This window comes from Oncorhynchus clarkii, chromosome 28 (assembly GCF_045791955.1).
Source record: "Oncorhynchus clarkii lewisi isolate Uvic-CL-2024 chromosome 28, UVic_Ocla_1.0, whole genome shotgun sequence".
Lineage (NCBI taxonomy): Eukaryota > Metazoa > Chordata > Actinopteri > Salmoniformes > Salmonidae > Oncorhynchus > Oncorhynchus clarkii.
The window spans coordinates 15,247,940-15,392,118 of NC_092174.1; the positions used below are offsets into that span (position 1 = coordinate 15,247,940).

Below are 144,179 nucleotides of genomic sequence, written 5' to 3' on the forward strand. Positions count from 1 at the left end.
ACTAAATACTTTTTTGCCCCACTGTATCTCTCTCTCTTTCACTTTCTCTCTCTCCAAGGCCTCTATACGTTTCTGGTTGTTTTATTCTGGTAGCTAGTTGACACTTTCCTGTTGAGTTGTCAGAGACAGAAAGAAATGGAGACCTAGAGAAAGAGAGAACCTCCGTCTAGACGGGATCTATGACAATGAACAGCAAAAGTGTTTCAGACTGTCGACCTGGCTCAATAATTATCATCCTGTTTTAGCCATATGTGTTTCTGGTTGAAAAAAATGAAAAGCCACAGAGGTCTTATCTTTGGAAAAAAATCCACCAAGGGAGAGCAAAAGGAGAGAGCAGTGGGGACATTTTGGATCCTACAGTAGAATGTCAACTGACAAGTGAATATGACAATGAACTAGCGTGGCCAGTTGTTGGCATCTTAGAAGACAGCGCAGTGTAAAAATGGATGAACAAATACATACCAGAACCTTGGAGATTGTGGCCCATGGCCTTGTGACCTGCTAACATCATTGTTATAATTCAACCTGGACTCAGGGGATGACGTTACATCCTAAACACACATTTTTGTTCCTCCATTTAGTGTGATATGTTGAGATTGTTATCGTTATTTTATAGGAAGAAGCTTTCACTCCAGACAGCCACGTTATCCGTGTCAGTTAGTGGTCACATCACTCAGTATTCTATTTTGAAAAGAGGTCTCTTGAATCTGAGGCCACCCTCTCACAACCTGACGTAGATCCCCCTCCTGCCACCATCAGTACAATCTCAATCCATACTTGGAACATTGAACACCTCAAAACACTCCATCCCCCTTACCATTATGTTGAAGTATTTTTTAAATAAACTGCTGCAACTACTGTGAATTTATACTCAGATGCAACTCAGATGCGGCTATATGTGGTTGATATGTAGCCAGAGTCATGCCCCTAGTGGTCACAAGGGCATTTGCCCCCTCAGATTTGTCCTGTTTTTGGGATTTTTCAGATGTTAAATTAATTACGAAACGTTCTTTTCTAAGCCCACGTTCTATAATAATTATTTATAAATATAAAAATATCTGTCAGCTGTATTTTGCGGAGGGGGCACACTGACTGAACCCTAGCAACTGGTTCCTTCCAAGGTGCACCACGGAGCAAAGATATGCTAGGCAAGACCCTAGATTCTCTAGTGCAGGGGTGTCAAACTCCTTCCATTTAGGGCCTAGTGTCTGCTGTTTTTTTGTTTTTTTCCCCTTTCAATTAAGACCTAGACATCCAGGTGGCATAGCAGTTCAGACGTATTTTTGTCCTCGTCCTGTCGTGTATATAAATATATAGATATATTTACAACTTTTTTTTCACATACATTTTTAATTTTCCAAAAACTCATCTTCAGAACACTCTCCTGCAATCCGCTTCACCAATTTATATTTATATAAAAAAGTATTATTTACCTCAGATCTGTAATCCTCCGAGAGGCTAGCCAGAAATTAGCCAGAAGCTAGCCGGGAGCTAGCCAGAAGCTGGTCCAGAAGCTACTCTGAAGCTGGTTCAGAAGCTAGTTAGCTTATTTACTGGCTAATCGTTAGTACTCAGCTAACCACGGTTTGTGGTCATCGGCTGTCCTTTGGCTCGAGAATCTATCTGCAGTTTTGTACGGCGCGGTGCAGCGCAGCGCGGCTCGGAACGGAACATACCGGATTTCGGCCGCTGGCTCTGGACATCCATACCTGGATCTCACAGCTAGCTAGCTGCTATCCGTGTGACTATCGGCTTTCGTCGATTCCGGAGCTAACATCAATTGTTCCGGAGCTAGCCAGCTGAAGAGTTCCATCAATCAATCCTGGGCTGCAGTCACCTATCCGGACCCGTTTTGCTGCCTACGCGGAGCCCCACCGGGCCTTCACAGTTGGACTGCCGACGTTGTCTACCCGAGGGAATTGTCCGGCTGGCTCCTCCGGCGCAACGTTGCCTGGGCGCCCATCTGCGGCCTGCTAGCCGTTGGCTATCTTATCGGCTGCTATCTGAATAGACAATCGGACAATTTTTATTTTATTTTTATTTATTTATTTTTCTTCTTGGGCCTCTATAACTATATCTATTGTTTTTATTTTTGTTGTTGTTGTGTGATTTGGATTAATCCCCTCTACCACACGGAAACCCACTAATCTACTGACGGAACGCAAGAGTTGGCTAATAACAGACCTCCATTCTATGCTAGCTTGCTCCTATGCTAGCTTGCTACCGATTTAGCTGTCTAAATCGCCGTGACCCCCAACCAACCTCTCCACTCACTGGACCCTTTTGATCACTCGACTGAGCATGCCTCTCCTTAATGTCAATATGCCTTGTCCATTGCTGTTCTGGTTAGTGTTTATTGGCTTATTTCACTGTAGAGCCTCTAGTCCTGCTCATTATACCTTATCCAACCTATTAGTTCCACCACCCACACATGCAATGACATCTCCTGGTTTCAATGATGTTTCTAGAGACAATATCTCTCTCTTCATCACTCAATACCTAGGTTTACCTCCACTGTATTCACATCCTACCTTACCTTTGTCTGTACATTATACCTTGATGCTATTTTATCGCCCCCAGAAACCTCCTTTTACTCTCTGTTCCAGACGTTCTAAACGACCAATTCTTATTGCTTTTAGCCGCACCCTTATTCTACTCCTACTCTGTTCCTCTGGCGATGTAGAGGTGAATCCAGGCCCTGCAGTGCCTAGCTCCACTCCTATTCCCAAGGCGCTCTCTTTTGACGACTTCTGTAACCGTAATAGCCTTGGTTTCATGCATGTTAACATTAGAAGCCTCCTCCCTAAGTTTGTTCTATTCACTGCTTTAGCACACTCTGCCAACCCGGATGTTCTAGCTGTGTCTGAATCCTGGCTTAGGAAGACGACCAAAAATTCTGACATTTTAATTCCAAACTACAACATTTTCAGACAAGATAGAACTGCCAAAGGGGGCGGTGTTGCAATCTACTGCAAAGATAGCCTGCAGAGTTCTGTCCTACTATCCAGGTTTGTACCCAAACAATTTGAACTACTATTTTTAAAAATCCACCTCTCTAAAAACAAGTCTCTCACCGTTGCCGCCTGCTATAGACCACCCTATGCCCCCAGCTGTGCTCTGGACATCATATGTGAACTGATTGCCCCCCATCTATCTTCAGAGCTTGTGCTGCTAGGCGACCTAAACTGGAACATGCTTAACACCCCAGCCATCCTACAATCTAAACTTGATGCCCTCAACCTCACACAAATTATCAATGAACCTACCAGGTACCTCCCCAAAGCCTTAAACACGGGCACCCTCATAGATATCATCCTAACCAGCTGTTTTCAACCAAGATCTCAGCGATCACTGCCTCATTGCCTGCATCCGTAATGGGTCAGGGGTCAAACGACCTCCACTCATCACTGTAAAACGCTCCCTGAAACACTTCAGCGAGCAGGCCTTTCTAATCGACCTGGCCGGGGTATCCTGGAAGGATATTGATCTCATCCCGTCAGTAGAGGATGCCTGGATATTTTTTAAAAATGCCTTCCTAACCATCTTAAATAAACATGCCCCATTCAAGAAATTTAGAACCAGGAACAGATATAGCCCTTGGTTCTCCCCAGACCTGACTGCCCTTAACCAACACAAAAACATCCTATGGCGTTCTGCATTAGTTTCGAACAGCCCCCGTGATATGCAGCTGTTCAGGGAAGCTAGAAACCATTATACACAGGCAGTTAGAAAAGCCAAGACTAGCTTTTTCAAGCAGAAATTTGCTTCCTGCAACACTAACTCAAAAAAGTTCTGGGACACTGTAAAGTCCATGGAGAATAAGAACACCTCCTCCCAGCTGCCCACTGCACTGAAGATAGGAAACACTGTCACCACTGATAAATCCACCATAATTGAGAATTTCAATAAGCATTTTTCTACGGCTGGCCATGCTTTCCACCTGGCTACTCCTACCCCGGTCAACAGCACTGCACCCCCCACAACAACTCGCCCAAGCCTTCCCCATTTCTCCTTCTCCCAAATCTGCTCAGCTGATGTTCTGAATGAGCTGCAAAATCTGGACCCCTACAAATCAGCCGGGCTAGACAATCTGGACCCTTTCTTTCTAAAAATTATCTGCCAAAATTGTTGCCACCCCTATTACTAGCCTGTTCAACCTCTCTTTCGTGTCGTCTGAGATTCCCAAAGATTGGAAAGCAGCTGCGGTCATCCCCCTCTTCAAAGGGGGTGACACTCTTGACCCAAACTGCTACAGACCTATATCTATCCTACCATGCCTTTCTAAGGTCTTCGAAAGCCAAGTCAACAAACAGATTACCGACCATTTCGAATCTCACCATACCTTCTCTGCTATGCAATCTGGTTTCAGAGCTGGTCATGGGTGCACCTCAGCCACGCTCAAGGTCCTAAATTATATCTTAACCGCCATCGATAAGAAACATTACTGTGCAGCCGTATTCATTGATCTGGCCAAGGCTTTTGACTCTGTCAATCACCACATCCTCATCGGCAGACTCGACAGCCTTGGTTTCTCAAATGATTGCCTCGCCTGGTTCACCAACTACTTCTCTGATAGAGTTCAGTGTGTCAAATCGGAGGGTCTGCTGTCCGGACCTCTGGCAGTCTCTATGGGGGTGCCACAGGGTTCAATTCTTGGACCGACTCTCTTCTCTGTATACATCAATGAGGTCGCTCTTGCTGCTGGTGAGTCTCTGATCCACCTCTACGCAGACGACACCATTCTGTATACTTCTGGCCCTTCTTTGGACACTGTGTTAACAACCCTCCAGGCAAGCTTCAATGCCATACAACTCTCCTTCCGTGGCCTCCAATTGCTCTTAAATACAAGTAAAACTAAATGCATGCTCTTCAACCGATCGCTATCTGTACCTACCCGCCTGTCCAACATTACTACTCTGGACGGCTCTGACTTAGAATACGTGGACAACTACAAATACTTAGGTGTCTGGTTAGACTGTAAACTCTCCTTCCAGACCCATATCAAACATCTCCAATCCAAAGTTAAATCTAGAATTGGCTTCCTATTTCGCAACAAAGCATCCTTCACTCATGCTGCCAAACATACCCTTGTAAAACTGACCATCCTACCAATCCTCGACTTTGGCGATGTCATTTACAAAATAGCCTCCAATACCCTACTCAACAAATTGGATGCAGTCTATCACAGTGCAATCCGTTTTGTCACCAAAGCCCCATATACTACCCACCATTGCGACCTGTACGCTCTCGTTGGCTGGCCCTCGCTTCATACTCGTCTCCAAACCCACTGGCTCCATGTCATCTACAAGACCCTGCTAGGTAAAGTCCCCCCTTATCTCAGCTCGCTGGTCACCATTGCATCTCCCACCTGTAGCACACGCTCCAGCAGGTATATCTCTCTAGTCACCCCCAAAACCAATTCTTTCTTTGGCCGCCTCTCCTTCCAGTTCTCTGCTGCCAATGACTGGAACGAACTACAAAAATCTCTGAAACTGGAAACACTTATCTCCCTCACTAGCTTTAGGCACCAACTGTCAGAGCAGCTCACAGATTACTGCACCTGTACATAGCCCACCTATAATTTAGCCCAAACAACTACCTTTTTCCCTACTGTATTTTATTTATTTATTTTGCTCCTTTGCACCCCATTATTTTTATTTCTACTTTGCACATTCTCCCATTGCAAATCTACCATTCCAGTGTTTTACTTGCTATATTGTATTTACTTTGCCACCATGGCCTTTTTGCCTTTACCTCCCTTATATCACCTCATTTGCTCACATCGTATATAGACTTGTTTATACTGTATTATTGACTGTATGTTTGTTTTACTCCATGTGTAACTCTGTGTCGTTGTATGTGTCGAACTGCTTTGCTTTATCTTGGCCAGGTCGCAATTGTAAATGAGAACTTGTTCTCAACTTGCCTACCTGGTTAAATAAAGGTGAAATAAATAAATAAAAAATAAAAGGTGAGGGGGGTTCCGTACTAATTAGAGACCTTAACTCATAAATCAAGTTCAAGGAAGGAGCAAAAACCTGCAGACACTCGGCCCTGCGACTCATGTGCTCTAGTGTGTGCAGACAGTATCGTCAGTGGAGGAGAGAGAGTGTAGAGTGACACACACAGCATTTATTTGATTTTAGCTGCCTGTGATGGGCAGGACTCGCAGGAGACATGTTTGTAAAGGTATTTGTTTAAGCTATGTAGCCTGTTCATTCCTTCTTGATGTTTTGTTGTTTCTCTGTAATACTAGCCACGTATAGCAATTTGATGAAGTTGGCGTAAGCTAGCCAGCTATATAGGATCCCAATCTCCCAACGTCATACCAAGCCATTTCAGGCTATTCATCAAGTTAGAGTAGCTTGTCGAACTATCTTAGCTGGCATGCCTGCTGGCAAGGTTACTAGACTTTAGAAAAGCAAGCAATCACTAAATGTACTGAATAAGACACATTCCTTTCAATATTTTACCCAGACTTGAGCAAATTGAACCACCAGTCAGGAGAATATAGACAGCTCAAGAGGTATGCTTAGATATGCAGACAAATACCTGGTTTAAATGCAATCTGGCACCTTATGATATAATATCATGAGTATAAAGGATGATGCCATGATATGTGCCTGTATTGATTATATGATATGCATATGCATTATAATGTACTTTGGATGTAAGATCCTAGGCATGTTAGTTTGAGATTCTTAAAATGTATGCACACATGACTAAGTTGGCATATATAAAGAATATATCTATCTTTAGTTTTTTACATACATTTAGGCATAATAATTATGGCTCTACCCACATGTAGATAATATGGTCTAAATACTGCAGTATTACTATATTTATATACTATAGTATTCACTGTAGTGTTTTTGCTGACATGACTGTAGTATACTGTAGTATTTACTGTAGTGTTCTTGCGGACATGAATGTAGTACACTATTGTATTTGTATTTAATATGGAGCCCCATTAGCTGCTGCCAAGGCAGCAGCTACTCTTCCTGGGGTCCAGCAAAATGAAGGCAGTTAATACAACTTTAAAAACATAACAATACATTCAATATTACAATACCTTCACAGACTGTGTGCCCTCAGGCCCTCACCACTTCCACATATATACAGTACAAAATTCACATGTACGTGTGTGTATAGTGCGTATGTTCATGTGTGTGTGAATGCATGTGTCTGTGCCTATGTTTGTGTTGTTTCACAGTCCCCACTGTTCCATAAGGTGTTTTTTTTTATTGTTTAATGTTACTTCTTGCATCAGGTACTTGATGGGGAATAGAGTTCCATGTAGTCATGGCTCTATGTAGTACTGTGCGCCTCCCATAGTCTGTTCTGGACGTGGGGACTGTGAAGAGACCTCTGGTGGCATGTCTTGTGGGGTATGCATTGGTGTCCGAGCTGTGTGCCTTAGTTCAAACAGACAGCTCGGTGCATTCAACATGTCAATACCTCTCATAAATACAAGCAGTGATGAGGTCAATCTCTCCTCCAATTTGAGCCAGGCGAGATTGACGTGCATATCATTAATATTAGCTCTCTGTGTAACATCCAAGGGCCAGCCGTGCTGCCCTGTTCTGAGCCAATTGCAATTTTCCTAAGTCCTTTTTTGTGGCACCTGACCACATAACTGAACACCAGTTCAGGTGCGACAAAACTAGGGCCTGTAGGACCTGCATTGTTGACCGTGCTGTAAAGAAGGTAGAGCAGTACTTTATCATGGACATACTTCTCCCCATCTTAGCTACTGTTGTATCAATATGTTTTGACCATGACAGTTTACAATCCATGGTAACGGCAAGCAGTTTAGTCACCTCAACTTGCTCAACTGCCACATTGTTTATTACAAGATTTAGTTGAGGTTTAGGGTTTAGTGAATGATTTGTCACAAATACAATGCTTTTAGTTTTAGAAATATTTAGGACAAACTTATTCCTTGCCGCCCACTCTGAAACGAACTGCAACTTTTTGTTAAGTGTTGCAGTCATTTCAGTCTGACATTTCAGCTGACATGTATAGCGTTGAGTCATCCGCATACATAGGCACTCTGGCTTTCCTCAAAGGCAGTGGCAAATCATTATTAAAGACTGAAAAAAGTAATGGGCCTTGACTATAGTATTCACTGTAGTGTTTTTGGACTTTACTGTACTATTCACTGTAGTGTTTATGCCGACATGACTGAAGTAACAAATGCCGACTAGGGTTAGCTAAAATGGCACAACTACCAGACTACACCAGTTACTGTTTAATGAGCGACAACTCCTCAACCAGAACATAAGACAGGTTCGTGACAGGCTGATTTGAGTCAACAGTTCTGAGCAGTCCAGCAGACTAACATAATTTTATTACAATTCTAACATCTAAACATTAGACAGGTTCTAGGCCAACTAAAGGGAAACAGTATAGAGGCAGACATAAAGAACAAGTAACGTTTATCGAAGCTTAGAGAATTACAGTGCATTCAGAAAGTATTCAAATCAAATCAAATTGTATTGGTCACATACACATGGTTAGCAGATATTAATGTGAGTGTAGCGAAATGCTTGTGCTTCTAGTTCCGACAGTGCAGTAATATCTAAAAAGTAATCTAACAAATTCACAACGACTACCTTATACACACAAATGTAAAGGGATGAATAAGTATTCAGACTCCTTCACTTTTTCCACATTTAGTTTTTTCTTCTAATCAATCTACCCACAATACCCTACAATGACAAAGCAAAAACAGGTTTTTATGCATTTTTGCAAATTTATACAAAATGTAAACTTAAATATCACAGTTAAATAAGTATTCAGACCCTTTACTCAGTACTTTGTTGAAGCACCTGTGGCAGCGATTACAGCCTCGAGTCTTCTTGGGTATGAAGCTACAAGCTTAGCACACCTGTATTTGAAGAGTTTCTCCCATTCTCCCATTCAAGCTCTGTCAGGTTGGATGGGGAGCGTTACAGCCTCGAGTCTTCTTGGGTATGAAGCTACAAGCTTGGCACACCTGTATTTGAAGAGTTTCTCCCATTCTCCCATTCAAGCTCTGTCAGGTTGGATGGGGAGCGTCACCGCACAGCTATTTTCACGTTTCTCCAGAGATGTTCGATCGGGTTCAAGTCCGGGCTCTGGCTGGGCCACTTAAGAACAATCAGAGACTTCTCCCGAAGCCACTGCTGCTTTGTCTTGGCTGTGTGCTTAGGGACGTTGTCCTGTTGGAAGGTGAACCTTCACCCCAGTCTGAGATCCTGAGTGCTCTGGAGCAGATTCTCATAAAGGATCTCTCCGTACTTTGCTACATTCATCTTTCCCTCCATTCTGACTAGTATCCCAGTACCTGCAGCTGAAAAACTTTCCCACAACAGGATGCTGCCACCACTATGCTTCACCATAGAGATGGTGCCAGGATTCCTCCAGACATGACGCTTGGCATTCAGGCCAAAGAGTTCAATCTTGGTTTCATCAAACCACAGAATCTTGTTGCTCATGGTCTGAGAGTCCTTTAGGAGCCTTTTGGCAAACTCCAAGGGGGCTGTCATGTGCCTTTTACTGAGGAGTGGCTTCCTTCTGGCCACTCCACCATAAAGGCCTGATTGGTGGAGTGCTGCAGTGATGGTTGTTATTCTGGAAGGTTCTCCCATCGCCACAGATGATCTCTGGAGCTCTGTCAGAGTGACCATCGGTTTCTTGGTCACCTCCCTGACCAAGGCCCTTCTCCCCTGATTGCTCAGTTTGGCCGGGCGACCAGCTCTAGGAAGATTCTTGGTTGTTCCAAACTTCTTCCATTTAAGAATGATGGAGGGTCCTGTGTTCTTGGGGACCTTCAATGCTGTAGTAATTTTTTAGTACCCTTTAGTAAACAATCCTGTCTCGGAGTGTTACAGGCAATTCCTTTGACCTCATGGCTTGGTTTTTGCTCTGACATGCACTGTCAACTGTGGGACCTTACACTGCTGCTCCCGAGTGGCACAGCGGTCTAAGGCACTGCATTTCAGTGCAAGAGGCATCACTACAGTCCCTGGTTCGAATACATGCTGTATCACATCCGGCCATGATTGGGAATCCCATGGGGCAGAGTACAATTGGCTCAGCGTCGTCCAGGGTTGGCCGGGGTAGGCCATCATTGTAAATAAGATTTTTTTCTTAACTGACTTGCCTAGTTAAATAAAGGTTAGATTTACTAAAAAATACACTGGTGTGTGCCTTTCCAAATCATGTCCAATCAATTAAATGTACCACAGGTGGACTCCAATCAAGTTGAAGAAACATCACAAGGATGATCAATGGAAACAGGATGTACCTGAGCTCAACTTTGAGTATTGTGTGTAGCTTGATGAGAGAAAATAAATATGACAAGATGACAAAAATGGTGACAAACAATACTATGTAGCCATTGATAAATTAGCCTGATATAGCTTCGGCCTACCATGCTGCACGCTATTGCACCCCTTTTCTACTGTATACCAGTCATGTCTGCAAAGCACTGTAGCGAATACTATCGACATAGTATACTGCAGTCATGCCCGCAAAAACACTACAGTGAATACTATAGTAAAGTCTGCAAAAACACCACAATGAATAATATTGGACATAAATATAGTAATACTAGTATTTAGACCATAATATACTGTAGTATTTTTTTATGTGGGTTAGCTGTGAATGTGTAACATGTTTGACGGTTGTACTAGGACATCAATGGAAATACATTTGAAACGTTTTGTTATTCTTGACAAATTCCTAAATGTTAAATAAGAACAAATTCTTATTTATAATGACGGCCTACCAAAAGGCAAAAGGCCTCCTGCTGGGACGAGGGCCTGGGATTAAAAATAAATACAATATAAATATAGAACAAAACACACATCACAATAGGAGAGACACCACAACACTACATAAAGAGAGACCTAAGGCAACAACATAGCACGGCAGCAACACATGACCCACACAGCATGGTAGCAACACAACATAACAACAACTTGGTAGCAGCACAAAACATAGTACAAACATTATTGGGCACAGACAACAGCACAAAGGGCAAGAAGGTAGAGACATCAAAACATCACACAAAGCATCCACAACTATCAGTAAGAGTGTCCATGATTGAGTCTTTGAATGAAGAGATTGAGATAAAACTGTCCAGTTTGAGTGTTTGAGTGTTTGTTCCAGCTCGTTCCAGTTGCTAACTGCAGCAAACTGAAAAGAGGAGCGACCCAGGGATGTGTGTGCTTTGGGGACTTTAACAGAATGTGACTGGCAGAACGGGTGTTGTAGGCTGCAGTAGATATCTCAGATAGGGGGGAGTGAGGCCTAAGAGGGTTTTATAAATAAGCATCAACCAGTGGGTCTTGCGACGGCTATACAGAGATTACCAGTTTACAGAGGAGTATAGAGTGCAGTGATGTGTCCTACAAGGAGCATTGGTGGCAAATCTGATGGCCGAATGGTAAAGAACATCTAGTCGCTCGAGAACACCCTTACCTGATGATCTATAAATTGTGTGTCCGTAATCTAGCATGGGTAAGATGGTCATCTGAAACCGGGTTAGTTTTGCAGCTGGGGTGAAATAGGAGCAACTGCGATAGAGGGAACCAAGTCTAGATTTAACTTTATCCTGCAGCTTTGATATGTGCTGAGAGAAGGACAGTGCACCGTCTAGTCATACTCCCAAGTATGTGTATGGGGTGACTACCTCAAGCTCTAAACCCTCAGAGGTAGTAATAACACCTGTGGGAAGAGGGGCATTCTTCTTACCAAACCACATGACCTTTGTTTTGGAGGTGTTCAGAACATGGTTAAGGGTAGAGAAAGCTTGTTGGACACTAAAAAGCTTTGTTGTAGTCTTTAACATAAATGGATGAGAGAACTTCCTCCTGCCTGAGCTATGTTGTTGATGTAAATTGAGAAGAGCGTGGAGCCTAGGATCACGCCTTGGGGTACTCCCTTGGTGACAGGCAGTGGCTGAGACAGCAGATTTTCTGACTTTATACACGGCACTTGTTGAGAGAGGCTAGCGGGAAGGTTCCTGTCTTTTTCCATGGCTAACCTCTGAGAGAATTCCGGCATGAACTCCCCAAGGACAGCACATTCAAATCAAAACAGCATAGACAAAGCTAGCAGTAAAGGTAGCTATCAGTCCAATCCATCCCAAAAAAATCTAAAGTGGGGGGCCTCCCGGGTGGCGCAGTGGTCTAGATAGGATGGCGCAGTGGTCTAATACTACAGTTTACTAGTAGTAAACTGTAGTATTTTTTATGTGAGTATATTGCAGGAAAAAGCTGTTTCACCCCTCTAAAATAATGGGTGCATGATGGCCCTGTACGTAGCCTAGGCTAGTGTACCAAACTAACACAAAGAGCCCACAAAGCTGTAGTCCTAATTTTGGCATTATAAAGGGATTCAACCATAATGTATAGGCAACGTAAAATGATTCATATAGCCTACAAAATATGTGACATGCAAGCGAATGCAAGTGACGCAGGCGCTGCATTCACCAGTGCGCCTACTAGGTAGAGCATGTCGCCATACTGTAGCTGCGCTCTTGCCCCTGCCCTGTCTGTAAAGTCCTTTGTATGAATTGCGAGCAAACAGGCAATCCCACCGTGCCCCATTCGCTTGCAGACGACTGTAGCCGCTGGATAGAAACAACTACTGTCGCTGCAAATGCATCTGTCAGAAAGAGAAAGACGCGCAATAACTTCTTCAACAATCAAGTGATAGCCTACAGTTTTCAAAGTTACACCGTTTTACCTTCGTTTACCAAGTCCGTCGTTGATAGTGCGACGTACGTTGATAATGTACGTTTTTTTCTTTCTTCAGTAAAACCGCGAACGCATGCGAGAGCATCACAGTTTTCCATTTTTACCATCCAACCCTAGACTTTTTGCCCAGTTCGACCATCGGTCTTTATAGTACCTTCAACTTTTGAGGACTCAAAAGTAGACGCCGGAGTGGAGAAGCTTGTGTGGAGATTGATGTTTTACTGAAATGGACGTGAGAGTATATCCACCGCCACCACAGTCTTTATCAGCAACAGATTCTTCCCGATTGGGACCCTTGCAGTATCCTGATTCTCCGTACTGCAATAAGGTGAGTCGCATCTGGACGAGGCTATAGGAATATAGCCTATTTGTTTAATGTCGTACAATGTGTTATGGATATGCATAAAAACGCTCTTCAGAAAGTGGAGTTACGCACTGCCCTGAAAGAAAAGTACTTTATGTCCATCCATTTGAAAGCAATGACAACAGGAACAAACATTCATGCATAAAATGTCAGTTATTTCATGTCGTATAAATATTTATTGCTTATTTTACCCATAGCTTAATTGTGCATGGTTGGCAGTGTGTATAGCTAGCTGGTGATGAACGCAGCGCTATCAATGTCAGTGAAGTTTCTTCCAAAGCGCTCAACTGAGTTTTTATCTAATTTAATGACACAAAATAGTAAATGTTTCTGTCATTGCGTCACTCACAGAATTTAGGATAGAATGGAATAATCATCACAAACATGACGTATGTTGAATGCAATCCTCTAGCTCTGGTTATGTGGAGTAATTGTGCCTCTGTTACGCACTGTAACTCAACTCTTGTCTTGTTTATACACATGTACTTTCACTATAATAAAATCATTGTAATTTACTGTCTGCTTTCAAACCCACAGTTTAAAACGACTTTCACATTCAGGTTGTCTGAACAGGTCCTTTTCCGCATAATGATACTGTGCTGTGCTGTGTGTGCGTGTGTGTGTGTGTTGGAGTGTGTGTGCGTGTGTGTTTGACTGTGAGTCCGCTTGTGGGTGAGTTTGTGTGTGTGCTGCTGTGTATGTGTGTGTGAGGGAGAGAGGAAGAGAGAGCGAGCATAAGCGAATGGGGGTAGGGATTTTGAAGGGAGGGAGGGGTAGAGTGGGGTTTGGGGGTTGTACTATTTCTATGCCTTTTGATTCACTGCTCTGTCTTTTTTATATAAGATCTCTGAAGTCTCTGCAGGGAAAATAGAGAGCGAAAGAGGGTGAAAGAGAGAGAGAGAGATGGAGTAGGGGCATGTGTCCTATAGATATCATCTAAAAGATTACATTGTACTGTTTGAGCATGTCTATGCAGTATAAACACTATCCTAGATTTTCCATTTTAGCGTTCAGTGTAATGAGATGGCGGGTGGGGGGTTCATATATAATGAGAGAGAGGAGAGAGAGAGGAGAGAGCGAGAGAACGACTAAGAGTGTGCTATAACCAGAGAGAGAGAGAGAGAGAGAGAGAGAGAAAAGCGAGAGAGAATCAGAGAGAGAATGAGAAAGGAAAAGAGAGTGTGCTGGAGAGAGGGAGAGAGACAGAGAGGGGCAATGAAAGAGATAGAAATGTGTGTGGTAGAGGTAGAGAGAGAAGCCCTAGCGCAAACACATGTGATTGTGAGAAGGGAGCGAGGTATTTCCAGTGCAAACAGACAGAGATGGCCTGTGTGCTGCTGTACGAGGTCTCTGTATGCGCAATTACCCAGTGATAGAGCCACTTCTATACCGACTTCACTGTTATCTACAACATTTGTTCCCAAACTTTTTATAGTCTGGTACCCCTTCAAACATTCAACCTCCAGGTTCTTTCTATATTTCTTGCAGGGCATCACTGTTGTGACTGCTGCTCTGTCTAGGCAGAGGTTCTGTTCACCCCTTGTTTCAATCAAAAGCATGGGTTGATTCTGGCCCATTTCTCCCGAGCTGACAAGGTAAAAATCTGTCGTTCTGCCTCTGAGCAAGGCAGTTAACCCACTGTTCCCCGGGCGCTGTCGATTAAGACAGCCCCCTGCACTTCTCTGATTCAGAGGGGTTGGGTTAAATGCAGAAGACACATTTCAGTTGAAGGCATTCAGTTGTACAACTTACTAGGTATCCCCTTTCTTTAGAGTAGATTGGCTGTTTGGCCAGACATTCTGTCCGACTCCATCATCTCCAATGTTATTCATGAACAGCTCATGATCACTTGCCATTTAGCCAAGTTGATGCAAAGTCATTTAGAAACCTGTTTAGAGTGGTCCAGAATATAATTTCATGTTATGATTTTGATCTTTTACTGTAATAACATCAAATGTTGGTTGCTATGGCAGATGGGGTTGATTGGTCTTATTTTGTGGAATTGCAGAAAGAGGGAATGACATTTCCAAGCTTTTATTGATGGCTGGGTACCTTTTGATTTTGTGACAGTTTTCATTGATTTAGAGATGGTTGAAGAAATGACAAGGCTTCATGTAAACAGTCTTCAACGTGCCTTGGATGCATACATTTTGCTTATTGGTTCTAATCGAAGATGATACATCTGACATGTCAGTTCTGTATTCTTGTCATGGACTTTACTTTGTTGTATAGGCACTGTGGTGTCTTTGTCTCTGTGTGTGTGTGTGTGTGTGTGTGTGTGTGTGTGTGTGTGTGTGTGTGTGTGTGTGTGTGTCACCGTTCTGTATGTGAGTGACTGTGTGTGTGTGTTTGTCATCTGTCTGTATGTGTTTGTGTACGTTTGTCTTAGCCTCAGGCATTTTCAATTTAGTGCAAATTACTGAGCTCTTTGGTGGTCCTGGATCTCTGAGGGGCTCTGGGAAGTCGACCCCGACATTAATACTCTGTCCTTTGTGTTTACTAACCAAGCACACGCAGCAGCTCAGACCTGGGTTCAAATACTATTTGAAATCTTTGAGCGTTTGCTCTAGCCTGCTTGGAGTGCCAGATGGGCGCGGTTTACAGTTTTGGGAGTATTTTATTGGTCCATTAAGCCAGGCAAGCTCAATCAAGCACAGGTATAAGGTATTTCAAATGATTAAAATAATATTTGAACCCAGGTTTGCACAGCACAGGGCCCAGAGCAGGCAGGCAACACAGCAGCATAGCAGTTAGGCTCCCGGTCAGACCCATCCACAGAGAGCTGGCTCGAGTTTTGAATATTATCAACATTACTCATCTATATTTCCATTTTTGGTATTGACATTTGATACTACTGCACATGTACATTCACGATCCTAGCAACAAAGACAACTTTGAGCTTCTAGTCTCTGTCAAGCTTAGTCATCTTAGTAATGCAACTTACTGATTGATGTAGGACAATAGTTCCAGATCTACTTGCTTAACTTGCTATATTACTCACTATACATCACTGTGTCAGCAGTGGTCTCTGATTTAATGAAGAAATACTACATTAACATTCCAGAGTTTTTCCTGGCTCACAAAAGGTCTTCGGTGGTGCCTCAGTTTCCTATGCAGGAAAAATCCTGCATTTTATTTATACTTACAGCACTGTTCTGGATGTGTTGAGAGGAGCAGGAATGTAAACCTGACTACATACCTAGATATCAATCTGTTTTTAACATTTTCACTACTTCAAAAGCAACACTGTAAATCTGAATCCGGATCCCAACTAACATACATTTACTGTACAACATGGATACAAGCACAATATGTCCCTGTCGTCTTCTGTGAACAGTAAGTTGCTTTATGCATGCGTTGAAATTCATAAGCATGTTATAAAGCTTTAGAAGCCTGCTATGAACCTGTACTAAGGCTTCATAATCTGTGGAATTACACTGAGGGATATCTACGGGGTTGTGGCTAGAGTCAACAGCTTATGTCAACAAGATACTCCGGTGGGTTGGATCAACATACTGTAGATAGATTGTCCACACAGTGTGGAAATGTGCCTTTGACTTCATTCAATGACATTAGCTACATATGTTTCCATTAACTTGTCCAGTGATTTTTTTGTCAGCATTTTAAAAAGTTTGCATAGAAAATAGATGCGACAAAGTTTCCATGTAACTATTTTGCGTCGATAAAAACAGCTGGACGTAATGTCATACCTATAAAAAAATATATGTTTTTTTCTCAAAAACCTACAGTGTGGAATAAAAAAGTAGTGGCTGAAGTGTTTCCATTACCCATTTAGACAAGTTGCGCATTAATAAATTGGCGACAGCCTCTATGCCCTCCCACCTATCTGTTTCACGTCTCAGGTATACCCCGCGAAAGCCTCTATGCCCTCCCACCTATCTGTTTCACGTCTCAGGTATACCCCGCGAAAGCCAGCATGTAGGCTAGAATGCAACGCCATGGTGAAACTACCTGTGGATCTGAAATAATTGGATGGTGAAACTTGCCAGCCAACCAGAAAAGCAAGCCGAAGCAATTCTTGAAAGTCAGGACAATCCTCGTCCTGCAAAGAAACATCATTTGTATTGTTGAACATTTTTATTTTGCAAGCAGTAAGGCATTTAAAATCAAACGTTAGAAGTTATGCGACGACATCACATTACCGTCACCATTTATCGCAATAAAGAAGGTTAGACAAAATATAAAAAATCCACACCGGTCCTACAAAAAAAGAAATAAATGGATCTTTAGAAGGCTTCTCCTATATCTTCCGTTTGCATTACACATGTTGCACATTTTTGTTGTTGTTGCAATATTGCTTTTGTCTAATAAACCTGGATCAATGGATCCTGCCTATGACAGGCATAAAATACATTAACATCATTTGAAACATCAGGATGCTTGATGGTCACACTACGAACTCCACTCATAGATGTGCAGCCCAGTCAGTCATCTTTATGTTGTTCACCATAGTCATTTGTTTATAGACTCCTGCGGTTGGGTCAATCCCCAACAGACGTTTGGTTGTAAGACTAAGCTCTTCACCCACCCGTAAGATAAAAACCCTGCCCAGTGACCATCAAGCTTTAGTGGTATTAACGGAGGTAGTACTAGGCACACGTTTAAAGTAAAACAGCTTTAGAATTTGAGGGAATCCTCCTCAGTCCTATTCATAAAGCGACTCAGTGTAAAATTGATCATCTAGGATCAGTTTCGTCTTTTCGATCATAACAAATAAGATTATATGGCCACGGGGGACCTGATTCTAGATCATCACTCATGAACATAGGTCCTGGTCCTGGAGTAACCCTTTGGACTACGGTCTTGATCGGATTCCCCATAAACGCAGGGTTTATGCAAGTTCTGTAGTAACGTGTTGTACGTGAACGTCTTCAGTCGCACCATCTCAACCAAACCTAGATTTTTATAGCCCCACATATGTTGTCAACATGTCTGTTGTGTTGGCTGCTAAGCACTGTGAGTCTATGTAAGCGTATGTAAATGCCATGCTCCCACTTAACCTATGCTAAGTGCATGCACACTATTCAGCCTTAAAGGGATACTCCAGGATTTTGGTAATGAGGCCCTTTATCTTCTTCCCCAGAGTCAGATTAACTCGTGGACACCATGTTTATGTCTCTGCGTGCGGTTTGAAGGAAGTTGCTAACTAGCGCTCGCACAATGACTTCAGTGTCTGTATTGTCTACTTGTTCAATGTTTGTGAAGTCTGAATTTGTAATTGTTTGTAATGTCTTATTAATTGGTGTTGGACCCCAGGAAGATTAGCTAACGTTACGGAGTTAGCTAATGGTGATCCTAATCAAAATTCACAAATTCACTGGAAGTCTATGGGTATCTGCTAGTTTTTGGGTATCTGCTAGCAAGCTAGCAGATACCCATAGACCCCCAGTCATTGCACTAACACTAGTTAGCATTGGCTCAATAAACTGCCTCTGAATTATTTCATACTGGACACAGTGACATAAAAATGGTATCCACGAGTTGCCCTTTAAGTATCCCTTTAAGTAATGTACAGAATACACACATGACAAATGGACCTCATTGGCTGTTCTTTTTGCTCAGATGCTTTTCCCATTACTAACATCATGAGTAATGATATCAGGTCAACTCTGACACATAATTACTTCACATTACCTTCCTGCATGTAGTATGCTTCTTAAATGTTTATTTCTTTGTTACCTTCGCTAATAGGATATAATAGAATAGAATAGAATAGAATAGAATGAGCCTGGTTTCATAAGTCATGTGCCTGGTGATATTGATAGTCCTACAGATGTAGGATCTTAATCTGATCACTATTTTGTTGCTGAGATTTTTCCTGCACAGAAGGAAATGCTAATATGAAGCTTATTTAGTGTTTGCAATTTGCACATTGACATTTCAGACTTGATTTGCCCTAACGAACAATTTATCAGCGTCTACAAAAAAAGTATTCACATTTCCTGTTGCTGCAGGATAATTTTATTGCTGTAGTAAACTGGGTCAAATTAAGATCCTGCATCTGTATATATTATATATTTTTCTCCTCCATACAGTTTTCCCACATTGCCCGCTATACGTAACACTAATCTGTTGTTACACTGTAAACATTCACACAGTAGGATAGAGCCAAGTGAAAACCTCTGAGTCAGCTCTCTATCTCTCTCTCTCTCTCTCTCTCTCTCTCTCTCTCTCTCTCTCTCTCTCTCTCTCTCTCTCTCTCTCTCTCTCTCTCTCTCTCTCTCTCTCTCTCTCTCCCTCTCTCTCTCTCTCTGTTAGCCACTAGGCTGAGGGCTTCCTAAAAAGCCAGGCCTAATTGCCAGCTGAATTCCTGCTTGCTGGTAACAATAGCAGGGACTCTTGTGAGTTCCTGTGCTGCGGCCAGCGATCCACGGTTCACTGGGCGCTGTCGAAAGACATCGGGCCTCTGATTGACAGCTTTAGCCCAATGCCAGCAGAGGATTTAATTGCGCATCATGTGTGCCTATTGGAAGATAGAGAAACTCAGAGGAATGGCTATGTGGAACTGTGGTGCTACTGTAAACACATACACAGACATATGTATTCTTGCACATTTGCAAGCGAGCACACAGAGGACAGGTTGCTATCCGACAACTAGAAGGACGTTGATCTGATTCTGATTAGTACATCGTCTGAGGTAATTGGGTTGTTTGTCCGTATCCATTTGTGGCCTGACATGTTTGTCTTTTTCCGCTAAGCATTAGAATAGGAGGACAGCTTGTTTCTGAGTGCTGTTTGATGAGTGACTCATGGAACAACATGACATAGAATGGAACTGAACTGCATCATCACCTGGTGATGTCATGCCAGGTTCAATATGGATTTGGGATGTAATGATTTTCTCATGTCTTTAGCACTATATTTGGAACATAGTTTTTTAATGGTCAAAGGAAAGTGTACTGTACATTTCCTTTCGGCTGAGGTACCTGGCTAATTGTTTCTACTGTGTCTGTGATCGTTAGCAGAGATCGAGTTAGATCGTTCTGGTCAATGAGTGTCAGAACTTTTGGAAAATAACAGTGAATGGATGATTTGGCATAGTGTGAAATTCATAAATTCATCATCCCTACATAATAATAATAAGAAGAAGAAGAAGAAGAATTTGCTGGGTGCTTATATTTGTGCCATTTCACACATGTAAAAGTGTGTATTAATACGCATGTGTGAATAGGAAAGGTTTTTTTTTTTTTTTTGCATATCCCAACTCTCTCTGAGACACCCTCAGAGAGTGGGGCTACGGCCATTTTAATTACGTTGAAAAGTCAGTGGTCAAAATCACCAGTGTGTGTTTACAATCTCAGTGACTGTGTTGAATATATCACCAATGACTGTAATGGTTTTCTCAACCATATGACGCTTAAAGAAGGACAGCTTCCAACTTCTGTCAAATCTGATCCAAAACCCACTGCCTCAATCCTTCATAATGAGCTGGGGGTGATGGAGTGTTACAGAGACGAAGGATCAGCTAATTAAGTCTCTGAACATAATGATCATAAAATCTGGACTAGTGTCGGTTCCAGTTTGGCGCGGTTAGCCATGTTTTTACCGTCTATATCGTACCCTGAGAATCCCTGGCACCGAATGGTGATAGGGATCCATCCGTCTGCCGAAAAGCGCAGACACACACACATGCGGGAACGCACACACACACACACACACACACACACACACACACACGCGCACGCACACACGCACACACGCACACACACACACACACACACACACGCACACGCACGCACACACGCACACACACACCTCCCTGGCTTGAGTGTGCCCAAAGATAGGCCACATATGAATGAGTGATTAGGCTCCTGGTTTGATACAGTCCAAACAGATGGGCCGTGAATAACGGATCTAGTATTGCCTAATTGTTTGGTTTATTCTCCAAGCAAAACATATTGCAATCATTTTCAAATTAAGAGAATCCCCCCCCCCCTCGTTTTTTCGTAGTTGATGGATCGAGTGAGTTGTTGTGGTGTTTGGAGCTTTTGGAGAAATGGTAAGGTTTTCTTTATTATGGTATTACCATTATTGACGACTACAGTGACCATTATTGGCTACTTTCATGTGTTTAGACTGTCTGTCATAACCATGATTTATGCATCTTCTTTCTTCTTAGATAATGACTGTCTTAGCTAGTGTTTTTTCTGTCAAATTGCTCTTTGTTTTGTGTGCCTGGATAATCCTTTGTGTAATGTTCTTTGTGGGCGTATGTGTGCGTGTGTGTTTGGTGTGTGCGTGCGAGCAAACCCTTAACAATAGTGTGTCTCCCATTGTCCTGTGAAGGGTGGTGTGTCTCAGTGTGTGTGTGTGAGTGTGTGACCTTCCTCCGCTGACTCCTCCACCTGCTCCAAGGCCTTTTGGCTCTGCTGCCCACTCACAGCCCTTTATACCCAAGTGTTTAAGTGGCACCTGTCCACCTTTTGATGCCTGTACAGGCTTCACTGATCTTAGGACCTTTGTGCGTGCGTACCTGTTTGTGTGCATGCATGTGGAGGTCAGATCTTGTTTCATGACTCAGGCAGGTGGACCTTATTGCTTACTGTATCTTGGGTGGGGTTCTGGGTGGCATCATTATCATCATCATCATTTGGAACATAGCCCATTGCTGTCATTCTATAGTACCATCGACAACTCTGATGCTATAAGCATATTAGGGGGGCAGGTAGTCTAGTGGTTAAAGCGTTGGACTAGTAACCGAAAGGTTGCAAGATTGAATCCCCGAGCTGACAAGGTAGAAATCTGTCATTCTGCCCCTGAATAAAGCAGGTAACCCACTGTTCCTAGGCCGTAATTGAAAATAAGAAATTGTTCCTAACTGACTTGCCTAGTTAAATGAAAATATCCCCGCCCACTGTTATCAAATAGCCCAATACCAACAACAGCAGATAGCTTTGGATGCAGTAAACCTATAAGGTTGATAGGCTACTATTACAGATTAAACTGCAGAGCAGAGCAGTTCTCGTATCCACTACAAGCCACAGAGACAGATAGAGCGGTCCGCTATTTATAATGAATGATCATTTATAAATGGCCTTCCACGAACACATTAAATAGGTCAAGAGGTGGGTTTGACCTCTAGCCCTATATCTGTACCCTTATCCTCCTCGATTCTACGCCGTTGTAATTCCCTCCAGTCTTTTCTCTGCGTGTTTTCAGTCTACTATATACAGTATGTGGCCTGAGAACAGCTGTATTTGAACTTACCATCGAGCCAGAATAGCAGTGGTTGAGAGAGTAATTGCATGTTTGACTTTGAGGGAAACTGCAGTAATTCAGAGCTCATGGTCGACTTTGCTGCTCTGAAGCGACGCACGCCCTTGCACTTCAGTTTTAAACGCAAGGAGACCTATGTTTTTTGATATATTGGTAGACATTTTTGTGGCACCTACTGTGGCACCACTGTATAACTGGTTGTTATCGTACTATTACGCAGTAGTTAGTTACCCGGGAAAAAGTCAGGTAATTCGTTTACTGGGTTGCCATATTCTCTACATTTACATTTGAGTAATATATCTGAAGCTCAGATTTTGTATTATTTAGTTATAGTTTTACCTGGTAAAAACGTATGGTAAAAACGTATGGTAAAAACGTATGGTAAAAACGTATGGTAAAAACGTATGGTAAAAACGTATGGTAAAAACGTATGGTAAAAACGTATGGTAAAAACGTATGGTAAAAACGTATGGTAAAAACGTATGGTAGCCTAATCAGTTTACTGGGCTGCCATATTCTCTGTGCGTTATGTTACCGGCATCATCATCAATATCAATTTACAGCCATAATCAAATAAGCAAGCATTTATATGCAGTGCCTAGGCAATATAACACAGGATACGATTTGAGAATAATATGTACAGTAACATAATGCATATTATCATGAGAAGAGAAGGAAATCGGAGGAAACTGAGCGAGAGGACTAACATCAAGGGCATTCCACTAGCAAACCAGCGGAGTCATATCCAATTTAGTTTTGCATCAGTCAGAGACTCTCAGTGGTTTAGTATGGCGTGCTAGACCAGACCCTGAAAATTCTTCCTAACCAGGTTTACCCTACACAAAATAATCTCTCATAAGAAAAGATGCATAGCCATGCTTAAGTAAAGGACTCTCCCTCGCTGTCTATTAAATATTTGTTAAACTTTTCATATGTGACTGCTTATAGGTTTTTGCTATTGGTTGTGGGGCATTCTAAATGTTACAAAATGTGTAGGGGAAATCATATTTTGGGGTTTAAACGATAATCATATTTACCGGTGAAATATTCCTTTCCTGACTCAAAATGACATGTACCGACCCAGGTCTGTGCCCTGCCCATATCTACTATATAGGTTATTCACCAAGGCCTGGAGTTTTCCCTTGTCTGTTCCAGACTGGAGAATATAGTGCATTCGGAAAGTATTCAGACCCCTTGACTTTTTCCACATTTTGTTACGTGACAGCTTTATTCTAAAACGGATTAAATTGGTTTTTTCCCCTCATAAATCTACACACATTAACCCCATAATCAAAAAGCAAAAACAGGTTTTTAGACATGTGTGAAAATGTTTTACAAATAAAAAACTATATATCACATTTACATAAGTATTCAGACCCTTTACTCAGTACTTTGTTGAAGCACCTTTGGCAGCGATTACATCCTCGACTCTTCTTGGGTATGAAGCTACAAGCTTGGCACACCTGTATTTGGGGAGTTTCTCCCATTCTTCTCTGCAGATCCTCTCAAGCTCTGTCAGGTTGGATGGGGAGTGTCGCCGCACAGCTATTTTCAGGTCTCCAGATATGTTCCATTGGGTTCAAGTCCGGATTCCGGCTGGGCCACTCAAGGACATTCAGAGACTTGTCCCGAAGCCACTCATGCATTGTCTTGTCTGTGTGCTTAGGGTTGTTTTCATCAAGGATCTCTCTGTACTTTGCTCCGTTCATCTTTCCCTCGATCCGGACTAGTCTCCCAGGCCCTGCCGCTGAAAAACATCCCAACAACATGATGCTGTCACCACCATGCTTCACCGTAGGGATGGTGCCAGGCTTCCTCCAGACGTGACGCTTGGGATTCAGGCCAAAGAGTACAGTCTTGGTTTCATCAAACCAGAGAATCTTGTTTCTCATGGTTTGAGTCCTTTAGGTGCCTTTTGGCAAACTCCAAGTGCTCTGTCATGTGCGTTTTACTGAGGGGTGGCTTCTGTCTGGTGGAGTCCAATCAAGTTGTAGAAACATGTCAAGGATGATCAATGGAAACAGGATGCACCTGAGCTCAATTTCGAGTCTCATAGCAAAGGGTCTGAATACTTATGTAAAAGTGTAAGTTTACTAAATGTATTAAAAAATTCTAAAAACCTGTTTTAGCTTTGTTATTATGGGGTATTGTCTGTAGATTGAACAAAGGGAAAAAATATTTATTACATTTTAGAATAAGGCTGTAACGTTAAAAAAAAAGTGGAAAAGTCAAGACGTCTGAATATTTTCCAAATGCACTGTATATTATGTGCTCAGGAAACTCCTGGTGCTATGGTCTCTGTGCTATCTGATGATAACACCTGCCTTGCATCCTTATAATACTGTCCGTCCTGTTCCCATAGTAACAACAATGCTTGTTCCCTGCTCATGTCTGTCCTGTCCCACACAGACACACATCGGTCTAAAGTTGTCTTTCGGCACTGATCTAGGACCAGCGCACTTTCCACCATATCCTAACCCCAACCCTTAGTCTCCAAAACACAAAAATGACCTCAGAGGTGCTATTTCGCCCTACTCCCACAGGCACAGTCAGTCTGTACAGTCTGTACTGTACTGGACAGTCGCCATGGTAACAGGTACTATGGCTGTAGTGTGAGTAAAGGGTTCTGTCCTGCACTCTGTCCTGCGCAAACAGCAGGCGCCGTGGAGGCAGGGTGACATGGCAGATATATTACCCACTGTGTAAACCAGCAACAGCTGCACTGTTGTAATTAAACCCAGGTTAAAAAGGGAGAACCCTGTGCAAACAAAGGAGTCTGGTTACTATACTGAAGTGGCGGGTTCTGAGGTGTAGGGAGCGATTAGGTGTAATACTCAAATGCTTGGTCTATTTGAGACTAGGAGTCAAATGTTATGGATGAAATTGCCCCTAGACATATAAGGTCAGTCAAATGCGCCTGCTAAATGACGTGTATTATTTATTGATATAAAATGACACTAGTTTAGCATCGTTGTCCCTAATGCCATGGAATTCCATGGTGCTCCGTGTGTATGCCACCTTCCTTTTGGCAGTTCTCTATGTTAAAAATGATTGGGATACAGTTTAAATTGAGTAGTTCGACGGCTATACATCAAAGTATATTTAGCGTTGTTTATTCGAGTCTAGCTATCTAGCCTATCGTAGCACAGTTCTGTGGTTGTAGCCTACGCTATCCCAGACGCATAGGACTCTCTCTGGGTTTGTCTTCCTCGCGGTCTGACAGCGCCAATGAGTCTCATCACATCTGTGTCTGTTCCTGTTTATATTGTACCTATCTATATGTTAATCTCATCCTACACTCACTCATCCTACACTCACCGGCCAGTTTATTAGGTACACCCATCTAGTACTGGGTCGGACCCCCCCCCCCCCCCCAGAAACATTCCACAGGGATGTTGGTCCACGCGATGGCTTCACGCAGTAGCTGCAGAATAGACGGTGGTACATTCATGCTGTGAACAGCCCGTTCCATCTCATCCCAAAGATGCTCTGGTGGGTTGAGGTCTGAACTCGCTGTCATGCTACAGGCAATGTTTTTCCACTCCTCAACTGTCCAGGTGTTGGTGATCGCGTGCGTACTGGCTCCGCTTCTTCTCGTTTTTAGCTGATAGGAGTGGAACCCGATGTGGTCGTCTGCTACAATAGCCCATCCTTGACAAGGACCGAAGAGTTGTGTGTTCCGAGATGCTATTCTGCACACCACTGTTGTACTGCGCCATTATTTGCCTGTTTGTGGCCCGACTGCTAGCTTGCGCGATTCTTGCCATTCTCCGCCGACCTCTCATCACGAGCTGTTTTCGCCCACAGAACTGCCGCTGACTGGATGTTTTTTGTTTGTCGCACCATTCTCGGGGAACCCTCAACACTGTCGTGCGTGAAAAGCCCAGGAGGCCGGGCGTTTCTGAGGTACTGGAACCGGCGGGCCCGGCACCGATGATCATACCACGCTCAAAGTCACTTAGGTCAATCGTTTTGCCCATTCTAACGTTCAATTAAACAGTAACTGAATGCCTCGATGCCTGTCTGCCTGCTTTATAAAGCAAACCATGGCCACGTGACTCACTGTCTGTAGGTGTGAACAATTTTCGTGAACGGGGTGTTGTACCTAATAAACTGTCCACGAGTGTGTATGTAAATGAGACACTAGTAGAGGTGTGATTCATGTTCATGCTTAGCGATAGGGACTAGTCATACTCTAGCTAATATGGCGGTACTAGCTAGCCAAGGCTTCATTGCAGCTGAGGTATTAGATTTAACTTTTTGCCCTTTAGCTATACTGACTGACTTATAATAAGTCAGTTCACTAAAGTAGATTAGGCTGAACCACATATGAAGATCATCACAAGTTAAATTGTCTTCAAGAATAGCTGCTAGCAGCAACATCAATGATGAAGTCTCATATCCTTCTGTATCCTTTTGGAATTATGTCACTTCCTGTAGCAGAGAGCCCCATATTCGCTCTAGTATTATGTCTTTGTCGAAGTGACACATACACCATATATACAAAGATTTGGTTATTTCAGCCACACCTATTGCTGACAGGTGTATAAAATCGAGCACACAGCCATGCAATTTCCATAGACAAGCATTGGCAGTAGAATAGCCTTACTGAAGCTCTCAGTGACTTTCAATGTGGCACTATCATGGGTGCCACCTTTCCAATAAGTCAGTTCGCCAAATGTTTGCCCTGCTAGAGTTTCCCCTGTCAACTGTAAATGCTGATATTGTGAAATGGAAACGTCTAGGAGCAACAACGGCTCAGCCGCGAATTGGTAGGCCACGCAAGCTCACAGAGCGGGACCGCCGAGTGCTGAAGCACGAAGCCCGTAATAATCGCCTGTCCTCTGTTGCAACACACACTACCGAGTTCCAAACTGCCTCTGGAAGCAACGTTAGCACAAGAACTGTTCAACGAGAGCTTCATGAAATGGGTTTCCATGGCCGAGCAGTCGCACAAAATTCCAAGCGTCAACTGCAGGGGTGTAAAGCTTGCCGCCATTGGACTCTGGAGCAGTGGAAACGCGTTCTCTGGAGTGATGAATTAGGCTTCACCATCAGTCCGACGGACTGCCAGGACAATGCTACCTGCCCCGATGCATAATGCCAACTGTAATGTTTGGCGGAGGAAGAATAATGGATCGGTGGCTGTTTTTCATGGTTCGGGCTCGACCCCTTAGTGAAGGGAAATCTGAGAACTACAGCATACAATGTCATTCTAGACGTATGAGTTAATAGAACATGTTACAGAACACTCTCCATGTAACACAGGTTCTCTATTAGAGTATCCCAATCCTTCTTAATTTATGATTACTCCAACAGACATACAGTAGATTATACATAACAGCCTCTGTCTGTCAATATGGTCTCAGGTTTAATGATGCATTAGTCACTTGATTCTGGTGGAGATGCTTCCCTAATTGTCCCATGGTGATTTCCTGATTAAAAGCTTAATGACTGAACAAGACTCGCAGAGTGAGTTTTGATATTCATAACAGATGGTGGAAATATTTACTTTTTTAGAATTGAGTAGATGAAATGTAGAGTCCGTCCAGGCCTAGTTTGTTCTATTTGGGGACTTATAAACGGCTCATTATTGATCTAATAAGCATTTTACCTGTTTGGCATTAATCAGGTGTGACAACAGGTGAAGCGAGAGAAAGAGCGAAAGAGAGAGAGCGTCTAAATTGGAAAGGATGCCGATTCATGTTTTAATGAGGCATTGCGCAAGGCGTTCTGCCAAGAGAAAGATTCGCCCAACATCTGAATTAATTGGTCTGGAGGTTAGATTTTAGATTCACATAATGGGACTTTGACGCAGGGTTATGTTGGGGGGGAACACAATGGCTGAAATGACAGCTCAGTTACTAGTCTGTTATCAGGTCCCATGGGTTTGCATTTGTTCTTTGTCATTGTACAAAGTAGTGATTGTGTGTTTGCGATGTGTAGTTGAATGCAGTGCGTATACCATATAAATAGGTTTGTGTGGTTACATATAACATGCCTTGTGTGTCATCATACTGTGAGTGATTAAATATAATTGTTGAGTTGTTTTTGGTTGTGTGTGTGCGCGCGATCATGTTCTTTTCTGTTGTCATACTGCTGCACGTTGTACCACGGCATAAAGTAGCACAAAAACCATCCCCACCACTTCAAAGTAGAACACGCAACAAACACTTGTTGAGCTAGAAATAACCTGACCTACCTTTCAGCTGTAAGCATCCTGAGATAGACTGATCAACTTTACCTTGTTCTAAACACGCTGCACAGTGTGGTTCTTCACACTACAGCGTTTATAACAGTAAAATAGGAAATAAATGTGTTGTAGTTACAAGAGCAAACAAGCAAATCAAATATTTATCTTAGATTATGCACGGTCTGAAAAACATTCATGAAATGAAGGCGCTATAAAAACCACATTTTCTTCTTCCTAGATGAAAAGGAAGGCATCATATCCTGACTTGAAGTGCGAGGGCATAGCTCAAACCTCTGCCGTTAAATCATCAGAATGTTTTGATTACACTAAACATCGTTATCGTTTTCGCCATTAAAACCCCCTTATCCTCTGTCATTTTAACGAACTCCACAGAGACTCGTATTTTTTACCACTATGAAACACAGCGCCTTACACCGCTCACTCTTGTCTTTACGAGGCGGTGCCAGAGAGAGGGAAACGCTACCAATTCAATCAGAAGCAGGCTATGATTTATATAGGCCCGAGTACCTACTCCCCCCCCCCCCCCCCCCCCCTCTCCCTCTACCCAGTGATATGAGCCACAGCAGGGCTCGGCCTGACCGTTACAGTCATACATTACAGTGCTGGGACATAGAAGACACACTCAGCCCTGCTCCAGGCACTCACCAAATTGCCATTTGGAAAAAAAAGAAGGGAGAGAGAGAGGGAGAGGGAGAAGTGGAAAAAGAAATCACTTGGAGATGTAATGCTCCACAGACAAAGGTTGTTCATCAGGGCTGTGATTTGGAGTCCAAGATGACTGCCACTCTTGATATTGAATACTGGGGAGCAGAAACAGAGATACAACACTCCTTCCCCATTTTACTCTCTCTCTCTCTACGTCCTCCGCCCCTCTCTCTATTTTCATCCCCCCTCTTTCTCTTTCTCTTTCTTTTTCATTCTACCGGGGTCCTCTCTCTATTCCTCTCTGCCTATTTTTTTCTCCCTCTCTCTTCCCGTTCCTCTTTAATTTCCCACTCTACTTCTTATTCCTCTCTCTCTATGCCTTCCCTCTCCTTCTCAATTCCTCCCCTCTTTCTCCCTCTGTCTCCCTCTGACCCCTCTCCTCCCCTACCCCCTTCCCCCCTCTCTCTCTCTCTCTCTCTCTCTCTCTCTCTCTCTCTCTCTCTCTCTCTCTCTCTCTCTGGCGACCCTGACCCACTTAGCTAGCTGCTTGTTATTCAGACTAGGGTTTATCCACAGAGAAAGTGTGTGTAATTTGGTTTGACAACAAAACCAGCCATGCTCCTCATAGGGTAGGCCTACCTGATATCAACAGCACTCCCCACACAGCCACAATGTGAAGAAGGGACGGCCAGGCATTCGTGCGGTTGAGTCAGTTTCTGCGATAACAGATTTTTTTGTCATGTCAGTTGAGTTGAATCAACAAATCACAGCACAGATTGATGTCACACTTCCTGCTTTTACTTCTTGCTTTTACTTCCTACTTTGCTCATATAGGTACACTCGCAATGACCGCCAGTCCACCCACTATGCCATCGTTGACTTGAATGGGGACGCCCCTTCTATCCATTAGTTTTGTTGCTATTCGAACGGTTATGAGGGAGACCGCGGTCATTTGGACTGCCAATTACCGTCATCAACAGTTGAATGACCGACACAGCCCTAGCAGGAAAACTGCATTGCTATCCACTGCATATAGGGACATGTTTTATTATAAGATAAGCCTTTAGTTGCCACACAAAAGCTCTCAGAATACAGGATCTTCTCATGATTTGGTTTTATTTTCCTCTTCTCCGTCCTTCTCAGAGCAAAACTGATGAAGAGTGAAATAGGTTCCGCTGTTTGATTCACATCTTAACACGTAAGATGGAAAGAAAATGACAATCACCACAATATCCACTTTTTTTTCTTCTCTTTTCTCTCTCACTCTTTTTCTCCCTGACTTTGTCAATGATATTCTAGACAGTATGTCGTCTGTATCAGTCTGTTTGCCGAAACTGAAAACGAGGGCTAGCGAACTAGCGAGTTAGCGTAGCTTCCATGATACGAAACTCTCTTCTGTGGTTGTCACTACATTTAATCAGACACTTTTCTCCTCCACACCTCCATGACCAAAACGACTTTAACGATAAAAGAGATTACCCCGTGCCCATCTGCGTCACAGGAGCCTATCGAGTACAACCAGGCAATAAAGGAAAGAGCACAGGTGCAGAGGCAGAAAATAGAACTCGCTCTATTTCATTACAGTATGTATCAGCGAGCAGGAGATCTGTCAGTTCGGCACATATCATCGTGCGCCAGAAAAAGCAAATGGATAAAGCCAATTTGACAAAGGGGTCAATATACGGCATCCAATAAAAAATAGAATCTACACGAGCTGTCAGGGGCTATAAACATCACAGTAATGACCCAAATGCTCAAAAGAAATGCATTCAGATCAGATGGTTTCTCTCGCCTCGCTCAATTGCGTAGTCTAGTCTACTCTGCTTGGGTTAGTCTCTAGTTTGCCTTTTACGATGTTTACTGTATATTTGAGATAACTGTAGATTGATGACGAAGATGCCACACCCACGGTGCAACATCGTTTAACACGGTATCTTGCAAAGAGGCTGTGAGAGACACTGAAGCGACTATGGCCACTTTGATTGACTGACTATTAGTGTTGGGAGGAACAAGGCTCCTGAGCTAAACAATGGGTTACTGTATCATGCACCGACACTATCCATCATATCCTACTGCAACCCAATGGGAGCTCTTTAGAGTTGACAGCAAAGAGCATATATTGGTTTATCTGAGTCAATGGGCAGGATGAGATATTGCCAATTGTCGTAGAGGTCAGGGGTTATATAGTTGAAGTCGGAAGTTTACATACACTTAGGTTGGAGACATTAAAACTCGTTTTTAAACCACTCCACAAATTTCTTGTTAACAAACTATAGTTTTGGCAAGTTGGTTAGGACATCTACTTTGTGCATGACACAAGTAATTTTTTGAACATTTGTTTACAGGCAGATTATTTCACTTATAATTCACTGTATCACAATTCCAGTTGGTCAGACGTTCACATCCATTAAGTTGACTTTAAACAGCTTGGAAAATTCCAGAAAATGACATCATGGCTTTAGAAGCTTTTGATAGGCTAATTGACATCATTTGAGTCAATTGGAGGTGTACCTGTGGATGTATTTCAAGGCCTACCTTCAAACTCAGTTCCTCTTTGCTTGACATCATGGGAAAATCAAAAGAAATCAGACAAGACCTCTGAAAAAAATTGTGAACTTCCACAAGTCTGGTTCATTCTTGGGATAAATTTCCAAACGCCTGAAGGTACCACATTCATCTGTACAAACGGTAGTAAGCAAGTATAAACACCATGGGACCAGCAGCCGTCATACCACTCAGGAAGGAGACGTGTTCTGTCTCCTAGAGATTAATGTATTTTGGTGTGAAAAGTGCAAATCAATCCCAGAACAACAGCAAAGGACCTTGTGAAGATGCTGGAGGAAACAGGTACAAAAGTATCTATATCCACAGTAAAACAAGTCCTATATTGACATAACCTGAATGGCCTCTCAGCAGGGAAGAAGCCACTGCTAAAAAACCGCCATAAAAAAGCAAGACTACGGTTTTCAACTGCACATGGGGACAAAGATTGTACTTTTTGGTCTGACGAAACAAAAATATAACTGTTTGGCCATAATGACCATAGTTATGTTTGGAGGAAAAAGGGGGAGGCTTGCAAGCCGAAGAACACCATCCCAACCGTGAAGCACAGGGGTGGCAGCATCATGTTGTGGGGGTGTTTTGCTGCAGGAGGGACAGGTGCACTTCACAAAATAGATGGCATCATGAGGGAGGAAAATTAGGTGGATATATTGAAGCAACATCAGTCAGGAAGTTAAAGCTTGGTCGCAAATGTGTCTTCCAAATGGACAATGACCCCAAGCATACTTCCAAAGTTGTGGCAAAATGGCTTAAGGATAACAAAGTCAAGGTATTGGAGTGGCCATCACAAAGCCCTGACCTCCAATCCATAGAAAATGTCAGTTACACCAGCTCTGTCAGGAGGAATGGGCCAAAATTCACCCAACTCATTGTGGGAAGGTTGTGGAAGGCTACCCAAAACGTTTGACCCAAGTTAAACAATTTAAAGGCAATGCTACCAAATAGTAATTGAGTGCATGTTTATTTCTGACCCACTGGGAATGTGATGAAAGAAATAAAAGCTCTCTACTATTATTCTGACATTTCCCATGCACAAAATAAAGTGGTGATCCTAACTGACCTAAAACAGGGAATTTTTACTAGAATTAAATGTCAGGAATTGTGAAAAACTGAGTTTAAATGTATTTGGCTAAGGTGTATGATAACTTTTGACTTCAACTGTATATGCCCTACTTATTAGCGTTACATTGCTGTTGGTCTATTTGTGAACAGCAGAACACATCTGGGGTTTATCTAACAGTGGTGTAAGTCACTAAGGCTAACAAAAGTAGCGCTCCCCGTGTGTTTGTGTGGTCTCACAGCATGTCAATGTATTGGTTTATTAGCTTGGGTGTTTATGTTGGCAATGCTCTACAGTTTACACTTCACTTCCATCCTTATGTAACTTTATGGAAGAAGAGGAGGGAGTGAGAGGGAGAGAGAGGGAGAGAATGTCAGAGAAAGAGAGAAAGAGATAGAAAAAAAAACTTTTGTTGAGAACACTCTGAGCACATGTTATACTCTGCGAGAGAGTCAAGTCTCACACAACTTATATACACTGAACAAGAATATAAACGCAACATGCAACAATTTCAAAGATTTTACCGAGTTGTAGTTCATCGAAGGAAATCAGTCCATTTAAATAAATTCATTAGGTCCTAATCTATGAATTTCACATGACTGGGCTTGGGCTCAGCCATGGGTGGGTCTGGGGGGGTCATAGGCCCACCCACTGGGGAGCCAGGCCCAGCCAATCAGAGTTTGAGTTTTTCCTCACAAAAGAGCTTTATTACAGACAGAAATACTCCTCAGTTTCATCAGCTGTGCGGTTGGCTGGTCTCAGACGATCCTGCAGATGAAGAAGCCAGATGTGGAGGTCCTGGGCTGGCGTGTTTACACGTGGTCTTCGGTTGTGAGGCCGGTTGGATGTACTGCCAAATTCTAGGCGGCTTATGGTAGAGAAATTAACATTAAATGATCTGGCAACAGCTCTGTTGGACATTCCTGCAGTCAGCATGTCAATTGCACGCTCCCTCAAAACTTGAGACATCTGTGGCATTGTGCTGTGTGACAAAACTGCACATTTTAGAGTGGCCTTTTATTGTCCCCCAGCACAAGGTGCACTTGTGTAATGATCATTCTGTTTAATCAGCTTCTTGATATTTCACCCCTGTCAGGTGGCTGGATCATCTTGGCAAAGGAGAAATGCTAACTAACAGGGATGTAAACAAATTTGTGCACAAAATTTGAGAGAAATACTTTCTTTTTGCGGATGAAACATTTCTGGGATCTTTTATTTCAGTTCATGAAAAATAGGACCTACACTCTTTATGCTCAGTATAGATTGTTTTTCCAGTGCTGCTGTTGCGAGTCTGTTTCATGTTCCATGGACACATGCAGCTGTTCCATGTAATCATTCATAATGCAAAGGAGTGGGTTCATTCTGAGAAATGAGTGTCTGTGTTCCTAACCCTATGACTCCCCTTTCCTTGGACTGCCAGACAGACGCTCCAGTCTAAACTGTGTGGAGAGATAGAGGGGAATTGGGTTACAAGAGGTCAGCCATGACACCCTGTTTTGGCTTTTTGTTAATTTTGTCATCCGATCGCTCATTTGCATCGGTGTGACAGCTGGCAAATGGAAAACAGTTGTTTGTCCAGTGTCTACCTGCGTGGATGGGTTTCACTTTTTTCTTGTTCTTTTTCTAAAGGTAGCTTCTTGTACGAACAGTGTGGTCCCTTGTAGAACAGGTGAACGGGATGGTTAGAACAGGATGCTACTGCTGAGGTTGAGACAGACAGAGTTCTTTGTCCAATCAGCTCATGTTAAAACCTGTCCTAGAACCAATCACAACTCTGTATCTTGTATCCAATTCTGATATGAACTAATCCCTTTCAGGTGATTTTCCCTGTGTTTTATTTCTTTAAATAGCAGTCTGCTGGAAGCCATTTGTGGTCAGGCACAGTTAAGATCTACTTTAACACTGAGTGGAGTTGTAGCAAAACACGTTCATTTCCCAGGTTTCCCATACAGCTGGTCCTTCACAACTCCTTCATCATTGACTCTGCTAAAACACACTTAGGATAACGGGAGAGAGAACTAGTTAAACACTCTGGGCTGGGGATTCAAAACAGTTCCCTACTATAGACCCATTTCACGAATGCATTCTGACATCAAAAGAGAAAGAGCTTATTTGTTATTTGAGACATCTAATAATGTGTCAGAAGTCAGCCTTAACTAAGAGATCCCAGATGTTAAGAGAGAAGGGGATAGAGGGAAATGAAGGACAATGCAGTATGTAAATACAAACTGGAGCACTGCCAACACATTGGTTAGACTGAACTAATTCATACTGGACAATATGCACTGAATCACAGAAACACAGTGCTCTTGTATTTTGCGCTCTCCAGTTGTGTGTGTGTGTTTGGTGATTCACTAACTCAAAGCAGTGTAGTGTAAGTGGAGATGCAGCGTGGACAGACAGACAGACAGAGGGTCTTTTCTGTTTTATAACAGATTGCACATGAAAGGATTTCATAAAAGCCTTCCCTTTGTGGCTTGTAATTACTAGTGTGCTAATTGCTTCAAATCGCTGACATCTCAAGTCGATAAGGAGGAGGACTTCAAAGGGAAGACAACAGCAGGAAAACATCAGTTTTCATAGCTAATATAATGTTCTCTTTTCCTCCCACTTCCTCCACCCCTCTATTTCTCTCTCTTCGTCTCTATCTCTCTTTCTCCCTCTCTTCCTCTCTCTCTCTTCCTCTTCGTCTCTTTCTCTCTTTCTCTGTCTCTTTCTCTCTCTTTGTCTCTTTCTCTCTCTCTCTTCATCTCTATCTCTCTTTCATTCTCTCTTTCTCTCGCTCTGCCTCTATATCTCCCTCTCTAACTCTCCTACTCACATACCCAAAATGAAGTGAACAACATTGTAACTGTGTTGTTGTGTTGTCTGTGTGTTTGCAGTACAACAGTGAGACCATGTTCCTGGGCATGCCAGAGGCTGGCCTGGACTTTGTGCCAACCAACCAGGTGGGTTAATTACTCTTCCCCGTGCTTTTGTTTCAAGTCTTAATTAAACACTTTTACGCCGGCGCATCGCTAAATTAGTGCCTGCTATCAGTTGCCACCGTAATCAGGGACTATTATAACATGTAAACAGAGCGTTTAAACCTTGTTGCAGCCTAATCAATGAAGCCGCTAAATGGGTGGGTTGTTAGAGAGCTTTTATTTTCTTCCCAGTTAGATTTACAGTTCTACCTAGCTACACAACCTGATGTCATGGTTTCACTTTTCCATAATTGGATGAACGTTGATTTTTGACCCATTAATTCTGCGTGGATACAGAGTTAATTCCACATGGTTACAGGGTTAGTTCCACATGGTTACAGGGTTAATTCCACATGGATACAGGGTTAATTCCACATGGTTACAGGGTAAATTCCACATGGTTACAGGGTTAATTCCACATGGTTACAGGGTTAATTCCACATGGTTACAGGGTTAATTCCACATGGATACAGGGTTAATTCCACATGGATACAGGGTTAATTCCACATGGTTACAGGTTAAATTCCACATGGTTACAGGGTTAATTCCACATGGTTACAGGGTTAAAACAGTTAAAACAGGGGTACGTTTATGTATTAATTCAGAGTGGTTAAGGTTAGGGCCATTTGGGGAAGGCTTAAAACAAAATAATAAAAAATACTGTAATGTTTCCATTAATTGTCAACAAGTACTCTTCCTGCTTGCTAGAAAATATTGAGGGGGGGCGCCTACAAAGGCCAATATCTATGTCCTTGGGACCTTTTCAAACGTCCAAAATCGACGGCTCTTCCTTGTGACCAGCCTGAGCTACAGCTAGGCTGGGTAGAGTAGACAAGACCTGGGTTCAAATACTATTTGTGCCTATTTGAGTTTGCATGACTTAATGAACCAATAGAATAGTCCCAAAATTGCAAATCCCGCCAATCTGGCACACCCAGCAGACTAGAGCAAACTATGAAATAGTATTTGAACCCAGGTCTGGTAGAGTAGACTGCTGCTTAAATGGCCTGTAGATTGGCATCTATCACTGAAGAGAGGGGCTTTCATGTGTACATGTGTTGCAGGGCTGTTTCTCCCTATATTGTAGTAGTAGAGCTACAGTAGCTATCTGCCCTGGGTGGATGGTGGATTATTTCAGGATACTGGTGGTGTGTTCCTGGTGTTGTTGGGGTTGACCTCGGGTGAAACTCATTTTGAGCGTGGAGCGTCTAACAGTGGGCTGTGTGATAAGTGTAAATACCACTCAGATAAGGCCCAGTGGACAGGCTAATGGTTAGGAGAGGGTATCTGTGTGTGTGTGTGTGTGTGTGTGTGTGTGTGTGTGTGTGTGTGTGTGTGTGTGTGTGTGTGTGTGTGTGTGTGCGTGTGCGTGTGTGTGTGTGTGTGTGCATGCGTGTGTGTGTGTGCGTGAGTGAGGCCTTAAGGGACGCAACACAATCAAATATTTATAAAGAATCGTATGTTCCTGAGGTAGCCATCATGGCCAGATGAGAGAGTCTTTCATGTAGCTATAATTTCCCATTTATTGTGTTTTAGTTCAAACACAGTGTTCCTGTCTGTAGGAAATGGGTAATTAACTGACTTTGTTAATTAACTAAAGGCTTTTTGTTAATTAGCCTTTTGTCTGGGGACTGTAGCGAAATGGAGGTCGCTAGCATTACAGGAAGCATTGGTATCACAAATTGCTCCTAAAATAGGATATTTTCAAGTATTGTGGTGGCAGCATCATGTTCTGGGTATGCTTGTCACCGGCCAGGACTGGAGAGTTTGTCAGGATCATAAAAAGAAATGAAAGGAGCAAAGCCAAGCTAAAAAGTTAGATTAAACCCTGCCTCAGTCTTCTGAATACATAACCCTGGGATACAGTTTTATTTTTTAGCGGGACAGTTACACACATTGTAATGCCAAAGACACACCAGAATAGCAGTGTTCCTGAATGGTCAAGTCTCAGTCCGGATTTAAATCTGCTCTAAAGTCACAGACAAGGTTTGAATATTGCTATCCATCAATGACTCCCAACCAAATTTACTGAGCTTGAGCAATCTTGACAATAATAATGGATACATGTTGCCCTAAGAGTTGTTGTTGGTAGAAGCCTATTCAAAAATAGTCACAGCTGTAATGGCTGTCAAAGGTGCTTCTACCAATTATTAAGTCTGGGGTGTGAAGTCATACGTAATCGAGACAACTTCGGTTTTGAGGTTTGATTCATTTGGAAAATGTTGTATAATTATTTATTTTTTGATAAAAACAATTTGTGGTATCCAATTGATTAGTAGCTACTATCTTGTCTCCCGTACGTGCTCGGGAGAGACGAAGGTTGAAAGTCATGCATCCTCCGATACACAACCCAACCAAGCCGCACTGCTTCTTAACACAGCGCCATCCAACCCGGAAGCCAGCTGCACCAATGTGTCGGAGGAAACACTGTGCACCTGGCAACCTTGGTTAGCGCGCACTGCGCCTGGCCCGCCACAGGAGTCGCTGGTGCGCGATGAGATAAGGATTTCCCTACCGGCCAAACCCCGACGATGCTGGGCCATCGCCCCACAAACAACATTTTCTTAGCCTACATATCAATACATACAGAAAAACTATCTAGGTCAAGTTAACACTTTTTTTATTCAGTTGAATTTCTTCTTCTTGTGAAATAGAAGTGTTATGAATTAGTTATACCTGAGGAAAATCACATCGATCGAAAATAAGGTTTACAGTCAGGTTAGTGGAATATTGTGTTGGGGAATTATTATTTGGGGTTTCGTGGTATGCCACATAACTTAAAATGTGTAAAGGTATTGTTTCAGAAGAATTCACACCTTCCAGCACGCATATATGAAACACCCTTCACTATAGTCAGAAACACATTTACTGAGGTGTGCATGCCTGGTGCATTTGTTTCAGCAGAGATGTTAAAACGTGTATAATTCATAGCCATGCAATCTGAGTAATATGCTGAACCCAATCCCCCCACATCTCACTTTTAACCATCTTAGGCAATGTGTATTTGACAGGATGTGAATAATGAATAAAAATCAATTATGGAAGTATGCATCTGTCAAGGTCAACATTGTTATGTCATTCTGCATCAGACAGTGTTTTGCATCATGTATATGGACATAATTTAATCTACTGTATACCACTCACACAGTCGGTCGTATCCATGACAACCTTTATTTTATTTACGGAAAATATTTTGATCATTTACTTAGTCATAGAGATTGCCAGATGCCCCCATAATGAACCCCTAAGGGATTTGTTTATATGGTGTATTCCCATTCCAGAAGGAGAGACAACATTAATAAATAATATTGGAGGTATTATTAATATGGATATAGGGTATTGTAGAGGGAGTACTCAGGAATGTATGGGGGAAATATATTTCATTATGGCACAGCTGCTTACATTGGAGCACTCTCGTGCCCTTATATAGTCCATGTAGTGCTAAAGTTGATATGTATTACACATGTACATGAACAGATATCGATATCCATACACTTTATGGATACAGTGCCTTGCGAAAGTATTCGGCCCCCTTGAACTTTGCGACCTTTTGCCACATTTCAGGCTTCAAACATAAAGATATAAAACTGTATTTTTTTGTGAAGAATCAACAGCAAGTGGGACACAATCATGAAGTGGAACGACATTTATTGGATATTTCAAACTTTTTTAACAAATCAAAAACTGAAAAATTGGGCGTGCAAAATTATTCAGCCCCCTTAAGTTAATACTTTGTAGCGCCACCTTTTGCTGCGATTACAGCTGTAAGTCGCTTGGGGTATGTCTCTATCAGTTTTGCACATCGAGAGACTGACATTTTTTCCCATTCCTCCTTGCAAAACAGCTCGAGCTCAGTGAGGCTGGATGGAGAGCATTTGTGAACAGCAGTTTTCAGTTCTTTCCACAGATTCTCGATTGGATTCAGGTCTGGACTTTGACTTGGCCATTCTAACACCTGGATATGTTTATTTTTGAACCATTCCATTGTAGATTTTGCTTTATGTTTTGGATCATTGTCTTGTTGGAAGACAAATCTCCGTCCTAGTCTCAGGTCTTTTGCAGACTCCATCAGGTTTTCTTCCAGAATAGTCCTGTATTTGGCTCCATCCATCTTCCCATCAATTTTAACCATCTTCCCTGTCCCTGCTGAAGAAAAGCAGGCCCAAACCATGATGCTGCCACCACCATGTTTGACAGTGGGGATGGTGTGTTCAGCTGTGTTGCTTTTACGCCAAACATAACGTTTTGCATTGTTGCCAAAAAGTTCAATTTTGGTTTCATCTGACCAGAGCACCTTCTTCCACATGTTTGTGTCTCCCAGGTGGCTTGTGGCAAACTTTAAACAACACTTTTTATGGATATCTTTAAGAAATGGCTTTCTTCTTGCCACTCTTCCATAAAGGCCAGATTTGTGCAATATACGACTGATTGTTGTCCTATGGACAGAGTCTCCCACCTCAGCTGTAGATCTCCGCAGTTCATCCAGAGTGATCATGGGCCTCTTGGCTGCATCTCTGATCAGTCTTCTCCTTGTATGAGCTGAAAGTCTAGAGGGACGGCCAGGTCTTGGTAGATTTGCAGTGGTCTGATACTCCTTCCATTTCAATATTATCGCTTGCACAGTGCTCCTTGGGATGTTTAAAGCTTGGGAAATATTTTTGTATCCAAATCCGGCTTTAAACTTCTTCACAACAGTATCTCGGACCTGCCTGGTGTGTTCCTTGTTCTTCATGATGCTCTCTGCGCTTTTAACGGACCTCTGAGACTATCACAGTGCAGGTGCATTTATACGGAGACTTGATTACACACAGGTGGATTGTATTTATCATCATTAGTCATTTAGGTCAACATTGGACCATTCAGAGATCCTCACTGAACTTCTGGAGAGAGTTTGCTGCACTGAAAGTAAAGGGGCTGAATAATTTTGCACGCCCAATATTTCAGTTTTTGATTTGTTAAAAAAGTTTGAAATATCCAATAAATGTCTTCCACTTCATGATTGTGTCCCACTTGTTGTTGATTCTTCACAAAAAAATACAGTTTTATATCTTTATGTTTGAAGCCTGAAATGTGGCAAAAGGTCGCAAAGTTCAAGGGGGCCGAATACTTTCGCAAGGCACTGTATATACATAAATGGAAATATTTCTGTAATAGTAAATATCTTACCATAGTGGGCTACATTCAGGTCTCTTGGAAAATAGACTTTATCTCAATGAGGCTAACCTGGATATATGACGGTTAGATAAAGCATCCTGGTTGTCCAGAGACCAGCATGTTGCTCTGCTGTTTGTCATTGTTCTCTAGACACTAATCTAAGGCCAGTTTTACATTCCCACTCCAATGATTATTTGGCCTAATTTGAGGAGGTGGATCTGACCCTAGATCTGTGCCTAAGGGTCCTTCCTTCCTCCCCTCTATGACCCCGTGGTGACCATTGACCTTTCTGTGTCCCCCTCTGGTAGTTCCGTGTGCCTCCCAACCCCCACCAGACGCAGACCAGCGCCAAGCAGACTGGACCCCTGTGGAAACGAGAAGGCCCTGCTCACTCCGATGGCCCCCGGCTACCCTGGGTAAATATACAAGAACAAGTACAACACCAGTGGGTTTTAGGGCTCAGACGCAAGGCAGGCAGACACTGGACACACCACGTCATTTCAACGTGAATAATTGGGTAATATTTGGTTGATACCTTGACCAATGAGATACCAACCTATTTTCACCCATTCAGAAATGCAGCCAAAAGTTTGTTCAATTCCAAATGTGTTAGCTATCACTTTCAACCATCTAAAAGGTGCAACCAAATTCCAATGGAAAATCTATGTCTGACTTTTGGTTCAGAAGTCACCGAAATGTGTTACCACTGCGCTTTCAACCATCTAAAAGCACAACATAGTTCAAATGGGAATACAATGTCAGATATTTTGTCCATATATACAGCGAGGGGAAAAAGTATTTGATCCCCTGCTGATTTTGTACATTTGCCCACTAACAAAGAAATGATTAGTCTATAATTTTAGTGGTAGGTTTAATTGAACAGTGAGAGACAGAATAACAACAAAAACATCCAGAAAAACGCATGTCAAAAATGTTAGAAATTGATTTGCATTTTAATGAGGGAAATAAGTATTTGACCCTTCTGCAAAACATGACTTAGTACTTGGTGTCAAAACCCTTGTTGGCAATCACAGAGGTCAGACATTTTTTTGTAGTTGGCCACCAGGTTTGCACACATCTCAGGAGGGATTTTGTCCCACTCCTCTTTGCAGATCTTCTCCAAGTCATTAAGGTTTCGAGGCTGACTTTTGGCAACTCGAACCTTCAGCTCCCTCCACAGATTTCCTATGGGATTAAGGTCTGGAGACTGGCTAGGCCACTCCAGGACATTAATGTGCTTCTTCTTGAGCCACTCCTTTGTTGCCTTGGCCATGTGTTTTGGGTCATTATGCTGGAATACCCATCCACGACCCATTTTCAATGCCCTGGCTGAGGGAAGGAGACCCAAGATTTGACTGTACATGGCCCCGTCCATCGTCCCTTTGATGCGGTGAAGTTGTCCTGTCCCCTTAGCAGAAAAACACCCCCAAAGCATAATGTTTCCACCTCTATGTTTGACGGTGGGGATGGTGTTCTTGGGGTCATAGGCAGCATTCCTCCTCCTCCAAACATGGCGAGTTGAGTTGATGCCAAAGAGCTCCATTTTGGTCTCATCTGACCACAACACTTTCACCCAGTTGTCCTCTGAATCATTCAGATGTTCATTGGCAAACTTCAGACGGGCATGTATATGTGTTTTCTTGAGCAGGGGGACCTTGCGGGCGCTGCAGGATTTCAGTCCTTCACAGCGTAGTGTGACCAATTGTTTTCTTGGTGACTATGGTCCCAGCTGCCTTGACATCATTGACAAGATCCTCCCGTGTAGTTCTGGGCTGATTCCTCACCGTTCTCATGATCATTGCAACTCCACGAGGTGAGATCTTGCATGGAGCCCCAGGCCGAGGGAGATTGACAGTTCTTTTGTGTTTCTTCCATTTGCGAATAATCACACCAACTGTTGTCACCTTCTCACCAAGCTGCTTGGCGATGGTCTTGTAGCCCATTCCAGCCTTGTGTAGGTCTACAATCTTGTCCCTGACAAATACTTTTTCCCCTCACTGTATAGAACAACTTAATGTGTTGTCACTGTGCTATATCTAATAGTACAACCAAATGACCTGGATTGCAACTGAGATTATTAAAGTACATGGTGCCAGTGATCAATGCCGTTCGAGATTCTGCGCAGATTATTAGAGCAATTGTGGAGATCTCCACAGACCTGTGACCTTTCCGTGTTACCTGCGTGTTACCTGCGTGTTACCTGCGTGTTACCTCCGTGTTACCTTGAACATGCACGCTTTCTATGATTACCTTAAAATACATGTATTGTTACAGTAACCTCAAAATGTGGATATTTTACTCATTTTATAGTTGAATAAATACTGTCCCAAGTTTGAAAGATATTCTTAACTTTAGCCTATGTGCTGTATTACAAAAGTCATATTAAATTGTGTTTGGTTGACAACACAACCAAATATCAACATTTTAAAGGAGATGTATCTACTGCTTGGATAGTTCCATCTGAGCCACTGGCTTAATCTTCTTCTTTAACTTTCATTTTTGGTTCAAATGGAGACATGAATCCAGCATGTCATTTGTTAACTTGTCGACAAGTTAATAGGCTATTTACTGTATTGCAAAAGCGATATTGAATTGTGTTTCTTTGTCGGCGCAACCAAATATCAATATTTAAAGGAGATGTATCTCCTGCTTGGATAGTTCCATCTGTGCCACTGAGTCTGGCTTTAATTCCAGTTTGTCTACAAATTAATCATTTATATGGATTCACTTCTCCATTTCAACCAAATATCTAAGTTAAAGAATAGGACTAAATCAAATAAAACTTTAAATGCACTTTAAATACAGTTTGATTTGATGTAGTCATATTCTTTAACTTAGATTTTTGGTTTAGATGGAGACGAGAATCCCCAATTTGTTTTTATTAACTTGTAGATTCCATTTGAAATCAACTAAAGCTTGAAACCCTAAGCCTATGTTTTGTTGTCTATGTTGTCTATGTTTTGTTGAATCCTGGGTTGAATTTAAAAAAATTGAAACAATTTCAATTTAATTTAAACAATTCTCTCCAAAGTGCGTTATGACAATGTTTCGAACCAAAGGTCACCATTATACTATGAGTCAAAAAGCCCTCATTACTTTGGCATATTGAGGATGAAGAATGATTCATTATGAAAGATGACTCCCACACACACATTTTGTTTCTCTATCCCCTCACTCTCTTTCTCCCTCCATACTCCCCCTTGTCCCAGTCTGTCCATTCATATGTCTGTCTGCTTTTCCCTTCCCTCCTCATCCCTCTTTCATTTACACCCAGACACACATCACACACATACAGTACTGTATATACAGCCCAGGATCGAACCAGGGTCAGTTGTGATGCCTCTAGCACTGAGATGCAGTGCCTTAGACTGCTGTGCCACTCGGGAGCTAAATGCTTAGTTTGTAAATTATGTCTGAGTGTTGGAGTGTTCCCCTGGCTATCCTGAATAAAAAACAAGAAAATTGTGTGTTCTAGTTTGCTTAATATAGGAACTTACTTTTAATACTTAAGTACATTTTAGCAATTACATTTACTTTTGATACTTAAGTATATTTAATACCAAATACTTTTAGACTTTTACTTAAGTAGTATTTTACTGGGTGACTTTCACTTTTACTTGAGTCATTTTCTATTAAGGTATCTTTACTTTTACTCAAGTATGACAATTTAGTACTTTTTCCACCACTGATCTTCTGTGTACCACCCCTACCTTGTCACAACACAACTGACTGGCTCAAACACATTAAGAAGGAAAGAAATTCCACAAATTAACTTTTAACAAGGCACACCTGTTAACTGAAATGCATTCCAGGTGACTACCTCATGAAACTGGTTGTGAGAATGCCAAGAGTGTGAGAAGTTGTCATCAAGGCAAAGGATGAATCTCAAATATAAAATATAAAATGTATTTTGATTTGTTTAGCACTTTTTTGGTTACTACATTATTCTATATGTGTTATTTCATACTTTTGATGTCTTCCCTATTATTCTACAATGTAGAAAATAGTTAAAATTAAGAAAAACCTTTGAATGAATAGGTGTGTCCAAACTTTTGACTGGTACTGTATTGTATATATACACACACATGTTTGTTTTACTATCCTTGTGGGGACAAAACAATTGATTCCCATTCAAAATCAAACCCTAACCCTAACCCTAATTCTAATCTTAATTGTAACCCTAAACCTAACCCTAACTCCTAAACCTCTAATCCTAATTCTAATCTTAATGGTAACCCTAAACCTAACCCTAACTCCTAAACCTCTAATTCTAATTCTAATCTTAATTGTAACCCTAAACCTAACCCTAACTCCTAAACCTCTAATCCTAATTCTAATCTTAATGGTAACCCTAAACCTAACCCTAACTCCTAAACCTCTAATCCTAATTATAATCTTAATTGTAACCCTAAACCTAACCCTAACTCCTAAACCTCTAACCCTAATTCTAATCTTAATTGTAACCCTAAACCTAACTCCTAAACCTCTAACCCTTTCTAATCTTAATTGTAACCCTAAACCTAACTCCTAAACCTCTAACCCTAATTCTAATCTTAATTGTAACCCTAAATCCTAAACCTCTAACCCTAATTCTAATCTTAATTGTAACCCTAAACCTAAATCCTAAACCTCTAAACCTAATTCTAATCTTAATTGTAACCCTAAACCTAACTCCTAAACCTCTAACCCTAATTCTAATCTTAATTGTAACCCTAAATCCTAAACCTCTAATCCTAATTCTAATCTTAATTGTAACCCTAAACCTAACTCCTAAACCTCTAAGCCTAATTCTAATCTTAATTGTAACCCTAAACCTAACCCCTAAGTCTAAAATTGCCTTTTTTTTCTATGTGGGGACCAGCGAAATGTCCAATTATTCCTTGTTTTACTATCCTTGTGAGGACTTCTGGTCCCCACAAGGACAGTAAAACCAAAAACACAAGCACACCCCACCTGCTCCGTTTCCTTTGGGATCAGGACATTTGTTTTATTGGCAGCAACAGTTCTGTTCACCTTGAACCTAAGCTCTCAGCAGCAGACAGGGTTGAGCAACATCACAGCAGTGCATTGCTCTCAAACAAGCCAGGCAGAAAACACACCACAGAATAGAATTACGAACCCCTAAAACCGATCAGAGTCTGAGATCAAAGCTGTCACAGAGTTATGAGTCAAAAACGTTTGAATTTAGAATCCAAAATGTTTGAATAACTATCCCAGAACAAAATATGTTTGATTCTTCATGTTCCCTCTTGGTTCAGTAGGCGATTGAAGATAAATGTCGGGTAAATGAGGTTTGGGCTGTCCTTAGGTTGATTTCTTCTTATATTGTGGAACCTGAACTAGTCTCACATCTTTTAGATTTGTGCTCGGTTGTATGTGTTGAGAGAAATATACAGTGCATTCGGGTAAGTATTCAGACTCCTTGACTTTTTCAATAACAAAAAATACATTACAGCCTTATTCTAAAATGGATTAAATCTTTTTTTTTTTTCATGTATCAGACTACACCCCATGATGACAGAGCAAAAACAGGTTTTCAGACATTTTTTTAAACATTTATTAAAAATAAAAAAACAGAAATATAACATTTACATAAGGATTCAGAGCCTTCACTCAGTACTTTGTTGAAGCACCTTTGTCACCGATTACAGCTTCATACCCAAGAGTCAAGAGAGTTCAAAGAGACCAAAGACTTCACCTTTAGGTGCTTTTTGGCAAACTCCAAGTAGGCTGTCATGTATCTTTTACTGAGGAGTAGCTTCCGTCTGGCCACTCTACCATAAAGGCCTGATTGGTGGAGTGCTGCAGAAATGGTTGTCCTTCTGGAAGGTTCTCCCATCTCCACAGAGAACCCATCGGTCACATCCCTGACCAAGGCCCTTCTCCCCCGATGGCTCAGTTTGGTAGGGCAGCCAGCTCTAGCAATAGTCTTGGTGGTTCCAAACTTCTTCTATTTAAGAATGATGGAGGCCACTGTGTTCTTGGGGACATTCAATGCTGCAGAAATGTTTTGGTGCCCTTCCCCAGATCTGTGCCACGACACAATCCTGTCTTGCAGCTCTACGGACAATTGCTCCAACCTCATGGCTTGGTTTTTGCTCTGACATGCACTGTCAACTGTGGGGAAAAAACAATTTAATCCATTTTAGAATAAGGCTGGACTGTAGATGGAAAAAGAGAGAGGCAGAAAGAAGTTGTTTCATTATTAATTGCATTGCCAACATTGCAGCTCGCAGATTCTTGTGCCAATAAATCATATTTGAATGTGAATTGAAGGGGAGGGGAGGGGGGGCTTTTCAAATGATAGCTTTATATGCCGTTGAGGCAAAATGATCTCGTTTTGTTGCGACACACAAGACATATAGAGGCTCTATTTCTTTTTTTGCTTTTTAATCCACATCAATTATTTTACTCAGGCTTATCTTGGGCAAATCTAAAATAGCTATTGTGTTTGTCTTAACTTTTATATCAAACTAATAAACAGTTGATCACTGATTTTTTTTAAACGAATAAGAAAGTGACTTGCCAGATTAGCCAAAGGGTTTATGGGTAGGTTAAGTGCTGAGTGGAATTTTTTTGGGCAAAATAAAACAATAATTATTCATCATAAAAACTGTGTGTAGGCGGTATGGGGCCTTAAATTGGTTGGAGGGAATTCCCCATCTCCCACCCTTCTACCACATACTTAATCTTACAGCATTATTTATGGCATGTTGACTTGAAATAAGTGAATTGAAATGAGAGAAATATCTCGATATGATCAAATTCAGCAGTGGCCTTTTGAAGATTGCTGGTCTGCACTACACTCATCAGTTGTCACTCATCTTCAAACAGAAATACCATTTTGTGATTTGATGTTGGTTGACGTTGACTTATAAGTCATAGGTCTGTTTTATTTTTTTAACTAAGGTTGAAGACTGATAGTCTGCAACTGTTGCTAATCGTAGTCATTCTAGAGGCTAAACAAAAAACAAAAATTGTCCTGCCGTGTCTTGCAATGTACTAAATATCCTTCTCGTGTTAGGATTTTTTATTTTTCATTTTAAAGGGGCATTTGTAATATGAATACAATATATTTGGATGGATTTAATCAAAATAGGCCCACCAGCAGGCATTTGCATCGTCCTGAGCAGAATGGGACTCAAATGCGATCAATGGAATGCAGACCGCGGGGGAAAGTGGATATTCGTCTAATCCATTATGATTTGTGTGTTCTAACAGACCCACAAGGTGGTTTACTAAAAAAGGATTTGGAAATATTTGGCTGTTTTTGCTGCATAATATTTAGAAATGGTCCTTTTCGGGGTTCGAAAAAATGCTAACTCCCTTTCGTGTAAGCTGGTAGCATATAGTGGCCACATAGAAAGCGGTGGTGGTACTTGAAGATGTAATGCAGTTGATTGGTGTTGATGACACAAGCATGTATTGGGTTTGACCTCTATATATTGGGTTTGACCTCTTATACTCGATTTTTACCCGAAAATAATGTGAAATACAATCCACACATACACAATAGCCAAACAATAGGCAAAATTGTATAGGGGGAAATTAGGAGATTCTGAATCTTTCCCCTACGGGGGTAGGTGGGTGGGTGGGGGGGGGGGCACGTGAGTGGCGTTGCCATGGTATTTCCATTGTTTTGCTCGAGTTTGATTGATCTCTTTACCGCATCTATTGTTCTCGACTGAAAAGGGACAATGGGCGATTGAAGAGAATGACACACACACACATATATTTATATATATATATATATATTCAGGACAAGGCTTGATATTAGAAAAGGTGCTTACACGGGGCAATATGAAGGTTTTGGTTTTGACAAATGAATGGCAGCATGCAAGACCTTTCAGATAAAGAACAACTACTTGGTAATACGGCCTTCCGATACTGTCCATGTTAGTTTGGATTTTTTTCTTTCTTTAGGGTGCTAATTAGCACAAGGCTACAGCTGTGTGGGCGTACTGTATCTGTACTGGGGGTACAATATGTTACCTATCTTTCTATTTTTATTCACTACAGATGGTGTCGGTGTGTTAGAATGGGAGGACAACATGAAACAACACGTCGTGTTTGTCTTCATCATATTATCCGAGACCAAATAGACTGAACAGTAACAAATATCACTGTATTGACCTCTGATACCATGACCTGGACATCCAATTCCTCACCTTTAGAACAAATTATGATAACGTCAGTAATAGACAGGATGATCTCTCTCTCTGTCTCTCTCTCTCTATCTCTCTCTCTCTCTCTCTCTCTCTCTCTCTCTCTCTCTCTCTCTCTCTCTGCCTTTCTCTCTCTCCGCTTCTCTCTCTGCCTCTCTCTCTGCTTCTCTCTCTCTTTCTGCCTCTCTCTCTCTCTGCCTTTCTCTCTCTGTCTGCCTCTCTGCTTCTCTCTCTCTCTTTCTGCCGCTCTCTCTCTCTCTCTCTCTGCCTCTCTCTCTCTCAATTGGAGATTTGTCTCTCTTCTCTCGTGTTGATCACGTGGTATGTAGCAGCACACCATCACTCTCAAGTTAGACATAATGTTGCTGTGTGTCTGGCTTCTGAGCAAACAACCCAAGTTCTCCCAAGACTCTTCAGTGTGAGTTATCAGAAAACCAGAGTAAAGATGGGTGTGTTTTTCTAGGAGGGCCGCAGAATGTAATAACAACGACTACACCAGAACTCTGCACAGGAAGTGACAGTTATATAACTGTCATGTTTGTTGTTGTTATGTAATTATCAATGTTTTATGCCCATACTTTAAAACGTCTTTGACACAACATTGACTTGGCCTTTTCCGTTCCTATATAAGGTATTTCTGTAGGCCTATGTATCGTGAAAATGAAATAATTTGTCAAATTTGAAGTATCAATATCAAGGTAACCATAGACAACAACACTTGTGGCATCTGTTGTTGTTATTGAAAACCTTACTGTATGAATTATGCCAACGTATTTCACACCAACCAACCAAAGTTGACATCTGTGAGAGGAAACACAATCAAATATGCAAATGTGTGCGAAACGTTGGCTTTCGGCAGGGAAGGAAAGAGAAGTCGAAGGAAGCTCATTAAAACCATTATTGCCATCTTTTGGAAGAACAGTTGGGCTGCTATTTATTTCAGTAGTGATAGGTTTCTGAACTGATTCTCTGCCTAATTGCCTGGAGTTGGCTTTCTGTCAGCTCCATTTTGTTTTCAGCAAAATAAAAGCTGTAAATTAGCCGTAATGAAAATCTTGGAGGGAATCAACAAGGAGTTAGTAGAGGCAGAACGTAACTCCTGAGCCCGCCGATGATGCTGGGAAAAAAAGTCGCTTCTGGGGGAGAGAGAAAAAGAAAACATTTCAAGTTGTATCAGAAGGTTGACTTGTTTTGCTGTCTTCTTTTGGAAAGCTTCACCGAGTTAACTGAAACCTTCCGAGTCGTACTGATCAAGAGCAATTGAACGTGTTAAATAGTTCTCTCCCTTGATGGAAATAATTCCTCTTCCAGAGCTGTATAGATGTAGATCATACCTCATATTTCCCGTTGATTCAAAGTGATTGCATTTTGTTGCAGTGTTTACCAAATAATTCATGTATTTGCCGCCTTTCATCTGTCTTGGCTGTTTTACATTTTTCCCCGGCGAGCTATAAAGGGGTCGAAAGAGATTGGGAGGGAGGGAAGGACATAGGGCTTTTAAAAGACATAGAATACAGCACAGCCAAGTGGAACTGACTGTCAAGACGCATAAAAGAAGCCTTTCGTTTGAAGTTAATGAGGGAACATTTACATACATTTATCTACGCTCAAACCCCCTTTTATTTAGCCTGAATCGTTGAAAAACATGCCCAAATACATTCACACACATTTGTTGACATGCAAAATGAGATTATATGTATCCTATGTGTAGTTGATCATTAATGCATGAATTAATTCAAGTAATCATGATTGCATCAACGATGATGATTAATCCTCATTGTTGGTATCGTTGATCATAAAAAAAAATAGTTTGAGGCTGTGTACATCATTAGTCCTAATTGCCTACTAATAATAGCATCAATTCACAAGGTATTTACAGACGTCCCATTGCACAGTCTTAATAAAGACTCATGGAACCATAGTAGTCTATTAATGAGGACTAGAATGATCTGATGTAATCTGCATGTTCTGTATTGCGGTGCTGTAGCTGAGCGTTAGTGTTATAATACTGTAATAATAATGAATTCGATTTATTTTCCAGTCACTCAAAGAGCTTTACATTGTCCACTACTACCAAAGTGTAGCATCCACCTCTATTATGTTCCTAGGCCTAATGTGTTTGACTGCCCAGTTTGGGTGGACTTGCATATCCACTTAAAAACATTTTCTAAATGATCATTTTGTCATATTATTTCTTCTTCTCCTCTTCTTTTGCAGTCCTACCCAGTGCCCAGTTTGGGGGATGAAGACTTCAACATTCCCCCCATCACGCCTCCCACCATCCCAGAACACATGCTGCACCCCCACCTACCAGAGTCGGAGTCTGGCTCCTACCACCCGCTGGCACCCTCTCACTCCCAGAGTGGCCTGCACCCCTTCCACTTGCAGGGAATGGACATGATGGGTCAGGATGGAGGGCTGTTGAGCCAAAACGGCGGCCTAATGTCCAGCACCCTGTCTGTGGTGAGTCTAGCCTGATGCCACTAGCAAGCAGTGTGCAGAGATCACTGTAAATACGTAAGTGGGTTTTTCTGTTCTGGATGGCAGCTGTGGGTGCAGGCACGTGTTCCATCCCAGCAACAACACACCTCATCCAACGAATCAAGGTCTTGACGATTAGCCGGTTAGTTCAGTCATATGTGTTAGCACTGGGAAAGAACAAAAGCCTGGATAACACAGTGGGTCTCCGGGACCAGGATCGAGGAACGGTATTCTTTTGGATGACCCATGAGTTGTCAGTTGGTTGATTAAGATTTTCCCCCTTCATTTCATTCGAAATCGAAAACAAACTGGTGGGGTGACATTCAGCAGAAATAGGCTCAATTCAAGTCTTGACTTTTCAAGAAGTGGAGAAATGAAACCTAAACTTTTGGATTTGTCTTTCCTTGCAGAAACCTCACGATGTGATAGGTGACATGACTAATCGTGGTTTACCACTCTGCATAGGTATTGGACCTAATCTCCCATTCGAGTCAAAGTGAAACTTCTCACGTCCCGCTCTCAGCCAGAGGTTCTTTCTGCCTTTGGCCATGTTCACCACGTTCACCGATAAACAACAATATTATGTCTCAACAGCACCTTCACCACTGAGGAACGACATGATTGCACTGTGTGCTGTCTACATGCTCTTCATGGTTTTCCCTGCTGCATATTTATTTCCATTAATCAGACCGGTGTAGCTGTGTAGCTCCACACAACCCTGTTCTTGAACCATATAACCCAATTTCGGGTTTTCAATGTGGAGCTTATAGGTCCCGCACAGTCAAATCATGTTTTTAATAAAAATGTCCTGATTTGAATGGAACCAGATCGAAGTAGGATGACCAAAGTATGAAAAATGACTGTAGTTGGTACATTGCTAGGTTTTGGTCCGCTCCCTTGTGTCAAAAATTAGAGTTCAGGAGGCGGGATTATTAAGGGCTTAGTTTGACATTTCAGTAATTTAGCTGAAGCTCTTATGCAGAGCGACTTACAGGAGCAATTAGGGTTATGTGCCTTGCTCAAGGGCACATTGGCAGATTTTTCACCTGGTCAGCTCGGGGATTTTAACCAGTGACCTTATGGTTAATGGCCCACTGCTCTTAACCGCTAGGCTATCTGCCACCCTATCACACGAAGCCCCTCATTTTAATACACCAATGGTAACATCTTATTCTCTTACCTAATTTAAATAATACCACCTTGTAACTATCATCACAGAAGGTGTGTTCGCAGAGGGCTGTGGTTTGCATAGCTAGCTCGGTAGTCTACTGGTGCCAAAATTTTACTTGTGTCAGCAAAGATACTTAAAGGATTCCCTTTCATCTGTGTCTGCTGTTAGCTGGTTAGTGGCATACATAGGAGGCTGATGGGAGGAGATATAGGAGGATAGGCTCATTGTAATGGAATGGAATGAATGGAATTAAGCCTCACTGAATTTACTCAAATTCTGAAAAAAAAATTCATCCCCCAAAAATATTATTGGTGATGTTTTGGTCACTTAAAAGGCTATTTTACATTTGAATCAGAATGACTGTGCGGGACCTTTAATGATTTCCAAGTTTGGCCATCACAGCCTATTTTCCACTTTAAGCCAAGCATTTTAGCTACCACTATATTATGTTTCACATTCACTCGGTAGCTAAAACACTTCGAAACATGAGTGTTTTCTATTGCTCAGCATTCGTCAACTACTTTTACTAAAAGGAAATAGGAGCTCGGATAGGATGACGTGCCGGCTGAAAGATTCCCCAGATTGACAAAGGGCATTTTGTTCCCGTTCACCTTAATGTTCTCACAGAACATCCATTTAGAGTGGCTATGAATTATGGTTGCCAGGCAACGGGGCCGAGAGCTTGTTGCCACGGCGAGGAATGAAAGAGGCTGGTCGATTCTATTGGTCTGGGGCATTAGCCTCATGTCTTTTTCTATACGTTTAGCCTTCATTCTCTCAGTCTCTGGCCATTCATTGTTATTAAGCACCGATAGTTGATTATAATGAACGCCATTTGAGTAAGTGTTAGATTAATAGGTAAATCGTCTAAGAGAAATTCACTTCTGCAGATGTGATTTTTTTCACAGAACTGGGGATAAAAGCAGTGTATCGTCTAACCTTTTAAATTGTGGAAGATATTGAGAGGAAAATGTCTGGTTCAGGGAAAACGATGTAGGCCTACAGATAAGTAGTTTCCTCTCCCCGTAGTTTTAAATGGACTAAATTACAATCTCATTTACATTTTTATATTTTTTTACCAGCATTCCACTGCCACCAATTTCCTGTTTGTAATGCACTAATTTGCCATGTTTTTCTCATAGAAATCCATCCACATGTTATTGTATCAACAATTTATCTGTAGGCCCATATCGTATTCCCAGAACCAGACATTTTTCTGAATACCATCCCAATTTACAAGGTTAAAAGACACACTGCAGAAGTGAATTTCTCTTAGACGATTTACCTATTAATATAACACTTAGTCAAATGGCGTTCATTATAATCAACCATCGGTGCTTTGATAAATGAATGGCCAGAGACTATACCACAAGATATGGATTGTTGGAGACAGACGGAGATAAAAGAATCCTTGGCATCCATTCATATTAGTGTCATAATGATGACCTGGCTTGTGACTCACCTCTCTGATAATTCTGAAAGTTCCCCCACGTCGCCATGGGGATTAGGTTGTGTTCCGCTGTTACTGGCGGTTACCAAACGGCCCGACACCAAACCCCCCCCCGTTTTAGTTACACCCACATCACTAATTTTTCCCCTTACCACATCACCCAGGCCCTATCCAACAGTCACACATCTGTATAGGGAAAGGAGGTGTTCAGTGGGTGAGCTGCTCTAAGGGGAAAGATTGGTTAGCCTGTGTACCAGTCTGATCTTGCCGCCTTGTCATGTTTGTCATGACAACAACAACACGACACTGACCTTAGATCAGTATTTTGAATTGGATTTTATTTAGGAATATAATCCTTACAAGGATCATGTTAAATATTGGACGATTGCTTCGTGTTCTGGACAGGTTCCGAAATTAAACTCAATTAATTTCTTAGCTACATTAACTCTAGAGGACAATCGATTTCCTTCACTATGGAAAAAAGCATTAACTCTATGCATTTCTTAAATGTACTTGTTACAAAGAAGGGAAGATCTCTAAGTACTACAGTTTACAGAAAACCTACAGATAAAAACACTGTTTTGACAGCTGATAGTTACCACCCTCTCCCCCTGAAAAGAGGTTTACTAGTAAGCCAACTTCATCGACTGAGTAGCATCTGTGACACAGAGGGAGAATATGATAGACAATCAAATTCTCTCCTCAAGCTTTTTTTTTCTTCGCTTGAGACGATACCCCGATACCTGGCTTGTCAAAAGCTTGAACAGAAGCTAGTTACTATCCCAACAAAACAGAAGAAACAGTTTTCTGTGAACTATATACCTACTTTCAATGACAGCTGTAATGGCATCAATAAACATTGGCAGATATTATCCTCAGACTCCTCTTTAAATTCCGCCTTCCAGAATCCACCTTCATTCACCTATAAACGATCAAGAAACCCATCAAGCAGACCTTCATAGAAGGATGCTTCCCATGTACCTCCTGTAGCACCATAAGAAACTGTTCTAACGTTGTGTGCCCTCAGACTTCTAGGACCTATCAAATAAAGCAATGTGTAACTTGCCCTACGAAAGCAGTTATGGATATATTGCAGTGTTCTTGTAATAAGATTTGTATTGAAGAAAAAAAACATCCCGCGCCTTGAAAGTACGACTTGGAGAACATAAAAGTACTGCTCGACATCAAGACATCGCCTCGCCGTTTGCGAGACACTTTATAGGGCAAAATCATTCTGTTATGAATTGCGTCGCGTCGGGATGGGAAAAAGTTCATTCAGCGCGTAGAGGGCGGGACTATTGACAACAAATGACTCCACAGAGAAGCCATGTGGACAAATAAATACAATTCTGTATCTCCACACGGTTTAAATTAATAGTTCGATTTCACCTCCTTCCTATAAGCCAAATTTAGACTGTTATCCAAGAACACTGTCCTTATCAGATCTTGCATGTCATTTACGAGTTGGCCCCACATATTTATGAACGGCTGTGCCTGAAGTCCTTTGTGGTCGGGCTATCTCATGAATTGATGTGATGTATTTAGGTGAGCGGACACCTGGGGGGCGATTGATTTGGGATTTGCCCTCCGTGCCCTCTCCCATACCCTATAATTCTGTATTTCTTTGTGACTCATTTGTAAGAAGGTAGACCAGAAAAGCCACATCTCTGATAGGCAGATGAGTGGCAACCCTGATTAGAACCACCTGCTGCCCATCTGTTGTTCTTTACAAATGCTGTTTTGAATACAAATAAAATTGTATCTATCCCTGAAAATAATTAAAAACAATGAATAATCAAGTAAGCTTTATGCAACATCTTTTTGAGTGTGAACCCATTACACCTTTTTGTTTGACTGAATTCACGGGTTTCATGCGCCAGCCAGGCTTGTGGGAGAGCGCCATGGTTCTCTTTTGTTCAGTATGTATGACCATCTCCAAGAGGTCGTGGTGACATAAGCTGTTCTACTTAGTTCATTGACTTTCATTGAACCAGAAAAAAGTCAGAAAAGGGGCCTCCCGACTGGGGTTGCGGTCTAAGGCACTGCATCACAGTGCTAGAGACGTCACTACAGATCCGGGTTCGATCCCGGGCTGTGTCACAGCCAAACGGGAGACCTATGAGGCGGCTCACAATTGGCCTAGCGATGTCCGGGTTAAGGGAGGGTTTGGGCCGACTGGGATGTCCAGGTCCCATCGCGTTCTAGCGACTCCTGTGGCAGGCTGGGCGTAATGTATGCTGACTTCAATCGCCAGCTGTACGGTGTTTCCTCTGACACATTGGTGTGGCTGGTTTCCGGTTTTAAGCGAGCAGTGCGGCTTGGCAGGGTCGTGTTTCGGAGGACGCAATGCTCTTGACCTTCGCCTCTCCTGAGTCCGTACGGGAGTTGTAGCGATGTTACAAGACTGTAACTACCAATTGGATATCACGAACACGGGGTAAAAAAGTAAGAAAAAAGCAGAAAAAAACAGCGAGGGGGTGTCTCGCATCCTCTTCCATCTCTGATATAAGGGGTTAAGGTGTTAGTTAGCTGGAGGGGATGGATGGGGTTAATTCTCTGTAGATTATACAGTTAACAGGAGTCACCTGTCCTGGTGTTGATGTAAGCCCCTCCTGTCAGGGACATTGTGTAGGACACTGTGTCAGAGACAATAGCAGGCATGAGGCGTCGCTCAGGGCACCTGTCAGTCCCTATGGTAGCAGGTGACCTGGCCACACTCAGGAAGGGAGGGGCCACACGGAGGGGGGCTATTCAATCAAACCAAATAGACCAAAATGACGTTGTTCCTGTGCTGAAGGATGCAAGTTGTATCAGTCATGGTTGAAACAATGTTCAGTGTGTGAAGGAAAATTTGTGAGTATTTGTGTGAACAAGCAGATGTTTCAAGAGCGTTTCTAAGAGTAGGTTAACCATTGTCAAGAGTAATATTATTGTATGCCATTTTTATGCCATTTAAAAACAAATCTACATTGTTTTTTTTCAGATGCAACAAATGGTCAATTCCGATTCCCGGTACAGCAGCCATCAGCCAATGGAAGCGCTCAGACCCAGGAGCCAATCAGGCATGGGACATCAGAGTCAGCTGACCACCATCAACCAATCACAACTCAATGCCCAGTTGGGACTGAGCGGGAACAACGTTACCCATAATTCCCCATCTCCCCCTGGGAGCAAGTCGGCCACACCCTCTCCTTCTAGTTCCGTACATGAGGATGACAATGAAGAATCAATAAAGGTGAGCATAGGGATGGATACATACATGCATGTGTGTGGCAGGCAGGCACACACTCACACACACACAGAGAGCACAGAGGGAGAGAGAGAACATATAAACACACACAAAACAACTAACTTCCTTATTATACAGCCCCCCCCCCCACACACACACACACACACACACACACACACACACACACACACACACACACACACACACACACACACACACACACACGCATGCACATAGACACACATACACCTATTTGTATAAGTGTGAGTCATCTGTAACCTTTGTGCCATTACATTTGTTTACCCTTTCCCTTGGAGAAGGGAGTCACAGTGGAGAGCTGCTATCTTAATGCTTATGTGATTGCTCATACAATGGTGCCATTTTCCATGCATATACAACACTATATGGAAATCAAACCAACGGGTACTTTTCCCAAACACATTTGCCATATTCCACACCCTTATTTCCACCGTATGTTTTAACTGCAAATAGCAATCTTTTGGAAAATGAAACTATTTCAATATTTTATGTGCCCCTTTGGAAAAATCCTTATGTTTAATTTAGTGGAGTATAAAATCTAATGCGGTCAACATTTCAGAAATGTGCACTGCGCTATTCAGAGTTATGGCTATTTCTGTGTTTCCTGTATAAAGCCATTTCTAAACATATTCATAAATGGATGGATAAATGAAAGTCTTGCATAGTTGTAACTACCGGTACTAACATCGGTCAAGGTCTTTTTATACAGAAATGATTTCTATCTGTTTGCAAACTCTCACATTCATGGTCATGTTCATTATCTCACATAGAAAACGAATTGTTTTAAACGGTACATTCCTACTGGACAAGATCAGGTAAATAAACCAAAATATTGATGAATGTTCTGGAAAATGTTAGGAAGGATATACAGTCAACATTTTAAATAGTGCCCTGAGTTTTTCCTGATCATGGTAAGGAAAAACTGTGTGTCCTACAGTATACTGTACATAGCGTATCTACTATTAAAGTCCATTCTGATCTATTTAAACAATCAACACTCACTCTTCACACACTTTGCTCACTCCAGAAGCACATATAGTCTGACCATTCCTTCCTCCTTTCTTCATCAGGCAGAGAAGCGACCGGCAGCGGTCGAGACTCCCAAAAAGCCCAAGACCCCCAAGAAGAAGAAGAAGAAGGACCCCAACGAACCCTCGAAGCCAGTTTCTGCCTACGCCCTGTTCTTCAGAGACACCCAGGCAGCCATCAAGGGCTCCAACCCCAATGCTACCTTTGGAGAGGTGTCCAAGATAGTGGCCTCCATGTGGGACGGCCTCGGAGAGGAACAGAAACAGGTACGGCCCCGATAGTACAATGCATCCTCCTACCTCCTCAGACCTCTTCACATACACTTCCTTCTTGGACTTCATTAGACAGGATCCGCCCCACTCTGACGCTATAGAATAGATGATAATATACACAGAGTACACCAAGCTTTCGGAACACCTTCCTAATATGGAGTTACACACCGTTTTACCCTCAGAACAGCCTCTATTCGTCGGGGCGGGGACTCTACAAGGTGTTCAAAAGCGTTCCACAGGGATGCTGGCCCATGTCGACTCCGATGCTTCCCACAGTTGTGTCAAGTTGGCTGGATGTCCTTTTGGTGGTGGACCATTCTTGATACACACTGGAAACTGTTGAGCGTGAAAACCCCAGCAGCGTTGCAGTTCTTGACACAAAGTGGTGCGCCTGGCACCTACTACCATACCCCGTTCAAGGGCACTTCAATCTTTTCTCTTGCCCAGTCACCCTCTGAATGGCACACAGACACAATCCATGTCTCAATGGTCTCAAGGCTTCACATGTTTCATTTAACCTGTCTCCTCCCCTTCAGCTACACTGAAGTTTATTTAACAAGTGACATCAATAAGGGATCACAGCTTTCACCTGGATTCACCTATTCAGTTTATGTCATGGAAAGAGCAGGTGTTCTTAACGTTTTGTACACTCAGTGTATTAGATTATAAAATAATAGAGTATAAGGCTGTTGTTCTCACAAAAAAAAAGAGGGAGAAAAAGTTGATGAAAAAAAACAACATTAAATCCTTTTCACAGTTTCACAGTAGAAGTAGCTAGTGGCTCTCCCTGGTCCTGTGGCTCTGCTACTGTGAATGCTACTGTGAATGCTACTGTGTGTTTTGACTTACAAATGGCCTCTTGACAGAAGCAAATGGAAGAGAAGGCTTTTACATATTTATTCTAGTAAGCGCCGTGCTATTGTCCTATTACATACGCGCACAGGCACACACACACACACTCACAGAAACACATTTTCAAACAAACACACACGCACACACACACACACACACACACACACACACACACACACACACACACACACACACACACACACACACACACACACACACACACACACACACACACACACACACACCTCCAGTGTGGCGTAGAGCTGCACACGGAGAGGAGCATAGCAGTAAAGGTGGAGGAGGATGTCTGTCTGAGGACAGGACAGTGTACTTCCTGGAGAGAGAACAGCAACAGCTCGGAAGACAGACAGACAGACAGACAGACAGACAGACAGACAGACAAAAACAGACGGATGGATGGATTGTGAAGAGGAACAATCTAGTTCTATATAAATTGGAAACCTTTTGAGTATTATTTAGCATCATAATAGCTTCATAGGACATAAACACTAACCCCGGTAGATGGGTTTCTTTCTAGGAATGAAGTAGTTTGGCAACTGAAGTGCAATGTTTACTGTTCTGTCTTTTATAGGTGTACAAAAAGAAGACAGAGACTGCCAAGAAGGAATACCTGAAGCAGCTGGCGGCATACAGAGCAAGCCTGGTCTCACAGGTAGGGATCAGAACCAGACATAACCTGGGAGCTGTAGTTCTTCTATCGTGATAAGTCTTCATAAGAGCAGTGGTCAGTTGACTCTGTAGGACTCTGGTATCACTGTTGTGCTCTCTCTCTCTCCCGCTTCCATCTCTCGCTTTCCCATCTCTGTCTTTCCAACTCCTTCTCCCGTCTTCCTTTCTCTGTCCTCTCTCTCTCTCTCTTTATCTCTCCCTCCCTCCCTCCCTCCCTTCAGAGTTACAATGAGCCAGGTGAGGTCAAAGTGTCCCAGGCCTCCTCCATGCTGGGCCCCAAGCCCCCCGTGTTCCCCGGATCAGGCCACCAGCACCCCCAGCAGCACCCCCACCCCCATCACTCCCACCCCAGCCTCTACATGAGCCACCCTTACCACCACCAGAGCCACCACCCCCACCCCCACCACCAGCAACAGCAGTCCCAGCAGCACCAGGCCGGCCTCAGCCCCCACCTGTCCCCCCTCCAGGGTCTCTCCCGGGGGGTGACCCCCCGGCCCAGTGGACCCCATTCAGGTGGGGTGTCTCTGGGCAGCATGGCGGCGGTGTCCCCCCCTCCTTTCCAGATCAGCCCGCCGCTCCACTCCCACTCCCACCTAGGAATGCACCACCAGCAACAGCTCGGAGGACACCCGCTGTCTCTGCACTCACCCTCAATGGGACAGGTTAGTTGAACAGGCACACACACACACACATGCCCAAATGCATAAAAACACACTCAAAATCAAATCACATTTTATTTATTACATGCGCCGAATACAACAGGTGTAGACTTTACCGTGAAATGCTTACTTACAAGGCATTAACCAACAATGCAGTTTTGAGAAAAACAAGAGTTAAGAAAACATTTACTAAATAAACTAACGTTTTTAAAAAAAGAACAAGTAACACAATAAAATAACATTTACGAGGCTATATATACAAGGGGTACCGGTACCGAGTCAATGTGTGGAGGTACAGGGTAATTAAGGTAATAAAGTGACTATGCGTAGATACTAGCGGCTTAAAAAAAACTGGTGGTCAATGAAAATAGTTCAGGAAGTAATTTGACTAGCTGTTCAGCACTGTTATGGCTTGGGGGTAGAAGCTGTTAAGGAGTCTTTTGGACTTAGACTTGGCACTCCGGTACAGCTTGCCGTACTGTAGTAGAGAGAACAGTCTATGACTAGGGTGGCTGGAGTCTTTGGCAATTTTTGGGGCCTTCCTCTGACACTGCCTGGTATAGAGGTCCTGGGTGGCAGGAAGCTTGGCCCCAGTGATGGGCTGTACGCACTACCCTTTGTAGCGCCTTGCGGTCGGACGCCGAGCAGTTGCCATACCAGGTGGTGATGCAATCAGTCAGGATGCTTTCGATGGTGCAGCTGTAGAACTTTTTGAGGATCTGAGGACCCATGTCAAATCTCCTGAGGTGTTGTCATGCCCTCTTCACAACTGTCTTGGTGTGTTTGGACCATGTTAGTTTGTTGGTGATATGGACACCACGGAACTTGAAGTTCTAGACCTGCTCTACTGCAGCCCCGTCGATGAGAATGGGGCATGTTCAGCTCTCCTTTTCCTGTATGCCACAATCATCTCCCTTGTCACATTGAGGGAGAGGTTGTTGTCCTGGCACCACACTGCCAGGTCTCTGACCTCCTCCCTATAGGCTGTCTCATTGTTGTCGGTGATCAGGCCTACCACCGTTGTATCGTCGGCAAACTTAATGATGGTGTTGGAGTCGTGCCTGGCCACGCAGTCGTGAGTGAACAAGGAGTATAGGAGGGGACTAAGCACGCACCCTTGAGGGGCTCCTGTGTTGAGGATCAGCGTGGCAGATGTGTTGTTGCCTACACTTACCACCTGGGGACAGCCCGTCAGGAAGTCCTGGATCCAGTTGCAGAGGAGAGTGTTTAGTCCCAGGGTCCTTAGCTTAGTGATGAGCTTTGAGGGCACTAACGCTGAGCTGTAGACAATGAACAGCATTGTGGCCCAGGTGAGTTCAACACACATGCAAAAACACACACTCAAGTGCGCACACAAACACACACTGTACATATTATGCATATTGTGGTTATACACTCAGACATGGTCACCTACAATGTACAGCTTCAAACACTTTACACACGATTTTTTGGTGTTGCCAAAATGCAATCTGTAAAACTATGTTTAGTGCTATATTGACGGTAAATACACCAAGTATATGACAAGGGAACAACAGCCCCACCTTTTTCATTGTCATTCATTCTATTTTGCCCATATTCTTGATGAAGAATGTTAAGTTCACTGCTATGAGACCACAACATCAACCAAATAGGCGAAATGGCGCTGCTAATAACTCTATATTGAAAATACTGTGATTGAAGAAAAATAGTTCAGAGGTTAAATTAATTTAAAAAAATATCATCTCTACACACTTTCTACCTGACGTTAGTTGTTTAAGTTGAGACTGCAGTATTTTTCATAAAAAGTCAGTAAATAAATGTTTTATGTATTTTTTACTGAGTCACTATGGACCCGTTCAAAACCTCGACCCACCGGTTGAGAATCACAGTTATAGATGATTCATTTCGATGTTATTTACAATCATATCCGGTCCCTTCATGTGCCACAGATTGAAGGCAAGATAGGATGTATTCATACTACTGCCAGTCTAATACTGTACATTCACATTACACACACTCTTTCTCTCTATCCCTGTTTTTCCTTTTCTCTCAAAAACACAACTCCCCTACACACACGCACACACACGCACACATAGCCACACACACAATCCCCCATTTTCCATTTTCTCCCAGTAATAAACAAATGCATTAGGCTGAGGATGTTATATAAGGGCACCAACAGCAGCACATTGAGATTGATGAATGCATCAGTGGTGGAGACAAAACGCACAGGCAGGCAGGGCTATCTGATGAAGCCAGTCTAGCAGACAGGACAGGACACATACACAGGAAATGAGATGAGTTCTCTGTAGGGGCTAGTCAACAACGCAGATTGGAAAAAGGGAAGTGGACCTCTCTCTTTCGCGCTCTCTCTCTCTCTCTCTCTCTCACTCTCTGGACCTTAGATACAGAATACATACAAGAATGCAAACTGTACATCAGAATTGTATTTTAAAAGTAACTGACCCCTTCGGAGGTTAAATCACCCATCCGTTTCTATGCACAAAAACACCCAGATTCGCTGCCTCACTAATGCAACAGACATATTGTCCTGAGGAAAATCAACAACAACAAATAAACCACAGAAGATATATCCGAGAGGGGGCTCTGTATAATATTAGAGGAGATGTTACCACAGGATCAGCTTTACTCCCTGTACAATCTAACATGACCCACTGTCTTTTCCCTTTAGGGAACTACTTTTGAGCTCCATAGGGTGGTGTCATTTGAGAGGGACATTAGTTTAATAAGAGGACTAGGTTATCAGGTATCAACGGGACCAGGTCGTTATGGAAACGGGTATCCAGGGGAACAGGTGACATACCTCTTGAGTGAGAGAGAACACTCACCTGCTGATCTCCTGAGCGTGGTACTTAGAATGAATAACAAAACAAGGGTTGGTGGGAGATTCTAGGTAAAGGCGTTGGGGTGAATGGTAGTTTTCTATGCCACTCACTTCCTAGACGAGTTATATCAATATGGAGGTTAAACAACATATCCTAGTAGTTAGACTGTGTTCTACCACTCTTACCTGTCCAATGTGTTCAGATTATTTAACCTCCTTAGAATATAGAATATAAAGGAAAGGGAGCATGTTGATACTGTACACTCTTAGATAAAAAGGTGCTATCTAAAACCTAAAAGGGTTCTTCAGCTGTCCCCATAGGAGAACCCTTTGAAGAACCCTTTTTGGTTCCAGGTAAAAACAATTTTGGGTTCAACGTAGAACCCTAAAAGGTTCTACCTGTAACCAAAAAGGGTTCTACCTGGAACCAAAAAGGGTTCACCTAAGGGGACAGCTGAAGAACCCTTTTGGAAACCTTTTTTCTAAGAGTGAAGCTTTGAGATTGTAGACTTGAGGTACAGTATTCACTAAGCATGTGGGTATCGTTGTTATTTTTTTAAGAGCAGGAACTGCCATTTATCAACTCTCAGCAGGCAAATTAACTGTTGCTGATCGAAGAAAAAAAATAGGGAGAGGGGGGGGGGGGGGGGGGGGGAGGAGGGTGTAGAAGGGTGCCTCAGTCTTCATGCAGATTAGAATATGAATTTGTCCAATTTTAGATGAGCTGCTTGTATGGGGCTGCCTGTATGGCTGTGTCAGTCCATGGAGAAAAGGGGGGGAAGAATGGTTAAACAGAGGTTTGGGTTTGGTTGCCACTAAGCCCCCAGCACTCAGATCCCTCTTTTATTGGGGACTTTTAAATCCCACGGGAAGTAATAATCCTCCCTTGCTCAATTTTGCATATTTTGGTGGGGAGAGAGTGCAAAAAAAACGCGAGTGCTGAAACTTTTTCCCTTAGTTAATAGAGTAGGGAAAGGGGGGAGAGGGGAGGGGGGGTGGGCGAGAGAGAGAGAGAGAGAGAGAGAGAGAGAGAGAGAGAGAGAGAGAAAAAAAAGGGGCAGATGGGGCCTTTGTGATGGAGTGAAGGACAAGAATTTGTGGAACAATGCCTGAATAGGTAAGAGTCTGAGGAGGAGAAGAGAACTCAGCCACCTGCTGTCCCCTCTCTTTCAGAGCAGAGCTTGCAGCGTAGCGCCCAGATTCACTTCCCTTTCATACGTAGTCTCTCTCTCTCTCTCTGTCTGTCTTTCTATCTCTCTGTCTCTCCCTCTGTCTTTCTCTGTCTCTATTTCTTTCTCCCCCATCTCCTCTATCTGTCCCACTCCTCCCTCCCTCCCCCAATCAAAAAAAGACAAACACTTCAAGAAACCCCAACATTCAAATTTCTGCTCCCCTAATTAAAATAACTACTCCTTTTTTACTTCCCATCTTCCGTCTCTCCCGCTTCCCCAGCTGGTCAGGCTCCACATGCTCAGAGTACACTCTCACGTCTACCATTGACTCGCTATAGGGAAGCTCAGTCAATAACCAACTCCCAACAATGACGATGCCCTCATGAGTCATCGTGTCTTGACCAATGTCTATCACAGCTCATTTGAATAGTGTCATACTATAACATAACATGGGAGGTCATTATTTGATGAATTGATTCGTATATATCTGAGTGCCGTACTGCTATAGAGAAGTCTGCAAATACTTTACCATCCACAGTATCCACAGATCCGTTATCCACAAGCTAGCTGATCTGTTGCTCTTACACATCACAGCACGTGACTTGTATTGGCTGTCATTGGCTTTTTTGTTGTTATCAGAGACGTCAGTGTCGTGGGAATTGCGAGCTGTGGACTCAGACTCCATAACCACTTGTGAGATTCTAACCATCTGTATGTAAATGCAAGGCGCTCATCCTCTTTTGAAGGATAATTCTCCAAGTCTGGCTTATGATTATGTGCACATATGTACATGCTACCCTGATGCACTTTGCTACGGAAATATATACGAGTTTGATATACTCAAACAACGTTTCGACTCTTAGGTCTTCGTCATGACTGACATTAGAATCATAGAATTCAATAGAATGCTGTGCCTCTTTCACCATTTATTCTAAATAGACTGATTTGTAATTCATCCATGACCAAGATGGCTGCCATTATTGACACATTCTAAAGTCTATTGCTTATTTCACTGGTCATTGTTTGTACACCACATGGCCACTTGCTCATCGAACATCTCATTCCAAAATCATGGGCATTAGTATGGAGTTGGTCCCCTCTTTGTTGCTATAACAGCCTCTGCTCTTCTGGGAAGGCTTTCCGCTAGATGTTGGAATATTGCTGTGAGGACTTGCTTCCATTCAACCACAAAAGCATTAGGGCATTGATGTTGGGCAATTGGGCCTGGCTCGCAGTCGGCGTTCCAATTCATCCCAAAGGTGTTCGATGGAGTTGAGGTCAGGATTCTGCGCAGGCCAGTCAAGTTCTTCCACACTGATTTCGACAAACCATTTCTGTATAGACCTCGCTTTGTGCAGAGGGGTATTGTCATGCTGAAACAGGAAAAGGCCTTCCCCAAACTGTTGCCACAAAGTTGGAAGCACAGAATCGTCTAGAATGTCATTGTACTGTATGCTGTATCATTAAGATTACCCTTCAATGGAACTAAGGGGCCAAGCTCAAACCATAAAAACAGCCTCAGGCCATTATTCCTCCTCCACAAAACTTTATAGTTGGAACTAGCAAAACTGTTCACAAGGCATCCGCCAAACCCAGATTTGTCTGTTGGACTGCCAGATGGTGAAGCGTGATTCATCACTCCAGAGAACATGTTTCCACTGCTCCAGAGTCAAATGAAGGCGAGCTTTACACCACTCTAACCGACGCTTGGCATTGTGCATGGTGATCTTAGGCTTGTGTGCAGCTGCTCGGCCATGGAAACCCATTTCATGAAGTTCCAGAAGAACAGTTATTGTGCTAACGTTGCTTCCAGAGGCAGTTTGGAACTCGGTAGTGAGTGTTACAAACCGAGAACAGACCATTTTTACACACTACGCTTTTACACACTACACACTGTGAGCCGTTGTTGCTCCTAGACGTTTCCACTTCCCAATAAGAGCACTTACAGTTGACCGGGGCAGCTCTAGCTGGGCAGAAATTTGACAAACGGACTTGTTGGAAAGGTGGCATCATATGACGGTACCACGTTAAAAGGCACTGAGCTCTTCATTCCACTGCCAGTGTTTGTCTATGGAGATTGCATGGCTGTGTGCTTGATTGTATACACCTGTCAGCAACGGGTGTGGCTGAAATAGCCGAATCCACTAATTTGAAGGGGTGTCCACATACTAGTGTATCTCTATGAGTAGAATAACACAGATAACACTGGAAAATTGTATCTAATGGTAGACTTTGAATTTTGTATTTTTTTTCCAGGGATTCCCTCTCCAATCAGATTTCCAGAACATGCTCAACTCGTCCGGTGGGCAGGGACTGTCCCCATCCATGGACTACAGACAGGTGTGTCGAAATGGGCCCAGCCAGCACCTCGACTGGACCAGCGAATACTGTGGCAATGGGTAGAAATACTCATCCTTATTATATATTTTATTTTTATTTTGATTGAACCTATATTTACAGTTGAAGTCAGAAGTTGACATACACTTAGGTTGGAGTCATTAAAACTCATTTTTCAACCACTCCACAAATGTATTGTTAACAAACTATAGTTTTGGCAAATCGTTTAGAACATCTACTTTGTGCATGATGCAAGTAATTTTTCCAACAATTGTTTACAGACAGATTATTTCATTTATAATTCACTGTATCACAATTCCAGTGGGTCAGAAGTTTACATACACTGTGCCTTTAAACAGCGTGGAAAATTCCAGAAAATGATGTCATGGCTTTAGAAGCTTCTAATAGGCAAATTGACATAATTTGAGTAAATTGGAGGTGTACCTGTGAATGTATTTTAAGGCTTACCTTCAAACTCAGTGCCTCTTTGCTTGACATCATGGGAAAATCTAAAGAAATCAGCCAAGACTTCAGAAAATTTTTTGTAGACCTCCACAAGTCTGGTTCATCTTTGGGAGCAATTTCCAAATGCCTGAAGGTACCACGTTCATCTGTACAAACAATAGTGCGCAAGTATAAACATCATGGGACCACACAGGACCACACTAGAGATGAACATGCTTTGGTGCGAAATGTGCAAATCAATCCCAGAACAACAGCAAAGGACCTTGTGAAGATGCTGGAGGAAACAGGTAAAAAAGTATCTATATCCACAGTAAAACGAGTCCTATATCGACATAACCTGATATGCCGCTCAGCAAGGAAGAAGCCACTGCTCCAAAACTGCCATAAAAAAGCCAGACTACGATTTGCAACTGCACCTGGGGATAAAGGTTGTACTTTTTGGAGAAATGTCCTCTGGTCTGATGAAACTAAAATAGAACTGTTTGGCCATGATGACCATCGTTATGTTTGGAGGAAAAAGGGGGAGGCTTGCAAGCCGAAGAACACCATCCCAACCGTGAAGCATGGGGTGGCGGCATCATGTTGTGGGGGTGCATGGCACCATGAGGCAGGAAAATTATGTGGATATACTGAAGCAACATCTCAAGACACCAGTCAGGAAGTTAAAGCTTGGTCGCAAATGGGTGTTCCAAATGGACAATGACCCCAAGCATATTTCCAAAGTTGTGGCAAAATGGCTTAAGGACAACAAAGTCAAGGTATTGGAGTGGCCATCACAAAGCCCTGACCTCAATCCTCGAGAAAACGTGTGGGCAGAAATTGAAAAAGCATGTGCGCGCAAGGAGGCCTACAAACCTGACTCAGTTATACCAGCTCTGTCAGGAGGAACGGGCCAAAATTCAAGCTTGTGGAAGGCTACCCGAAACATTTGACAAAAGTTTTTTTTTAAATAAAGGCAATGCTACCAAATACGAATTGAGTGCATGTAAACTTCTGACCCACTGGGAATGTGATGAAAGACATAAAAGCTGAAATAAATAATTCTCTCTACTATTATTCTGACATTTCACATTCTTAAAATAAAGGGGTGATCCTAACTGACCTGAGAGAGTTAATTTTTACTAGGAATAAAAGTCAGGAATTGTGAAAAACTGAGTTTAAATGTATTTGTCTGAGGTATATGTAAACCTCCGACTTCAACTGTAGTATGACAAAGCAGAATGGAGAAACATAGCAGATATGAGAGTATGAATGGAGTTCATATTCAGATTGACCAGGAAACTAGCCCTTTATGTATTGCTTAAACATCTGTTAATTAGAACAGTTGCTAACCCAAGTGTCTATCAATCGTTCAAATTGTATTTGAAATGTGTTTCATAACACAAAATCTGTTTAAAAAACATTGATTGATTATTATTGATTGATTACTATTCATTTTTCTTTGTCGTGGTTCCTCTCTATTCCTTCAGAGCTCTTCAGAGAGACAAGCCTCTGTTCCTGACCTGATCTGACCTCTAACCTCTACACACCTCCACTCAACCACCCATGGACCGGATCGCAACCAGACCCGGTCCACATTCAGTCCCACTCTTTATTCACTGAACCAAGGCATGATTATCCTCTCCCCCAGTAGAAAGTCCTTGACCACCACCCCCCACTCTGGCTGAACCATCTGACCAACTGACCGTCACTCAAAAACAAGAAAGACATAAGCACATATTGCAAAACATCCATATTTTGATATTTGTGATTCTTTATGATCTACCTTGAAAAAAATCATACTGATGTCATGAGTGGGTTTCAGATAGTTTTGTAACAAACACCCTCCCCTGATATTAGATTTAAAAAAAATGTAAAGTTCTGGACTTTTTAATTGTTGGATGGCAATAGAGGCAGAAAGAAAAGGTGCTCAAAGAGTTGAACGAATAGGCAGCAATGTCATATCTACTGATGTGTCGTTGGATCGTTACTGATATATCTTTAGATTGTGTTTTGAGGAAGACAAAGCTGATGACCATATTTTTGATCATGACCGTTGTTAAAATCCCAGAAGTTAATTTAGCACTTAGGGGCTTTTGGGGCTTTTTTTTCTCCACACATAGCAAGATGTAAACCAAAACCCCAAACTAACAGACTTTTTAAAAGGAAAGACAAGATGTTTTAGCCTTTAAAAGAAATTAACAAAGAACACATGTATTATACTTCTATCACTCTTTCCCTATCTCTCTCTCTCTCTCTCTCTCTCTCTCTCTCTCTCTCTCTCTCTCTCTCTCTCTCTCTCTCTCTCTCTCTCTCTCTCTCTCTCTCTCTCTCTCTCTCTCTCTCTCTCTCTCTCTCTCTCTCTCTCTCTCTCTCTCTCTCTCTCTCTCTCTCTCTCTCTCTCTCTCTCTCTCTCTCTCTCTCTCTCTCTCTCTCTCTCTCTCTCTCTCTCTCTCTCTCTGCTACTGGACTGCCTTAGAGACTGCCGTGTGTCTTTGAGTTGTGTTGCTCTTTCTAAACTGATGATGATGATGTTCATAGGATCCTCTGTGGACTATGCCTCGGCTGGTTAGTGTAGCCATCACCTCAAGCTGTACATAGATTTTTGTTTTACTCTTTTACTCCTCGAGTTTTTTTGTTCCAAGTGCAGTGTGATTGTGAATTGGATCACACCAGTTGTAATTTAACTATCAAAGAATAAGGGAAATTGATTAAACAGCTTTTATAGCTGTTTGGACTCTATTGGGCGTAGGAATTGTCAATATAATGATATTTGTAAGATAAAACTTGGTAAATCAGTTGTTTTCATCCTCTGAAATAACGTCATAAACGTTGGCTGCCCTTAACCTGGAAAACATCGCAAAATATGAGTTTTGTGAAAGTATACAAACAAAAACATGTTTTGTTTTGTACAAATCCCTTTTTGGTACAACTTCTGGGCATATTGATTATATGAATTGTCATAAAGCTCCTGAATCTGAAGTTGCTTTTCTTTATCAGCCGAAAGTGTCTGATAATGAGGGAAGGAGATTGGTAGAGACAGATTGGTAGAGTGGAGATATATAACCCTGACATCTGGCTTGTCATCGCTCTTCTGATCACTCCATCACTCTCTCTCTCTTTCTCTCCATCAAGTCTGTTCATCACGCTGCGCCTATTTATGAAACAATAACTGTAGGTGTTTTTTTTAAAAAGCCCTTATGTTTAATAGCGTTGATGATGGCTGTCTTCTCTTGTTTCATTTGGGTTCCTTTCTCTTTGGCAGAAAAACGTCTCCAGGCAACAACAATGTGAAGAATTGTATTCTTATTTTTAGTTTCTAATGTGTTTGAAAGAAATAAAGTCAAACCTGCATTTTTGTGTGCAGTAATCACTCACTTTTGGATTCCCTGTGTTTTTATTTCAACCTAAAGTGCCTGAGGGATTGGGAGAACATAGACAACCAGAGTCCTAATTGTGTATATCCTTGTCTCAGAGTTTGAGAGTAGGTGTCGACTAAAAGTAACAATTTCAGCTTTATCGTGAAGATTAAAATACTTCCAAGAAGATGTTTTGTTTTGTTACTGTAAACCAGTAGTTATGATGATTTAGTTTGAGTTGGATTTATTTGCACCAAAGAAAACAAGTGATAGTCAACAATACAGATTTTTTTTTTACGAAAAAGAAACAGTGTGCAGGTGTTGTTGGAAGCCCAAAGGCTTACATGAAAACCACACCACCAAAATATACAATACATAAGTATCACAATCGCTGTATTTCAGGGAAGAAAAATACTTGTTTAAATTCAGTCTTCTACTGTGTTATGTTTTGTTCAATTTCAAGACTATGTACTGTAGACTATGTAGATGTAGACTGTCACAGCCAGCACAGTAATAATTGATCAATATGGATCAAGAGATTGATGAACACCAAGTAAGCAGTTGTTAATATCATCCTCACCAGACCATTTTGTACATGGTGTCCTGGTTGGTGACTTTGACCAATTCATGAACATAATATCAGCTAATATTACGAATACCGGTAGTACGTTTTTGGATCATTATCAAAATGAGCCTAGAGATTGTGATTTGCTATTTAGAAAAAAAAGGGGAAAGTATTTACCATGGTGTTAAAGTTTCAAAGTACAATATGTGTGCTCTTATCTATCAGTATCGTGTTTGTTTAAGCTGAGAACAATAGAGTGTGTTGTGGGTGAGGATTGGCGTGTGTTCATCTTGATTCCATTTCATCTATCCATCTTTAACAAGTTACTCTGAACAACAATTTCCTCTTTCCATCTGTCCAGTGCCTATGAATTAGTATATTATGCACAAGTCATGTACCCCATAGACTAGGAGCTGCCAACCCTCCTCTTGGAGAGCTACTGGGCATGCAGGCTTTTGTTCAAACCCTACTTTAACATACCTGATTAAGCTGATGAAACAGCTGATGAGCAGCTGAATAGTAGAATCCTGTGTGTATTCAGCAGGGCAGGAGCGAAGTTCTGCAAACCCAGTAGTTCTCCAGGAGGAGGGTTGGCCTCCCCTGCCATAGACTGGCCTGAACTCCACATGAGAAAGACACCAGTAGCTATGCACTGTTCTCTGGTGGCCAAACGATAGAACAACATGTAAATCAATTGCATTAGCAGTGAATACATGACCAGAAGGGGGTGCTGGAGCTAATAATGTAGTATGGGTACACAACTCTTACCCTACAAGGTCCGGGGCCTTCTAGTTTTCTGTTCTGCCTGATAATTATTTGCGCACACCTGTTGTCCCAGGTCTAAATCTGTCCCTGATTAGAAGGGAAGAATTAAAAAAGGCAGTGGAACTGACTTCGAGTTGAGTTGAAGGGACATAGTACATTACATATCCATTTCTGGGGGTCGTGGTATTGGTGGGGGTTAGACTGGCCTGATCCGTGAAACGGGAGACTTGGGCCCCACCATGGAGGCCCTGGGACTCTTTGACCTCACCTGGGGAGCATCGTTGTAACTCTGGAGGAAGAGAGAGGTGTGTGGTACAGTCACCTCCAAAAGGAGTGGCACCCTTGATAAAGAAAAATGAACAAAAAATAATGTATAGAATAAATAATACCAGTACTGAGCTATATTGTAATTTTCCAACATGGGAAATATATTTTACTTGATTAATTACTCAATGGAATCAACCAAAAGTAATGAAATAAAAAATTCTGAACAAAAATGTGCAAAAAACAATATCATTTTTGGCACCCCTGTTTTTAATACCCACCCCTTGCGAGGATAATGTTACTGAGCCTTTTCTATCATGTTTAAGGAGATAGGAGAACAATCTCATATTGGAGAACATTGGGAGGGATCTTAGATAATTTCTCCATACAGAATATTTCCAGATCCTTGATATCCTTTGTCTGCTCCTATCGACTGCCCTCTTCAATTCAAACCACAGGTTTTCAATGGGGTTCAAGTCCGGAGACTGAGAAGGCCATTCCAAAATGTAGATTTGATGGTCAATTAACAATTTCTTGTTGATTTTGATGTGTGCTTGGGATCATTGTCTTGCTGGAAGATCCACTTATGGCCAAGTTTCAGTCTCCTGGCAGAGGCAACCAGGTCTTTGGCTAAAATGTCCTGGTACTCGGTAGAGTCCATGATGCCGTTGACTTTATCAAGGGCCCCAGGACCAGTGGAAGCAAAACAACCCTATAATACATAACGATCCACCACCTTTTCTTACAGCAGGTATGAGGTTCTTTTCTGCATATGCATCCTTCTTTCGGCGTCAAACCCACTGGTGGTGTGTGGCCAAAGAACTCTATTTTCATCTCCTCTGACCACAGCACCTGGTGTCAATGCCATTTAGAAAACTCCAGGCGTTTCAGTTGTTGGTTGCTCTCAATAAAGTTTTTTTTCTGGCAACCCTTGCAAAGAGTTTATTGGCATGAAAGTGGTGTCAAATTGTAGATTTGGAGACCTGGGGCCTGATTCTGAATTAGGAAATTACGCCTTTCTTGCTCATGCCTTTCCTACGCACTTCTCAGTAGTTGGTATTCAGACTTACCTTGTGAAGTTGAGTAACGGTCTTTGCAGGCATGGTTCCTTTGCGTGTGTTGAATAAATGTAATTAAACTGTTGAAAACCCTTCCACTTGCTGGCCAACCGATTTTCTCATGGAGTTTCATTCAATAAGTTTTTCAGTACATTTATCTTAAGCTATGCCTTTAAATAGAGTATACCTTTAATTCAAATTTTGTCAATGGATCTGGCAGTGTGGTGCCAGGACAACAACCTCTCCCTCAACGTGAGCAAGGCAAAGGAGATACTCGTGGACTACAGAAAAAGGAGGGGCGAACACACCCCCATTCACAACGGCGGGGCTGTAGTGGAGCGGGTCGAGAGTTTCAAGTTCCTAGGTGACAACATCACCAACAAACTAGTATGGTCCAAACACACCAAGAAAGTCATGAAGTCTCCCCTCAGGAGACTGAAAAGATTTGGCATGGGTCCCCAGATCCTCAAAAATGTATACAGCTGCACCATCGAGAGCATCCTGACCAGTTGTTTCACCGTCTTGTATGGCAACTGCTCGGTATCCGACCGTAAAGGCGCTACGGAGGGTAGTGCGTACAGCCCAGTACATCACTGGGGCCAAGCTTCAAACCATCCAGGACCTATATACTATACACTACAGAAGGTAGAAAAACATTGTCAAAGATTCCAGTCACCCAAGTCATAGGCTGTTCTCTTTTTTTGTTGCTTTTTACTTTTACCGCTTTTTCTCCCCAATTTCGTGGTGTCCAATTGGTAGTTAGTCTTGTCTCATAGCTGCAGCTCCTGTACAGACTCGGAGAGGTGAAGGTCGAGAGCCGCGCGTCCTCAGAAACACAACCCAACCAATCCGCACTGCTTCTTGACACAATGCCCACTTAACCCGGAAGCCAGCCGCACCAATGTGTCAGAGGAAACACTGTGCACCTGGTGACCGTGCCACCGTGCACTGCGCTAGGGCGCGATGGGACAAGAACATCGCTGCCAGCCAAACCCTCCACCAACCAGGACAACACTGGGCCAATTATGCGCCACCCCATGGGTCTCTAGGTCTGCGACAGAGCCTGGACTCAAACCCAGAATCTCTAATGGCACAGCTAGCACTGCGATGTAGTGTCTCATACCACTGCTCCACTCGGGAGGCCCCAGACTGTTCTCTCTGTTACCGCACGGAAAGCGGTACCGGAACGCCAAGTCCAGGTCCAAAAGGCTTCTTAACAGCTTCTACCCCCAAGCCATAAGACTGCTGAACAATTACTAAAATGTCCAAACAGACAATTTGCATTGTTACTTACGGCACCGACATAGATGGCCGCCTCGCTTCGCGTTCCTAGGAAACTATGCAGTATTTTGTTTTTTTTACGTGTTATTTCTTACATTGGTACAGCAGGTAATCTTAGGTTTTATTACATACAGTCGGGAGGAACTACTGGATATAAGAGCAGGGGGGTATGCCTTATGATTAACGAGACGTGGTGTGCTCATAACAACATACAGGAACTCAAGTCCTTCTGTTCACCTGACTTAGAATTCCTCACAATCAAATGTTGACCGCATTATCTACCAAGAGATTATAATCGATTATAATCACAGCCGCATATAAATCTTTGGAGGGAGTTGAAAGTCCGTGTTGCCCAGCAACAGCCCCAAAACATCACTGCTCTAGAGGAGATCTGCATGGAGGAATGGGCCAAAATACCAGCAACAGTGTGTGAAAACCTTGTGAAGACTTACAGAAAACGTTTGACCTCTGTCATTGCCAACAAAGGGTATATAACAAAGTATTGAGATAAACTTTTGTTATTGACCAAATACTTATTTTCCACCATAATTTGCAAATAAATTCATTAAAAATCCTACAATGGGATTTTCTGGATTTTTTTTGTCATTTTGTCTGTCATAGTTGAAGTGTACTTATGATGAAAATTACAGGCCTCTCTCATCTTTAAGTGGGAGAACTTGCACAATTGGTGGCTGACTAAATACTTTTTTGCCCCACTGTATATATACTTAATTCCATTCCTTTACTTAGATGTGTGTATTGGGTATGTTGTGAAATTGTTAGATATTACTGCAGTCGGAGCTCAAAACAAACATTTCGCTAAACCCGCAATAACATCTGCTAAAACACGTGTATGTGACCAATACAATTTGTAGCCGTTTTGTCATGTTCACTTTATACTCAGACATCATGCCTAATGGAAAGCATTATGAGTTATACATCTCTACCACTCACACAAATTCCAAATCCCATGACAAAATAATCAAATAAGCTGACAAATACATAAATGTATCGATGTCATGGTAACAAAAGATGTCTTTATTCATTGGATACGTACAGCACCTTTCCTGCATCAAAAGAGCAAGCTACATTTCCTTAGTTTTATGGTTTTTGAACGTTTTTTTGGGAGGGGGATGGGGGGGCGTAGAGGTTTTTCTTGTTAAAACTCTCAAATTAATTTAGAAAAAAAACAATAGGACATTCAACAGGTGTGCTTTGGTTCAGAAGTTTAAAATACCCACAGAGCCAGAACCCAGTAGCTCAAACCACGTGTTGAAAGAGGCAAAAGGTACAAATGCAAAAACAAAGCGAGACCCAAAAATATGCTTGTAAAACTCGAGACTGTACATGTGGGTTAATGAATAATGATTCAGCCATGGTACGTACTGTCAGCAACAAAAAACAATATGTGTCATATTTAAAAGGGTACCAAGGCATAAAATCCATAGATTGAAATATGGTGGACAAAAATATATTTAGAAAAAACAGAAACATCCCTCTATTAAGGCTTGGATCAACCAGCTAACAGAGGTCCTGGTGATGTCCCAAAGGAGATGATTTGAATTCAATTTCAAAATGATTTTCTACTGGAAGAAATGTGTTATACTGCGGAGTAGAAATTCCAGAATTTTGTCATAGTGATGTGTTTGTATGCTGTCCGTCAGTATACTGTATTTGAGACCTAATTGCTGGTTAACGCGTGTGAAGTTGATTTCACATGACTATTTTGTAGGTTGATTTAGTATTAGCAATTACAAACGATTGACATTAAAACACAGAATTGTGACAAAATACTTTGATCAGAATAAAATACATTTGGTAAAATAGAGACTTGAAACAAACAAAGGGAAAGATTAAAAGGGATTAAGCCCTTGATTACTGGCTCCAATCATAAACCGACCAACTAGAAGGACACCATGTACCACAAGGTCTGGCGAGATTAGTGAGAATAGAAATCCATCTCAAACATGATGCAAACGCAACATAAAAACGACGGCATTCTGATTTATCAGACCTTATTGCCTCCCATTATCTAGAACAAGGTCTGCATCTCAAATGACACACTTATGACACCCTATTCCTATGTAGGACAACTACATAGGGCTCTGGTTAAAAGTAGTGCACCACAGGGAATAGGGTGCTATTGAGACTCAACCGATTAGAACACCATCCCAAAAACCAACACCTAAGAGGAAGGGGAGGGGATTATTCTTGGACTTTGGCTGCCTCGAAGTTCACCGCCAGTTTCCTGTGTTTCCTCTTGGAGGCGGAGCCGGGGGTGTGGCCTTGGCCCGAGGGGTTCTGGCGTGGCGTTTGGGGCGTGGATGGGGTCCCCGCTGCCTGGGTGGTCTTTGGGGGTGTGGAGGGGGTCGGGGATAGGGAGGGTTGGGAGTGAGATGGGAATTCGCTGCCCGGGGCTTGGTTCCTCGCCTTGTGAGCCGCGTTGCAGAACTCCTGGGGCTTCTTGACCGAGGACACGCGCTTCTTAGTGACCTGACAATAAACGTAGGTTAGGCAGAGTTAATCATGGTCATTTCTCTGTGGTGAAATCCCAAAATACTATTAATATGCATCTTTTGGCCATATAAATGCACGCATAACTCTTTTGTTGTGGTGATTTAATGTGAACTATAGAAACAGGTCCTGGAGCTCCTACCTGCAGGGGGACAAACTGGTTGTGTGAGCCGATGGGGACGGAGGGTGCCTGGGGCCGGGCGCCAGGGAAGGTGCCCCCATAGAAGGGCTGGCCCTGGTGAGGCGGGAGGGGCATGCCCCAGTGTAGGGGACCATACCCCTGAGGAGGCATCAACAGTCCACCTGGAGGGAGGGAGCGAGAGAGAGAGAAAGAGAGTGAAACAGTGAAAGCGTTTGGTTCACATCCAGAATTAGTGTCTAAAACCTATCAATGGGCATTACTGCACCCAGAGGTCATACAGTATCAATATAGACGCCCCCCACATGACGCCCGGGCTCACCCGATTGACCGAATATGTTAGGGATGGGTCCCATGGGCGGTCCCCTTATCTGTCCGACCCCAGAGAACAGAGGCGGTGGCAGGGGGAACCCAGAACCCACTGAATTCTGAAGGAGACAGCGAGAGAGGGGTTAGAAAACCTACAAATATGGAGACACTGGTGAAATATAGACATAACCAAATAAAAAGAAAAGGAGGAAACACACAGAGATACAGGAAGGACACACACCACACTCACAAGGCGCTGCAGGGCGAAAAGAGCTGCTTTCTCTTTGGCTTCGTTTTCAGACTGACACTGGGGACCTTGAACCACCAGACCACTGGAGAGCTTCACCTGATACACCAGCAGACCCTGGGAGAGAGTGGGATTGTGCTTGAATACCTGCGTGTGTGTCTTGTATGCAAGATTGTGTGTGTGTGTGTGTGTGTGTCTCTCACCTGTCTGCTGCGCATGAAGGTGAAGTCAGGCGGGGCCATACCCAGGCCCATACAGATCCTGGTCAGCTCTGAGGCCACACTGGGAACCATGGAGGAGGGCTGGGGGGACGGCAGGGGAGGGACTGCTGCTGCTGGGGACGCGGGTAACACAGAGTCGCCCATCGTCGCCGCTGATGGGGAAGAAGGGAGAAAAGGGAGGTTTAAGGGTGTAAGGAGGAGAAAGGGAATGAAGAACGACTGGTTTAATATCTGTTGTATAGTATCTCCACTAAGTGCCACAATAGCTCCACCTGCAGATAAAACATTAGAGCCTGAGCGATACATCGGTTCACCGACATTATCAGCCGATATTGGATAACCGTGCAAACAGTGCAGCTATTCCCTCCGCAAGGCTATCAAACAAGCTAAGCGCCAGTACAGAGACAAAGTAGAATCTCAATTCAACGGCTCAGACACAAGAGGCATGTGGCAGGGTCTACAGTCAATCACGGACTACAGGAAGAAACCCAGCCCAGTCACGGACCAGGATGTCTTGCTCCCAGGCAGACTAAATAACTTTTTTGCCCGCTTTGAGGACAATACAGTGCCACTGACACGGCCTGCAACGAAAACATGCGGTCTCTCCTTCACTGCAGCCGAGGTGAGTAAGACATTTAAACGTGTTAACCCTCGCAAGGCTGCAGGCCCAGATGGCATCCCCAGCCGCGCCCTCAGAGCATGCGCAGACCAGCTGGCCGGTGTGTTTACGGACATATTCAATCAATCCCTATACCAGTCTGCTGTTCCCACATGCTTCAAGAGGGCCACCATTGTTCCTGTTCCCAAGAAAGCTAAGGTAACTGAGCTAAATGACTACCGCCCCGTAGCACTCACATCCGTCATCATGAAGTGCTTTGAGAGACTAGTCAAGGACCATATCACCTCCACCCTACCTGACACCCTAGACCCACTCCAATTTGCTTACCGCCCAAATAGGTCCACAGACGATGCAATCTCAACCACACTGCCCTAACCCATCTGGACAAGAGGAATACCTATGTGAGAATGCTGTTCATCGACTACAGCTCGGCATTCAACACCATAGTACCCTCCAAGCTCGTCATCAAGCTCGAGACCCTGGGTCTCGACCCCGCCCTGTGCAACTGGGTACTGGACTTCCTGACGGGCCGCCCCCAGGTGGTGAGGGTAGGCAACAACATCTCCTCCCCGCTGATCCTCAACACTGGGGCCCCACAAGGTTGCGTTCTGAGCCCTCTCCTGTACTCCCTGTTCACCCACGACTGCGTGGCCACGCACGCCTCCAACTCAATCATCAAGTTTGCGGACGACACAACAGTGGTAGGCTTGATTACCAACAACGATGAGACGGCCTACAGGGAGGAGGTGAGGGCCCTCGGAGTGTGGTGTCAGGAAAACAACCTCACACTCAACGTCAACAAAACTAAGGAGATGATTGTGGACTTCAGGAAACAGCAGAGGGAACACCCCCCTATCCACATCGATGGAACAGTAGTGGAGAGGGTAGCAAGTTTTAAGTTCCTCGGCATACACATCACAGACAAACTGAATTGGTCCACTCACACAGACAGCATCGTGAAGAAGGCGCAGCAGCGCCTCTTCAACCTCAGGAGGCTGAAGAAATTCGGCTTGTCACCAAAAGCACTCACAAACTTCTACAGATGCACAATCGAGAGCATCCTGGCGGGCTGTATCACCGCCTGGTATGGCAACTGCACCGCCCTCAACCGTAAGGCTCTCCAGAGGGTAGTGAGGTCTGCACAACGCATCACCGGGGGCAAACTACCTGCCCTCCAGGACACCTACACCACCCGATGCCACAGGAAGGCCATAAAGATCATCAAGGACATCAACCACCCGAGCCACTGCCTGTTCACCCCGCTATCATCCAGAAGGCGAGGTCAGTACAGGTGCATCAAAGCTGGGACCGAGAGACTGAAAAACAGCTTCTATCTCAAGGCCATCAGACTGTTAAACAGCCACCACTAACACTGAGTGGCTGCTGCCAACACACTGACACTGACTCAACTCCAGCCACTTTAATAATGGGAATTGATGGGAAATGATGTAAATATATCACTAGCCACTTTAAACAATGCTACCTTATATAAATGTTACTTACCCTACATTATTCATCTCATACGCATACGTATATACTGTACTCTATATCATCGACGGTATCCTTATGTAATACATGTATCACTAGCCACTTTATACTATACTATGCCACTTTGTTTACATACTCATCTCATTTGTACATACTGTACCCGATACCATCTACTGTATCTTGCCTATGCTGCTCTGTACCATCACTCATTCATATATCCTTATGTACATATTCTTTATCCCCTTACACTGTGTACAAGACAGTAGTTTTGGAATTGTTAGTTAGATTACTTGTTATTACTGCATTGTCGGAACTAGAAGCACAAGCATTTCGCTACACTCGCATTAACATCTGCTAACCATGTGTATGTGACAAATAAAATTTGATTTGATTAACCAATACTTAATGAATAGGTGAAAAAATGAAATGTCATGCTGATCTGAACACTTGCAGACATTCTCCTGATTTCATTAATGTCACGTATGAAATCCTGCTTCAGAGCGCTCAGGACCACAGACTGGGGCGAAGGTTCACCTTCCAACAGGACAACAACCCTAAGCACACAGCCCAGACAACCATGGAATGGCTTCAGGACAGATCTCTGAATGTCCTTGAGTGGCCCAGCCAGAGCCTGGACTTGAACCCGATCAAACATCTCTGGAGACCTGAAAATAGCTGTGCAGCGACGCTCCCCATCCAACCTAACAGAGCTTGAGACAATCTGCAGAGAAGAATGGGAGAAAATCCCAAATACAGGTGTGCCAAGCTTGTAGCGCCATACCCAAGACAGCTCGAGGCTGTAATCGCTGCCAAAGGTGCTTCAACAAAGTACTAAGTAAAGGGTTTGAATACTTAAGTAAATGTGATTAAATGTTTTTAAAATTTGAATACATTTGCAAAAAATTCTAAGTGTAATTTGCTTTGTCATTATGGGGTCTTGTGTGTAGATTGATGAGGGGGAAAAACAATTTAATCCATTTTAGAATAAGGCTGTAACGTAACAAAATGTGGAAAAAGTCAAGGGGTTGAATACTTTCCGAAAGCACTGTATATACAAAAGAATGTGGACACCCCTTCAAATGCATGGATTCGGCTATTTCAGCCACACCCGTTCACGACAGGTGTATAAAATAAAGCACACTGCCATGCAATCTCCATAGACAAACATTGGCAATAGAATGGCCTTACTGATGAGCTCAGTGACTTTCAACATGGTCTCATCATAGGATGCCACCTTTCCAACAAGCCCTGCTTGAGCTGCCCCGGCCAGCTGTAAGTGCTGTTATTGTTAAGAAGAAACGTCTAGGAGTAACAGTGGTGGTAGGCCACACAAGCTCACAGAACGGGACCGCCAAGTGCTAAAGTGTGTAGCATGTAAAAATACACCAAAAAAAAGAAGAAAAAAAACACACAAAAACAAAAAAATCTGTCCTTAGTTGCCACATCACCACCAAGTTCCAAACTGCCTCTGGAAGCAACGTCAGAACAAGAACCGTTCGTTGGGGGCTTCATGAAATGGGTTTCCATGGCCGAGCAGCCACACACAAGCCTAAGATCACAACGCCAAGCGTCGGCTGGAGCGTCATTCTATAGCTAGAGGACTCCTGTGTGTGAACATAATATTTTTTTTACTTTATCTGCTGTGGTCTAGTACTGTCTTTTTGCTATCTAAGGCCATCTACTCTAAGTGCCGCGTGAACTGCTGACTGCTCATAATTTACAAATAGTTGTTGACACATCAACCAGGAAGTCTGCCTTCGACTCTCTCTTTCCCCTCCTTGCCTCTTGTCCTCACCCAATTCCCTCCCACTCTCAAGGAAGGCAATACACTTGACCTCATCTTCACTAGAGGCTGCTTGCCTACTAATCTCACTGCAACCCTCTCCAGGTCTTTGATCACAACTTTGTTTCCTTTTCCTTCAACACTAACCACACAGCCCCTAACCAGATGGTCAAGCGCTGTCACAATCTTCGCTCGCTCTCCCATTACCCTCTCCTCTTCTATCCTATCATCTCTCTCCCTTCTGCTAAATCCTTCTCCCTTCTGTCTCCTGATTCTGCCTCTTCGACCGTACTCTCCTCCCTTTCTGCATCCTATGACTCGTACAGTCCCCCTTCCTCCCGGCTCTTCCCTCCTGCTCAGTAACGCAGTGCGAGCTTACAGGACAGGGCTGCGGACATGGAGGAAAACTAAACTTTCAGAGGATCTATCATCCTTTCACTCCCTCCTCTCTACCCGCTGCTAAAGCCACATTCTACCACTCAAAATGTCAAGCCTCTGCCTTTTTCTCCCAAATTTCGTGATTTCCAATTGGTAAATACAGCCTTGTCCCATCGCTGCAACTCCCGTATGAACTCGGGAGAGGTGACGGTCGAGAGCCATGCGTCCTCCAAAACACGACCCGGCCAAGTCGCACTGCTTCCTAATACACTCCTCTTAACGCTACAGAATACGACATTCTAGACGATTCTGTGCTTCCAGCTTTGTGGAAGGCCCTTTCCTGTTTCAGCATGACAATGCCTATATAAATGGTTTGTAGAGATGTGGTGTGGAAGAACTTGACTGGCCTGCACAGAGCCCCGACCTCAACCCCATCAAACACCTTTGAGATGAATTGGAACACCGAATGCAAGCCAGACTTAATCGTCCAACATCAGTGCCCGACCTTACTAATGCTCTTGTGGCTGAATGGAAGCCAGTTCCCGCAGCAATGTTCCAACATCTGGTTGGAAGCCTTCCCAGAAGAGTGGAGGCTGTTATCGAAGCAAAGCGGGACCAACTCCATATTAATGACCCTGATTTTGGAAGGAGACGTTTGACGAGCAGGACATACATTTGGTCATGTAGTGTACATCGGTATCCGTAAGTGTCCCCCCCCCAAAAAAAAAACATATCAGTCAGGCTCTACTAAACATGTAGCGTTGCACATAGTTGAACTCACCCAGCTTCTTGGTGGGTCGTCTCTTGTTCTGCTGCTGTGTGTTGAAGGAGGCGGGACTAGTGGAGTCCGGGGCAGCGCCAATGTTCAGCATCTCCTTCAAGGCCAGCGTTCCCTTCTACGCACAGGAGAACCAACCAATCACAATTAGCCAACTGACCATATCTAACCAAATCACAACAGGACTACTACAACCAACCACAAGGGAAGGAGCAGATCATTCTAATTGAAAAGAGTTTGAAGTGGGCTACTATAGCGTAACACCAACCAGTGAGTACTAGTACCCACCATAGCAAACGACTGCGGAGAAAGCGGCTCCTCTCTTTGGCTCGTGGGCTCTTTGGCTGGAGGGGGTGGAGCTGACTCGTTGCCCTTGGAGATCTTCAGGTTGGCGATCAACTCCTCGAACTCTGTCTGCTGGAGACAAGTGGGTAAGAGAATATATATATATATATATATATATATATATATATATATATATATATATATATATGTGTGTGTGTGTGTGTGTGTGTGTGTGTGTGTGGTGTGTGTGTGTGTGGTGTGCGAGTCTGTGTGTACCTTCTTTGTAGCGTTCTGAGCGGGAAACAGAGAATTTACATCTTCGCTTCTCTTGAGAAGTCTGATACTTCCTGCAGGGCCCTATAAAACATGAAGTTTAACACACCTCATTCTCCCACACAGAAGTCCTACTTGCACATTGAGATCTTACAACAAAAAGAAGAATACATTATACATCTTCACTGAGATGAATTACACTCACAGCCTTCCACTGGTGATAACCAACCCTACACTGAAAGCTGCTTTTGCAGAATGCATTTTATTGACTCGTTTCAATTCATTTGTAGTCCTGATTCCTGACTATGCTGTCGGCTGAGGATGAGGCCTCTTGCCTGCTATTGGTCTACAGCTGTGGGTGACGATTGGAGTTGTAGTTCTCCACTTCCTGAGCTGCTGGGATCTGTAGTCTCCTGATGGTGGCCTGACAGGGTAACAGCCTCAGAGGTGTCACATGCTTGAAAGAACAGACGTGTAAGGTAGTTTATGTAATGACTGTTGCGCTAAAAAACTTTTACTGAAGACTTTTGACTTGGACCACTAGGTTTACACAAGCCACTATCCTGCAAGTACTTTGGTAATACAGTCTGCAAAACTGCATTCTTCTCAAGAAAGACTGGATGCAGATACTGAGTGGCCTAATTAAAGAGATAAGGGTACCTTTGCATGGCAGGTTAGAGATAAAATATTGTAGTCTTTCTAACCTGCTGTCCAGACAAATACTGATCTGAGGTCAGACCCTAAAGTCAGCATCAAAAGAGCTGTGACTCAATGTTTAGGGGTGTAAAGTTCAATGGTTAGGGATGAAGGGACATAGGGTTTTTTCAAGTTCAAAGGTTAGGGTTAGATAAAGTGGGGACTCACAGGTTTGGGAGGTTGCGGTTGTTGACTCTGGGGTTGGTTCCTGCCTTGTTGCCCTTGGACCTGCCCTTCTTGTCCGGGAGACCCTGTACCCCAGGCAGACTTACCCGGCTGGGGACGGACACACACAGAGATGGTCAGGTGACACAGCCAGGAACGAGGTTGATCGCAATGCGATTATGGTGACACTGGTACAACATTATGAATGGACTCACATTGTCTTGTTGCCAGTGAGCTGGTGGTTTCTGGGGCATTCCAGAGCTCTGCAGAGACTGCCACACGTTACTGAACTCCTCATCTTTACCCTGCAGTCGTCACACAGACCGAGAGAGACAAAATGTAAAAAATATAAAACAAAGGTTTCAAAGACTTCTGATGAGAACAGGCTACCCGTCCTGTTGGGGGAGGATGCAGAGAGCTGTGGGTTGGCAGCGCACTACATTGGAGAGGCAGGTAGCCTAGTGGTTAGAGCGTTGGACTAGTAACCGAAAGTTTGCAAGATCAAATCCCCGAGCTGACAAGATAAAAATCTGTCTTTCTGCCCCTGAACAGGGCAGTTAACCCAGGCCGTCATTGTAAATAACAATTCGTTCTTAACTGACTTGCCTAGTTAAATAAAGGTTAAATAAAAAATTGCTGCCTACCATAAGATGAGTATCTGACAGACCAACCAGTGTCCTCTGTTATTGTTCAATGTTATTTTACCCTTGATTACTTTTGTTGCTGTGTCAATATTGATTATTAATAGTACTGTAGTATTGTAAATCTCCAAAGAAACCGTTGGCAATACGTACATTGTTACGTCAAGCCAATAAAGCAAATTGAATTCAGAGTGCGAGAGAGAGGTTACTCACCACCACACAAATAAGATATTGTATACAGTAAATCCCACACAAACACACAGAAAGCGAGAGAGCCACACACAGAAAGCGAGAGAGCCACAGAAAGAGAGAGAGACACAGAAAGAGCATACCTTAGGTTTCAGTTTCTGGCTGGCTTTGTGTGCAGAGTTTTTGTTGCCCTGAGTGTCTGCCCTGAGAATGTTCTGTCTGCCGTTCTGCTGCTGAGAGACACAAAGGGAAAGAGAGAGAGGGAAAGGTTGACATCAAGACATACAGAGGAAGGGACAGAGAGAAACGGTAGGCAAATGTGAGGAACAGAGGTAAAAAGTTAGAGGCTATTCATCTTGATCTATGCTGGTTACTCAGAGAGTGGTTAGGCCAGTTGTTTTATGAGGACATGCTCTACTCCAGTCCCAACCTGTGTGGATATGAAGGGTGATCGCGGTGAGTGGTTCAGCCCGATCAGCTGTCCTTTGTTGTGCTGGTATGAGGCGGCGGGCTGGGGCTTGACGACGGCGGTCAGTTTATGGAAGCCCTGCTCTACACGGCCCCCGTGGCTCAGGTTGATTAAGGCACAGGGAGGCAGCCTGTAGCCACGGCCCGCCGCACACCTAGAGTAGGAAACACACCAGAGTCAGGTGGGCGACAGTCACCCAGATACAGGGTCACAACCACACAGTAGCCCGTCACAAAAATGCCGGTGCTTAACGTAAAAAAATAACGGAAAACATGCGATTGATTGAGGCTTGAAACACTTGACATAGGCCTATATGAAAACACAGACACGAGGCTGTACCTGATCGTAAGTCCACCAGCAAACTCTTCATCGAAAACAACCTCATACAACACCTCGGCCTCCCGATCAGCTGCCACGGGAGAGAGGTTAAACATCAGTTTAGAGACTGTTCAAAGACGAGAGGCTGACCGCATGTGTTACACAGTGCATTCGGAAAGTATTCAGACCCCTTGACTTTTTCCACATTTTGTTACAGCCTTACACATAATACCCCATGATGACAAAGCAAAAACAGGTTCAGAATTTTTTGCAAATGCAATAAAACTGAAATAACATTTACATAAGTATTCAGACCCTTTACTCAGTACTTTGTTGCAGCGCCTTTGGCAGCGATTACATCCTTAAGTATGATGCTACAAGCTTGGCACACCTGTATTTGGGGAGTTTCTCCCATTCTTCTCTGCAGATCCTCTCAAGCTCTGTTAGATTGGATGGGGAGTCTCACTGCACAGCTATTTTCAGGTCTCTCCAAAAATGTTCAAAATCGGGTTCAAGTCCGGGCTCTGGGTGGGCCACTCAAGGACATTTAGAGACTTGTCCCGAAGCCACTCCTGTGCGGTCTTGGCTGTTAGGGTCGTTGTCCTGTTGGAAGGTGAAACTTCAACCCAGTCTGAGGTCCTGAGTGATCTGGAGCAGGTTTTCATCATGCATCTCTGTACTTTGCTCCGTTCATCTTTCCCTCGATCCTGACTAGTCTCCCAGCCCCTGAAAAACATCCTCACAGCATGCTACTGCCGTCACCATGCTTCACCATAGGGATGGTGCCAGGTTTCCTCCAGAAGTGACGCTTGGCTTTCAGGCCAAAGAGATCAATCTTGGTTTCATCAGAGCAGTGAATCTTGTTTCTCATGGTCTGAGAGTCCATTAGGTGCCTTTTGGCAAACTCCAAGCAGGCTGAAGAGGCTTAAACCAAGGACTTATACCTTGTAAAGGGTTAATAAATTGTTACGATAAACTGTAAGGTCTCCTCTTCAGGAGACCTCCGTGTGTGTTAAAACCTGTTTTAACATGGATGGCCCCAACAGTCTCCTGTGACAAACCAGGCGTGGTTCCCACTGCAGAATAATCAACAATAGGGATGACCTGACCCCCCTTTTCCAGTGTCACCAGTACATATTTTTGGATGGTACCAAAGAACCAATCATTAATCGGAAGGTCAACGATCAAGAGGTACCATTTTTAATAGACACTGGAGCTCACACCTCCAGCATTGGATCTACAAGCCAACACCTCGGTTGTTCTTAAAGCTGTTACAGCCCAGGCGTAGCCTGGCATTAGACCACATCCTAAATAAAGAGGGGGTTATTGAAGGGCCCTAAATTCTATTATCCCCACAGAATGTGTTAGGCATCTCCCTGACTCTGATATGACAGAGATTTTGAAATAATTAACACAGTTGGCTGACACCTACACCCCCACAGGAGAAGAATCCTAGTTCCCGTTTGGGTGGTTGAAAGATAAACTAGGCCAGTTTGGATTTAAGTTGTTTTCCATTTTAGTCCCATTATTGGCCCCTGTGCTTGTTCTGCTGATTTGCATTTGTGCATTCTGTGCAGCTGGCAAATGGGTACTTCACAAGGCTATGCCAGGCATGTTTATGCTTTATGTTCCTCATCCCTCAGACCCGTATTTCTATTCTCAATCTCCTGAGGATTTGCTTGTAATCTAATGCACCGTTTATGGGTGATTATTATAATTACTATGCTTGAGTTGCTTTGCTTTTGTTGAGGCCAGATGGCCTCAAAGGGGTGGAATGAAGAGGGTTAAACCACGGCCTTAAACCCTTTACAGGGTTAATAAGTGATGCTATGATAAGCTGTAAGGTCTCCTCGGTGTGTGTGTTAACTTTTTATGGCTGAGGGGCAGTATTGAGTAGCTTGGATGAATAAGGTGCCTAAAGTAAACAGCCTGCTCCTCAGTCTCAGTTTCTAATATATGCATTTTATTATTAGTATTTTTTTAATTTATTTTTTATCTCACCTTTATTTAACCAGGTAGGCTAGTTGAGAACACCTTTATTAAACCAGGTAGGCTAGTTGAGAACAAGTTCTCATTTGCAACTGCGACCTGCCCAAGATAAAGCATAGCAGTGTGAACAGACAACACAGAGTTACACATGGAGTAAACAATTAACAAGTCAATAACACAGTAGAAAAAAAAGAGTCTATATACATTGTGTGCAAAAGGCATGAAGAGGTAGGCGAATAATTACATTTTTGCAGATTAACACTGGAGTGATAAGTGATCAGATGGTCATGTACAGGTAGAGAGATTGGTGTGCAAAAGAGCAGAAAAGTAAATAAATAAAAACAGTATGGGGATGAGGTAGGTAAAATTGGGTGGGCTATTTACCGATAGACTATGTACAGCTGCAGCGATCGGTTAGCTGCTCAGATAGCAGATGTTTGAAGTTGGTGAGGGAGATAAAGTCTCCAACTTCAGCGATTTTTGCAATTCGTTCCAGTCACAGGCAGCAGAGAACTGGAACGAAAGGCGGCCAAATGAGGCGTTGGCTTTAGGGATGATCAGTGAAATACACTGGAGCTGGAGCGCTTGCTACGGGTGGGTGTTGCCATCGTGACCAGTGAACTGAGATAAGGCGGAGCTTTACCTAGCATGGACTTGACCTGGAGCCAGTGGGTCTGGCAACGAATATGTAGCGAGGGCCAGCAGACTAGAGCATACAGGTCGCAGTGGTGGGTGGTATAAGGTGCTTTAGTAACAAAACGGATGGCACTGTGATAAACTGCATCCAGTTTGCTGAGTAGAGTGATTTTGATTTTAGATTGGAGATGTTTGATATGAGTCTGGAAGGAGAGTTTACAGTCTAGCCAGACACCTAGGTACTTATAGATGTCCACATATTCTAGGTCGGAACCATCCAGGGTGGTGATGCTAGTCGGGCGTGCGGGTGCATGCAGCGAACGGTTGAAAAGCATGCATTTGGTTTTACTAGCGTTCAAGAGCAGTTGGAGGCCACGGAAGGAGTGTTGTATGGCATTGAAGCTCGTTTGGAGGTTAGATAGCACAGTGTCCAAGGACGGGACGGAAGTATACAGAATGGTGTCGTCTGAGTAGAGGTGGATCAGGGAATCGCCCGCAGCAAGAGCAACATCATTGATATATACAGAGAAAAGAGTCAGCCCAAGAATTGAACCCTGTGGCACCCCCATAGAGACTGCCAGAGGACCGGAGAGCATGTCCTCCGATTTGACACACTGAACTCTGTATGCAAAGTAGTTGGTGAACCAGGCAAGGTAGTCATCAGAAAAACTGAGGCTACTGAGTCTGCCGATAAGAATATAGTGATTGACAGAGTCGAAAGCCTTGGCAAGGTCGATGAAGACTGCTGCACAGTACTGTCTTTTAACCATGGCGGTTATGATATCGTTTAGTACCTTGAGCGTGGCTGAGGTGCACCCGTGACCGGCTCGGAAACCAGATTGCACAGCGGAGAAGGTACGGTGGGATTCGAGATGGTCAGTGACCTGTTTGTTGACTTGGCTTTCGAAGACCTTAGATAGGCAGGGCAGGATGGATATAGGTCTGTAACAGTTTGGGTCCAGGGTGTCTCCCCCTTTGAAGAGGGGGATGACTGCGGCAGCTTTCCAATCCTTGGGGATCTCAGACGATATGAAAGAGGTTGAACAGGCTGGTAATAGGGGTTGCGACACTGGCGGCAGATAGTTCCAGAAATAGAGGGTCCAGATTGTCAAGCCCAGCTGATTTGTACAGGTCCAGGTTTTGCAGCTCTTTCAGAACATCTGCTATCTGGATTTGGGTAAAGGAGAACCTGGAGAGGCTTGGGCGAGTAGCTGCGGGGGGGGGGGGGGGGAGCTGTTGGCCGAGGTTGGAGTAGCCAGGAGGAAGGCATGGCCAGCCGTTGAGAAATGCTTGTTGAAGTTTTCGATAATCATGGATTTATCGGTGGTGACTGCGTTACCTAGCCTCAGTGCAGTGGGCAGCTGGGAGGAGGTGCTCTTGTTCTCCATGGACTTTTCAGTGTCCCAGAACTTTTTGGAGTTCGAGCTACAGGATGCAAATTTCTGCCTGAAGAAGCTGGCCTTTGCTTTCCTGACTGACTGCGTGTATTGGTTCCTGACTTCCCTGAACAGTTGCATATCGCGGGGACTATTCGATGCTATTGCAGTCCGCCACAGGATGTTTTTTTGCTGGTCGAGGGCAGTCACGTCTGGAGTGAACCAAGGGTTATATCTCTTCTTAGTTCTGCATTTTTTTGAACGGAGCATGCTTATCTAAAATGGTGAGGAAGTTACTTTTAAAGAATGACCAGGCATCCTCAACTGACAGGATAAGGTCAATATCCTTCCAGGCTACCTGGGCCAGGTCGATTAGAAAGGCCTGCTCACAGAAGTGTTTTAGGGAGCGTTTGACAGTGATGAGGGGTGGTCGTTTGACTGCGGATCCGTAGCGGATACAGGCAATGAGGCAGTGATCGCTGAGATCCTGGTTGAAGACAGCGGAGGTGTATTTGGAGGGCCAGTTGGTCAGAATGACATCTATGAGGGTGCCCTTGTTTCCAGATTTAGGGTTGTACCTGGTGGGTTCCTTGATGATTTGTGTGAGATTGAGGGCATCTAGCATAGATTGTAGGACTGCCGGGGTGTTAAGCATATCCCAGTTTAGGTCACCTAACAGAACAAACTCTGAAGCTAGATGGGGGGCGATCAATTCACAAATGGTGTCCAGGGCACAGCTGGGAGCTGAGGGGGGTCGGTAGCAGGCGGCAACAGTGAGAGACTTATTTCTGGAGAGAGTCATTTTTAAAATGAGTAGTTCGAACTGTTTGGGTATGGACCTGGAAAGTATGACATTACTTTGCAGGCTCTCTCTGCAGTAGACTGCAACTCCTCCCCCTTTGGCAGTTCTATCTTGACGGAAAATGTTATAGTTGGGTATGGAAGTCTCAGAATCTTTGGTGGCCTTCCTGAGCCAGGATTCAGACCCGGCAAGGACATCAGGGTTAGCAGAGTGTGCTAAAGCAGTGAGTAAAACAAACTTAGGGAGGAGGCTTCTGATGTTGACATGCATGAAACCAAGGCTTTTTCGATCACAGAAGTCAACAAATGAGGGTGCCTGGGGACATGCAGGGCCTTGGTTTACCTCCACATCACACGCGGAACAAAGGAGGAGTAGTATGAGAGTGCGGCTAAAGGCTATCAAAACTGGTCGCCTAGAGCGTTGGGGACAAAGAATAAAAGGAGCAGATTTCTGGGCATGGTAGAATATATTAAGGGCATAATGCGCAGACAGGGGTATGGTGGGGTGCAGGTACAGCAGAGGTAAGCCCAGGCACTGGGTGATGATAAGAGAGGTTGTATCTCTGAACATGCTGGTTGTAATGGGTGAGGTCACCGCATGTGTGGGAGGTGGGACAAAGGAGGTATCAGGGGTATGAAGAGTGGAACTAGGGGCTCCATTGTAAACTCAAACAATGATAACTAACCTGAACAACAGTATACAAGGCATATTGACATTTGAGAGAGACATACAGCGAGGAATACAGTAATCACAGGTGTTGATTGGAAGAGCTAGCTAAAACAGTAGGTGAGACAACAGCTAATCAGCTAGCACAACAACAGCAGGTAAAATGGCGTTGACTAGGCAGAGAGGGTCGGATTAACTACACACAGAGCCTGAGTGCGGCTGGGGCCGACAGATAAAACATAAACAAACAGAATGGAGTACCGTGATTAATGGACAGTCCAGCAGACATCAGCTATGTAGCCAAGTGATCACAGTGTATTGGATAGAAAACACTAAAGTTTCTAAAACTGTTTGAATGATGTCTGTGTATAACAGAACTTATATTGGCAGGCAAAATCCTGAGAAGAAATCAAAACAGGAAGTCAGAAATCTGAGCTTTGTCTGTATTCACCAGAGTCCCCAATGAAATCCCCTTGAGATATGATGTTGCAGTGCCTAGGGGTTCCACTAGATGTCAACCATCAATATAAATTATAATGAGACTTCTATGATGTTGTGGGAGTGAATGATAGCAGAATCAGTCAGGTGTCTGGCAGTCAGCCATTTTCTGATCACGTGCATTCCTCATGGTATCCACTTGCGTTCCGTTACTCATCAAGACACAAAGGAATACTTTGGTTGGAAATTTATTGAAGCGATATGTTAAAAACATCCTAATGATGGATTCTGTACTTAGTTTGAAATGTTTCTTCGACCTGTAATATAACTTTTTGAAGTTTTTGTCCGAAGTCATGCTGGACCTGCACAAGCGTTTGGATATGTGTACCTAACGCCCTAACTTAGTAGCTACTTGGACATAAATAATGGACATTATCGAACAAATCAAGCATTTATTGTGGAACTACGATTCCTGGGAGTGCATTCTGATGAAGATCATCAAAACGTAAGGGAATATTTATAAATGTGATTTCTGGTTTCTGTTGACTCCAACATGGCGGATAATTTTATTTCTTTTCTGAGCACCGTCTCAGATTATTGCATGGTTTGCTTTTTCCGTAAAAAAAAATTGAAATCTGACACAGCAGTTGCATTAAGGAGTGTCTAGTTTGAGAAACAGACGCCTCAAGTCCTCAACTGGCAGCTTCATTAAATAGTACCCGCAAAACACCAGTCTCAACATCAACAGTGAAGAGGCGACTCCGGGATGCTGGCCTTCTAAGCAGTGTTCTTCTGTCCGGTGTCTGTGTTATTTTGCCCATCTTAATATTTTATTTTTATTGGCCAGTCTGAGATATGGCTTTTTCTTTGCAACTCTGCCTTGAAGGCCAGCATCCCGGGGTCGCTTCTTCACTGTTGCCGTTGAGACTGGTGCTTTGCGGGTACTATTTAATGAAGCTGCCAGTTAAGGACTTGTGAGGCGTCTGTTTCTCAAACTAGACACTAATATACTTGTCCTCTTGCCCAATGCTTTTCATTCAAAAACAAGGACATTTCTAAGTGACCTCATACATTTAATAAGGTAGATTTTTAAAATGTGTAATAAATTAGCAAACATTTCAAAAAAAAAATGTTTTCGCTATGTCATCATGGGGTATTGTGTGTAGAATAATCAGGAGGGGGGCGGATAATTTAATCAATTTTAGAATAAGGCTGTAACGTAACAAAATGTGGAAAAAGTCAAGGGGTCTGAATACTTTCACGCACTGTATACGAGAGAAAGAGTGAGTGAGTGTGCGTTTGGGTGCGCGTGCGACCACTCACCTGCCTTGATACCGATGACGGTTCCCCTGAGGCCGAGGGGGACAGAAAAGCTCTCTCTGACGTTGACCACTCGGTCAAACAGGTGGTACTCTGCATCCGGGTCAGGGACCACACCGTGCTGCTGCTCTAAGGGCTGGAGAGAGGGACACACACACACAGGTTAGAGAGGTGTGGAGTTGGAATTGTTGGAACTCTGAACCCTTGCGCTGTTTGGAGCCAATGTCATTTTCACTCACTCTCTAGAAAAATACACGCAACAACAAAAACCGGAAAGTGACGAACTCACCCTGAAGAGCAAACGTGGCTTCACAGTAACACGTACTTTCTCGCTGCTCTTCTTCACCTGAGAAACAGACGGAGGTAAGAGTCACTACGTGAACACTAAAAAAAGAAAGTAGATTAGTCACTGACAGTAAAGGGAGGGCTTGTTGAGTAGTAGTCTGCATATGCATCCATCTATATTATTGATTGACATAAAAACGAGGTTAGAGGGGATTTCCTGATAGAAAAGAAAGCGAGTAGGAGTAAATAAATGATAAATGATCGACAGAGAGATGATTGACGGACAGAACAGCTAAATGATTGACGCCCCCCCCCCCACCGAGTTACCTTAGCCTTCACCACCTCCTCCTCGATCCGCTCCACGATGGCCTTGTCCAGGATCTGCAGGTCACATGATGCGCGGGCGATGTCGGCGACTGGGTGGGTCTTCAACCAGGAAGTGATCTCCTTCACCTTCTCCGAGCTGCACCGTAAAACCATCCCCATCACAACTACCATCACCACCATCTTCAGTATTCCTACAACTGTTATGATCTACCTCTGCCTTGTTACATATATTAAAACGTCCTCCAAGTGTTTTACATGAGCGTTTAAAGGCCCAATGCAGCCGTTTTCATCTCAATATCAAACCACTTCTAGGTAACATTACAGTACCTTATGGTAATAGATTTCCATTTTTTTTTAAATGGTCAAAAAGAAACAAACATTTCTCAAGCAAGTATTTTGGTAGGACAGTCGGAGTGGTCAGACAGGAAAAAAATAAGTCATTGTGACTGCACTGGGCCTTCGAGATAACTGAACTTGAGTAAGTGTTACAAGCATACAGATTTAACTGTTATGAGTGCATGACAGTGTAAATTATGATTGTTGAGTGCAAATCTTAAATGTGAGTGCATGAATGTTACCCGTTCTCGTACTCCGCAGGCCAGATGTCGTCCTCGTAGAAGACATCGTCGTGACTGTTCCTGGAGACCAGGTCAAACACTTCGGAGAACCTACAGGAGGAGACACAATGCAGGTTACACACGCACACAAATAAGAACACATGCACACGTTCGCAGTTTCACACATACAGACAACACAGTTTCATAAATGCAGAGAAAAACACACAAGGACACACACACACACACCTATCCAGGTACTCAGACATCAGCTCCTCCACAGCGTCAGAGTAGAGCCACTCCTTCTCTGTTCTCTTGGTGTAACCTGGCACCTCCTCATTCTTCTTATTGAACTTTAGGTTCAGACCCACGTTAGCCTTCTGCTCCCCATGGGGACTGAGGGAGGGAGAGCGCGTCACATGGTTTATTCAACCTACACGGCTCTGGTCAAAAGTAGTACACTAAATGGGAAATAGACGTCCATTTGAGAGGTGTTCACTCACTTCTTCTTGGATCCTCTGCCGACGAAGATGCTGCCGGAGAATCTGGAGACGAGGTAGCTGGTGATGCCGAGGCGAGAGGCCAGAACGTAGCCGGGACTGTACTTCACACAGTATTTCTACCAGGGAAGGGAGGGAGTAAGCTTAGCAACGGCACACACGTTTGGTCATGTGGTGGGGCAGGGCGAGGAGGAGTGTGAGAGATGTGTCGTTTTGAGATTGACTTACATGCTGGTTCTGTATTAAGGCTTCCATCGGTGGTTCACAGGGCACCGTGAACACTACCCACACTCGTCCCTCTTTGATGACGTCACTAGACTCTTGCACCTGTGTGTCCAAGAGCAAATCATGTTATTGAAAAGTCAAAGATATGCAATGCAACAGATTAAGCCCCCCAAAAATGTCCAATACATCACATTAAATATTATTTCTCTATATCACATCTAAAAGTGCATACATTTTACATTTTGTTTTGACAAATATTTATGTGCAAGACTAGATATTCAAATTCAAGGTCACAAAAAGCAGCAAGCCTAAACCCCTAACGTGTACCAGTACTCTTCAAGAGTCCCCAATACTGATGATTCCAAGTCAATAAGGAAGTGTGTAAGGCTCAGACAGGAAGTAGAGACTAGAAGCGGTACAGACCTCTCCCATGGCTCCGTAGTAGGGGTTCCCCACCATGAACACTGTGGTCGTCGGGGGAAACAGCTCCTCCAGGGTCTGGAAGCGAGTCGACGACGAGTCAAAGGCCTTGATATCCTGAGAGAGACAGACCAAGAGAGACAGACAGAGAGACAGAGAGAGAGAGAGCAAAGGAGGAGAGCGCAGGAGAGAAGAGAGCGAGCGAAGGAGGAGAGAAGAGAGCGAGCGAAGGAGGAGAGAAGAGAGCAAGGAATGTGAGGTATGCGTGTGTAGTATATGTGTGTCTTCCTATGTACATCTCTGTATGCGTGTGCCTACCTTGACAATGGTCTGGTAGGCGAAGGGCATTATCTGCTTGGACCACTGTTTCTCCAGGTGCACCTGTCCGCTCTGCCCAGGTACATACTTCCTGCCTGTCAGCAGCTGGGCATACAACACCACCGCCGTCTCATTCACCACGATGCCCTTACGCTTACTGAAACTGAGAGGAGAAGAGATTGAGATGTATTTAGGTAAGGAGGAGAGAGGTCTGCCAAAGTCCCCCCTCGGCCAAGTGGTCTTATCAGCTCTGACCACAATGGGATTAATGGGGTTAAATAAATCTTACCCTTTGATAACAAAACGTAGGTTTTTAACAAACAGATCCTTACTGCTCAGTGATGCCCTGGACATCCTTCACCCAGTCCTTCTGCTCCTTGTCACTGAGGTAGGTGACCTTGGTGGGGGGGGGTGAGTCCCGGTCATACAGCTTCTGCACTCCCGCCGGCTCCTCCAGGAAGAACCTGAGAGGGGGGGGTGTGATGTAGAAGTAGTAAGGGAAAGGAGTGTTTGAGGTAGACCGATGAATGTCAACGACTCGGTGTTCTTCAAAGTAACGGTCGAAAGAGAAGTGAATGAACGGCAGAGCCCGAGGCATAAAGGGTTTTGAGTGACGGTCCGGGTGTAATACTGCCATCTATTTTAGGCACGAGTAGAACTCAGTGTGACTCTTACTTGCTCTCCCCGTCAGACACCGCTGTCACCCTGGCCTCCTCTAGGTGGGGCCAGTTGACAAACAGAGAGCAACCCAGGACCAGGGCCGCCACATCGCCACACACCTGAGAGAGAGAGAGCGAGAGAGAGAAACAACATCTACCGTTTCTGCTCCAGACACAGACCCAACACAGTCGTCGGCTCATAGAAACAAGACCGTGTGCACGTGTCTGCACTCACGGGTTCCTCTTTGCTACGTATGATCTCCAGCATCATGTTCTCTCCTCGGCTGCTCTGCTGGAACACCACCACTCCGTGCTTCTTCTTATAGAACTATAAAGACGGGGGGGGAGCACATCTACATATGAAACATACACAGAAGTATTCCGATGCCAAGACGGCCAATACACAGTCAATACTGGGGGTGTAAATGCAGCCACGTTTAAAAAAAATGTCATCTCCTGGTTCAATGAGACCTCAGTTCAGAGGGGTTTGTACTACGGCGTGAGATTGAAGAGCGAGCTAAACGTTGATCGACTCTCGTGGTTCAAATTGAGATACCTGTTGACATAACCTGGGCTCACCTTTTTAGCCAGGTACATTATCTATGGCAACGAACCCTTCAGAGCTAACCTGCTCTGTGGCAGGCTATTTATTCTGAATGAAGTGTTTGGGCTGCGAGGCGATGACCAATCAAATTAGGCTCCCGCTTGCCAAGAGTACATCATCGTTCTACCCATTTAGTAACGAACGGGATGCATTTGAAACTCCACGCGATAAGTGTTTTGGAGGGGGGGAAAAAGGCCCGTGCATTGGTGAAGACCATAAACAATACTTGTAAGAAAGACAGCACTTCCAATAGCCCATTTCCCAACATAGCCTGCTGAATGTTGTTCCCGATTCACACTCCGTCTCATTGTCTGTCGGCCCGTCTATTGTACCTTGTGTCTGATGTGCTGCAGGGTGGGGAAGCCAAGGAAGTAGAGCTGGCTGCTGTTGTCGCTGCGCCCCACGTGGCTCAACGACACGTGCCACGCGTCCATGGGAACCGATGTCACCCTGGAAACCACCAATCACGTTACAGTATCTTAGCCTCGTGGAAGTAGTGTGTTCAGTGTGTGTGTGTGTGTGTGTGTGTGTGCGCGTGTACGTTCAGCGTGTGTCTCACCTGACATGGCAATGCATGATGTTGGGGAACAGTTCAGGCAGGGTGGAGGTGTAAGGGTAGTCTAGCTCAGCGTGGTAGCTGTACACAGCACACTCGGTGTGGCGGTTACGGGCCTTCTCAGCCTTGGTCATGTGATCGTTATAAGGCTCCATCGCAGCGAGCAAACATCTCTGGAAAGCAAAACACGCAAATAAATAAGTAACGTCAGAATAAAAAAAGACACGCGGGGATGAAGTAAGTCACCGAATGACGTCCGTGTGCACCTCGTCGATGAAGGGGATGAGCACCACAGCCTCCCACTCCTGCTGTTTCCCATTGAGGTCCGTCTTGAAGTCCAGAGGGTAATACTCAATGATGCTAGAATTCTCTGATGTCATCAGGTGCTGTGGACAGAACAAAACGGAGGTATCGGAATGCGGGTGTGTTATGAGAAACTGTACATGTCATAGGTCGCCACAATGCTGCTAAGCAGGTCTGCATGCGTGCGTTACCCTGTAGCTCTGGGGAAGCAGGTCTGTATGTGTGCGTTAGCCTGTAGCTCTGGGGAAGCAGGTCTGTATGTGTGCGTTAGCCTGTAGCTCTGGGGAAGCCGGTCTGTATGTGTGCGTTAGCCTGTAGCTCTGGGGAAGCAGGTCTGTATGTGTGCGTTAGCCTGTAGCTCTGGGGAAGCCGGTCTGTATGTGTGCGTTAGCCTGTAGCTCTGGGGAAGCCGGTCTGTATGTGTGCGTTACCCTGTAGCTCTGGGGAAGCCGGTCTGTATGTGTGCGTTACCCTGTAGCTCTGGGGAAGCCGGTCTGTATGTGTGCGTTACCCTGTAGCTCTGGGGAAGCCGGTCTGTATGTGTGCGTTACCCTGTAGCTCTGGGGAAGCCGGTCTGTATGTGTGCGTTACCCTGTAGCTCTGGGGAAGCCGGTCTGTATGTGTGCGTTACCCTGTAGCTCTGGGGAAGCCGGTCTGTATGTGTGCGTTACCCTGTAGCTCTGGGGAAGCCGGTCTGTATGTGTGCGTTACCCTGTGGCTCTGGGGAAGCCGGTCTGTATGTGTGCGTTACCCTGTAGCTCTGGGGAAGCCGGTCTGTATGTGTGCGTTACCCTGTAGCTCTGGGGAAGCCGGTCTGTATGTGTGCGTTACCCTGTAGCTCTGGGGAAGCCGGTCTGTATGTGTGCGTTACCCTGTAGCTCTGGGGAAGCCGGTCTGTATGTGTGCGTTACCCTGTAGCTCTGGGGAAGCCGGTCTGTATGTGTGCGTTACCCTGTAGCTCTGGGGAAGCCGGTCTGTATGTGTGCGTTACCCTGTAGCTCTGGGGAAGCCGGTCTGTATGTGTGCGTTGCCCTGTAGCTCTGGGGAAGCCGGTCTGTATGTGTGCGTTACCCTGTAGCTCTGGGGAAGCCGGTCTGTATGTGTGCGTTACCCTGTAGCTCTGGGGAAGCCGGTCTGTATGTGTGCGTTACCCTGTAGCTCTGGGGAAGCCGGTCTGTATGTGTGCGTTACCCTGTAGCTCTGGGGAAGCCGGTCTGTATGTGTGCGTTACCCTGTAGCTCTGGGGAAGCCGGTCTGTATGTGTGCGTTACCCTGTAGCTCTGGGGAAGCCGGTCTGTATGTGTGCGTTACCCTGTAGCTCTGGGGAAGCAGGTCTGTATGTGTGCGTTACCCTGTAGCGCTGGGGAAGCCGGTCTGTATGTGTGCGTTAGCCTGTAGCTCTGGGGAAGCAGGTCTGTATGTGTGCGTTACCCTGTAGCGCTGGGGAAGCCGGTCTGTATGTGTGCGTTACCCTGTAGCGCTGGGGAAGCCGGTCTGCATGTGTGCGTTACCCTGTAGCTCTGGGGAAGCCGGTCTGCATGTGTGCGTTACCCTGTAGCTCTGGGGAAGCAGGCCTGCATGTGTGCATTACCCTGTAGCTCTGGGGAAGCAGGTCTGCATGTGTGCGTTACCCTGTAGCTCTGGGGAAGCAGGTCTGCATGTGTGCGTTACCCTGTAGCTCTGGGGAAGCAGGTCTTTGCTGGCAGCGGGCAGGACTCCCAGTAGTTGCTGGAAGGGCATGAAAGGCTTGCCCATGTCAAAGGTCAACTTCAGATGGGCTATGTTCCTCACATCTGACAGAAACGGGGCGTAGTGGTGAGGGTAATACCTAGGACAGAGTGAGGTTTTAGTACACACATGCACAGAAAGACAGAGGGACATACATAGGGACAGACAGAGAGACAGACAGAGACTCACCAGCTCCAGGACTGGACTCCATGGTAATAGTAATGCAGGATCCACTGGATTCCCTCCACATAGCACAACGCCTGATTTGCTAGAAACTCACTGAAAACAATACAAACAACAAAAGTTTAAATGAGCGTCGTGCTCTACAATGCCATTGTCTTAAGTTATAAACTAGAAAAATCATACAAGTTCAGCTCCGTTTGGGGAAACAAACTTTTCTAAGAGCATTTCAGGATCGTTCGAGGTTGTGGGAAAATATTTTGAGTATTTTGGGGGAGACACTGATGAGGTATACTAACTCTGAGACCACCTCCACTCCCATCTTGGTCATGTAGTAGGTGCGTTTGTACTGTCTGAACTCTGCCTCAAACATGTCCTCTTCTTCACCATCCTCCTCAAAACCTCGACCAGGGGCTCGGTCCTTCCCGCCATCCAGAGTAGTTAGACGCAGAGAGTCCTGCACACACACACAGACATTGAATATGGATTTCAAGACACGCATCTGTATTGGAAGGATCTCTGCGTGTGCATTGCAGGCGCATGTCTCACCGGGTCTTTCCTCCTGGCGTCCTTGCTGTGAGCCTCCTCTGCTGCCAGTCCCGCGGCCTCGTTCAGGTACTTGTTGCCAACCTTACTCTCAAACCACTTGAGATCCACAAACACCTCGTTGAAGTGCTCCCTGTCAAACTGGGGCAGAGGAAGAGAGCGGGAAAAGGGGATAAAGATGAAGGGACGAAGAGAGAGAGAGAGAGCGAGAGAGAGAGATTGCAAAACAGGTATCGAGAGAGAGAAAGAAAGAGAGCAAGACATGCGTCACAATCAGAAATGCATGGTAATGAAATAATTCCACTGATTTGTGGATGTTTACTGGTCTCTCCCACCTCGGACAGTTTCTCCAGGTACTTCTCAAAGTTGCCCAGGTTCAGGTGGCCATTCTCATTCAAGTACCCTGCATGGGTCAAATATAAAGAAGCAAATTAATTTCTCCAGCCAGTACGCAAATAAAAGGTTGTATGTGTGGATTGTGTGTTGTCCGAGTACGGTGTGTGAGTGTTCTCACCTCCCAGCGTTGGCAGCACACTGATGTAGGTGCGGTAGAGGAGAGGCAGGGCGTCTTGGTTGATGTGAAGATGAGGAAGGTGAGGGATGAAGTCATTCCCCACCAGGAAGCCCATTAGGATCCAGTCGTCGATGATTCGCTCCAGGTCGTACTCAAACGAGATCTTGTTCTGTTAAACAACCAATCATCAGACATCTTACTGTGAGGACCAACCAATCATATGACATTGTTATTCAAACCATTCATAGAGAATTTATACTGTGTTAGTCACTTATCAGTAAGCAAGTAGATATGCATCTACTGTATTTGTCACACTGAAGCAGAATTGTATTCTGTGGGAGTATGTGTTTGTCTTACCTTAACTTCAGAGAACTCGTAGTCTATGTACTCCCTAAATAGTGACAGGTGCAGTAGATGGAAGGTTGTCTCCTCTGGAGCTGTTATTCTGCAGGAGGGGAATACATACATATAACTCTGTCTCACTCACACACACACACAGACAGCGCGCTCTCTTGCACACCAGACACACCTCTTCTGGTTTTTCTTCCCTCCAAAGCGGACCTCTTCTCTGAGTAGGGAGAAGTGTGGCTCGTGGCTGGTCAGACCTAACATCATCTGTAGTAGAGAAAGAGACTGTAGTTAATACAACACACCTTCATTAATACGAATGAAACAACAGTAGAATTCTGTTACGGTAATTGACTGATTACAGCAAAGGGCGTCAAACTCATTTTGCCCCAGTGGCCGCATTCTGACTTCAATTTGGTTTTCATTTCTATACAATTTCGATCTGATTTTAGTCACTTAAAGTATATTAAGTTCATCCCCCTCCCCAAAATATAATAAAAATATTAATATATATTTTTAAACTCAACCCATCTGCAGGCCGGATTGGACCACGCTTGCGGGCCAGATCTGATTTGCTAGCCAGATCGGATTTGCTAGCCATATGTTGGACACCCCTGGATTACAGACATACTTAGACATTCACATCTGCCACCATATACACTCACGTCTGCCACCATATACACTCACGTCTGCCACCATATACACTCACGTCTGCCACCATATACACTCACGTCTGCCACCATACACACTCACGTCTGCCACCATACACACTCACGTCTGCCACCATACACACTCACGTCTGCCACCATATACACTCACATCTGCCACCATATACACTCACATCTGCCACCATATACACTCACATCTGTCACCATATACACTCACATCTGTCACCATATACACATCTGCCACCATATACACATCTCCCTGATGTCACACACACACACTTCCCGACACACATTGATGCCGTATCTCCCAAACCCGCGGGCCACCCACCAGGTCAGCATCCAGGCCATAGAGACAGTGGCGTGTGTTTGGGTCGTGGCCTGGCTCTGAGTTTTCCCTGCGGATAAACTCCATGATCTTGTGTTCTCCTTCTCCTGGAGTCTGGGAGGGAAACAGAGGGTCACAGTCACAGACAGTTACAATGCATGTAGAGTCAATGTCACTCATTCACATATGACATCTAATCAAACAAAATGTGCACACTGACACACACGCCGTGTGCCCGTCCTCACCTCATGTCCGGAAAGGTAGACGTTAACTCCTTTCCAGGCATTATCTGTGGATAGTTTGCTGTTGACAAAATACTTGAGCTGCTCCTGTAGCCTGGCCATGAAGTCCGTCCCTACAGGAGAGACATGATGGATCGTATTCAGTAGGCACAAAACTGAAGAACAGACTAAAACAGGAAGGACAACCTGAACCCCTAGGAATTGGATGAGAGGTATGAGTGGACAGATTGGTGGAGAAGTGATGGATTGTGTAGGAGGCTACATACCAGGTGTGATGCAGTTGGAGTCAAAGCGGGCCTCAGAGGGTAGGACCTCTCCTTTCTCAAGGGCTTTCTTTATCTTGTCCTCTGCTTCTTTGGCCGACCTTCACAAGAAACATATAAGTGACTGATTGGTTGATTGAGTTATGACATTGCGTGATCCATCGCTATGCCACTCGGTCACAGACACAGCACATAAAGTACAAAGGCAGTTGTTATCATCATGATCTTTACCTGAATCTCCTGCCTCTCTGCTGGTTCATCTTGGCCCGGGGAGCCACTCCGTCCACGGCCATGAAGAACACCTTCCTGGGCTTGATGATCCTGAACAGCACCTCCAGGTAGTGGAAGATGTCCGCAAAGATCTTCTCCTCCGAGATACGGAAGTGGACGTCCTCATCGTTGGGGTGGGAGCACTGGTGGATGATGCCATTCATATCCAGGTAGAGGTTGTCAAACTCTGGGATCTTTAAGAGAGAGGTAAAGGGGTGTGTCAGACAGATGGGCCAACTGCTCTGTCTACTATCCATATAAGAAGGCAATAGCATCAATACTTTAATAATGGAGGGAGTGTATTTATGAGTTGAGGATAAAAAAAATTAAAAAAAGATCTAGTGGGATTGATTGGAAACAGATATGGACTCTTGGTCAATATTCCACTAATGCATCTTGCAAACCTGCCAACAAATGTGGGCTAATCTGGCACTGGTGATCTCGGTAGTAAAACTGTTACATCTGGTCGACGACTACAATATTTGTTATTCAGAATAACGTTCTATTTACTTGACAAACCAAACAAAGCATAAAATCAACTCCGCCTCGATAAAGAGAACAGAATCGAGCGTTCCTCAGCTAAACTAATATAGGCCTGCCGTATTCACTAGGCTATTTGTTATGACATCTAACTGGAGCTGATAGCAAGTAGTAGTAGCACGCAAACTAGCTAACTAATTAGCTACCTAGAAGGTAAATTGAGTCAAACACGTAGCTAAATGAGTTGGTAAATATTAATGTACCGTCAGTTAGCTAACTGCAGGTGTATTTGTAACTACAACGTTGGTTTATTAATAATAAATCATAGCTATGAGCAGCGCGTAAGGGCAGAGTGGAAACATCGATACGTGAAGGTGAAACTGTTATGGGCCTGCTATATTTAGCTTGATAGCTTGACTAGTTACCTGCAACAGTAATATTCGCTTACTAGGTAGCAAAAAAGTAGGCTACGGATATCATACCTGATGTTCCTTGACAACTTCACTCAGGCAAGGGTATCTTTCAGAAATCCATCGGTAGAATTTCGGCACTCCCATCTTGACCACAAACTCTTAATTTGGGGTTAAATTAATACAAATGCAAGGGTATAAGAGATGCGTAAAGTAACATGAGAAGTTGCTTCTGCTACTGGGGGTTCCGTTCGGTAGAATGGAACTGTACAGCCAGTAAAACAGTCCGGGTGGAATCAATGACGAAATAACCAAAATGCCAGCTCTCAAACAGAAAATAGTAACACAGGCCTACTCTGTGACTGATTAGCTAGTATTTTAACAACTATTAATAAAACACGCTTTATAAAAATTAAAAAAAACGTCTAACAAATATGGCCTTTGTTTTTCTTTTCGTTTTACGCTTTCATTCCTGTGCAATCATTTAAAAAATTCCGTCGAGACTGGCAGTTAGTATTTATTGGTTCCACGTCAGCACAAGGAAAAAGCCCATCTCCAATCATTTAAATATACACTAGATGTCTAACAGGGGGTGCTGTTTTGAAGTCTTCGCGCCTCCATCTTGGCACTCGCCCACCAATGTAATGTTGTGGGAGCTTTAGAAATGCATTTATGTTTGTCTACATTTGTTATTATCTACGTTTATTATATTACATACATATATATATATTTAAATGAAATACTGTAGAATTCCATTAATTCCTTCTGAACGGAGTGCGATTATGGCTGAGTGGTCGCTTCAAAGCCTGTCATTGACCAATACATAACATTAGCAATCCAGGGTTATATACAGAATTGGATAGTGCTCTCTCTGAATATTATTGAGGGGTTTGCGCAGCAAGAGCCCCAGCTTAGATATTCTTACCGTTCAATACTACACCGTTCAAAGGTCAAAACGTGCAGAATGGTCTCGCTCGAGTATACAACGTTTTGATATATGTTATACTTTTTACGTTATTAAACTTTTCGGCATTTTTTTTGCCCAAATACGCTAACATGTTATTTCTCACTATTCTAAGGCTCCCCATTGTGTCATCATCACTTCCAACTAACATTTTCTAAGGTATGAAATCTTCCTCTACTTCTCCGTTTCAGATTCGGAATCATGCGTGCCAATGTGTAACTAGAGCCGTTTTAGTAACCCATCGCCTGTCTCTTTCTAGCTGCTGTTATTCATGTCAGAAGCTAGCAGATGTATTATTTTCCAGACAACTACCGTTTTTACCACTAACCCAACAATTAGACAAAAATAGTTTGGAATTAAATCTCCCTACACTTCTCTGCTTGTCAAATCCTAAAAACGGTTTAGAAATCGTGTGTACTAATCTCTTGGTAGAGCAATTTTAGTAACTCATCGCCTGCTCGTTTCTAACAAAAGCTCTGTGTTGTTGAGATTCCATAACGGAACCGTTGCTAGGACACGTGGGCCAAAATGATGAGAGAGAAGTGACCACAACCACACAACTTTTGACCTCAACCTCACAACTTCTGACCACATCTAGTATCCACAACCACACAATTACATACCACAACCACACAACTGCTTACCATATCTAGTGACCACAACCACACAACTTCTGATCACACATTTAACTATTGACCACAACTACAGAACCACATAACATCTGACATCAACCGCACAACTTCTGACCACATCTAGTGACCTCAACCACATAACTTCTAACCGCAACCACACAACTTCTTACCACATCTAGTGACCACAACCACACAACTATTGACCACAACCACACAACTTCTAAGCGCAACCACACAACTGCTTACCACATCTAGTGACCACAACCACACAACTATTGACCACAACCACACAACTTCTGAACATAACCACACAACTGCTTACCACATCTATTAACCACAACCACACAACTATTGAGCACAACCACACAACTTCTGACCATATCTAGGGAACACAACCACACTTCTGACATCTAGGGGCCACAAACACAATTTCTGACCAAACATCAAACTTTTGACCATATCCACACAACTATGGAACCACATAACTACTGACCAAATCTGACTGTCGGTGGGAATTTAAAATAATTTCACAATTGGAATAATCAATAGTGCAACTTTTTAAAACTTATTTCATTACAACAACAAAGAGCTTTAGCAAGCCCCGCAACTTTACTTGTAAAGTTACCATCTAGTTCACCCTTCCCCATCTCACCCATTAAAAGTTGCACAATTTTCACAAAGCAAGCCAACCTACAAAGCTTGCTGACATGACTGAGGAACAATGCAAACATTAAGGCCCTGGCGATCTCTTCCACTGTTAAAAAAAAGGACGTTTTAAAATCCATTGTATTTCAGAAAAGGTATTAATGGGATGCTATGTAGAATGCCTCTAGCCAAGTAATAATGATACCTCAGCATTTCAAGTAGGCTTACCCCAATACCTAGCCTCCTGAGCTTGTCGCAATTCTTGTTCTTTTGAGTTGATCGGGGTGTACTATCCATCTATTTGGCATCCAGGTAAATTTTCCATTTAAAGATACTCCAATACAAAAGTTGCATTTAAATAGCTTTAATAAAGTGACAAACATACAAAGTAAAGTGATAAACAAGTGCTAAAAATCATTCATACATATCCGGTTCAATGTACAATTCTGTCCCCTCAAATCATAATACTTTATATACACAAAAGTGCACAAAGTGAACACATTTCCTCACTGTACACATTTGTTTTTACCGTATTGCACCCAGAATGTGTAACTGGATCAAAATAACATTTATTCAAAACAGATGGACCAAATTGAAAACTTTTCACATCGTTTTTTTTTAACAAGGAAAAGGTATTGATAGCTGTTGACTAAATGCAACCGACAGCTCTACACAAATCTAGTTCTAGTAGTTGTGTTTTTTGAATTTTACCCCTTTTTCTCCCCAAATGCGTGGTATACAATTGTTTAGTAGCTACTATCTTGTCTCATCGCTACAACTCCCGTATGGGCTCAACGAAGGTTGAAAGTCATGCGTCCTCCGATACACGACCCAACCAAGCCGCACTGCTTCTTAACACAGCGCCATCCAACCCGGAAGCCAGCCGCACCAATGTGTCGGAGGAAACACTGTGCACTGCGCCCGGCCCGCCACAGGAGACGCTGGTGAAATATGAGACAAGGATTTCCCTACCGGCCAAACCCTCCCTAACCCGGACGACGCTAGGCCAATTGTGCGTCGCCCCAGTTATGACAGAGCCTGGGCGCGAACCCAAGGTCTCTGGTGGCACAGCTGGTGCTGCAGTACAGCGCCCTTAACCACTGCGCCACCCGGGAGGCCCAGTTACAGTAGTTTTTAGCTATCGAGCGTGAACACACAGAGTGTGTGTCTGTGTGTTTCAGCCTCTGTCTGTTTTGACATAGGCTGAAAAGCTAAGCCTGAAAGGCATAGGCACCGGTAGATAAGTGAGGAAATACAAAGGTGAGGAAATACACAATTATAAAGTGCATAAAACTGTCTTCATATTATTTTCTTGTGGTTAACTAGGAACTACTTCAAGAGTTCAAGTCACACACACAACAGTAAGTTATACAAATTGGAATGTCACAGTTCCTGTCATATTATAAATATTTGGTAGGCTACAATCCTCCTGGGTCTATAGGAATGTGGCCTGTTGGAAGAAGGCCCAGGGAGAAAGGGGGACCAGAGAGTTGGACGGACAAGGGTACAAAAGTTTGGGGCCACTTAAGAAATATCCTTGTTTTTGATAAAATTGCTTTTTTTTTGTCCCTTAAAATAACATCAAATTGATCAGAAATGCAGTGTAGAGATTCTTAATGTTGTAAATGACTATTGGAGCTGGAAATTGATTATTTTTTAATGGAATATCTACATATGCGCACAGAGGACCATTATCAGCAACCATCACTCCTGTGTTCCAATGGCACGTTGTGTTAGCTAATCAAAGTTCATAATTTTAAAAGGCTAATTTATCATTAGAAAACCCTTTTGCAATTATGTTAGCACAGCTGAAAACTGTTGTGCTTATTAAAGACGCAATAGAACTGGCCTTCTTTAGACTAGTTGAGTATCTGGAGCGTCAGCATTTTTGGGTTCGATTACAGGCTCAAAAATGGCCAGAAACAAAGACCTTTCTTCTGAAACTTGTCACTTTATTCTTGTTCTGAGAAATGAAGGCTATTCCATGTGAGAAATTGCCAAGAAACTGAAGATCGCGTACAACGCTGTGTACTACTCCCTTCACAGAGCAGTCATCAGAGGTGGATGAGCGGAGGTGGGTTGAGTTTTAGAGGGCCTGGTAGTCTTTTCCTGATTGTGTTTCTGTGACATTCTGATAGTAGTGGACAATGGAGCCAAGTACACCTGCAGGGAGGAAAAAGAAAACACAATTTAGGAAGATGTAAAACACACCTGAAACATACACACACAGCTAACTCCTGATGTTTACCTCAGCAGACATTACGCCAAACACCGTAAACACTTGAGAGATGAGACAACAGTAAGACAAGAACAAACACCAGACATGTGGTAGGAGACATGCAGATGAGTTTACCACACAGCGCTACAGCAGTGTGGGGTTCAAGAGTCCTTCATTTTCTCCCTCTTGGTGGAGTGTCGATTATTCTGCATTATGGTTCTTCTAAAGCGGACTATTTGGCCATTCCTATGATGTCACTACTTTAGGCATCAATTGCAAGTCTGTTGTAGCCTGGCTGACGCCACTCATGTGGTACACATCGAGGGAGCACTATGACCTACTGGTCTGGACAGGAGTCCATTTGCTGGTGCAATTTTCACCCAGCAATTGATCGAGCTTTGATTGGCTCTCTCAAACATTTTTTCCCCCCCTGGGGGGGATTAAGACCTCTTGTTGTTTGGATTTGTGGCGGCCGGGGGCTGTACACGTGAGTATTTGAGTGAGAAAGACAGCGGCGAGCCAACCAGGTAAAAGCACAGCCCACTTCATTATCTGCGCATTGTCCCGAAAACATCAAACAGCCTCTCAAGTTTTTATTTTAATTGTATTATTTCACCTTTATTTAACCAGGTTGTAACGGTTGTCGTCGGTGAAAGAAGGAGAGGACCAAAGCGCAGCGTGGTAAGTGTTCATCTTTTTTAATGAAACTGAACACTTCAAAATACAAAACAATGACGTGAAAACCGAAACAGTTCTATCTGGTGCAGACACACAAAGACTGAAAACAACCACCCACAAAACACAAAGGAAAACAGGCTACCTAAATATGGTTCTCAATCAGGGACAACGATTGACAGGTGCCTCTGATTGAGAACCATATCAGGCCAAACACAGAAATAGAAAAATATAGAAAAACTAACATAGACAACCCACCCAACTCACACCCTGACCATACTAAAACAAAAGACAAAACAAAGGAACTAAGGTCAGAACGTGACACAGGTAGGCTAGTTGAGAACACGTTCTCATTTGCAACTGCGACCTGGCCAAAATAAAGCATAGCAATTCGACACATACAACAACACAGAGTTACACATGGAATAAACAAAACATGGCCAATAATACAGTAGAACAAAAGAAAACAAAAAGTCTATATACAGTGAGTGCAAATGAGGTGAGTTAAGGCAATAAATAGGCCATGGTGGCAAAGTAATTACAATATAGCAATTAAACACTGGAATGGTAGATGTGCAGAAGATGAATGTGCAAGTAGAGATACTGGGGTGCAAAGGAGCAAGATAAATAAATACAGTATGGGGATGAGGTAGGTCGATAGATGGGCTGTTTACAGATGGGCTATGTACAGGTGCAGTGATCTGTGAGCTGCTCTGACAGCTGGCGCTTAAAGTTAGTGAGGGAGATATGAGTCTCCAGCTTCAGAGATTTTTGCAGTTTGTTCCAGTCATTGGTAGCAGAGAACTGGAAGCAAAGACGACCAAAGGAGGAATTGGCTTTGGGGGTGACCAGTGAGATATACCTGCTGGAGCGCGTGCTACGAGTGGGTGCTGCTATGGTGACCAGTGAGCTGAGATAAGGCGGGGCTTTACTTAGCAAAGACTTATAAATGACCTGGAGCCAGTGGGTTTAGGTACGAATATGAAGCGAGGGCCAACCAACGAGAGCATACAGGTCACAATGGTGGGTAGTGTATGGGGCTTTGGGGACAAAACGGATGGCACTGTGATAGCCTGCATCCAGTTTGTTGAGTAGAGTGTTGGAGGCTATTTTATAGATGACATCAGCGAAGTCGAGGATCGGTAGGATGGTCAGTTTTACGAGGGTATGTTTGGCAGCATGAGTGAAGGATGCTTTGTTGCAATATAGGAAGCCGATTCTAGATTTAATTTTGGATTGGAGATGCTTAATGTGAGTCTGGAAGGAGAGTTTACAGTCTAACCAGACACCTAGGTATTTGTAGTTGTCCACGTATTCTAAGTCAGAGCCGTCCAGAGTAGTGATGCTGGACGGGCGAGCAGTGATCGGTTGAATTGCATGCATTTAGTTTTACTTGCATTTAAGAGCAGTTGGAGGCCACGAAAGGAGAGTTGTATGGCATTGAAGCTTGTCTGGAGGTTCATTAGCACAGTGTCCAAAGAGGGGCCAGAAGTATACAGAATGTTGTCGTCTTTGTAGAGGTGTATCAGAGAATCACCAGCAGCAAGAGCAACATCATTGATGTATACAGAGAAGAGAGTCGGCCTGAGGATTGAACCCTGTGGCACCCCCATAGAGACTGCCAGAGGTCTGGACAACAGGCTCTCCGATTTGACACACTGAACTCTGTCTGAGAAGTAGTCGGTAAACCAGGCGAGGCAATCACTTGAGAAACCAAGGCTTTCTGCCAATAAGAATGTGGTGATTGACAGAGTCGAAAGCCTTGGCCAGGTCGATGAATAAGGCTGCACAGTAATGTCTCTTATCGATGGCGGTTATGATGTCATTTAGAACCTTGAGCGTGGCTGAGGTGCACCCATGACCAGCTCTGAAAACAGATTGCATAGCAGAGAAGGTACGGTGGGATTCGAAATGGTCGGTAATCTGTTTGTTAACTTGGCTTTCGAAGACCTTAGAAAGACAGGGTAGGATAGATATAGGTCTGTAGCAGTTTGGGTCTAGAGTGTCACCCCTTTTGAAGAGGGGGATGACCGCGGCAGCGTTCCAATCTTTGGGAATCTCAGACGATACAAAAGAGAGGTTGAACAGGCTAGTAACAGGGGTTGCAACAATTTCGGCAGATAATTTTAGAAAGAGAGGGTCCAGATTGTCTAGCCTGGCTGATTTGTAGGGGTCCAGATTTTGCAGCTCTTTCAGAACATCAGCTGACTGGATTTGGGAGAAGGAGAAATGGTGGGGGCTGTGGAGGATTGCTGTGGAGGGTGCGGGGCAGTTGACCGGGGTAGGGGTAGCCAGGTGGAAAGCATGGCCAGCCATAGAGAAATGCTTATTGAAATTCTCAATTATAGTGGATTTATCAGTGGTAACAGTGTTTCCTAGCCTCAGAGCAGTAGGCAGCTGGGAGGAGGTGCTCTTATTCTCCATGGACTTTACAGTATCCCAGAACTTTTTTGAGTTAGTACTACAGGATGCACATTTCTGAATGAAAAAACTAGCCTTAACTTTCCTAACTGCCTGTGTATATTTGTTCCTAACTTCCCTGAAAAGTTGCATATCACGGGGGCTATTCGATGCTAATGCAGAACTTCACATGATGTTTTTGTGCTGGTCAAGGGCAGACAGGTTTGGAGCGAACCAAGGACTATATCTATTCCCAGTTCTACATTTTTTGAATGGGGCATGCTTATTTAAGATGGTGAGGAAGGCACTTTTAAAGAATAGCCAGGCATCATCTACTGACAGGATGAGGTCAATGTCATTTCAGGATATCCAGGCCAGGTTCATTAGAAAGGCCTGCTTGCTGAAGTGTTTTAGGGAGCGTTTGACAGAGATGAGGGATGGACGTTTGACCGCAGACCCATTACGGTGCAGGCAATGAGGCAGTGATCGCTGAGATCTTGATTGAAAACAGCAGAGGTGTATTTGGAGTGCGAGTTAATTAGGATGACATCTATGAGGGTGCCCGTGTTTACGGATTTGGAGTTGTTTACGGAAAGGAATTGTCCCGACGGATATATTATCGAATAGATATTAGAAAAACACCTTGAGGATGGATTCTAAACAACGTTTGCCATGTTTCTGTCGATATTATGGAGCTAATATGGAATATTTTTCGGCGTTGTGGTGACCGCAATTTCCGGGCAATTTCTCAGCCAAACGTGAAGAACAAACGGAGCTATTTCACCTACAAAAATAATATTTTGGGAAAAAATGAACTTTGGCTGTCTACCTGGGAGTCTCGTGAGTGAAAACATCCGAAGTTCATCAAAGGTAAACTATTTAATTTGATTGCTTTTCTGATTTCCGTGACAAGTTTGCCTGCTGCTAGCAAGGCATAATGCTATGCTAGGCTATGATAAACTTACACAAATGCTTGTCTAGCGTTGGCTGTAAAGCATATTTTGAAAATCTGAGATGACAGGGTGATTAACAAAAGGCTAAGCTGCGTTCCAATATATTTCACTTGTGATTTTCATGAATAGGAAGATTTTCTGGGAAGATTTATGTCCGTTGCGTTATGCTAATTAGTGTCAGATGATGATAACGGTACCGTTCACGGGCTGGGCGTCACTACAGGTTAAACCAGGCGATGTCATCGCATATGTAGGAGGTGGAACAACATGGTTGGTTAAGGCATATTGAGCAGGGCTCAATACAGTGAAATAAGACAGTAATCACTAACTAGGACAGTAATGAACGAGGTATATTGATATTGGAGAGAGGCATGCGTAGCCAAGTGAACATATGGGTCCAATGAGTGGTTGGGTTGACTGGGGACACGGCGACTCAGACAGTTAGCAGGCCGATGCTAACACGCTAACAGTTAGTAGGCCGGGGCTAAACAAGCTATCAGCTAGCAGACCAGGTTAGCAAGCAAGCAGTTAGCAGACCAGGGGTTCCAAGTAGCTCTAGGTAGCTAGCAGGCCTAGCAGAATGGTCCTTCAGCGGACATCGCGCCTGAGGAGCCAGTTGGAATCCTCGGGCAGATTATGCCGGTATTCCAATCGTTGAGGATCGGCGGGGTTCCGTGCCCTGTACCGGTAGTAGAAGGAGTCCGGATATTGTAGCCCAGGAGTGAGCCGGGAGATGGGTCTAGCATGGGCTAGCCCCAGGCTAGTTGGTGCTAGCTCCAGGACGGAAACATTAGCCAGGAGTAGTAAAACCGGGTTGCGGTTAGCTAGCTGTGATGATCCAGATGAAAAGGTTCAGAGTTTGTGGTAGGAATTCAGGGATATGGAGGGAAAAATAGGTCCGATATGCTCTGGTTTGAAACGCGTTGTACAAACTGGCGAGAGCTTTCCGAGCTAAAGGTTAGCTGATGACCGCTAGCAGTGGTTAGCTGACTGATAGCTGGTAGCTAGTTAGCTTCAGTTGAGGTATTCCAGTTTGGGAGTAAATAGAAATACTTTAGGAAAAAAAAAACAGATCCACACCACATTGGGTGAGGCGGGTTGCAAGAGAGTATTTTGAAGTTGAGGTTTCGGAAAAATATTAAAAAGAACATGAAGAAAAAGATATATACACATGGGACGAGACAAGACAAAGGCGTCTGACTGCTACGCCATCTTGGAAGTCAGGAGGACTTCGAGTTTCGTGTCAATCAGACTAAGTCTGTTGTGCAATGTACATAGAGTACATGCAAATATACATCACTCGTGTTAAAGGCACAAGTGACAGACCTACAACTGGGACACAATCAGTATTTACCAAAACAACTGTTCACAATGTTGTTCAACATGTTTGAACAGCAGCTTTCTAAATGTAGGAATGTCCAGGAAGCATGGAATCTATATAAATCACAGTCAACATAAGCATTGACACCAAACCCTGTGATCCTGAATACTACCCTCGGCCCTAGGAGTCACACATTTGACAAAAAGGGAACTACCTGTGAAAGACAAACATGCACACAGAAAGCCAGTAGCATCAGAAGATAAGGACAATGTGCCCAGTCCTGTTTACAAGCTGTGGTTTAGGAGACAGCAGTTCCCAGTCAACATACTAAACCATCTGTTAATATTGAATGTTCTATACTCCTGTTAACCAAGAAACCGATGGGGGACAATGAGATGGAAGTAAAAATATTTTACCTCCAGGGTGTCTGGAAACTCTGGGATCTGAAGAAAGAGAAACAAAACATTCTGTTGGCTCTGTTGTAGACTAGCTACATATGGTCATTGGGAATATAACGTTCAGAATTACACAATAACGTTAGGAATTAAGACGCAAAAGGAAAATATAGAATTGTATATAGAGCTTCTAAAGATATCATTGCATTCTACATAGCTGACACACTGATTTAAATGTGTCATTTAAATAGAGATCATGAAAGCCATTCAGTAAATATCCCAGACTGGGCATTCAAGAGAACAACCAGTATGATATAAACTCAGCAAAAAAAGAAACGTCCCCTCACTGTCAACTGCGTTTATTTTCAGCAAACTTAACAATTGGCCATACAAATATTTACTGAGACATAAACTGAACAAGTTCCACAGACACGTGACTAACATAAATGGAATAACGTGTCCCTGAACAGAGGGGGAGGGTCCAAATCAAAAGTAAGTCAGTATCTGGTGTGGCCACCAGCTGCATTAAGTACTGCCGTGCATCTCCTCCTCATGGACTGCACCAGATTTTCCAGTTCTTGCTGTGAGATGTTACCCCACTCTTCCACCAAGGCACCTGCAAGTTCCCTAACATTTCTGGGGGGAATGGCCCTAGCCCTCACCCGTCAATCCAACAGGTCCCAGGCGTGCTCAATGGGATTGAGATCCGGGCTCTTTGCTGGCCATGGCAGAACACTGACATTCCTGTCTTGCAGGAAATCATGCACAGAACGAGCAGTATGGCTGGTGGCATTGTCATGCTGGAGGGTCCTGTCAGGGTAAGCCTGCAGGAAGGGTACCACATGAGGGAGGAGGATGTCTTCCCTGTAACGCACAGCGTTGAGATTGCCTGCAATGACAACAAGCTCAGTCCGCTGACGCTGTGACACCAAGACGGACCCTCCACCAAATCGATCCCGCCCCAGAGTACAGGCCTCGGTGTAACGCTCATTCCTTCGACGAAAAACGCGAATCCGACCATCACCCCTGGTGAGACAAAACTGTGACTCGTCAGTGAAGAGCACTTTTTGCTAGTCCTGTCTGGTCCAGCTACGGTAGGTTTGTGCCCAAAGGCAACATTGTTGCCGGTGATGTCTGGTGAGGATCTGCCTTACAACAGGCCTACAAGCCCTCAGTCCAGCCTCTCTCAGCCTATTGCAGACAGTCTGAGCACTGATGGAGGGATTGTGCATTCCTGGTGTAACTCGGGCAGTTGTTGTTGCCATCCTGTACCTGTTCCGCAGGTGTGATGTTCGGTTGTACCGATCCTGTGCAAGTGTTGTTACACATGGTCTGCCACTGCGAGGACGATCAGCTGTTCGTTCTGTCTCCCTGTAGCGCTGTCTTAGGCGTCTCACAGTACGGACATTGCAATTTATTGCCCTGGTCACATCTGCAGTTCTCATGCCTATTTGCAGCATGCCTAAAGCACGTTCACGCAGATGGGCAGGGGCCCTGGGCATCTTTCTTTTGGTGTTTTTCAGAGTAAGTAGAAAGGCCTCTATAGTGTCCTAAGTTTTCATAACTGTGACCTTACTTGCCTACCGTCTGTAAGCTGTTAGTGTCTTAACGACAGTTCCACAGGTGCATGTTCATTAATTGTTTATAGTTCATTGAACAAGCAGGGGAAACAGTGTTTGAACTGTTTACAATGAAGATCTGTGAAGTTATTTGGATGTTTCCTAATTATCTTTAAAAAGACAGGGTCCTGAAAAAGAGATGTTTCTTTTTTTTGCTGAGTTTAGAATAGGATGAAGTTTAATATCCAAGAGGGGGAAAATGTATTCGACATACAGTACTGGTGCATACAAAATATAATGTCACTCACCTCGTTGTTTAGAGATGAGGAAGCTTGCAATAACCATGACAACAAAGGTCAGGCATGCAAACAGTGGAGCCAGGACAGTCAGCAGGGACGTTCCTGTTGAAACATACAACAGGAATTCACTGGATTCACCTGCATGACCTACTGTACTTCATAACTAGTTAAAACAAGTGACCAAAGAATGGGAACATTCTGTTGATCTTGTGGCGTGTAGTCTGACAGTGTTGTTACACCTTTTATTAAACCCGACACAAGCTTGACATACACACACGCTGTACATAAAACAGATGCACGCATGCATACACACTTGCCTTCTAATCTATACAATGCTCTTTCAGTGTACACTAAAGCAGTGGCACCAAGTAGGCCTCCTCCCGTACACTTACCTCTATTGGTGGTGGGCTCGGAATGTCTGAGCTCCTTCATCAGTTCGGTACAGCTCTCATGGAGTTGCATCTTCTCCCTCCTCGTGAACTCAGTGTCCCAGTCCCAAAGCTGTTTGAGTGAGAGGGCCTGTGGTACCTCAGCTGTCCAGGTGTCTGTGGATTGGTCCAAAGTCAGGAAGTCATTCCCGTTGACAAGGAGCTGGTCGGTCGAATGCACCACTCGAAATCCATTCAGTTTGCATTCACGCACACGCAGGTACTGGTAAGTAGGATTTTCTGGTCATTGAAGGAAAAAGGGAAAGGAATGGTTAAGGATGAATGTATCCTTTATACAGAATATATATCTGATTGTATTCCTTGTCAGTCAAGGAGGTAGATTTGTCCTGCCCTATCTCAGGTAACTGCCATTGTGCCCTTGAGCAAGGCACCTGTACAGAGGTACATTTTGTTTTATACTGGATATTCAGTGAATATTTAGTAACCTCGTCAATAGCTATTGAACCAAGCAAGCCATGACTATGAAGATGGTGGATGGAGAACAATCCACACTTAAAAATAGATTTAGGATTTCAAATCGCTCTTACATGACTATAACAATTATATATTCTGAGTCAGGGGAGGACGGACAAACATCCACTGTTGATGTATTTATTTTTAATTTAGATATTTATTCCTTTCAATCTTCAATTCAGGTTGCAAAGCAGAAGAAACTCCCGAGAATGACCGGTATTGTCGGAGATGGAATCTTCGAATTTATGGAATAGCAGAAAAATATGACGATAACATCAAAAGCAAGAGTGAAGGACATTTGCAGGGGCAATAGTCCCAGAGGAGGAGCGAAATGTTGTTGCAGGTTCTCTGGATGTAGTGCACCGCCTAGGTAGGCTGAGAGATAGGGAAAACAACCAGCCACCACGACCAGTGTTCATGAGATTCATCTCCAGGACAATGAGGGATATGACATGGAAAAGTGCAAAGGAAAATTACTATTTAATGAAGAACAACCTGCGTATATTTTAAAAGGCAACTTTAAGGGTCATATATTGAGTCATAAGGCAGATAATACAGGGAGATGGATTATACTATTGGTAGATGTCAACCGCATTCAATTCATTGTTGTAAATACTTATGCTTCCAATAACAAGTCAAGTAACTGTATTTTATTTTGTATTTATTTATTTTATTTACTTACTACATTTCCATCGGGGTGGAGATTTTAATACAGTATTACATGATAATCTAGATAGATGGCCTCCTAAGGATAGCAATTCTGTTTGTGAGATAAGGAATATATATGTCTAAGGTTAGGTGTTCCAGATATTTGGAGACATAAGAAACCCAGATAAGATTATGTTTACATGGAGTACCAAAGATGTATCTATACAATCCTGTATTGATTTCTGGCTGATATCTGAAGATATGGCTGTAAAGGTTGATAGTCTCGATTGAACCATCGATTTTAACAGACCACAAAGGGATCTCAATAGGGATCTCAAGATAAATATGCATGGTTTGTCAACAACAAAACAGTAAAAGTTACTGGGAAATGAACAAGACTTTACTAGAGAATTAAGTATTTAAGAAGGAAGTAGCAGGAATTATTGATAAATACTAGAATTGTGCCTGTGTTATGAATACATTTGGAAGTTACTGGGAGCTAATGAAATTTGATTTAAGGCATTTGGCTATTTCAATGGGGAAAGAAATTGCTCGTGCCAAGAGAGAGAAAGAATGACATCATTAAGGGAATAATGGATTATACTAAAGAAACTTAACTACCTAATCAGGAATTACTGGAGCTATCATCATTGCAAATGCAGTTCGACTGTATCTACGAGGAGAAGGCCCGGGGAGCGTTTGTAAGATAAAGACAAAAATGGATGGAATAGGGAGAGAAAGTTACAAAATATTTCTTTAATTTAGAAAAAAGGGCAGGCGATAAGACTTCCATATGTAAATGAATGATTAATAATACTCCCAATGAAAATCCAAAAGAAATCACTCAGCATGTTGCCCAGTTTTATCAGAATCTGTATACATCAGCACCGGCAACTTCCAATCTGGATCTTTTCTTAGACAATATACCAAACATTGCTAAGATGATAGATAATGATTTCAGGGATTTTTGTGATGAGTTATCTGAAATGGAGATAAGGCTTTTAATACAAATACAGTCTTAAGGACAATAGGTCCCCTGGAAATGATGGTTTAATCAGCTTTTTATAAAAAAAATAGTTTAAAGCATTCAATGATAAATTGATCCTTTCATTCTTGCTATGTTCCAAGAATCAATAGAAAAAGGGGAGTTACCGGCTTTGTTAAAGCAAGGTGTAATTACTTTGATTCCCAAAACTAATAAGGATAGTCTTTATATAGACAACGGGAGACCCATTAGCCTGTTGAATAATGAGAAATTATTTGCCCTTGTATTTGTTAAGAGGTTGAAACAAGGCTTGCATCATATACTTGATGAAGAGCAATGTGGTTTTATGCATGGTCGACACATTAGTAATAACATCAGGTTGATCTTACGTATGACTGACTATAATGACCTCATCATTGATGATAGTTTTCTTATGTTTGTTGATTTTTATCAAGCTTTTGACACTGTAGAACATGAGTTTATGTTCAAAGCAATACGTTTTGGGGGGTTTGGTGACTTTTTTTTAAAGCAGTCCAAACTTTATATAGTGGTTGTACTAGCTCTGTAAAATTGGGGGTTGTATCTCTTTTAAATTCCTCTGAGGTTGATGTAAGTAACATAGATTTACATGAAAATATATTCATTGGCAATATTAACATCAAAGATAAATGTAGTAATAAACAGATTAGGAATATTGTTTGTGATACTACAATTCCCTCAGCAAGATTATTTTGTTCAGATATCTATGGTGATATACAATGGGGGAAAGCATAGAAAATTGCTAACAAATATTGTAACAAGGTAAAGGATGTTTCATTTAAAATGTTACATAGTATTTATCCTGTGAAACATGTTTTGGAAAGATTCACTGACTATAAATGACATTTCTGTGGAATGGAGAAGGAGACCATTTTGCATTTGTTTTTTGCCTGTATTTATAGTCAAATTTTTGGAATTGACATACAGAATTTTGTTAAGAAAAAAAAGGGACCGGTTGTAGTATTTAATGGTTTTGATATAATGATTTATTTCAGAAATTCTGACATTGATAAAGATGTAGTATATTGAATATAACTGCTAATAATACTAGGTACATTTCATATTCACAAATGCAAATGGTCTAATTCAAAACCTAACTTTTTTCACTTTATAAATTAACTTGAACTAAAATGAAAAACAAAAAGGCAATTCAAACTTGTGGTATTATTAATGAATATGATTTGTTTGTTTAGGATTCCTAGCAATGTACATAGTTTGTATGTATGCATGCTTGTTTGCATGTAACTATTCCTCTTTTGTTTGTTGATATTTGTTCATATTTTTTTTTAATCAAGAATATCCACCGATTATTCAATATAGAACACATTTTACGGTGGCAACTGTGTGTTTGTGTACTTATTAGTGTGTTGCAGTAGGTTCAGGCATGCATTAGGCCTACTTGTCATGGTGTTGGTGACATTTTCTTCGATCTCGAACGCCTGCTGAAAAGACTCGTAGTTGCCCATCAATACAGCACGGAGAATGCCACTGACGTATTTCCCGCTGCCGGAGAGAGGTGCTCCGTTGACCAAGACCTGCTCGACGGTCTCCATCTCGCCGACCACTCCCGACCGCTGGAACAGAATGACCGTGTCTGCAACAAAACACATCAACAAATCTAATTTTGCTTGTTATTAGTAGCCTAAGATTCATAACACAATGGTGTAGAATGTTGTGCGTAAAATTAACAAATTGTACATGGCAATGGGAATGAAAAAAGTAAGCAATGGAAAAACATACCAATTGGAAGACCCCAACTTAAATTGAAAAACAGAATGAATGTAAGTGGAAGTTGCATCTTTGCACTATGCGAGGACTGGCTTTGGAAATGATGTACTGTAGTCTAAAATAACCTCCAAGACGTAAACCAATTATAATAGATTATATATCAATAGAAAGGACTCGCTCGTGTTCTCCTTTCCAATATCAAACAGGTAGAATGATGAAGGGCAGAGCGCTTATCAATCAAACGTCCATAGCTAAGTGCGTAGCCTCTGGATTTGTGGCTATGAGTAGTCCGTCCTTATGTTGACTTTTAAATGCGTAACTAGCCTACTAAGATTTTCAGTAGTGTTGATGTGATTGGCTGGTGGTAGCTGGTTCCGTTAGGGGAGGAGCTTCAAGGCGTGCAACTGCAACAACCTGTACTGCCCTGCCAAGCAAAAGAGCAGGAACTGCATTTGGTCCAAAAAAATGTTATTTACGTTTTTTTCATACATTATCATTTGGACAAATATCCCGCCTCCATTGTGTTGTGGTATGGAGAAAATGGGGGGGGGGGGGGTCATGTTTGTAGTAACTGCAAAAAGTTAAGGTGAAACTGAGGGAAAAGGCAGTAACTGCCTTGGTGTCACTGAGCTTTGTGCTGCAGTGTCTACAGTTGACCTTGGTATTATTTATTGTTCTTCACTGACACAAGTGTCAAACTATATGACACTGACAGCCACATTTAATTTAACCTTTATTTAACTAGGCAAGTCAGTTAAGAAAATATTCTTATTTTCAATGACGGCCTAGGAACAGTGCCTGTTCAGGGGCAGAACAACAGATTTGTACTTTGTCAGCTCATGGATTTGAACTTGCAACCTTCCGGTTACTAGTCCAACGCTCTAACCACTAGGCTACCCTGCCGCCGCACATACAAATAAACATATTAACACAAGTTTGTGTCAAAAACAATCGTCATGGAAACGTATTCCAGTGGGTGTACCAAGCAAGAAGGCAGTAACTGCCATCCAGGGACAAAGGTCATGTCAGAGGTGAGGGCCAATATGAATAAAAAATTACCTCATAGTAAGACAACAGATAACCATATCTCCCATGATCTGCCTACAGTTCATTTGTCTGGACAATAAAACAACTTTGAAGTCATTTTTCTCAGTTTCACTTTATGAGCAGTTACTGCTATTTTGCTTTGTAGGGCAGTGTAGGTGTTACATAACACAATCTCATCAGATTAAACGGATGGCTACCTCATAGGAGTGAGGGCATAGGGACGATCAGATTACAGTTATAAATTACCCTGAATTGTTTTCCTCTTGTAACTTGTTTTCAGTCAGTTTTGAGATATTCTAGATACTGTAGGTTATAGAAAGTACATGTTGACATCCAGTTGGTGTCTAAAAGTGGAATAGTGGAACATTTTCTACCAAATGTCTCTAATTTGAATGATGAGAAATTTGCATATTTATTAATTAAGTAACCATAGCTCATCTTAGGCTACTAACAGTACAGAATAGTTTGTTTCCGGATGTTCTTGTCATTGTTACCAGATATTAGACATATACGACAGCAAAGGACAATGAATGCTATGTCCATATATGTATCTTTCTCTGTTACAGAGGTGGATGTTTTCAAACATCCGGACTCTATGAGTACAGCAACACTAGAGCAGAGGCTCTATGAGTGCAAACAACATTAGAGAAGAGACTCTATGAGTACTAACAACATTAGAGCAGAGACTCTATGAGTGAAAACAACATTAGAGAAGAGACTATGAGTGCAAACAACATTAGAGAAGAGAGGAGATGTGTAGAGTTCAGTCTATCTGTGTCTGACTCAGATGAACACAACAAGGAAGATAGAGGAAGTCACAGACACTATGAAACCACTACAGTAGCTACAGTTTGTGTGTGTGTGTGTGGGTGTTCTTGTGGTTGTTCCAGATATTAGTCAGATATTGTTACCAGATAGGCATTTGGCAGGACAGGAGTATGAATGCTAAGTCCATATACTGTACATGATGTACCTTTGTCTGTTTCAGAGGTGGATGTTTCCAAACAGCATGACCCTATGAGTACAAACAGAACTAGAGCACATTGGGTCAACAAGAATGAAAAAGGAGGACACACATTATTTTTTATTTTATATATACACTGCTCAAAAAAATTAAGGGAACACTTAAACAACACAATGTAACTCCAAGTCAATCACACTTGGAACACTGAATGACAATAAATATCACATGCTGTTGTGCAAATGGAATAGACAATAGGTGGAAATTATAGGCAATTAGCAAGACACCTCCAATAAAGGAGTGGTTCTGCAGTGGTGACCACAGACCACTTCTCAGTTCCTATGCTTCCTGGCTGATGTTTTGGTCACTTTTGAATGCTGGCGGTGCTTTCACTCTAGTCTGAGACGGAGTCTACAACCCACACAAGTGGCTCAGGTATTGCAGCTCATCCAGGATGGCACATCAATGCGAGCTGTGGCAAGAAGTTTTGCTGTGTCTGTCAGCGTAGTGTCCAGAGCATGGAGGCGCTACCAGGAGACAGGCCAGTACATCAGGAGACGTGGAGGAGGCCATAGGAGGGCAACAACCCAGCAGTAGGACCGCTACCTCCGCCTTTGTGCAAGGAGGAGCAGGACGAGCACTGCCAGAGCCCTGCAAAATGACCTCCAGCAGGCCACAAATGTGCATGTGTCTGCTCAAACGGTCAGAAACAGACTCCATGAGGGTGGTATGAGGGCCCGACATCCACAGGTGGGGGTTGTGCTTACAGCCCAACACCGTGCAGGACGTTTGGCATTTGCCAGAGAACACCAAGATTGGCAAATTCGCCACTGGCGCCCTGTGCTCTTCACAGATGAAAGCAGGTTCACACTGAGCACATGTGACAGATGTGACAGAGTCTGGAGACGCCGTGGAGAACGTTCTGCTGCCTGCAACGTCCTCCAGCATGACCGGTTTGGCGGTGGGTCAGTCATGGTGTGGGGTGACATTTCTTTGGGGGGCCGCACAGCCCTCCATGTGCTCGCCAGAGGTAGCCTGACTGCCATTAGGTACCGAGATGAGATCCTCAGACCCCTTGTGAGAGCACAAGCAGGTGCGGTTGGCCCTGGGTTCCTCCTAATGCAAGACAATGCTAGACCTCAAGTGGCTGGAGTGTGTCAGCAGTTCCTGCAAGAGGAAGGCATTGATGCTATGGACTGGCCTGCCCGTTCCCCAGACCTGAATCCAATTGAGCACATCTGGGACATCATGTCTCGCTCCATCCACAAACGCCACGTTGCACCACAGACTGTCCAGGAGTTGGCGGATGCTTTGGTCCAGGTCTGGGAGGAGACCCCTCAGGAGACCATCCGCCACCTCATCAGGAGCATGCCCAGGCGTTGTAGGGAGGTCATACAGGCACGTGGAGGCCACACACACTACTGAGCCTCATTTTGACTTGTTTTAAGGACATTACATCAAAGTTGGATCAGCCTGTAGTGTGGTTTTCCACGTTAATTTTGAGTGTGACTCCAAATCCAGACCTCCATGGGTTGATAAATTTGATTTCCATTGATAATTTTTGTGTGATTTTGTTGTCAGCACATTCAACTATGTAAAGAAAAAAGTATTTAATAAGAATATTTCATTCATTCAGATCTAGGATGTGTTATTTTAGTGTTCCCTTTATTTTTTTGAGCAGTGTATATATGTTTTAAATTTAACCTTTATTTAACTAGGCAAATTAGTTTAGAACAAATTCTAATTTACAATAACGGCCTACCCCGGCCAAACACGGATGGCGCTAGGCCAAATGCGCGCCACTGCGCAACTCCGGAGCCAGATTAGACAGTTACTGAGTTTACTGACTTAAAATGCTAATTAAGTGTCCCAAACATAAAGGGGTGAAAAGACATATGGAAGAGAAGTCAACAACACATCTGACTGTAAGGCCATGAAGCAGATGATGCAGCTGTAGGGCTTCCCTACATGACTGCATAGTGCCCTAGTCTTTACCCCTCTGATGCACAGAATGTCTCTGTCTTTTCTCCAGTGAGGAAAAGCTACTTAAAGAAGTGTAAACGCACGTTGTAACCCTTGAGGGGATAGTGTCCTTTTCTATCACTCTATGTCTTTCAAATAAGAGGACATTTTGTAATTATTTTGTAATTATTTACAAAATGTCCTCTTATTTGAAAGACATCGAGTGGCACAGAGTTTAAAACACGCCCCTTGTGATTGGTTGCCAGTGTATATACCATCGCCAGTGACTCATGTGTCTCAGGTTTTGATGACTGTGAAGTACAGCCTCCGAGGCACTGTTTGGATGATTGACTATAGATTAGACGGGGCTTTGACCAAAGTTCACAGTGGCGTAGTCAGCAAAAGAAAGTGTCCTCTTTAGCGATGGCGGCGGTGGCTTCGGTGGGGCAGACGGGGTTCTTCTGGAAGTTGACACTGGCGTAGTGAAGAGAGTCAGAGGCGTAGATGGTGGTCGCCGGACCTGATGGTGGTCGCCGGACCTGATGGTGGTCGCCGGACCTGATGGTGGTCGCCTGACCTGATGGTGGTCGCCGGACCTGAGTCTGGCTGAAAGCAGCGCTCCTTTATATCCTCAGAGTCAACAATACCATGACCACCCTGGAGAGGAGGAGGAGGAGGAGAGACTAGGATGAAGAGGAGGAGGGAGAGGAGAGGGAGGACGACGACAGAGGGAGTGGGAGAGAAAGAGGAGTAGGGAGAGGAAGAGGAAAAAAGAGGAGGGCGTCGTGAAGGGGAGGAACGAATTGTTTGACACACACGTACGTAAAAGACCCAGGGTAAAACACACATACACTCACTCACACACACACACACACACACACACACACACACTGACCTTTCCATTATTCCCTGCATCTGTGCTCATCCTGTGTGTTGAGGAGGCAGCTCCAGTGGTACACAAAGCACACGTCACTCATATTTAGAGTTACACTGGAAGGACTTGAAGCAGACCAGAGGAGCTGATTGGATGTGGTCTGCTCTGTGTGTGTGTAATGTCTGGAATGGAAGGGTATCAAACATATCAAAACCATGTGTTTGATCAATTCTATTGACTATTCAGACTATTCTGGCCATTATTATGAGCCGTCCTCCCCTCAGCAGCTTCCACTGGAGTGTGTGTGTGTGTGTTAAAAAAAAACGAACCTTTCTGTTTGTTGCGTTTACAACTGTAGACAATGACCAGGATGACAGCAAACACCAACCCACCCAGACTCACAGATACAATGATGACCACAGAGATACCTTGAAGACACACACACCCACACATAAACACCCACACACAGAGAGAGTAGACCACAAGCAATAAGCTCTTCTTTGCTGCTTACATACAGTCCTTCCAGTGCGTCATTGCTTTGCAGAGGAAATTGCAGTGCGTTTTGTGTGGTGCATAAGTTGGATGTATCCTACATAATGGGAAAAGTTGGTGTAAAAAAGGCTGTCCTGCTCCTTTCCTCTCTATCTAACTTCCCCTCACAGTCCCTTCAGTTTCCCTTCAGTCCCATATGTTCGGCTGCTCAGACTACCTAGGTTATTCCTCACCCATCAAAGCCCTGCCATGCCCAACCAATCAGAGTGCTTGGAAATGCGCATCTAGCTACTGCACCCGCCCACTCAGGTCAGAGTGTTATTGTCGTCAGAAGGGAGAAGACGCATGTTTCTGAGGACTTTTTGTTGTCGACAGTAACACGAATGTCTGAGTGTTGTGCATGTATTGAAATAACCACAACAGTAAGATTCGGATCACCAAAATCACAGTGGTGGAAAAAGCACCCAATTGTCATACTTGAGTAAAAGTAAAGATACCTTAACAGGAAATTACTCAAGTAAAAGTCACCCAGTAAAATACTACTTGAGTAAAAGTCTAAAAGTATTTGGTTTTACATACATTTATTTTGATACTTAAGTATAATTGCTCAAATATAAAATGAAAAGTAAAAGTATAAATCATTTCAAAGTGCTTATATTAAGCAAACCAGACAGCACCATTTTCTTCTTCTTTTTATTATTTTTTTTAAAATTAAGATATCAAGGGGCATACTCCAACACAGACATAATTTACAAACAAAGCATTTGTGTTTAGTGAGTCTGCCAGATCAGAGGCAATAGGGATGACCAGGGATGTTCTCTTGATAAGTGCATGAATTTGACAATTTTCCTGTCCTGCTAGCCATTCCAAATGTACCGAGTACTTGTGGTTGTCAGGGAAAATGTATGGAGTAAAAAGTACATTATTTTCTTTAGGAATGTAGTGAAGAAAATATAAATCGGAAAGTGAAGTACAGATACCCCAAAAAACTACTTAAGTAGTACTTTAAAGCATTTTTACTTAAGTATATAAACATCTTCAAATGAAACAGCTGTGTCTGTGTGTGTGGTGGTGACTATCTAGAGTACAGGGATGGGACACAAGATCATGTTATAACCGGACAGCACTATAGAGGACAGAACCAAACCAAACAGTTATACAGTGCATTCGGAAAGTATTCAGACCCCTTGACCTTTTCTACATTTTGCTATATTACTCTAAAAGGCGCTGGAGGACACGTCGAACGTGCTGAACATGAATCTGGAGTGACGGTGAAAAAATCAGGATATCGTCAAGGTAAACGAAAACAAAGATGTTCAGCATGTCTCTCAGGACATCATTGACTAATGCCTGAAAGACAGCTGGAGCGTTAGCGAGGCCGAAAGGAAGAACCCGGTATTCAAAGTGCCCTAACGGAGTGTTAAATGCCGTCTTCCACTCGTCCCCCTCCCTGATGCGCACGAGATGGTAAGCGTTACGAAGGTCCAACTTAGTGAAAAACCTGGCTCCCTGCAGGATCTCGAAGGCTGAAGACATAAGAGGAAGCGGATAACGATTCTTCACTGTTATGTCATTCAGCCCTCGATAATCTATGCAGGGGCGCAGAGACCCGTCCTTCTTCTTGACAAAAAAAAACCCCGCTCCGGCGGGAGAGGAGGAGGGGACTATGGTACCGGCGTCAAGAGCTACAGACAAATAATCTTCGAGAGCCTTACGTTCGGGAGCCGACAGAGAGTATAGTCTACCCCGGGGGGGGGTGGTTCCCGGAAGGAGATCAATACTACAATCATACGACCGGTGTGGAGGAAGAGAGGTGGCCCTGGACCGACTGAACACCGTGCGCAGATCGTGATATTCCTCCGGCACCCCTGTCAAATCACCAGGCTCCTCCTGTGAAGAAGAGACAGAGGAAACAGGAGGGATAGCAGACATTAAACATTTCACATGACAAGAGACGTTCCAGGAGAGGATAGAATTACTAGACCAATTAATGGAAGGATTATGACAAACTAGCCAGGGATGGCCCAAAACAACAGGTGTAAAAGGTGAACGAAAAATTAAAAAAGAAATGGTTTCACTATGATTACCAGAAACAGTGAGGGTTAAAGGTAGCGTCTCACGCTGAATCCTGGGGAGAGGACTACCATCCAGGGCGAACAAGGCCGTGGGCTCCTTTAACTGTCTGAGAGGAATGTCATGTTCCCGAGCCCAGGTCTCGTCCATAAAACAGCCCTCCGCCCCAGAGTCTATTAAGGCACTGCAGGAAGCTGACGAACCGGTCCAGCGTAGATGGACCGACAAGGTAGTGCAGGATCTTGAAGGAGAGACAGGAGTAGTAGCGCTCACCAGTAGCCCTCCGCTTACTGACGAGCTCTGGCCTTTTACTGGACATGAAGTGACAAAATGACCAGCGGAACCGCAATAGAGACAGAGGCGGTTGGTGATTCTCCGTTCCCTCTCCTTAGTCGAGATGCGGATACCTCCCAGCTGCATGGGCTCAGCACCCGAGCCGGCAGAGGAAGATGGTAGTGATGCGGAGAGGGGGGCGACGGAGAGCGCGAGCTCCTTTCCACGAGCTCGGTGACGAAGATCAACCCGTCGCTCAATGCGAATAGCGAGTTCAATCAAGGAATCCACGCTGGAAGGAACCTCCCGGGAGAGAATCTCATCCTTTACCTCTGCGCGGAGACCCTCCAGAAGACGAGCGAGCAAGGCCGGCTCGTTCCAGCCACTGGAGACAGCAAGAGTGCGAAACTCAATAGAGTAGTCTGTTATGGATCGATTGCCTTGACATAGGGAAGACAGGGCCCTGGAAGCCTCCTCCCCAAAAACAGATCGATCAAAAACCCGTATCATCTCCTCCTTAAAGTCCTGATACTGGTTAGTACACTCAGCCCTTGCCTCCCAGATTGCCGTGCCCCACTCACGAGCCCGTCCAATAAGGAGAGATATGACGTAGGCGACACGAGCAGTGCTCCTGGAGTAAGTGTTGGGCTGGAGAGAAAACACAATATCACACTGGGTGAGGAACGAGCGGCATTCAGTGGGCTCCCCAGAGTAACACGGCGGGTTATTGATTCTGGGCTCCGGAGATTCGAAAGCCCTGGAAGTGGCCGGTGGATCGAGGCGGAGATGGTGAAGCCTTATTCTAAAATTGATTAAATAGTTTTACCCCCTCAACAAACTACACAAAATACCCCATAATAGCAAAGCTAAAACAGGATTGCAAATGTATTAAACATTAAAAAAACCTGAAATATCACATTGACATAAGTATTCATACCCTTATCTCAGGAAGGACATGCTTTCTGTCTCCTAGAGATTATCATACTTTGGTACGAAAAGTGCAAATCCACCCCAGAACAGACCCCAGACCTTGTGAAGATGCTGGAGGAAACAGGTACAAAAGTATCTATATCCACAGTAAAACAAGTCCTATATCGACATAACCTGAAAAGGTTAACCTGAAAAAGACAGACTACAGTTTGCAACTGCACATGGGGAAAAAGACTGAACTTTTTGGAGAAATGTCCTCTGGTCTGATGAAACGAAAATAGAACTGTTTGGCCATAATGACCATCGTTATGTTTGGAGGAAAAAGGGGGAGGCTTGCAAGCCGAAGAACACCATCCCAACCGTGAAGCACGGGGCTGGCAGCATCATGTTGTGGGGGTGCTTTGCTGCAGGAGGGACAGGTGCACTTCACAAAATAGATGGCATCATGAGGCAGGAAAATTATATGGATATATTGAAGCAACATCTCAAGACATCAGTCAGGAAGTTAAAGCTTGGTCGCAAATGGGTCTTCCAAATTGACCCCAAGCATGCTTCCAAAGGTGTGGCAAAATGGCTTATTAAGGAAAACCAAGTCAAGGTATTGGAGTGGCCATCACAAAGCCCTGACCTCAATCCCATAGAACATTTGTGGGCAGAACTGAAAAAGTGTGTGCGAGCAAGGAGGTCAATAAACCTGACTCAATTACCCCAGCTCTGTCAGGAGGAATGGGTCGAAATTCACCCAACTTATTGTGGGAAGCCTGTGGAAGGCTTTTTTAAAAATTTTAAAGGCAATGCTACCAAATACTAATTGAGTGCATGTAAAATTCTGACCCACTGGGAATGTGATGAAAGACATAAAAGCTGAAATAACTCATTCTCTCCACTATTATTCTGATATTTCACATTCTTAAAATAAAGTGATGATCCTAACTGACCTAGACAGGGAATTTCTACTAGAATTAAATGTCAGGAATTGTGAAAAACTGAGTTTAAATGTATTTGGCTAAGGTGTATGTAAACTTCTAAATTCAACTGTAAATACACAGGGGATAATGGGGGAGATGGGAGACACCTGGTGAGTGGTGGAGACAAGCACAAAGACAGGTGAAACAGATTAGTGTGTGACACTCCAGACCAAAGGACATATTACCACCGGTCTAATGTCCATTGCTCGTGTGTCTTGGCCCAAGCAAGTCTGTTCTTATTTGTGTCTTTAGTAGTGGTTTCTTTGCAGCAATTCGACCATGAAGGCCTGATTCACACAGTCTCCTCTAAACAGTTGATGTTGAGATGTGCCTGTTACTTGAACTCATTGAAGCATTTATTTGAGCTGCAATTTCTGAGGCTGAACTTATCCTCTGCAGCAGAGGTAACCCTGGGTCTTCCATTCCTGTGGCGGTCTTCATGAGAGCCAGTTTCATCATAGCGCTTTATGGTTTTTGCGACTGCACTTAAAACTTTTCCATATTGATTGATCTTCATGTCTTAAAGTAATGATGGACTGTTGTTTATTTTTGCTTATTTAAGCTGTTCTTGCCATAATATGGACTTGGTCTGTTTCCAAATAGGGCTATCTTCTGTATACCCCCCTACCTTGTCACAACTCAACTGATTGAAATGCATTCCAGGTGATTAGATCATGAAGCTGGTTGAGAGAATCCCAAGAGTGTGCAAAGTTGTCATCAAGGCAAAGGGTGGCTATTTGAAGAATCTCAAATATAAAATATATTTTGATTTGTTTTTCACTGTTTTGGTTACTGCATGATTCCATATGTGCTATTTCACAGTTTTGATTTCTTCACTATTATTCTACAGTGTAGAAAATAGTCAAAATAAAGAAACTGAATGAGTAGGTGTTCTAAACCTTTTGAACGGTAGTGTATGTAAATGTGATATTTACTTTTAATACATTTGCCAAAAATATTAAAAAACTGTTTTTGCTTTGTCATCATGGGGTGAAGATTGATAAATGAAAAAACGATGTAATCAATTTTAGAGTAAGGTTGTAATGTAACAAAATGTGGGAAACGTCAAGGGGTCTGAATACTTTCCGAATGCCCAAAATAAATGTATATGGGGGATTGGAAATTATGCAGGCAATTACATTGATAGACACCACAATCCATCTGCAATATTAAATCTGATCTACCCCTAAAAAAAAGACAAACGAAAATAACCCAATTTTCATATCAAGGTTTGATTTACCATTTAGTGGTGATGGTGGTGACCTGGATGAAGATGCAGGTTGTCACCGTGGTGGTCTTGGGTGGTGCTAATGGTTAGAGACACAAAAAGGGGAAATGTTTTCACTGCTTGCTACAATTACAGCCTCACAAATATTTAGTTTATAAGGATCCCCATTTCCCTGCTCTTCCTGGTGTTCACACAAAACATAGAAAAATAAATGACAGAGTACAGAACAGTTATAGACAAGAACAACCTAAGATAATAGTACATTTATTTTAAAATAAGATAAGAGAGTCATATATTGTCAAGAGACTACACCAAAAAACACAAATCCTTTGTATACACTATTCATATAGACATATTCACATATACAGTCAAATTCCCAATTAAATTAGATGTTTTTTTGTCCGTATTTTTTTTATTTTTTAGCTAAACTTGTGGCGAAATCCTGCACGGCGCTTTCACCGTGCGCTGCCACTTTAAGAGCGCATCAGCCGTCAGGAAGGAAGAAATAAAGACAGCTCTTTGGGGAGGAGCTCTTGGTTGGCGCGACAATTTGATTGTGTGTGCTATGCTGCAGAAGTTTGGTTTATTTTCAGCGTGTGTAGTTTATAAAGTATTTAACTCAGTCATCGGTGTGAAAGTTCTAGGTCGTGGTTGTTATTGTTTGGGACCGCACCGGTTATGGATCGCATGGATTAGTAGCAACATTGTTGCGAATCTTTGACATACAAACCATCGAACGGTCAGACAGTACACCGGCACGCCTGAAGACCACAGCTAAGATCTCTCGTGTTCTCTTTCTCTCTTTCTCTTCCCGCTATTGTTCCAGTGCTTTACCCTGCAACCAGACTTTCTATTTTTCAAATGCACTTCCCATTGAAGTTCATTAGAGCTGGACTATTATTGCCCTGCCAGAAGTATTTGGGTGGACATTTTAGTTAAAAGTGAGGTTGCTTGTAAGTTGTGTATTGTTATTTGAACTGTATTGAGGTGGGGTGTACTGATGACATGTTGGCCGAGAAGATTGTGGACATTTTTTAGGCCTTTGTGTCTATGAACACCCCCCACATTCATACCCTCTGCTCTCCTCCCCTGGAAGATAATACATATTATTGCAAATCCTCTGTTGATGACAGGGTTCTTTCTTGTATGAAGTTGCTGTTCAATTGCTCCATTTATTATTATTATTATTATTATTATTATTATTATTATGAGGTATTCTTGGTGGGGTTACCCCTGTGCTGTGATGTGGGTTTTATAGGATGTGTATTCTCTTTTCTCTACACTGGTAAACAGGCTACACTCTGGGCAGTCTCTTCTGCTGATGTGTGTGGGTCTGATAGTGGTACTCTCTTTATTCTACTCTTTTCCTTTTGGCATGGTTAATACCTGCCTGGCGCCCGAACAAAATCTTTATCTTTAACCCTCTCTAAAAAATACCGCTACAAACTTGCTGTTTGCCTGGGTAACCTAACAGTGGGCCCACATACAATAGAGGAATATTATAGGTGCAATACATAACATCCTCATATGAAAATAGTACTTGATTTCTTTTTCATATTTGTAGTGCGCACAAACTTGACAGTGTTTATTTGAGTATTTTATTTTTACAGGGACAGTGCACATTAATCAACGTTTCAGTAAAAGTGCTGGTTTTAGCCAGCCGGCTAAATTTCAAACGCAGTCCCTGGGCAGGTTATTAAAAACAATTACAATATAGACAATCCGTGAGCACATTCAGAGCAACATAGGACAAGCAAGACATAGCATACAGACAGAGTAGCAGAACAAAAAGCAGCAAGACAAAATTCATAAAAGCAACAGTGTTTCCACACCTCACAAGCTACAGACAACAGACATCATGGAAAGCGGCAATACACAGCTAGGGATTATGTTCACAAATCTGATTGACCTTTAGCCATGTCTTCATGCATTTTGTGTAAGTGTGATATGTGGTGCAGTTATGTGTGTCTGATGACAGTCTATTCCAGACATGGGAACCTCTCACAGTGGGTTTACTGAAGGTGCTTTTCCTTAAGGGAACTATACAGCCACCTCTCATGGCAGACCTTGTGGATCTGCTGCTATATGTTTGGGTTTTCTGTTTAACAAAAATACTGAGTGGAGGGGGTGCCAGGCCATTTAGGATTTTGAATACAAGACATGCGTCGGTGTATTGCACAAGATTTTCCCAACTCAGGAGCTCATGCTTTCTGAGGATGTAACAGTAATGATGGCTATTGGGCTTCCTATCAAGCACTTTGAGAGCCTGTTTGTAGACAGACTGAATAGGTTTTAATGTTGTACAGCAAACATTATTTGTTCATGACGTCTCCTATGAGAACGAACTATAAACAGTGGAGTAATAGGCCCACAGTTCCCTTCACTCTTAGAAAAAAAAGGTGCTATCTAGAACCAATAAAGGTTCTTCGGTTGTCCCCATAGGAGAACCCTTTGAATAACCCTTTTTGGTTCCAGGTAGAACCGTTTCCATAGAGGGTTCTGCCTGGAACCAAAAAGGGTTCTGCATGGAACCAAAAACGGGTTATCCTATGGGGACAGCCGAAGAACCCCTTTGCAACCCTTTTTTCTAAGTGTACTATTGTAGACAGTTAATTCGTTGAAATGACCAATAGGCTAAGTAGCTGGAAGTGTGTGCTTTGATAGTAAGTTGTTGGCATCATAGAGCAAAGACTACAAGCTAATTGTAAAGTGGACTGTCAAAATCACCAAATCCTTCACAGACCACTATCTCATGACTAAGCATAAGCATGCCCAGATCTCACAGCTAGCTCACCACATAGAAACGCAACACAGGAAGTGACAAAAGGAAGTGCTCTTTCCCAATTGGTCTTTCCTTGATTCCTTGCATTCTCTGTGAACAAGATACTAAGTAGGCCTTGCTACATAAACTGGATGGTATTACGATTTCTCTTTTGTCTAAAAAATAAAATCATTTTGGGAAAGACTGTTCTTGGGAGTAGATATGAATAACAATGCTTACACTTACCATTAACTGTGAGTTCTACTTCAGTGATCAGGGTGGTGTAGACATTAGTTTTCCCACCACACCTGTATCCTCCACAGTCACGTTGGTGAAAGTCAGTGAAGACTCTCGACCGTCTGTTATCAGACACAAATAATCAACCATGTTTGTTTGATAGTTTTTCAGATTGTAAAGTGACATTGTCTTTGCAGATGAAGCGATCTTCTTGTTTGCAGAAATACTTGGTGAAATTCTCATGGTCCGCTGGATACTGGCAGGTGATGGTAGCGTTTCCCCCCAGATAGGCTGTCTCTTTGACTGATTTCTTACAGCAGTCATCAAGGGAAACACAACCTCAGCCTTTATTTCCTGTCTCTCCTTACACCCTCACTTGATGACCACCGTGACTAGCCAAATTTAACTGGATTAAAGGGCAATTCCACTACTTTTCAACTTCACTTTCATCATCCCCAGCATAATACCAGTGTCTACATATGTGAAAAGGGCACATTTTAAAAAGTTGACATCATTCCGATGACATCAAAAGTGGTAGCATTTTATGAACAGGGATTTTCTGTGAGATTAACAGTGACGTGGGGAGAAACTCGTTGCAGGTCTTAAGTCTGGGGCTGCAGATCCAACTTCTCTGTGACCTTTTTTCCTGGACTAAAGGTCTCAAAGCTTCTGCGAATGTGAGGCTCAAGTTCTGTGCGTTAGCCTTTTTACCTCTACTTTGCACACGTTTAGATCTTGAGTTATGCAGTGTTTGAAGTACTCTACAGTGTTGTTTTGAAGGATGTACAGTGTTGTTTTGAAGGATGTACAGTGTTTTGAAGGATGTACAGTGCACAAATTGTAGAGCAGTTAACAAACTGTAGCATAGCCTACCTGTGTGTTCTGCGTAGTGGCGCGCGTGGTTGAGTTTTGGCCAAATGTAGGAGAAAAATGCTGTGGTGTTTTTGTCTTACAGTAACTTATATGCAATTCTATTATGTAGAATGCTATCATTATGTAATCTTGCAGACATGGATTCAGCTTTGATCTGACTTTATTCTAACACCATTCGCCAGAGTAACCTGTTCTTTACGAGTAGAGAATATAATAGAGATAAGTAGAGCATAAACATGCGCAGAACGTGATCTGCACATGCAGAAGCTCAATCTTTAATTCAGGAAAAAAAGGTCTGGGAAAGTTGGATCCACAGCCACTCCTTTTTTCAAAAAGTTTAAATCCTACCCTGTGATGTCACAGAGAAGCATTTAAGACCTTTCTTGTTATCTTTCTAACCACAGCTCATAGAAATGTGCCGTTTTCCCATATCTAAACACTGGTATGGTGCTGAAGATAATGACTCTGAGGTTGAAAAGTATTGGAATTGCCCTTTAGGGTTCTATTTGTTTTTTGCTAAATGAAAATAAGTATTTTACCTTCCTTTTACTTTCAGCTCCACGTTAGTAACATGGCCACTTGATGGATCTGATGTGACCATTTCACATTTGTAGTTCCCTTCATCAGGAAACTGGAAAAAAGCGATGATCATTGTAAAGAGTTCCCCGTCAGTGTCACAAAGAGAGAATCTATCCTTGTTCTCCCAGGTGTTCTTCATCCCACTTTTTATTTATCTCCTCACAACTTTGAGTTGACTCCTTGCAGAAATATTTGTTGTTGCTTTGATATTTGTCTGGGTATTTACAGGTGAAGATGACAGTTCCTCCTGAGCATCCTTCCACTTCAAGGCAGCTCACACAACCTGAGATGACATTAGAAAACAGTGGTGGCATCATCATATTATCCATCCACACTGGTATTCCAGACTCTAGTGTAGAAGTATTTTAAAGAATACTTACTGGGTGTTATTACATTGCTATAGAGTTATAACAAGCGTATTACCTGTCATAAAGAACAGGATGATTAATATCAGTAGATTCCTCATCTTGTGGGTTCTGGGGCTCTCAGCTCTCAGTCAGTGTTGGACACTACTGTCTGGTTCGTCCAGCTGTCTCAAGATGAAGTTCCTGATATAATGCTTTATGTCGATGTCTTGATCCTGTGCTTTCTCTACTACTCCAAACTTAAGTACAAACTTTATGTACTTTCCCCCTCTGCCCCCCCCCCCTAATTATCTCTCTCTTCACACTTGTACATTCAACCAAACTATTTACTTCCCTTTTTCTCCATCTCCCTCTCTCTATTTCATTGCATGTTGCATTTATTTTTGTTCAGTGTTGCAACTTTTCAACTACTTAGCATGTTAACTAACACTTCCCCTAACCCTAACCTTAATGTCTAACCCTAACTCCTAACTTCAAACTTTTAACACTAACCTTAACCCCTAACTAACGTTAGCCACCTTGCAAACGTTAGCCACAACAAATTGGAATTTGTAACATATACGATGCAATATTTGTAACAAATTGCAATTCGTACAATATGTTACAAATATTGCAAAATATTATACAAATTGTAATTCATAACATATCACACAAAATGGAAAATGGATGTCTATAAATGAATACATACCATACGAAATGTAATATATCAAACTAAATGGAGGGAGATTATGTACATTTACTATGTTACGTCTACCCCTGAGTCCAGGTTGTAGCTACCATCTTCCTCCTTACAAGGCATGAAGCCGCTTTGGCTGTTGAACTTGGAGATTGGATATGGTGAGATCACTGGAGACTTTTCAATTTCTCATCAAGGTATCCTTGGTTAACTGTGTGTGGTTTGAAGAGCAATTTCATTCGTTTTTTTATGTCCATGTGTCATTTCTTTGCCTCAAGCGCAAGAACAGAGGCCTGTTTACTGTACAATGCCACTTTCATTTGTTTTAATAATCGCACTATAGTAGCCTACACACTACTGCCAAAGTTACATCGTATTCCATAATTTTCTACCAGTTACAGAGCATAGGCCTACTTTTATATATGAAAGCAGTTAGTGCCCTTAGGTACCATCTGGAGGAAGTCCAAAATGGTCACGCTCTACCAATCCAAGCAACCAGAGCCCTGTACTCACAGGAGTAAAGACAATAGGTTTCAGACCTTGCCTCCCTCATGTGTCCCTCAGTCTTCTCCTCTTGGCCATTCGGCACTGAGTAATATTGCGCCTCTTGGCCAACAACCACAAGGCTTGGCTTCTCCTCTTGGCCTTTCGGCCCCAATCTCTCCAAAGGATGAAGCCAACCCTTTCCGCGGAATACCTTGACAAACTCATCAAGAATTTCCCCACCTTTGACCCCGTTCCAGGTCAGCCAAACGATACTGAGACGTTCCTAGCCAACATAGAGGGCGAATTGGATGGCTACCCGAAGGCTACGGGTTCTGACAGGGTTTACCTGTTGAAGCGAACATCAAATAGACACGTGACAAGGTTCCTTCGTCTACAACAGCAACACGTGCTAAATGACTACGCTAAACTTGCCACTGCTTTGAAATTAGAATTCAGTGGTTCTGCGACTCGCAAACACGATAGCTCACTGGCTAACACTGTCAAACAAGCTCGGAACGAACACCCACACGCTTACTATCATAGGCTTCGTTCAGCTTACTTTGGCCTACTCACTGAAACAGGCATGGAAGACCTGTTACCTTTTAAGCAGATGTTCCTGTCGAACATGTATCCTACCTTCATTACCTATTTGAGCCCTGCCACCCACGTTGGCTTGCCTATCTTACAATTCAGAGAGCTTGCAAGCACAGATTTTGAGGCATCAAAAGTTCAATGCTAAGAGCCCTGACCACTCGGTTTTGAAGTTTGACCAGGAGCACTCGCTCCGGTTAGAGGGTGCATTATCAGGTATTGCAGCGTTGAGAGATGACGCACAACAACAGTTTCTACCACGAAACCATGATTCCAATAACCTCCGCAGTCGATATAACTGTAAAGTACGTCGCCATCAACATGACTACCGCTACAATCGACCTGTTTGCTACGTTCCTGCACCCAACCCACACAAAGTGTCAGAGCAGAAGTGTAACAAAGGGTTGAAGGACGATCAAAACGTAGACCAATGTTCTCCAGAAGTTCCACTACGGGAAGAACTAAAGCGAGAACAATTTGTGAAAAGGGTAAAGGATAAGTCACAAGGACTAGACAGGGAATTACCAGACACCAGGTCTGCAGGAATTAACACCCATAGCAAGGACGTTAAAGTTCAAATTTCTGCAGCTCTCAGTCAAGACCCTACAGGGCCCGCTTGATCAAGTCTATAGACTCTGATACAAAGGTTGCGAAGAAAAAGGTAAAACGCTTTGTTAAAGCCAAGCCCACTCAAAATCGGAAAAGTCAATCTGCTTCCACCTTAAACAGAAATGGCACATCACGTCGTTGCGAACGACCACTCCACTTTGTGGGGAATATGTCCACTAACCACAAATCTAAACGGCCATACCTGGAAACAGTACTGGAGGACTGCTTAACTTGTCATGCGCTAATTGATTCGGTTGCGACAATATCACTAATCTCTCAAACATTGTTTGATCTCAATAGGGCTTTGAAGGCAACTAAACGTTGGTTAAAAGTGGAACGATGCGACACTACACTTCGAGGGGTCACTCAGACTACCTCGTCTCTCACATTGAGAGTCATGCTGAAACTACACTTCAAGAACGTATCGCTCGTTCACCCTGTGAATGTTACCAGCCTCAACACTAACCCTGCTTCTTGGAGCAGACTTGATGGATCGGTTACTCCCATCGATGGATTGGAAAACCAAGCAGGTATGGTCACAGGCCACCGTGCCTTCTCCACTGACCACACTGTCTTCCCCTAACGCTAGCTGCAATGCAGTCATTCACAAGGGGTATCTGTCGAAACCACCCCTTGGGAAAAATGTTTTAAAACCTCTTGGGGCAGAATCCGATCCAAGGAGATATCACGATATCTCGACACATTCCATCAGCCAACCTGATTGACCATTCTGTTCGTGATTTCGAGCCAGCTGTCTCTGTGAATAAGCAACTTCCCTCCTTGCAGTCGTGCAATACGGTAGTTGAGATGAACTCTTCTTGCCCTTCGGACACTTCCGCAAGCACTGCGGCCGTCTCGGCAAGAAAAACATTGATGCGCAGAGTATACTCTGCTTCCGATGATACACCTTCCACTTTGTTGGGGACTGTCACCCCTTACAATGATACTAATGGCGTCAGTCCAGCAACTGACCCGATTCCCACTGGTGAAACACTTTGCGATATAACAGACCCATATCCTCATCTCAGTTCGCAGGTACTGAAGAGGTTTACACGCGGCCGCGGTGGTGAATGACATGCCTCGACAGCCACTGAGCGTTTTGAAGCACAAACACCAGGAGATTTGATTGAAAGGTTACAGCCATTCTCATAACGCGGACGCTGACAACTCGTACATACAGGGGGGCGACCTTTTCGTTTGCACCTCGGACATCGGGGGGGTCCGGAGACACAAAGGGGGGGGGGGGGGGGAATAGTAGCCCAGACCCATGATGAGCCTCATCGAGGCCGGTGGTGGGGTCGCGACTACGGACGACACCGTACGAGGCCGCCAGAGCATAAATTAAATCTAGTTAACTCCCCTATGAGAACAGTGAGGAGCAGACCGGCTCCTAGACGGAGATTCTTAGAACACATCTAAGATAGTACTGAGGTGTACCACACTGGTCGTAAAGGAAGTCCAGTGGACTTGTCCACCTCCAAAACTAATGGCAACAATAATCATTCCTTGCCATGTGTAGGTTCAACTACAATACAACTAGTAAAATGCTCCAATCATGTTTTCCGGTAGTATAATATTTCAGAATAAATCGGTAGGATAACTGGTCCCTTTGAGCACCAGTACCAATACCAGCGACAGTCAGTCTAGCTACAATCCGTAAGAAGGTTAGAGACCTAACCAATCAAATTACCCTTGACAATAGCGACATAGGAGTCACTCAGAGTGCAACACGTGGAAGGGAATCTCCAGTGCACTCTTCCAATGGTTAACAGACATGTCACAAATAAATAGAATCCTCCATTCAGGAGGAAAATTATTAGAATCATTAACCACGATCACACCACGTACGACTGGTCTAATACTTACAGTACTTCCGTCGTGAGGTTAGCTCCTCCGTGGATAACATAGCTATGAAATAGACTTCATACCTATCACCACTACAATAGTGGAAGACAGTGACTTGTAGTAAAAAACTTTTACAGACTCCCTCGACACCAATTCTGACTGACCTCCAGGCATTGACCTGAAAATTACGTCAGACTCATTCTGAACAAGTTGTAATCTGCCAGGATACTTGGTTTTCTTTCCTTGACATGTGCGCTTGCGTAAGCATAAACGCAGATGCACAACGGAACATCCAATTAGGATTTGTGCTAGGATCACTTAAGGGTCCAAGCAAAATACCAGCCTTAGTAAAGTTGAACATTTACTTCTAGGCCTTTGACTCTACAGCACTCACCAGTTTCTTCCCGGAAGTCCATAGGTCATCCCTGTAAACTGCCCAAAACTAGTGCCTGTAAACTTATCATATCGTTATCAACTTAGGATAGTGCCTAAGCAGCACACCAAGTAGGAAAACCACAGATATGGCATTAGAGACAATGCCATGATAGTCATTTTGCCAGAACATTGGATGTATATAGAATACAGTCCAATTAGATAATTTTTGTGTGAAAACTATATTTTGTATATCTTTTATTTATGCTTTCATTCCTTTTCGGTGTTCAGTTCCTTTGACACTTAGGAAGTGAGAGCCATAAACAAAGTCCCAATACAACCATCACTTAGTGCCACAGCGCTACTCATTGGGGAATGAACGTAATTATATATATTTCATGAGTGTGTGTGCGTTGTTAACATCTGCCTAAGTTACTGCCCAGATCTTCCAGTCTGGACGACGACCAGATGACGGGTCCGGAACGGCGACGCCAAATCCGGACACCCACGGTCCATCCTTGTGGCGGCATGCCCCGCTGTCAGGGAGCCTACCAAGGTAAACCACCGGGGGGACGCAACGGCGATCACCAACCAGGACATCCCCTGGCCCTCCCTGGGGTACTTTGCAGCTTCCAGGGAACCTACCAAGGTACATCACTAGAAGGGACCGCAACGTCGATCACCAACCGGACATCAACTGCCATCCTTGTGGTGGACTGCTCCGCTTTCAGAGAAGCCTAACAAGTTCAACCACCAGAGGGGACTGCAACAATGATCTACAAACAGGACATCACGTGTTCATGGTTTTATGTTGATTTGTAACTTGCAGGACAAACAAGACCTCCCCTGGTGGTTTGGATATGTCATGACGTTGGCCTCTTTGGGTATAGCAAGCCCTATCCCCCTCTCCCTGCCTCCTCCTTCAACTAGGTTGCTGTGGTCAGAGAGACGTTGTAAATTCCTGAGGATCTCCTCATAGACACACAGTATAGAGAGAGTAAATTTTCATAGAGGACAAAGGAAATCCTTCCACCTCACAGAACTTGAGGTACGAACAAATTTCATGTTCCGGAGAAAGTATAAAAGATCGGTGAAGAATCCAGCTACGAACTGGTCCGTTTGTCACAACTTGGGGAAGCTCATGGGAGACAGTGTGGCCACATTACCATAACGCTGTTTATATAATCGCCTCAGATATGAGGTTTACATCTAATTGTTGTATAAGATGAGTGAGTATGATACTGTTTGTGTAATTGTGTAATATGACTTTGGACTGTTTACTGAAGAAAAATACAATTCTCTTTTGATTTGAACTAAATCAGAGGACCGCCCCTGAGCCCAGTTAGGGTAAGGCCTCCTGGGACAGCCCTTTTTCGGCCCTTCCAAATAAAACCCCCACCTGGGTTTACGATCAGCAGACCGAGCTTACCTCAATTACGAGATGGCTAAAGGTTGCAGACCATGCTTTTCTCTTTTAGGAGGAGACAAAGGTTGTAGACCATTGCTGAATCTTTTAACCATACCACGTGGTTAAACTCTTAGACTATCGATACCGACAGAATAAGAACAAGTCTTTGATATCAATTGCTAGTCTGCAGCTAGGAATTCGGTATCATTGAACGCGAAGAACGACAACCACCGAAACATCCACTCGAGTGGTTCTTAACCTGGGTTCAATCGAACCCCATGGATTCGGTGAGTCAGTCTCAGGGGTTCGGCAGAGGTCAAGACACACATCCGACTCATATGATTCGTGATGACACGCCTCGCTTGGCCATCATTGGCTGCAGGTGATCACGCTACATCGCTTGGCCTATCTGTGCTGCAGGGAATTTGGTGCGCTCAGTAGTCGACTTGTGACTGTCGTGATGGTACGTCTTGTGATTTCTTTCTTAATATTTTAATCCCTTCATACTTACTATGTCGAGCAAAAAAAAGAAAGTGGTCGGACGAATATGTACAATATGGATTCACATGTCTAACGGAACGTGATGGGAGTCAGCGTCCTAACTGCATGATTTGCAATGCCAAGTTGAGAAATTCTAGTCTAGCACCGGCAAAACGAAGAGAACACTTCCTTAAGCTGCATGGAGATGGAAAATACAAGAACACAACGCTCGCTGAATTAAAGGTGAAGAGAGCCAGATTCGATGAAAAGGCTACTCTGCCTGTTCTCTGCTTTGTACCCATCAACAAACCGATCCTCACAGCATCGTACGAAGTTGCTTACCTGATCGCAAAGCAGGGCAAACCACACACCATTGGTGAAACACTCATAAAACCAGCTGTGTTGAAGATGGCAAATATCATGCTGGGAAAAGAGGCTGAAGTTAAGTTATCCCAAATTCCTCTTTCAAATGACACCATCAGCGACAGAATAGAGGACATGAGCAAAGACATCTTGGCTCAAGTAGTTGCAGATCTGATTTCAAGCCCGGCAAAGTTCAGCCTTCAACTCGGAGACCACAGACGTTTCCAATCTAAGCCAGCTTGCTGTATTCGTGCGCTATGTGAAAGACGACGTGATAAAGGAAGATTTTTTTATTTTGTAAGCCTCTTACAACAACAACTAAGGCAGCCGATGTGAAGAAACTTGTGGATGATTTCTTCAAAGACAACAATCTTTCGTGGGATATGGTTTCTGCAGTTTGTTTGGACGGAGCACCAGTCATGCTGGGAAGAAAGTCTGGTTTTGGTGCGCTAGTGAAAGCCGATGCATCACACATCATTGTTACGCATTGTATTCTTCACAGGCATGCGTTGGCAACAAAAACCTTGCCTCCAAAACTGGCAGAAGTATTAACAATTGTAGTGGAATGCGTGAACTATGTGCGAACTAGTGCTCTGAGGCACCGCATCTTCAGTGAGCTGTGTAAAGAAATGTGCTCTGAATTCGAAGTACCATTCTAACGTTCGGTGGTTATCCCGGGGACAGGTGCTGAATCGTGTCTTTGCCGTGCGTGTGGAATTAGCCCTGTTTTTGCAAGAGCACCAACATTGTCATGCAGATTGCTTCAAAAATTCTGAGTTCATTCTCATTTTAGCGTACATGTCTGATATCTTCGCAGCTCTCAATCATCTCAATCAAAAGAT

At 43.4% G+C, this 144,179-nt stretch overlaps 3 protein-coding genes across 9 annotated transcripts; 1 reads left to right on the forward strand and 2 right to left on the reverse strand.

Annotated features, from left to right (window-relative positions):
- Positions 1–12,573: 12,573 nt before the first annotated feature.
- LOC139387140 (thymocyte selection-associated high mobility group box protein TOX-like) lies at positions 12,574–70,066 on the forward strand. Its single transcript, XM_071133164.1, has 10 exons — positions 12,574–13,077; positions 35,714–35,779; positions 41,260–41,367; positions 51,334–51,579; positions 57,202–57,453; positions 58,557–58,781; positions 60,232–60,312; positions 60,551–60,991; positions 67,241–67,383; positions 69,256–70,066. Exons 1-10 carry the CDS (start codon positions 12,976–12,978, stop codon positions 69,290–69,292), a joined length of 1,701 nt encoding a protein of 566 aa, XP_070989265.1. The 5' UTR covers positions 12,574–12,975; the 3' UTR covers positions 69,293–70,066.
- Positions 70,067–76,060: 5,994 nt separating this feature from the next.
- Positions 76,061–105,076, reverse strand: LOC139386540 (5'-3' exoribonuclease 1-like). Of its 7 annotated transcripts, none has more exons than XM_071132172.1 (41): positions 104,594–105,076; positions 103,593–103,825; positions 103,365–103,462; positions 103,102–103,211; positions 102,860–102,970; positions 102,045–102,130; positions 101,873–101,960; positions 101,516–101,684; positions 101,337–101,404; positions 101,005–101,142; positions 100,755–100,912; positions 100,465–100,554; positions 100,219–100,375; positions 98,511–98,630; positions 98,248–98,417; positions 98,021–98,138; positions 97,320–97,412; positions 97,101–97,204; positions 96,758–96,889; positions 96,426–96,588; positions 96,111–96,224; positions 95,691–95,789; positions 95,466–95,581; positions 95,212–95,358; positions 94,987–95,076; positions 94,409–94,544; positions 94,086–94,142; positions 93,800–93,932; positions 86,591–86,660; positions 86,213–86,405; positions 85,926–86,015; positions 85,168–85,257; positions 84,956–85,063; positions 84,095–84,175; positions 83,822–83,947; positions 83,537–83,651; positions 78,470–78,639; positions 78,270–78,383; positions 78,033–78,138; positions 77,714–77,874; positions 76,061–77,550 (listed from the first exon to the last, which is right to left on the reverse strand). In XM_071132172.1, exons 1-41 carry the CDS (start codon positions 104,666–104,668, stop codon positions 77,263–77,265), a joined length of 5,085 nt encoding a protein of 1,694 aa, XP_070988273.1. In that variant the 5' UTR covers positions 104,669–105,076; the 3' UTR covers positions 76,061–77,262. The 7 variants fall into 7 exon arrangements, with proteins under 7 accessions (XP_070988273.1, XP_070988272.1, XP_070988276.1 ...); XM_071132171.1 differs by having other exon boundaries at positions 83,822–83,950; positions 104,594–104,980; XM_071132175.1 differs by having other exon boundaries at positions 76,067–77,550; positions 85,926–86,012; positions 104,594–104,980.
- A 2,034-nt stretch (positions 105,077–107,110) lies between these two features.
- Positions 107,111–121,212, reverse strand: LOC139386552 (uncharacterized). The gene is made up of 6 exons (XM_071132202.1): positions 120,897–121,212; positions 120,556–120,750; positions 116,975–117,250; positions 116,592–116,684; positions 114,746–114,772; positions 107,111–108,925 (listed from the first exon to the last, which is right to left on the reverse strand). The coding sequence occupies exons 1-6, from the start codon at positions 120,952–120,954 to the stop codon at positions 108,849–108,851; spliced, it is 726 nt and encodes a 241-aa protein (XP_070988303.1). The 5' UTR covers positions 120,955–121,212; the 3' UTR covers positions 107,111–108,848.
- Positions 121,213–144,179: the final 22,967 nt, after the last annotated feature.

Excerpts from the sequence above, each read along its gene's own strand:
- LOC139386552 (XM_071132202.1), bottom strand. The coding sequence starts at position 120,954 with ATGCAACTTCCACTTACATTCATTCTGTTTTTCAATTTAAGTTGGGGT. Across the intron at positions 116,685-116,974 it reads CGAGCCCACCACCAATAGAG|GAACGTCCCTGCTGACTGTC; the intron begins GTAAGTGTACGG and ends ATGTTTCAACAG. Across the intron at positions 114,773-116,591 it reads CCTCATCTCTAAACAACGAG|ATCCCAGAGTTTCCAGACAC; the intron begins GTGAGTGACATT and ends CTCTTTCTTCAG.
- LOC139386540 (XM_071132168.1), bottom strand. The coding sequence starts at position 104,668 with ATGGGAGTGCCGAAATTCTACCGATGGATTTCTGAAAGATACCCTTGC. Across the intron at positions 96,589-96,757 it reads GTCCAGGGCATCACTGAGCA|TTTCAGTAAGCGTAAGGGCA; the intron begins GTAAGGATCTGT and ends TTCTCCTCTCAG. Across the intron at positions 83,652-83,821 it reads CTCCGCAGTCGTTTGCTATG|AAGGGAACGCTGGCCTTGAA; the intron begins GTGGGTACTAGT and ends TCCTGTGCGTAG.
- LOC139387140 (XM_071133164.1), top strand. The coding sequence starts at position 12,976 with ATGGACGTGAGAGTATATCCACCGCCACCACAGTCTTTATCAGCAACA. Across the intron at positions 41,368-51,333 it reads ATGGCCCCCGGCTACCCTGG|TCCTACCCAGTGCCCAGTTT; the intron begins GTAAATATACAA and ends CTTCTTTTGCAG. Across the intron at positions 57,454-58,556 it reads ACAATGAAGAATCAATAAAG|GCAGAGAAGCGACCGGCAGC; the intron begins GTGAGCATAGGG and ends TTTCTTCATCAG.